Below are 144,179 nucleotides of genomic sequence, written 5' to 3' on the forward strand. Positions count from 1 at the left end.
GGAGCTATAGACACGCAGCTATGCTATTTCATTTTGGGGCCCTATATCGGGCCCTATTGCAATAAAAGTTTCACCATTGAAGTTTAAGGTTGAAGTTCAGGTTTCATCGTGAAGTTGTTGTTAGCTCCGTAGGATGCATCTCGGCTTTCTGCTAAGATACTACCCAACTTAGTTGTTACACTTGCTCAAGTACATGCCAAATAAAACCTTTAAAATCAAACAAAAGTTCAACAAATTGTATTTTAATTGGTTAAAAAATAGTCCATGGTATTCATGTACAAGCGTACGTTCGGAGTTCCGAGACAACAACTCGAACTGACGCACGGAAGTTCCAGCACAAACATTCCGATGTAATCGAAACTAACGTGCGGAAATCAAAAACCAGTTAGACCGACATCACACACTCTGCTATTTTGCGGGGTTCCAGTAAAGTTAGCCCAGACTACTGTAGAATCATTAATTTTCGTGGGGGCCAATTTTCGTGGATTGCTGAAATGTTATAGGTTCGTGGGGACGTAATTGCGTGTATTTTGTTATACCTACAAAATGAAATATGACTTTATAACCCTAATATATTATTCGTGGAGGATGTTAATTCGTGGATGAGTGGTACCCACGAAATCCACGAAAATTGAGCCACCACGAAATCTAATGATTCCACAGCAGTTATTTACACATTCAGCTTAAAGTGAAGGTTCTATCAGATATCTATAAGTTTGTTAAGAATTCATTGATTTTAATATTTTCATGTAACACAAGCTGTATAAAATTAACATTTTAGTGTAATACAAGTCAATATTCTCACTTTCTAGAAAAATCAATGTGATTTATCTTTTATCTCAATAAAAAAATTCAACTAAAACCAAATGAAAGCATTGGATTTTATAATGCATATATGACTTATAAAAACAAGTGTTAAATCAAATTGTGTTCAGAATAGGAGTATATTCAATATTAATCCAATCATCTTTCAATCACCTTGCAATTAAAAAAAAATCGTTATGCTAAAAAAAAACCAGTCACATGTACAATAAACACCATTATTTGCACCTTATAATAACGTAGGAGAGTAAAAGTAGTGTCTAAAATTAAGAATCACACATTTGTTTCGTTAAGAAATTATATTAAAGGGTTTTTTTTTACCATGAACTGTAGAAATATCATCGGGTATGCACATTTCATTACACAATCACCCACATTCTCATAATGATTCTAATTTCAATGAAGAACCAGAGGACAATTTCATTTTAATACGCAATGTACATGTACTGCAATATTCCTTTTCTCGAAATGACCTATGTTTTTTTTCTTTCAAAGTTATGACCCAGTAAATGAGTTTAAAATTGTTGTCGTTAAACTGTTGTCTAGTATAATAACTCGGTTAAATGCTTACCACACGAAAAAGTGAAATAGATGATTTGTCATTCTTGTTCAAAGGTTGAACATATCAAACTGGCTAACCTATACGTGTTCCCAATACTTTAATTGATCGTTCGTAGCGCTGTTACGAACCTTCCGGGTTGCGTAATAGTTTTTGTTACCTGACAAAGCGTTTAGCGGATACGCTAACCGCTGAGAAAAGACCATACACCAAAAACCTCAACATCATACGAACCCTGTGTGTGTGATAAGTGTGTGAATCAAAGGAAGGAAACGATGTATAATAGCAAGTAAATATGACATTATCTATTATAAAGTCAACAAACTTGTTATAACGTTATTTTTTATTAAACCAGCCAAAATGCCAATATGGGACTTGCATTCGAAATATGTATTGCGATATCAGTTATGCATTTTACAGGTAATACACAATTTAAGTTTCAAGTGTTCTTTGTTAAATGGACCTTTAATTTGTCATTTCATCATTTACTTCAAATACATAAAAATGAGCTTTTGTAATTTAAGATGTATGTTGCTTGCCACAAAACTTCTCTACGACAAAGGACGGTGGATACACGAACTTAACTGAGTATGGAATTCCATATAGTGGAGCTACTTTCATCACTTTTAAAGTGCGAGCATGCAGTGATGCTTATATTGCGTTAAGCTCCCCCCCAAAAAAGATCGTCATAGAACTAGGTAGATATAATAACACCCAGTCGTGTATACAGGTATATCCACAAGGTGAATGCTCCGCATCAGCCAGCGAGCCGGTGTTAGATTGTAGAAAATATCGTTCTTTTAGTGTGCATTGGGGAGACAGTCAAATCCTTGTGAAGAAAAGAGACCCAACGCCCGATGAAAACATATTTCTTAGTCTTCCCTTGAATTATACTCTTGATGACGTAAATATAGGAATATCCACAAGATGCGGGCCTTTAGGAAATTGGGTTTTTGAAGGTATAGGTTCATTTATTTAGTAGTTACTGTAAACCAACGATTATTCACGGCGACTTTATTTCGAGATTTACCTGAAATGCATTGGTTTGCGACGACCGAATTTCGCGACCAATCCTTATCCAAACCTGTTTTATTATTACAACTTTATATGGCAAATATTGGTTCGCAAAAAGAATTATTTGCGACAATGAGACTTGCAAACCGCAAGAAAATGTCTCGCACGCGAATAAAAGTTGGTTACAGTTATAAAGAAAAAGAAAATTGACATTGCTTGTGTATTTAGACAAATATAAACTATTGTCAAACTGATATCTAAACCACCACAGATATACCGCCCATTGCCATAAGTGATCCAAACGAAGTGCCGCTAATCAGGTCTAGTTCTATTGGAACGATCGTCTCATCATCAGGTATGTTTTCACTTTTTCAATTTTTTTTTTCTCCTGTTCATTGATATAGATGAACTCCTCGGTTGATAATCACAATGCCATGTTTAAGTATTGTCTTGAAACTAAAACCACACACATACATTGGTCAGCGTTACAAGAATGCCAACATCAGTAACAGAGATCGATATTACCTTTCTTGGATAGAACGCAACCATCAGTAACGCCAGTTGATGTTACTTCTCTTGCATATAACAGACGCTATCACAGTTCTCCTTAAAGATAGGTTAAAGGTACTTAAAGGTATTAGACTCTAGATTTCTCATATCTTTGATTTTTAAATTTAAATTATATATTTTTAAAACCAAGGGCGAGGAATATTATAAATATAAATTAATATTTTTAGAGTTAATTACAAATGTAATAAAACTTTCTTTCACTGGACTTATCGTATACAGATACATACTAAGATTTCAACATCATTTAGAAACCCTGACGTGTACCTGGGCACAAGACACACCTGTTATTGATATCTTATATTTTCTGTGTTAGTTCCAGGGATTTTCTTAAGTTCGACAGACAATAGACTTTAACGAGATATACACAAACAAATAAAACCATGTCTAGACAAACAAAGCCCGATGTAACGAAGGTAGTTTTAAAAGAGTTTTTCATCTTTAACATGTATCTACATGTAGCAGATCTAGAATTAGACCTGGAAATAATTAAAAATGAAAAAAAAAATCTTGAACTGCTTACTAAATCATGTATTATTTGCTTATTTTCATTTTGTTGAAAGGGACTTGGACACGATTTGACATTAAATTTTCAAATTTTATTTTTCCATTCCCAATGTTTATACTAATAAATATAGAAGTTTATAATGCTATGTACAAATTGAAAAGTCAAATATCAAGTTATAAGCAAGATACAAAATTCATAATTCTTTGTTTTGTAAACAAAGCTCGATTATAGTCATTTTTTAAATATGTGTTGTATTGGTGTAATTTTCAATCAAATCAGATCTAGAATTAGACCTGGAAATAATTTAAAATGAAAAAAAAATTCTTCAACTGCTTACTAAATCATGTATTATTTGCTTATTTTCATTTTGTTTAAAGGGACTTGGACACGATTTGACATTAAATTTTTAAATTTTATTTTTCCATTCCCAATATTTATACTGATAAATATAGAAGTTTATAATGCTATGTACAAATTTGAAAGTCAAATATCAAGTTATAAGCAATATACAAAGTTCATAATTCTTTGTTTTGTAAACAAAGCTCGATTATAGTCATTTTTTAAATATGTGTTGTATTGGTGTAATTTTCAATCAAATCTATCTTTCTTTTGTTGATAATAGTATTTATGAAGATATTGAATTAGTTTAAATTGTTTTTGCATGTCATTTTGTCTAAAAAATTGTAATTCTCTACCTTACATTTTTTGTAAACAACTGCAAGACTCGAGATTTGTTTACATAACAACCACTTCTTACCTCTGTATCTCGCTTGTAACTTGACTTTTACATTTAATATTTTGGTCAATCATTTAAAATGCACCAGTTAACCATTTTATACATACAAAATAAAATAAAAATTGATCTTAAATCGTGTCTAAGTCCCTTTCATAATCGGAAAGACTTTTAAAAAAAGAAAAGAAAAAACCATGGTCGTACTTAGTTTGTGTGAATGCGTGTACTATTACGAAAACAGATTCTAAATACCGGATTGAATATTGGATCCGGTTCAATGAAAATTATGAATTTAACATCATGTGCTAACAGTCATACAACTGATAGTTTTCGACTATTGAACACCTCAGAGACTATTTTCATTCGGCGTTGCAGTGATAGCTTGCATTTTATTTTCATCGAAGGTTTATATAATGTATGGCTCTATTTTAGGCAATTACATGTTGTTAAAATCACATATAATGTATATTTATTTATCTCTCAGTAATACATGCTGTATGTTCTATCAGTTTCTGTATATAATTGATATCTGTAAATTCGTTTTCAGGACCACAACGTGAACTAGTTTGTAAGCTAGTTGTGCTCTCCTGTATAAATGAACGACATTGTTATTGTTATTATTATTATCAATTTTATTATTATCATTATGTATCGTTTAGTCAAATATTACATATCAATTACTAATGAGAGAGAGAAAAAAAAAAGAGAGAGAGAGAGAGAGAGAGAGAGAGAGAGCTTTAGCTTGAGCTTTCACCGATTAGTTTATAATAGGAAACAAACATACTCTAATATAATTTATATGCAGAATTAAAGACAGGGACTGTGCTCTCCTCTAGAATAAATTTGAAACAAAAAATAAAAAATGATATTTTGCAACGGCAATTAATATATGTTCATTAGAGCGGTGTTGATAATAGCAATTTGTGTTCAATGTAGCGATAAAGTGTTTACACAAGCAAAACTTGGGTATTGATACCTGTTTCTGCATGGTGTATGTCGACAATAAAAAATGCCTGAAACACCCCCCCCCCCATTTGGAAACTATATCATCACTCAAATCATCCCCCCCCTTCCACCCTACAAAAGATCTTTTGCATTCAATTTACGTATTCAAGATGAATTTGTACAGCTTGATCAACGTTTGCATAAACGGAACTTAAAGATGGTGTAAAAAAAATTAAAAGGAGCGTAAATGCCACTTGAAATGCTTAAAGGTGGCTTAAAGATGGCTCAAAAGTGGCTTAACAAAGTTTGGACATTAAGGATCTATACGCTTTAGCATAAAGGTGATATATGCTTTAAGCCACATTTAAGTCACCTTTAGGGACCCGCTAAAAGATGGTTTTTCGCCCTGTGTTTGATCAACACAAGAGAAGTAATGACGATCGGCGTTACAGATGTTGGTGTTTTTTACTTTTGTTTATATGTTTAGACTAAAAAAAAACCCTAATCTTACTGTTTAACGAATCTGATTTAATATTCTACAGTGACATGATTAAAATGATTCAATATGAGGAAAAAGTGTATACTGGCATTGTTTTATTTCTTCATTTCTATGTATATTTCATTAAAACAATAGATGGTACACGTGGTTTCAATAAGAAAAATAGCCAATTTCTTTTAAACGTGTACTTTAATACCCCGATTTTTTTCAAAAGGGATTTGTTTTACTCAACTTGTATTTTTTCATAAGCTTAAAAGTATCGTAAAACGGGTAAGTTCTGTGGTAGTTTTTTTTCTTCGGTATTTTGCGGGTATGAAAAAACCGCAGAAAATGAAATTGCAAACTAAACTTTTTTTCTTGATTATTCACTTATTGCGATGATTGTCGTATCTACCGGTTTCAGGCGGGTTGTATTCTCAAACGTGGTCATTATGTTACTTCATAGTCTGTACGCGGAAGTTATCACTAATTTACTCGTAATATAATTTCAGAATGGAACAGTTCCAAAATTTCCCATTAACTATATACATGTTTGTTACCAGGGATGTCTTTTCTAATATATATACATATATATCTGAAAAAAATACAGATTCAAAATCAGGATATTTTCTCTCAGGTAAATCAATCCACCTATCGATCAGCACGCGTAGATAATGTAATTCAAACGCTTGCACGAAACTCATTTGCTTTAAAAAAAAAAATGTTAGATAGACATTGACCACGCGGCAATTACCGCATCTAAAGTGATCATGTAATGGGAAATTATAATCGAGAACAACACCCTCATTACTCAGGCATACTCTAAAACCTGGCTTGGCCTGCCTTGGCCTCTTTGGCCTGGCCTGGCCTCAAAGTTGGCCTGGCCTCACTTTTTGCCTCAAAATCAGCTTGGCCCGAAATTGTGGCCTGGCCTCAAAAATTGGCCTGGCCTCAAATTTGGGCTCTACAAAAATTTTTGGCCTCAATTTTTTTTTTTTATATTTTCTTTATATATTTGATGATTTCTATTGATTTTTTTTATTGATTTACTTCCAATCCATATTAAACATCTTTAGTTACTTGGTGGCTTTAGTGTCTTACATGTATAGTGAAAGTATTTTAAAAATAATAGGTACAATTGAAAATATACTCAAATATAAAAGTACTAACAGTGTATATTTATGACAAAAGGTATGTCGAGTAATCCATTCTAATTGATTTTTATTCAGCCTGTTTGAAATTCTTTAGAACTTAAGAATGGGATTTTTACCCTGCCATTGTATAACCATGGCATGTTTTTCTCAATATATTTACATCAAACTGCTCTCAGGATCAGACAAAATCTGTGTAACTCATCTTTTACCAACGACTTGTTTGAGAAAAAAATATTGGTAGAGGCCAATATTTGTTTTAACCAACACCAAAGGTAACAAAATGTTTTGCTTTGTTCAAATTCTGATAATGACAATTCCCCATTGTTTCCTAAATATACAAGCAACATATGCATGAAACTCTTCTCTAACCAGGAGGTGATGATTAATGACCATCGCTGAGTCAAGGTATCGGAGGATGCAATGTTGCAGTTGTTCACAAATGCCATTAATTAAATTAGACCGTGTGAAATTTTAATGATAGGATAGGCAATGAATCTGACCCCAATGTAGCAGATTAGTGACAGAAAAGATTGATATTGAATTTCTGCTGGGTAGGGAACTTTGGGCTTGATCGGTGTGGACAGGTAATGTAAACAAACTGCAAATTTTAAAGTGCATTACAATGTGATAACAATTGAATACTATGAACCAGTATACAAAAGTTTTGGATATCAATCAGGTATGTCTCTTAAAATGGTTAATTTTTAAATGGGAGGGGGAGGGGGTGGCGACTCTTAGTTTTATAGTTAATGGCTTTGGTATTGGCATAATCCATTCCTTAACAATAGTAAGAGCAGTGCTGTACATGCATGTCTAAGGAATTGTCTGTGATTTTAAACATGGATTAAATTAATCAAATTTGAAAAATCGGTCACTTGTCGTATCTATTTTTTCATATGATTATTCTTTAAACATCAAAAAAGAATTGAATTGTAAGTTTCTAAAAGAAATCAATAAAAATTCAATCTAAATCTAAAAAAATGAGAAAAAGAAAAAATTTTAACTTTGAGGTCAAAAATATTTGAAGAGGTCAAATTAGGGGCCAGGCCAAAATTTGAGGCCACGCCAAAATTTGGGGCCAGACCAATTTTGAGGCCAAAAATGAGGCCAGGCCAACTTTGAGGCCAGGCCAGGGTTTAGAGTATGTCCATTACTCATGGTAGCGGCGGTAATACCCAAGCGAATTCCCGAAACCGCATAAATGTTTGATACAATGTACATGTCTGTACATGTATACTATGTTGTATGTATATTTTTGCGGTCTAATGCAATCGCAGAAATTAGAAACTCAGAATATAATTTGATACTTTTTGGGGTCTAAATCGCAAAAATTTCGGGCCGCAGAAAATAGCAGTTATACGGGTTTTTTTAATAATAATTTATTTTAAAAAAAAAACATAATGCTTAGTTCTTTATCGTATATAATGGTGATCTAAATAATGTATGTGGTGTTATAAAAGGTTTCATTGTACCCGTATATCTTCACAACTTTTGTATGACTAGTTGGAGTGTTTCTTATCGCTGGGATGGTGATTTTTGTCTTACTGAGCTTGAAGTACTGTAAGAGAATTGGTAAGTAAGCTTGAATTTTATTAGTTCTTATCATGTAATAATACTAAACGAATTAGAATAAAGAACAGCATGTTTAATAGCTAAATGATTGTCGTCTTCTGAAGAACTTACAAAGTGCTAAATGAATAAAAACAATAAGTTTTACATAGGAACGCTGCCCAATAGTGTTCATTTTATATGACACAAAAACACATAATAACAATAATAAAGACACAGTATGTAGAAAATAGGAAAAGTTTCTTTATTAAATATTTTTTGATTAGGGGTTAATGGTACCTTATGATACAAGTCTGCCCAACAGAGCGTAACATATTATTTCAATAACTACACATATACCTTTCAATTCTCTCTACGTTAAACTTTGATTTTTCTCAGTCACTTCACATATTATGTACAATCTTTGTATCTTGTTCAAAAGAACAGCCTTCGGCTGCAAACTCGAGCTCACTTGCATGAGAATACATAAATATGTCTGCTAACAATTTATATAACATGCTTTTTTGATACCAATTGTTAGACAATAGTTAATCACCTAATTGTCTACAGATTTTTCGCGTTCTTTTCGATTACGACAAAGAGCACAGATTGGGTTTAAACCGGTCAGCAGAATGCACCTTCTTTTTAGGCACCTGATCCTTCTTCTATCATTTTAGAGGTCCGTGTTGCTCTGCTTTGAATTTGTATTTCGTTTTGATGGATTTTTGAGATGGTCAACAATGTTATTGTCATTTTTCATTCCTGACATTGCCAACAAAAGAAGCAACATCTCGCACACTCACTTCAAATGTTTTCACTTCTAATATTCCATCTTTCAAATTCCTCAAAAACCTAATTAACTACAATGTAATCTTATCAACCAGTACAACTTGCGACTGAACATTCTTAAGTTTTACTATAAAAAAAAAAAAAACTGTTTCCAAGCATGAAGTGTTATCATAACAAACCCCTCCGTTATTGGAGATCTCATGTATTCCTGACTGCAGCACGGGTGTCTCAGCTGAAAATCCGCAGCCCCAGGGTGGGATTCACCCGGAAAAAAAAAATGGCCTCCGCAATGATAACTATAATGGATTTCTTTCGTAATCATTTTAAAATTTGTTTGATTTATATAAATTGTATATACTTATTTATCCATGAATATTTTGACAATTTATTGCTAAAATAATTTGCTACATCAAATGCAGTTTATATTATTTTTAAATGTTTCCCTTAAATTTTTAGACCAATCAGCAAGCTCTGACAAAAACACATATTATGAATCAGAACAACAGCACAGAGTGGATCAAGTAAGCGAGCATCGTTACAACTCCTTATCAGTCATAACTCACACTTACCTTGAACTTTGCTAACAACACATTAAACCGACCACCGAAACTCAGCAACGGCCTGGCAAATCGGGCAGATCAAGAACTCGCAAAATGGATGTTAAAACTCTTTGTGAATTATGAAATGATATGAGTGTCAAGATTTAGATATTGATTTTTATTTACTAGTTTTCTAAGAATTTGCAACGGTTTGTAAATCGACTTATACATCAAAACTTACACTCGTGTGTCTTACAATGCATAATAAACATTTGTAGAATAAAAAGCAGTACACTGTTATGTTTCCCATGGTTAATTATATATAACTCAACTAACAAAATGCACTGTTACATTGCTACACTTAAGGTTACTCTTATAATGACATATAACAAAAAAATATTGATACATTTTGGACGATGGCGCCACTTAATGATATAAGCAATATACGTTTTGTGGATGCATAGTTGGCAATCACTGTTGTTTTCTTATATTGTATTCAAAATAGAAAATGAAAAGATTATGAATAATGGCGTGAAACAGATAAATAAAAAAGGTACCATCATATTTAAACAACATATATACAATCTGGTTTTCATCAGATCGGTAGGCTTCAGGAAATGTTTTAAAGCATTTTTAGGAATGTGCACAAACGTATTGTATTATAACCAATTCAATAAAAATAATATGATTAATTTCTTTATCTTTTACTTAATTTGAATAGAGTATTGTACCTAGAAGTTCATTTTTGGATCCCCACTAATGTTTAGTTAAGGAATTTTATCAGAATTTTTTTTACCATGAAATGTAATATTATCATATGGTATGCATATTTTCATTATAAAATCACCGATATTTTCATAATGAATACATTTCTAATTCGTAGAGAACCAGAGGACAATTTCATTTCAATAAGCAATGTACATGTACTACAATATTCTTTTCTCGAAATGACTCATGTTTTGTTTGGGTTTTTTCAACGTACAGATGAAGTAAATGAGTTTAAAATTGTTGTCCTTTAAGATAATGTATTATTGCTTAACTATATGATCAAAACCCAGTTAAATGTTTGCTTCATTAAAAGGTACACTCGCTATATCAGTTTATGATATATGACTTGTCATTTTTGTTCAAAGAGTTGCATATATCAAACATCACCAGCGTTTAGTATTCTCGATGCTTTGATTCATCATAAAAAGCTTTAAGTTTTTGTTTCATGACATAAAGCGTTATGCTAATACGCTAACTGCTTAAGAAGGACACACATCAAAAACCTCAACATCATAAGAGCATTATGTTTGGGATACATATGTACATGTAAGTGTGTGAATCAGAGGAAGAGAACAGGATATAATAACAAGAATATATTACATAATCTATGATAGAGTCAACAGCCTTTTTTTACGGTGTTTTTGGTATCATACCAGCCTAATGCCAATGTGATATATATTGTCATATCAGTTATGCATTTAACAGGTAGTAAGAAAATCACATTTAATCTGTGATTTCGTTGGTTTTATGTTAAATGAAACTTTCATTTTTTTTAAAATATCATTATTTACTCAATATACAGTATATAAGATGTTTTTTTAATTAAGATGTATTTTGGTTCCAAACACGCCTATCTACGTCGAATATATATAGATACAAATACTCAGACAAGTATGGAAATCCATCCAATATATTTACTTTCATTGCTTTCCAAGTGCAAGTATGCAGCGACGCTCATATAGCGTGAAAGTCCCCAGCTAACGGAGAACCAATCGAGATCGTCATAGGTGGGTGGGTAAAGAGTCAATCTTGCATTCGGCGCACTCCACAAGGCGAATATTTCGCAATAAACCTAGGGGGAGTTTTAAATTGTAGAGAATACCGCTCTTTTACTGTGTATTGGGGGGACGGACAAATTCTTGTAAAGAAAGAAAATACTACAGTTAGGAAATCAAGCATGCTTCTTAGCCTTCCTTTGAATTATAATCTTTATGACGTAACAGTAGGAATGTCTACAGAATGCAGGTCTTCAGGAAGCTGGGTTTTTGAAGGTATATCTGTTTGTTTAGCAAATATGGGAAATAACATTAATAAAGTTTTTGTGCTTTGACAAAAATATTTTCAAACAGACACATTCCTAAAACAAACAACCACAGATACTCCGACAAAATAAACCACCACATATACACCGACAAAATAAACCACCACAGATACACCGACAAAATAAACTACCACAGATACACCGACAATGGTAGTAAAGTCGATCACGTCTAGACCTTTTGTAACGATCGTCGCATCAGATGTGTTTGCATTTATTTAAATTTCTCCTGTGCATAGATTTAGATATACTGATCGATTGAAAATCACCATACCATGTTTAAGTATTGTCTTGAAATTCAAAACACACATATACATTGGTCAGCGTTACAAGAACGCCAACATCAGTAACGGAGAACGACTTTTTTTCTCTTGGATAGAACACCAACATAAGAAACGGAGAACAACTTCTTTTCTCTTGGATAGATCGCCAACATCAGTAACGCCAATCAATGTTTCTTCTCTTAGATAGAACGCCTACATCAGTAACAGAGAACAACTTTTCTTCTCTTGGATAGAACACCAACATAAGAAACGGAGAACAACTTCTTTTCTCTTAGATAGAACGCCTACATCAGTAACAGAGAACGACGTTATTTCTCTTGCATAGAACGCCACCATCAGTAACATAGAATGAGGTTACTTCTTTTGTATAGAACACCAACATCACTTACAGAAAACAACTTTACTTCTCTTGGATAGAACGCCAACATCAGTAACGCCGATCAACGTTACTTCTCTTGGATAGAATGCCAACATCAGTAACGCCGATCAACGTTACTTCTCTTGGATAGAATGCCAACATCAGTAACGAAGAACAATTTCACTTCTTTTGCATAGAACGCCTACATCAGTAACAGAGAATGACGTTACTTCTCTTGGATAGAATTTCAACATCAGTAACAAAGAACAATTTCACTTCTCTTGGATAGAACGCAAACATCAGTAACGCCGATCAATGTTACCTCTCCTGGATAGAACACCAACATCAGTAACAAAGAACATCTTCACTTTAATTGCTCTTGGAGAGAACGCCAAAATCAGCAACAGAGAACGACATTATTTTTCTTGCATAGTACACCAAGATCAATAACATCGATCGCCGTTATGTCTCTTGCATATGATCAGGTTTTATTTTATAATAGCTATGAAATACAGGATTTTTTTGCACCCTTGATATTTACACGTGCCTTTATCACACCCCCGTATCATCACCCGTAATATCGTACACTTATAGGAAATATTACCCTCTCTGCCCAGTGTTGAAACAGAAATGTTGCATACCCGTGTGATATAAACCTTAGGGGTGTGATATAAGATTTATATAACACACCTCTCCGGCAATTACGAATGCTATATCACACCCCTTTCTGTTAATCATCGGCTATTATGACGTAGAGTTCGGTATGTGTCATTCAATTCCAAACTCCGAGTATGATGTCAAACAGTACGTCGACGTCAACTTAGTATACAAACAGCTGGAGCAAAAATTCCAGGAAAGTTTATCAGAGATGGAATAAATAGACACGAATTGATTTGTTAGCATATTATTTCGTTAATATCTTGTATAATTTTATGTTAAGAAAATCATAATATATTAGCCCTTGGTCGCTGTATATCAGTCCTCAAAACTGACAGCTCTCGGGCTGATATATAGCGACCTCGGGCAATATAGGATGCGATATAAAAATAGCTTTGTAATGATCTATATATCTCACCCTTTTTCACACCCTTAATTACACCTTTCCGGAACATTTTTGCTTTTTTTATTCAAAAAACCTAACCTCGTATCTTATTCTATTTTTTTGTGCATACATATATCTGAGGTAGAGACGATGATGTCATGATTTTAAAAATTTCAGTATAGATGCCGTCACAATATAATTAAAAGTCGAAAATAGGCGATGTGTAGATAAGGATAAAGTAAAGTAGTTTTTCCACATCAAAACGAAAATTAAGCCTTCTGAATTCAAATATATTGTAAAAACAACAACACGTGTCGGACCTAGGGCTGTTATTGGGGTTTCGGGTTGATATGGGATGGGATACAGATTTCGCCATGAATTATTCTCTATTTATTTTACCAGTACATCTATATCTTCAAGTTTTTGAAAGACTACTTGAAGCGGTTCTTATTAATAGAATATTGATTGTCGTGTTCCTGAGCTTGGAGTACTGTAAGAAAAATGATATGTAAGCTTGTATTTTAAAGCTTTTATCATTAAATAATACTACATGTAATCGTAATGAATAATCGATGATTAATTTCCCATAAAGACATTTTTTAAGTGTATGTGACCTGAAGATTTAAGACCAAAGCAAATATATTATCATTGATCAGCCTATCTGAATCTTTGTGAGTCATCATTGGACTTCTTATCAAAAAAAAGAAACAACAGCTCAAATGTATAGTAAAAGATTATTTACTTACTTACTTACTGAGAAGTACAGGGCGTTCGGATTTCCGCGCAACTGCGTTCGGAATTCCGCGCAACTCTGTGAAGCTCTGTCATTGTGAATGTTAGTTAATGACCTGATTTGGTGACTGATTAGCTGAGCTAAGCTAATCAGCCACCTTTCATTTAGCTTTCAGTAAAAAAAAACCAGTTGAAATAATAGTAGATCATCATGTGCTTATCGAAGCACTGGTGTTTCAGGTGAAACCTGTAACTCGACTCCCGCCAACCCCCCCCCCCGGTGGGGTGGGATAACAACACCGCTGTCGTGGAGAGAAACATACATTTAATACAATTCTTTCACAGACATTTTAAAATTTTTGAGTGATATTCTTTGTAAATACTTATTTATCTTTAATTTATGTTTTTAGAACAATTTATTTTTATTCTTACTACTTTAATTTATTATTTTTAGATGACTTAATTAATAACACTGTACTATAGCATACTTTGTAATGTTTTATTTTGAATTTTTAGACCAATCAGTGAGTTATGAAACAAACACAAACTATGAATCAGAACGACACCACGGATTGGATAAAATTAGCAAGCATTGCTTCGACTCGATATCAGTCACTACAACTCACACTTACGTGGAACTTTGATAAAACATATTAAACCGATCACAGAAACCGAAACGGCGTGCCAAATCGGGCAGGTCGAGAAATCGTCCAATGAATGTTTGAACTGTTCGTGATTACTAAAATAAGTCTATCCAGATCAGAATATTGATTTTACTTACTAGTTTTCCAACAATTTGCAACGGTTTTTAAGCCGACATATATTACATTATTGTTTTAATATACCATGTCGGTTATTTGATATAAATACACTGTCAATGAATAGATAAGATTAAATACAACTTAAATGAATTAAAAGAAATCTAGTAGAGGTACCCAAAACTTTTACCAAATTATAGGAATAGCTCTTACGTTCAAGATACAAATACAACAAAAATCAAGTTTTTTAACACAAAGAGACAATAGTCATTTAAGCAACTATCATTTACGACATTTCGATGCTAAAGAACTGGGTACGGTAAACAGCAAAATCGGCCTTGTTTTCAAAGTTAATGAAATTTTGAGTGAATTATTTAGAAAATTAAACGGTTTCAAAACAGTTTGATTTTTGAAAATATCTTTTACGGTTTCCATATAATAGTTATCTAAACATAGCATTGTTTATAGCTATTCAGTTAACCAAAAACGTCATGACGTCATGAAATGTATTGACAACGTTCTTCAAATAATAATTATAACTAGAGCAAAGCTCGTTGCAAAGCAACGAGTGGGTCTTCCGTTAATATTGAAAGTAAAGCTTGAAGTTCCTGTAAGAAGCAAAATTCTCAAAACAATAAACATAAGTAACTAAGACAAAAAGAAAAAAATCGAATTATTTTTAGTACGAGGTAACAAAATCCGAATGATTCTTAGTACGAATTAACAAAAACCTTATCGATTTGAAGAACGACTTAGAAAATACAAATCCGAATGTGTAATAGTACGATTTAACAATTATCGAATAATTTTAGGTACGAGTTAATTTATTTCTGAACATAAAACTATTTTCTTAACCAAGAATGTGGAATCAAAATTTTCGGAAAATCAATTTTAAAACCCCAATATCTCTGTAGTGCATTGTCTGATTTTAAAACGGATTTCAGCGTTAGATTCAGCTTAAAAAGTTCTCTTTTTTTGTCTAATGATTGGTATTAAATTATCGCTTAGAAAAGAGTTATTATAAAAAGACTGTGTAGCCTTCCTGGCCCCTAATTTGATGGGTCAGCCACTTTTTCTTGATATCGAATAAGAGGTCTCGGAATTATAAACATATCTTGTTCAACAAAAGTTAACAAATTGTTAACCGTTTCAAGATATCTGACAACTTTGGTTTGGGGACTGACCCTTGAACTCCTTACCGGGGCCACCAACAACAAAATGTTAGATATCATATTATTAAGAACATAATTTTGAGCAACTTTTTTTCAACATTGCTTTTCAAAATATTTTTCCTTTTTCAGATATAAATGATCAAAGTTTTGAATGTTTGGCCCCTTAAAACCCCTAATTACGTAATTAAAGACTTAGATATGGTACTGTATAGGTAAACATCTGTACAATGAACATTTTTGCTTCTATAATTAATAACAAATTATTTTTCAGTTATGAGTTTTTGTAAAAGGAATTTAATGCCTCCTTGGCCCCTAATTTTAGGGACCAGTCCCTTTTTCCTGATATCAAATGAAAGGTTTTGCAAATATAAACATATTTTGTTCAACAAGTGTTCACGAATTGTTAACCGTTCTCGAGATATCTGAACAATTGTGTTTTAGGGACCGACCCTTAAACCCCTTAATGGGGCCATCAACAAAAAATATAAAGAAAGCATATTGTACAGAACATTTTTTTGAGCAACTTTTGTTCTACATTGCTTTTCAAAATATTTCTCCTTTTTCAGATATTTGTGATAAAAGTTTTGAACTTCTGGCCCCTTGAAACCCCTAATTACGTAATATATGACTTAGGCATGGTACTGCATAGATAAACAGCTCTACAATAAACACTTTTGCTTCTACAATTGATAACAAATTATTGTTCAGTAAAGAGTTATTGTAAAAAGACTTTAGAGCCCTTTTGGCCCCTAATTTTAGGGGCCAGCCCCTTTTCATTGATATCAAATGAAAGCCCGTGAAATTTAAAACAACTTTTGCATTACATGTTTTGACAAAATATGTATACGTCAAAAGATATTGCAGAAAAAGTGGAAAAATTTCGTGAAAAAATTTGGTGCTAATTTTCAGGTTCAGGCGAGCTTCGAGGCCTTGAGCAATTTTTATAATTGGAAGCATGGGGGTACATCGACAGACATTCATCTACAATCCCTGAAAATTTCAAGCTTCTATCTCGATTAGTTATGGAGGAGATGCGTGGACAAAATGACCCTTAAAAATTTACAATATTCTCAATACCTGAAACCGGAAGTGACGTCATCATTTGAAAATTTTATAATATGTAGCACCAATCATGCTCTATCAGTCATTAACATTTTGTTCAAATCGGTTGAATAGTTTTTGAGAAATAGCGCTCCAAAAAAGTCAGAAAAAGAAAAAAAAGAATAATAAAGAAAAAGAAACCGTAGAATAACAAGAGGGTCTTCCGTTGGAAACGGAAGACCCTAAAAAGGATGTTCTGGTATATAATGTAAATAAAGACATATTTAATCCATTATTTCTTTGCCTTTTGCAGTAAGGAATTAATTATGTTTCATGTTATATAAATTTATACATCATCATCATAATAGTTTGCATTCTCTCACCAGAGGTCGTGTTACGCAACTTTCGCTTGCACCTCTGACAATGTACAAGATTAATGTGCAAATTGAGACGATGGGCAAAATGTATTTAAAATGAATGTAGTTTTTTTTTTTTTTATATCTAAATCAATTTAAATGTCTAATGCATGTGAATATCTTTCTTTCAAAGTTACTGTATAAGAGCTTTTTAGCCGAGGTAAAAATTAAAAACTGCATGATTACATTATCTAGTTTGACGGATTTTTGAAAAATTGAAAGGGCAGGTTTTGCCCGCTCCAGATTGATCGCTGGTTTTATAGATATCAGCAGCAGTGTCAACTCCTATAATCTTATAAACTTGCCCACAATGCTTGTCCTCTCTTTAAGATGATTAGACAAGAGAATGAAAACAGCAATAACACGTGCCTGTCATCCTGTTTTGAGCATGTGACATACTATTTCTCCAGTGTTGACAGAAGTGTAAGCTGTACAAGTAATAGCCTTCCAAAAAGCTTGCTCGACTAAACAAAATAATTCAAGGGCTACCATATCTTATGACAATTTTAATTTTCGCTGTTGTTCATAAATTCATAAACGGAAGTAGAAAATTCAGTCTTTTTCTTCGATATATAGCTTATGGTGTTCCGATAGGGCCACTTCGACCTTTGCAATTTCGGGCGAAGATGCGAGGTTGCGAAGGCGAAGGTACGAAGGCGAAGGAGCGAAAGTGCGAAGATGCAACGGCGAAGCGCGTAGATGCGAAGGCGAAAGTGCGAAGTTGCGAGGGCAAAGGAGCGATACTACTATCACTTTTTCGCCCTCGCAACTTCGCATTCTCGCCTTCGCACTTTTGCCTTTGCCTTTTTATGTTTTCTATCGTTTAAAGATATTTTCTTTAAGCTCTCTATCGTTTAAAGATATTTTTAGCTGTATAAAATAACATCTTTGGCAGAAGATTAACTTTTGAGAATTTATTTTCAACACCCTGCGCAGATCAATATTTTCATGATTTCTAGTGGAGAGGGGGGGGGGGTTCCGAGGGATAATTGTACTAGTCGGGGGGGGGGGGGGGGGGGGGGAGGTCCGAGGCATATTTTGGTATTTTACTATGTGAAATCAATAATACTAAATTTTCCAGGGGTGGAGGGGGGGGGGGGGGGTAGGTGTCCGACCCTCTCTTCATTACTGTGTGAAATTAATTTTCCGTGGGGGAAAGGGGGGGGGGGGGGTCCACGCCCCTCTCCAGCTCATCCGTGCATGAAAAAGGAATGTCGCATAATTAAATTAAAATGGTAATGTGTTTGAACCTTGATGTTGGTTTAAGGTAAACAGACAGCTAATAAGTGACGGGAGTCTGGAAGTGTATGTGTACACATTATTGCGGACATTACATTTTATGAGGAGTATATAAAGATTAGGCATAGTGAGCATCAGTTAACATATATGTCATATAACACAGTAACATATTAATAAACTTTCATAATAAGCACGATGGCCTATAGCGCATGGGTATCAATAACATCTGAGATTAATCGGCAAACCTCGGGCGAGTGCGGTGCCTGCAACAAATTCGATTCCATTGGAATCGACCGATACCTCATGCTGAATGCAATAAAAAAAAAAGACGAAGGCGAAAGTGCGAAGTTGCGAAGGCGAGAGTGCGAAGTTGCATGGGCGAAAGAGCGATAGTAGTACCGCTCCTTCGCCTTCGCACTCTCGCCTTTGCATCTTCGCACTTTCGTTCCTTCGCCTTCGCACCTTCGCAATTTCGCCTTCGCAACTTCACACTCTCGCATCTTCGCCCTCAAGGCGAAAGTCGAAGTGGCCCCATCGAAACACCATAATAGCTGGAGCATGTACATATATATTATTTGAAATTAATTTAGTTCATTATTTCAAATGAATGTATCAAATAATTGCATGTAAGCTTGAAAGATGAAGCAGTTAAATTGTATTTGTTATATTAAGATGGAAAATCAAAGGCCTTTTTTTTTCATTTCCAACGATAGGAAAGTAATAGAAACAGTTTTTGTTATTCAAATATTTATAAAGCTGAATGTGAACACACGGTGTGCTTTGGGGTACTCTCATGATCCCGTTCACTAATCGGCACGCAAACATTATGAATTCATGTGAAGTTATCGCGCGAAGACCTGCTTTTAAATTACCTAACACTCAAAGGATTATATCTCCAATGTTTTGAATAAATCCATTGGGAGGGGGTCAGAAGATTTTTTTTTACATTTGTTTTGTAACAACTATATATATTATACTTTAGATTGAATGTTTTAGAAGGAAGTTATCGAAGAAACACTATGCACACTTAACTACTAATCGATTAATGTACATTTAGTAAGACACTATCAAGATATTATCAAGATGAATGAAATCGATCAATTGATCAAAAATCTGGACATACCCCTGCTCGGCGATTTAATTCCTCCAGTAAATATTCCAGCGACATGAATATATATTTGACAATGTTTTAATCTGAACTGATTATTTTTTGTTAATAATGATAACCCAACACAAATTATTACCAACATTCTACCGTAATAGATAGTTTAGATCGATCAAGAAATAATTAACGCAAGACATCCGTGAACGATGTAAAAAAAGTATTTAATGTATTTTCTAGAATTAAAGTTGTCATTTAAAAAGCTAAACACAGCTAGATCTATCCTTAGTTTTGAATTCCTACATTCTCGCAAAATGTTGTAATTTTTTTTAAATACTGTAGAATATAAATGTACGCGACTAACCTCTAGACACATGTCCCGTTCCAGAGACTAATGACATCCATGTACTAGTAAATTTACTGGGCACTTAAAATGCATGCATATAGGAATATGATCACTATTATATTTTTCTTGTGAAAATATTTGTTTTAAGTTTGATTTAATTACTTCAACAGGATCGGCAAACATTCAGTGTCTGATTTACTAGTATATATTTCTAATAACTTTGTACCAAATATATAAATCTACACAAATATAATGTTTTGAATCTGACTTCAGATTTGATAATAAAACTGTTTTGAAATTTTAAATGTATCTGTATGAACTCTCTCTCTCTCTCTCTCTCTCTCTCTCTCTCTCTCTCTCTCTCTCTCTCTCTCTCTCTCTCTCTCTCTCTCTCTCTCTCTCTCTCTCTCTCTCAGCTACTTTATGACGTCATTTGTTTACACTTGTTACGTCATTTATGTAGAGTACAACGACACACAGATAACTTTATATTCATTAAATAGCAAATTATAAGAAATGTTGAGGTTTTAAAAAAAAATTTCTTCTTATATATGTATCCATCCTGAAATCAATATTGTATATTTGTTTTTACTACACAACAATGTTGACCATTTTATCTGCAATACACGTATGCAATTGTGAGTAATTCAAATACACTGTGTCTAAGGACTAATAAACTAATAAAAATACTCCAATTTTTCCATGGAACGGTTTTATTTTTCTTTAATTAAAGTCAATTGTCAACATAAGTCAATTTTTACAGTTAAGTATTTTTTTAGGCAATGTCATATTAAAGAAACTCATCTTACGTCTTAGCTAACCAATGAAAACATTCATTTTTTGTGCATCTTGAAAATAGAAAAAAATAAAAAACGAAAGTGGCCGCAGTCTTGTACATATTTTTTTCCGTTTCTATGTTAATAAGCAGTCTAAAATTGTGCTATTCTGAAATATTGGTGTATGTACTCGAATGCGGCCTTTTAGAAATATCAGATCAAACATTACAAAAACCCATATATTTTACAAAATCCGTAAACAAGGTCCGGTTTCGGAGTTTACAATTACCAAACGCACGTGAATTTTAGCAAACGAAAGTTACATTCATGCATGGGGTGTCCTACATGAATTATTCCGGCGAACATTTTAAAGATATCATGTGTTTGATTTTTCATATTTCAACAGGGCCGATATGTTATACTTAGCGTACCCAGTTCTTTAATCTGCATTTAAGAAAATACTCGGCAAACAATAAATATGAATGCTTCTTTATCTGTTATATTTACTATTGTTATACTTTCATGTTAAATACTGAAATCTGATTGGTTAAGACGCAGTTAATAATATTTTCTATTACCCTCAGTGTTAGCAACGCACTTAGCAACGGGTAACATTAAAAAAATGTTACATGCGCGAAAATTATGCGCGTACGGTTCGCTGTACAATACACGTTATTCCTATATAAAAGCAGTAAAATTTTCTTAAAAATTAAGACATTCAGTATAACAAAATAAATAGTGCCTGTTTGGGAGGATAACAGTTGAAATTGACACCCCTCGAAAACCATTGTCAACCTCCGCTTCGCGTCGGTTGACAATGGTTTTCTCGGGGTGTCAATTTCAACTGTTACCCTCCCAAACAGGCACTATTTATATACGATTGTGGAATCATTAGATTTTGTGGCGGCTAAATGTTCGTACAGTTGGTGGGTACCTCTCATCCATGAATGAACATCGTCCACGAATTAAGTAAATAAGGATATAAAGTCTTATTTCATTTTGTAGGTATACGGGAATACACGAAATTACGTCCCAACAAACCGGTAAATTTCAATATTAGTTATTATTATACTTTCATGTTAAATACTGAAATTTGATCGGTTTAGACGCAGTTGGTAATCCGTTCTGTTACCCTCAGCGTTAGCAACACACTTGGCAACAGGTAACACAACATATTGTTACTTACGCGTAAATGATGCGCGTACAGTTTGCCGTATAATTCACTTCATTTCTATATAAAAGCATTAAAATTTCCTTTAAAAATAGGACATTCAATAAAATAAATAGTGCCTGTTTGGGAGGGTAACTGTTGAAACTGACACCCCTAGAAAACCAATTTCAACCTCCGCTTCGGGGTGTCAATTTCAACAGTTACCCTCCCAAACAGGCACTATTTATATATTATTGGAGTTTGTGTAACATGTCGAAACATGTCGAAAGTCAAAGTAAATAAATTATATCGAACTTAAAAGTATTTATTCTAGAAAAATAGGAACGGAAATCAGTTAGTTTCAAAGCTTTATATGCCATAGTACACGTTAACGCTGTTTTTGCGATTTGTTTATTTAAATACTTTAGTAACCATAATTCTTAGATTTTATTCATGACCAAAGTGTATCTCATACAATGTTTTCTTTTGTACAGCTCATCATACTGACAAACATTTGGTTTAGTGTACAACATAGACATAATGTTATATTTCTTTTTCCTACTTAGAAAATATTCATTATATACCGTACTTCAAAAATATTCATTAACTAAGGCGTTTATAGTTTTAATAAAAACACCAATATTCAATTGTAAAACGTGGGGAAAATGTGATTATTGAAATAAGATTTGAAAATGAAACACGTCAAAAATTAAATTAATTTTAATAAATTTATCATATGTTGAAGTTAACATTGAAGTCTATGAGAAAAATGCATTTTTAAATATATTTCTTTTGTACAAGTAATTTTCTCACATTTCTCTTGGTAAAAAGTTGCAAAAGCTTTCTCTGTCTTCGAATATGTGAAAATAATTCATAGTTTACCATACATATTTTCAGAAAATGATTTTTTTAATTTTCCTAAAGGGCAGACAACTCTTTAAAAAAATTTAAGTGCAAAAAGTTCATGCAATTAACTACATACCTACACCCAAGTTTGGTTTATGTCAGCCTCATCATACCTTCAAAATATGTATTTGATGTAGGATAGATCAATCAAAATTGTTAAATTCACCTTAGTTATGGATGGACTACCTTAAGATATTTTATGCATAGATAATTTCTGTTAAGTTCGCGAGAGTTATCTTTCCTGCGGTATTGTCTAAGTTATACAGCATCTTCATATATGGACACAAAATCAACGTCGCCGGAAGTAACCAGTGAATTTATTCCGCGGTAAAATCTTGGGAGCGTCATTTTAATAGCGTGGGTTCTCACTTCTTTCAGGACGCCGATAGCTAAGCATTGAACATTTTCAACGCGATCTGTAAACCACCTCCACCCCTCCACCTTCCTTTTTCATGAACATGTTTATAAAAACGAAATATTCTTGTGTATTTTCTTTTTTCTTTATTAAGCATGGCGCTTTCAGACCACAAGGATTATGTTTTTGATAAAGTATCTAATCAATCACATCATTGATACATCAGTAATGGGAGTTATGGATTATTTTAGTTGTTAAATATTATGGCATAAAGAATGAAATATTCATAATTTTATGATTAATTTTATGAACTTATTAATTATTGTTATATAATTATCTATTGTCATTTTCCTGATTATTTCAAACCAAATTTTGTTAAACAATAAAGTCACAAAAGTGGCGGAGTGCAACATACATATTTAGTATGTGATACTTTGCTGTACAAAGACGAAGGGCTCAGGTGGTTCAGTTTCGAGCGGATAGAGATTAATTATTTCATTAGTGAGAAATAATGCTATATGCAGTAATGGTCTATTTTGAAAATTATCAATTATGGATAAAACAAATTAAAACTAATGTTTAAATGAGTATTTTTTTTGTTTAAAACATATCTATAAATTTTTACAAGTTTCTATTATTTTTACAATGACGATAGTAATGTTATTTTGGGTTAAACATATCACGGCTTGTAATCTTTGCCGGAAATAGCCGGGCATCTCGTTTCCTCAATTACACAGTGGCGGATAGCGAGCCGGACACACACGTAAGAACCACACGCCGCAGTCACTGTCAGCTAACGTGTTGTTGTTTACTTTTCATCACTTACTTACAAAATGGCAGGAGAATGGGATAGACATGGCTTAAGTCACAGTGGTCACATTTTGGTAATGTGCTTCACTTTGATCTTAGGTAAGTTCTTTAAATAATTTTTCAGATCAAGAATTTGTTTATGTTGACGTCGTTTGCATGTTGATATTCATAATGTAAGTGTATTGAATGATAATAATATATGTACATGTACGTGGTATAAATGTTAATCTTTATAAGTTGTCTAAAAATATAAACTCATATTTTTGCAGATATTACAAGATTATGGAACGTTCATTTAAAAAAGATGATAATAAATAGATAAAAGATAAATATTTATTTCAAAAAAACTTTAGATCTTGAAGTTAAACCGTATGACGCACGACAATAAGATCTAGATTTGTTATTCTATTTTTCTAAGATAAACTAATTATACTATGAAGTCATGCAAGTCAACTGAGGTAATCTTTTTTATCCTTAATTATTTGTTTGCACTTGTACTGATTTCGTGTTTAGATGAATGGTATGAAATTTTGTAATTAATTAGTTTTTTTGCATTATAAAAAAATTAAATCGTCTGTAGGGCTAATACAAACAGTTTTGAAGTTTTTTTTTTAAAGTATGCAATGCATAACAACCACAGTTTGTACCTAATAAATGAATGGTTCGTTATTCTAAACCATGATATCATTTTGAAGGTGATATCAACAGATAATTCTCCGCCAAAGGAATTTGCAAAATTTTGATTACTGTCCAATTAATTATACAATAAATTCTAAATTGAAGTCTCTGGGCAACGCATTTTTTATTAAGATATTGTAGAAAGTAACTGGGGATTTCTAAAACTCTTACGGTGAATACATGCATACATTGTCTCTGTATTAAAATATTAAATAAGATGAATCATTTACTGCAAATATTTTGACAAAATTAAAACCTTTTTTTCAACAAGGGAAGATAACTTAAATAAAAAATTTAAGGTGCAAAATGACCGGCCTCTTATATGTTATCTATGTTATAAGTCATGTGAATTTGGTTTATTTCACTTTCATTGTTATCTAGCATTATACATATTTAAATTATTTAAATTATTTGAAATTATTCTAAATTGTTCAATATCCCTTCATTATACATTGAATACCTTAATTCATATATTTTTAAACGACAGGAGGACAGACTTTGTAAAGGACAATTCGATAGAGTTAGAAGTTTTTTTCTATTATTTATCTATCTATCTATCTATCTATCTATCTATCTATCTATCTATCTATCTATCTATCTATCTATCTATCTATTAAATATGAAAAGATAGTCTTTTAAAAAGAAATCCAAATACATATGTATTTTCTGTACATGCTTAGTAAGTATGTTACGCCGCTTTTATATTCTAATTTAATGTGAACACAATTTTACGATGTTTCTCTAATCTTATTGATAGACTTACCATAAATTATTATCTTTCTTAACTTAGAATCATGAAGAAAGAAATTGTGTACATACATGGTTTTTTACTTTAAAAAGTGTATATGAGCATTAACTCACATAGTCATGATGGCATATAAAACCACATGCTATCCTAGTATAGGTTGATATTTCATGGCTATATTTTTTAATCACAAAAAAATGTTTTAAAGGACAAGTTGCCGCAACCCCTGAAATCAGAGTGCTCACCCCAAACGTTTACCAATACTGGTACCTAACAAAGAACGGAATTCCTAGCCAAGAGTCGACTCACCTAGCTTTCAAAGTCCAGGCCTGCAATGACGCACACATGTTGCTGAAACCCAGTAATAGAAGGCCCATTGAAATTGTTCTAGGCGGCTGGAGTAACTCAAATTCCTGCTTAAGAACCCGGGTACAGGGACCATGTCGAGATCAATACGACGGAAATATACTTGACTGTAAAGAGTTCAAAGAGTTCGTAATAAGCTGGAAAGATGGTAACATTATGGTAGGACACATGAACTCCGGATTTAGGGATCTTATGCTGGACTTTCAACTCAAGAAACCTTTGTCTAATGTGACAATTGGGATCTCTACCGGGTTCGGAGCAACAGGAATATGGACGTTCGAAGGTGTTAATTTTATCTGTTTTTTAGTGTCATAAGAATTCTATATTACTGTATAATGTTAAAAAATCATAATATGTAATGACATTTCTTTAGATACCAGAACAAACACTACAGATACAACAGTGCCGTCCGTCCCAGTAACATCAACAGACAAAATGACCACCAATGAAGGATCACGTAAGATAAATATATTTTGTGATGCATGTAGATAGTTTTGCAGATGTAATTAATTAAAAAACTTTCACTGAATTATAATTTTCAAATTTCAAAATATTCAACAAAAATTACGTTAAATAAATTTTTGGAAAGGTGAAAATTCTAAAAATCCCCTGCAGGATTCGAACTCATGGCTTACAGATTCGTAGTAAACCCTTTAACCAACTCCTCTACGCTGTTAAGTGTCAACTTTGGGAAAGAAACTATTTATTGAATTATACCTGATTTTATTGGGTTTTTTTCTTGATAAATAGTACTTTACAACATGGAGGTGTCTCCTACTACCTGAAATTATTATTCTTTTCTTTATTATTTGAAGTGATATACTCTGTCATATTATCGTTTTATTTTACAGAAAACGCACAAGTAATCAATGTTGAAGGCAAATCATCTGAAATGACCAACAGCTACACGGCAGTTGGAGCGACTGCCGCAGTTCTTGCTCTCCTTGCATTTATAGTCGTAGGTGCCATCCTGTGGCGGAGGTTGATTCGTCGTCCAGGTAAATAAATAAGGAATGGATAATATCTGCAGTTCCAGAACAAATTGTTTTGTCCATTGAGACTTGATAAAGTTCTTTTCAACATGCTTTATTCTGTAAAGATTGATGATATACCGAATTGTTTCTTTCAAGAAAAATTAAAGTGACAACTTTTCGCGACGCGACACATTAACAAAGCACCAGAAAGTCGAAATATTGCCTTGAAACATAAACATGTAAGCTTATGAGTGTTGTTTGTTTGTTATTTTCCAGGTCCGAGTCCGAATATTGAAATCATAAACCCGGGATTTAATGGGAAAGAAATGAGCACCTACGAAATAATACACAACCACTACCCAGAAGAGAACCTTTACACAGACATTGGCACTCTCGATATTGCCAAAGTTCACGAAAACGGTGCATATTACGATACCGCTGAACCCTTAGAAGATAAAAACATGTATTTACGTATGTTAGATGCTTCTAGCGAGGAAATGCAACGTACTTCCAATTATTTGTCAACGTCAAATACCAAGCAACCTAGCAAAGGGAGATCGTCAAACACGAAACAACAAACTGAGGACGGTCAAGCAAACTATTATGTTGATAGTACCTACCTTGTGCCAAGACCTTCCGTGAAAAAACAGTAAAAGCATAATTTATTGACAGTAACGGATAAACACCATTTTTAAAATTTGCTCTTTTAATTAGCATATCGCTACAGATGGTTCATGTTTTGCTAAATAATTAAACTGATAAACAAAATCTGAACTTGACAATCATATCATACCTCCGAACACTTATTTCAATTTCGATGCGTTTACTGATATAATATTCCAAATGTAATAAATTTTGGTTTATGAATTATCAAGATAAGAAGTAACTTTGAAGAGACAGTCTTAAAAAAATACATGAATATTTCCAACTTTTTTGTAAATTTCAAGTTGACATTTGAAATAAAACGAATTTAAAGTATGTTCAAAACTTAAACAGTTATCATCTGTTTAACATTTTATTGTATTGTATGTTTTTGTTAATGTACAGGAGTCATTCCAAGATCGATGGACTCCAAAAATGAATTAACATAAACCCATAAAAAATTTGTAAAGATAAGACACGATTTCTAATTCATATTTACTTTTCCCATTTTATTCTGCAAAGAGTAACTGTTTATTTTATACATATGATGTGTCAAAAGTACGATTTTTTACACATCATTTACATACTAACATAAATAATAAAATGTACTCAAACTTTTACAACTTAAATCATTCAAACAGTTTTCTTCGTTAACCTTATCATGCATCACTTTATTCGCTATTTTCATTTTTTTAAATAAGTATCAAACAAACAATTCTTAAAAGCATATCAAAATAAGGTAGCGAGATGTCTATGTTTTTATTTATTCATTTTATAGAAACATTAGTGATTTATAATAAATCAATATACATACATTTTGAATATTTTATGATAACACTAGGGTTGAAATGTAAGATTTTTGAAACGAGAATGACAAAGAACACATCTACATGAACTCAAACAACTTAAACTATTGATGAGACATTTTTATAAAAAATCAAAATATATAGATTATGAGAGAAGTTTGTTTCTTGAATTAAAATAGTTTATCCATTAAGGCCATAATTTTTGATGTGTTCTGCAGCTAAGATACATTTCCTTCTCTGACCTATGTTGAGTCCCATCTCCTTGAAGTCGGATTCAGTCATAGAACAAAACGTCTCCACGCAATCGACGCCATGTTCTATCAATGTATTCATTATGTCGTCAAGCTCGAACCGTTCCATGGTTTGGAAAAAGATGTTCAAATTGTAGCCTGAAATATATTTATATATAAACTTTTATTGCAGAAAAATGATTGTTTTTCCATGTATAATGCAGGCTTTCAAGTTAGCGCGATCATTGCAGAAAAACTAGCACAGCCTGCTAATTGTCTATGAAATCAATACACCCGATATATGTTCGTAGTTTTTAGTAACAGCTGTTAATTTCAAAGATGAATATGAAGAGGGAGACATTGCAGAAAAAAATGTTTTTGCAATGATAGCTACCTTCATAACCCGTAATAATCATAAAAGAAAGCATTTTATTGTTTATATTTATACTTTTTAAACAAATTAATAAATTGATGATAAAAAGTAAGTAAAATTACCTAAATTATTATTAATGTACAGTTGTACATTAGATTAAAGAAACAGCCTAATCGTCCGTTATGGGAACTATATTCTGACATTATCGTGATTAATTCATGCAGTCACTGATTTTTTTTAGGTCGACACAATTATAAAAGGAGCGGTAGATTTCGGTCATGTCCGTTTCAAAGAAGTATGAATTACAATGAATTTCCGTAAGAATTAGAGGGAAACATACATGTACTTAGTGGATGTATACATTATAACTCATAGGTCATATGAAACGATTTTTAACACTAAATAGGATTTTATTTCAGAAATATAAAGCTTGGTATAAACGAATGTTAAAATACGTGTAGTAAGATTTTTTTTGCCTTTGCATTACTGAGAAATAACGGTGAAAACACAGCACCTGGAAAAATTGTCTCCGCTTATCATTCTTGATTTTGTGAATTTATGACGTCACACCGATGTAAAAATGCATTAAAACTAGTGTAATTTTACAGCAGTTTATTTGATTTTATTTTTGCATATATGAGATCATCTGTTATTGTTGTACAGATTAGTAAGTTTTAATTGGTAATTATTTAATAAAACTATCAACTTTTCACTAGTGTAATATCATGATGAATATCCCGTACTGCAGTGAAAATTTAACAAAAAGAAATGCTTAACCATTAATGAATTATCTTAAACCTTTTTAAACAGAAACATCTTTTTCTTCTTCGATTAGTATAATGATTGAGCAACATTTAAAAAGAATTGAAGCATATTAATTCATTTAATTTATATTGCCATATGAAAAAGTCTAAGGCAGGCCAATGAAAATGTTTGAGACATTGCGTATAGTTTTTATTTTTAAAAATGCGACAGTAAAATGCCGCAAAATCTTTATTTTGAAATTAGATCTATTGATAAATTCTTATTATCCTGACCTATTAATTTCATACTAATTGATAAGTAGCAATATCTTTGGAAAATACTTTGTGTACATGTGTTTTAGCGTTTTATTAAATTAGATCGCAGAAATATGGAATATGGATTTAGAAATGTACCGGTATTTTTGATAAAAAAATAAATTGGCATGAATGTGTAGATAATGAACAGATTTTATTTTAAAAGAACAAGCATCCATAATAATAAATGAACGAAAAACAAAATTCCGAAAGAAATAGAAATAGAAGGGATCTGTCAGAAAACAACCTTCATAATATGTTCTAAAATCAAAACACTGCAGTACACGTGTCAAAATCACCACATTTGAAGAAATTTCTCTTCAACTAAAAATAAAATCAAATGGTAGCTAGCATATTTGTGTTTTTTTAAGGTCAAGATCTAGTAAATGATTCCAGGCTGTCTTTTTGTTTGGTGCTAGAACCATTATGATGTCATCTTTCGATATTTTATATTCAATCACGGGAAAATGACATCATTTTAAAAAGGAGGTCAAGAGCTTGTTAAATGCCGTTTTTGGAGAGACTGTAGGCAATCTAGATATATTTCATTAGTAAAAATTGACCAAAAATCCGAGATTTGTTACTTTTATCCTTCAGATTTCATAGACAATGGTTGTTTTAAACATGATTTTAATTGTGTCGGCCAAAAATTTAAGCCCCGGTACACCCAATAAAACAAAGAAATTGTTAGGAAGCATCATTAAAAAAACGTATATCTCGGCTTTCATAAACCTGTAGGCGCCTTTCATTTACTGCGGTATCCGGTAGTCACGTTCAATATTTAAACCAGTGAAGTGTGACGTATCAGTTCGAGGGAAAACAAGTATTGATACGAGATAGTATAGTCTGACTCAAAAAATAATTGTACATAAACATAAGTTACCAAATGAATGATAAAACTTACAAGCTAAGTAACACTGAACAGTTTACCTTGACCATGTATTGGTGCATGTGCTGCGAAAGGGTTGAATGTAGTCTCGGGGTCGATACATTGGCGTGATACACCAGGATATTTACCGGTCCCAGGATAGCTGTTAGGGGATGATGACTGAGTCATCTGTGACTGCTTGGAATATACTGGTGGCTCCTCTCCAAACACAATGGCTAGAATCTGTATCAGTCCCAACAGGTCAGATTGAGGCTAAAATTGTTTGAAAATGTACAAGATTCAAATCATAAAAATGTTTTAGCACCACATGCAGTTAGAACATTTGTTTTCTTTTGGAGAGCGTTCATATCATATTGTACAATATTATAAATTTTGACTGGGGTTGAGGGCAATATTGATTTTATTAGCCCCCGAGGGATGAAATATGGCCGGTGTAATGAAGAATAATGACCCCCGTAGAATAATTACCGGGGATCATTTTTCGACGTAAAATAATGACCCCCCGGTCATTATTCTACGCAAAAAAATGACCCCCCGGTCATTATTCTACGTAGAAAAATGACCCTTTGCCTGAAGAATAAGTGTCAGTTTTATAAAAATGAGCACACTCCACATGAAGAAAAGTGACCCCTGTAGAATAATGACCCCCTTGTATATTAAAGTTTTTCAGTATATTTTTTAGTATTTGTGAAATAGTCTTTACACTATTGTAATTTTTACTGCTGCAGTTTACAGAAAGTAACAGAAATTATAATTCATATTCAAATAAACTTAAAGTGAAAGAAGGGGTATAGCTTAGAAAATAAAAATCCTTCCGTTATAACAAGACATTGACGTATTGTATCGGGGTATGGTTGTCATCTTAAAGGGGCATGGTCACGATTTTAGTCCAAAAAAAATTTCCGATCTTAATGTTCACAATGCTTTAGTAAGGCATTTTTAATAGGCAACCAAAATTTGAGTGTCATTCGTTACATTTTGAATGTTGAAGTGAAAATTCTAATTTTAGACCTAATGAATGTGTTAAACGTAATAAACTGTTTATTTATGCTTAAAATGAATAAGAAGATAGACAAATCAGCTTGAAAAAGAATTTTTTACTGGTATATTGAACCTATGTAAACAACAACAGGGCACGAGCCTTGTTTACATGACAAATAATTGTGAGCCATGTATCTTGCTTATAACTTTACAACTGACCCTCAAATTTCATTTGATCAGTAGAAATACTTTCCTCAAGCATTGTAAATAATGAAAACAGAATAATAGAATTTGATCAAAATCGTGACCATGCCCCTTTAACAATTACATTTACATATATCTATGGTGTTCCGATAGGGCCACTCCGACCTAAATATAGGGTGAAGATGCGAAGTTGCAAAGGCGATAGTGCGAAGGCGAAGGAGCAAAAGTGCGAAGATGCAACGACGAAGCGCGAAGATGTGATGCCTAAAGTGCGAAGGCGAAGGAGCGATACGCTCCTTCCCAACTTCGCACTCTGGCTTTCGCATCTTCGCACTATCGCCTTTGCCTTTTTTGATTGCATTCAGGAAGTCTCGGTCGATTACATAGAATTTAATGCAGACACTGTACTCGCCAAGGTTTTTCGATTAATCCAGGCTATTATTGGTACGCATGCGCTAGGCCATCGCCCTTACTATGAATGTTTATAAATATTTTAATGTGTACATGTGACATATATGTCTACCAATGCTGGCTATGCCTAATCATTATATACTCCACACAAAATTTAATCTCCTCCATAATGTGTACATACATATATGCACTTCCAGACTCCTCTGACTTTCCAGCTGTCTCTTTACCGTGGACCAAACACAGTAACATTCTAATTTCATTATATGCGACACTCCTTGCTCATGCATGGATCTAAAGGGGGTAGAGGGGGTCCGTCCCCCAGGGAAAATTCAATATTAACAATTTCACGCAGTAAAAGGGGAGAGGGGGTCCGGACAGTATCCCCCTAAATAATTTAATTTTATTAATTTTATAAAAATAAAATTTCCAAAATATGCCTCGGAACCCTCAAACGATAGAAAGCTCCGCACTTATAAAACATAGGTGATCACAGATTACAAACCGAGACGAAGCATCACCTTTATGAGACTACCTTTATCATATTATATGAAAACCATCTTTTATGATCTTGGATATTCATGGATTCTGTTTTGACACTTTATCGTATATCTGTTAGAAAATTGTATGATAATCATATGATCATATGTTAATCAATACAATAATATAAAATTAAAAATTGCATCCTATATCCTTACAATATATATCATTTAATACCATTAAATACCGTACAAAAATTGTGAGATATGATATTGTAACGTATGATATGGCATTGTATTGTGTTATACATTATTGTATTTGATCAAGTAAAACAATATCATAAAACATAATTCAATATAGTATTATTTCAAACAATATCATATTGCAATAAAACATCATAACATTGAAAAATGTGTTATTATATTGTATAATATAGTATGATATTGTATTGTATGATACTGTATTATATTTGATAAAAAATATGATATTGTATTATATGATACCATATAATTTTATACAACATTGTATCATATCAAATGATAAAATATTATGGGATAAAATAAAATATTATATAATACAATTATATAATATATATTGTATCACATGATACAATAATATATATTACAACATCATAAAATACAATTTCATGTATTATGATAATATATCATATAAACCAATATCATATTATACAATATCGTATGATACGATATTTTATAATATAACAATTTCATATATACAATTTTATTTGATATCATTCTATATTTCAGAAATCAATATTATATTATACAATACTGTATGATACAATATCATAGAACATAAAATATTATATCATTGGAATGAATATTATATTTGCAATATCATATGTAATAGTATAATGTGATTTAATAATTATTTAATAAAACAATATAATATTATACAATATTGTGTCATAATATACAGTACTATATAGAACAATATCATGATACAATATCATATCATAAAATATATAAAAGGATACAATATTATATCGTATCATATAACGTTTTACAATATAACATATGGTATTATATTGTATCCTTTTAAACAATAGTGTTTCATATCATACAATACTTTATCATAGGAATCATGTTATATAATTTAACAACAACTACATCTATCTATCAAGCAGATTTGAGTGAGGTAGGAGATTTCTTTAGCATCCTTGATAATGGAGATCAGGCTCTGCATCTGAAGGAACCACTGCGTTTCATTTATAATATAGTTAAAGCAACTATGCAAGCTATCATCTATAAAACAAATCATAAACCTATGGCTCAGATTCAGCATTTAAGTCTGTCATGTGCATCAGTATCATAAGACGCACCATCCATGAAAGTTTTAGGAAGTTAGGACCAGTAATAACTAAGATATCATCATCAGAGGGCACCAGCAATTAAAACCTTTACCTTCTAAGCATACCCAACCTATGGCTCTGATTCAGCATCCATGCCTGTCAGGTGCATCTGTATCATAAGACTCACCATCCATTCAGGTTAGTTGAAGTAGTAATAGCTTAGATACAGGACCTGCACCAAATACTTTAACCAGATCCGGACGCCAATGCCGGGAGTATAGCATAAGCTCCCCTTGACTTCGTCTCGGTGAGCTAAAAAGGCGAAAGCGCGAAGATTTGAAGGCGAAAGTGCGAAGTTGCAAAGGCAAAGAAGCGATAGTAGTATCACTTTTTCGCCGTTGCAACTTGGCACTTTCGTCTTCGCATCTTCGCGCTTCGCCGTCGCATCGTTTATATTCTTCCTATTGTTCATGAATCATACTTGCATTTAGGATTTCCACTATTACAAACTGCTGGATATGCAAGTGCATCACGCAGAATTAATGATGAAACCAAAATTATGAAAAGTTTACTCCACTGTTAGGCACTATAACCAAGCTGAAGTTAGTAGGCACTGACAGCAGCCATTACGCCAGTAGAGGTTAACAGCCAATAAGGAAAATCGTCAAAGTACTTATAAAATATATTTTACTTTATCGTCGGCATACTTGAGTAAGTTTAGTTAATTTCAAGATGATTAATGCAACAATAGTGTGTATGAGCATTGGTTACTTTGGATACAATAAAGATCAAGGGCGATATAAATCCCTAACATGTGCCCTAACCTCTTATCAACGCTTTTAGAAACAATCTTTTCTTATTATAATCGATCAGTGTTTATTATGTATTAAGATTTACTATAGTCAGGTACTCTTCACACATTTGCGCTAAAAGAATAAAGTCTACTCATGATCACAAATACAACATTATAACAAATGTTTAGAATATTGATGTTCATGTATCACATAGAAGAAACCAAAACTAACGCAAAATGATTTTTTAAAATCACTTTCCTCAAGAAATGTAAATAAGATGAATTCATATTCCTACGTTACTTGTCCCCTGAGTCTTTTTCCATAAAGATATATATGTATAATTCTAAGATTGGCAATTCATTCACCAGTGAATATTGCTTATATTATTACAACAATTATTCTTTCATGATTATTGTTCGTTAATTATCACCCAATATCCTCATTGTGTATGAATCTGTCTTTATATGCGTCATTTCCCACCGTATGTCGATGAGAGAAGTGACGTAACAGTTAACAATCAATTTGCGGCAATGTAAGAGTGTTTTGTGTATGCCTTCTACGGATATGAAAAACTATATACAGCAATGTATTTATAAATTCGGTGTTTATAACTTCAAAAGAAGTTGAACAGAGTGAAAAATAAGTAAATTTCAAAGTCATATCTTGTATACGGTATAACCAATTTCTATTCATGTTTACGGGGGGGGGGGGGGGGGGGGGGTCATTTTTCTTCATGTTTAACATGAAGAAAAATAACCCCTGGGTCTTTTTTCTTCAGAAAAATCCAATTATTCTTCAGCTAGGAGGGTCATTATTCTGACCACCGGTCATTATTCTACGGGGGTCATTTTTCTTCATTACACCGGACGTGAAGCTAAGGGAAATATATTCGACCACAACTTAAAGGGGCTTCGTTTATCAATGCTGCCCGAAAACAGGGTCAAAATCTGTTATATGAAGAAACACAGCAAAAACCAAGAAAGAAAGAATTTAAAAACAGATCGCCATAATTTTCTCAGTTCAACATGAAAGTTAGACATTCAATTTTGCGGAAAGTCCATTGAAACTACATGTATATTGACATGTCAATATTGTTCGAGCAACATATATTGTAATATAGATATAATATATAAAAATATAGAGTTCTACTATGAGAATATACTACAGAATATAACAAAAATATAATTATTAGAATATTACATTGTAAACATAATGGCTAGTTTTGAAATCCAGAACGCGATTTCTTTATTAAAATTGTCACGTAGACCTATAATATTATATGTTTTGTCATGAACCTTTGTTGTTTTACGGCAATTTTTATCATGTCATCGCATATGAAGCGACGTCTTAATCAAACCTTGTAAATGAAAGAAGAAATTGCAAACAGCACGCATCATAAACCTAATCTAGATTCATGTCTCTTGGTTTTGTTCTATTTAATTATGTACCTACCAAAAGATTTAAAAAAGTATATCCACTCTCTCTCTCTCTTTCTCTCATTCTCTCTCTCTCTCTTATACGGATAACTGTATTTGAATACCCACAGTTTTGCGTTAGTTAAACTCTTATTTTGACTTACAAAACGCCAGTCATGGAGGTAAGGCAGGTCTACTTTCCCGTTGGAGTCCACATGTCTTCCAGTTTTTATTTGCATTGTACTGGTGGGCTTCACAAACACCATGGGAGGTTTGTAGGGATGTGTGTCCATAATCCAAACACAAATAGGAATGTTGTATATACTGCCTATGGCAAAACATCGTTGTGACAATTCACACAATCAGTAATCATAGTCAAAAGTATTTTCAAATGTGAAAAAAAAACCTAATTCATATTATCAATATTCATATCAGTAAAGGCGATATGACTGCATGAAATGTTAGCACGAGTTCTTTTTCGTAATGTTGATGAGAAACCGATTTTCTTTTTATATGACACTTGATGTATGCCGATAAAATTGATTTGTATATCTGAATGTAGAATGTTAATAAGAGTTTATAATAAACATATGCAGGTACCTTTATATGTAACAGGTATTGTGCCATCCAAATGCAAAAGTTCTTTTCTATTGCCATCATTAAATACTGAAATAAAATATGAAAATATAATATAATATTGATATATGTAAAAAATGTATATATAGTATAAAAGGCCATATTGTATAGATCAACATGAATGTAATAATATTATAAATTACTAACACTGTTATATAAAGCATTGACTTACTAAACAAATCATGATCCGGCCGTAAATCTTTAAAATGAGTCATGGCGTTTGTCACATCTCTCCTGGAGATGTCTGCGTATCTATACTATATGTAAATAAAAAAGTGAACTTAATTTAATTTACAACGAAGTTTCAACAAATGATAAAAATTTGTAGTTTATACCTTTTTATGATTTATAGATTTCTTTGTTCTTACCATAAGTTCTTGGAATGACCTTTTTCCTAAGGTGTTTTATTTACCTAACCCGTATTTCATCATTACTTTCATCATTTAAAAAACCTTCAAACTGTAGGTGACAATGCATTGTCAAGTAATAGCTATAAATCAACATTTTTGCATTTCTCCGATAGTTAGAGTGTTAGAGTTACCAAATATGAAAAATGAACTTAAATACCTTCACATACATTTTTTTTGTGTTATACATGAAGCTCGCACAACAGAGTCAATGTTCTTTATACAACTGTAATCATAATTAGTTACGAGAGAAATAAGTGTATGCTTATACGCCCCAAAGCCAAAGCGCCCCACGCACGAGCGCCCCAAATTTTTCTTGGTGCGCCCCAAGTACGTTTCACGAGCGCCCCAATTATATTTCACGAGCGCCCCAAATGTTTTTTTTTTCATGAATAAATTTTTTTTACGTACGAGCACCCCAAAGTCACTTTCGCTTATTCCTTTTGGTGATACCGAATACAATCAATGTATACATACAATACACACAGTGTATAATAGTACATGGTGTACACACATCTAATCAAAGGGGTACGCGACGAAGCCAACGTCTCCCGCGTGTCTGGGTACGTTTTCTCCTGATACCGTGAGGATAACCCCTCCCTTGACACCTTTAAATGTTTCCGAATATCCCCTTCTATTACTCTTCGAAAGGTAATGTTATAATACATTACATATATGTAATACAAAATAAATAATGACACACCCGCGGCCCATTGGACCTGTATATCACTGCCAATACAATTATAACATATAAAATACACATATTACGCATTGTGGTTTTTTAAAAATTTTATAAATAATGATTGACTGTAAATGTAAGCTTCAAGAAAATATTTAGAGGTTTGCACGGACAATTTGACAGTAGAAGAACAATATAGTCTAAATTTGACATTACAGTACTAGTGTTGGATTATATCCGACATTATTAAAAAAAAATTCCTATGTATTTTGGGGCGCTTTGGATAATAAAGTGTGCGTTTAATGAGAATCCATCGAAGGTTAATTAAGACTTATAAGCAAAACCATTTTGGGGCGCTCGTGAAATTAATCCAAACTTGGGGACTCATACACCAACGTTCATTTTAGTTCAATATAGAACCGCAGCAATCTCATGTTGGGGCGTTCGTGTAAATGATGCATATTTTACGTAAAATTGCGATTCTCCAACATACATTTTAAAGCAAAATTGGGTTTCAAATAATTATAACACATATAGTCAGATATTAACTTTATAGCAACATAGAATGCTGATTTGAGAGCAAACTTAGGTAAACTTATTTTTGGGCGCTCGTGAAAATGATATCCTAATCATAATATAGTTTTTAACAAATCGGAGGCAACTTTGGGCGCTCGTAAAAAAGATTCTATGCAAAATCGAGGCATCACATTTTTTGGGCGCTCGGAAAATGATATTAAGAATGTGTTCATTGAGATTCTTCGAAGATTTTAAGCCATAATCAGGAAAACCATTTTGAGGCGCTCGTGAAAACGTTCCCGATTTTAGTACAATCTTGGAAAATCTAAATTTGGGGCGCTCGTGCAAATTATCTAAGACGTAAGTTGTAAAACTAATTTTACTTTGGGGCGCTCGTGAATACATTTTGGGCGCTCGTGAAACGTAATTGGCGCTCCAAAAAATTTTTGGGGCGCTAGTGCATGGGGCGCTTTGGATTTGGGGCGATACGACAGTAACCCGGATGGATATATGAATAATTTCTTATGTGTGCTATACATTGATGTTTTCATAGCAACTTTGAAATCGTTTCATATCTTAAGCACATAATATTATCATTATATCTATTGTTTTGTTTATTTTTGGGGTTATTTTTTCAAAAAATCTCCCGTTATCTGACTTTGTAAACACATTTAAGTAAACAGTTCGTAAATCATTAGATAACCCATTTGCAGGTGTCACTACAGTAATTCACTCAAAACATGGCTGAAGCAAGATAATTCCCGAACTTTGAATTTGAATTTTTTTGTGAGATGAAATACAATTTGTAAGATGTCTGACTATTCAGGTTTTGTAACAATGCGAGGTCAATGGAGGGCTTAGGCTTGATTTTCAAGCAAATATAACTTTGACGTAAACAAAGTCTTACGCCTTGTTAGATACACGTGTGGTTTCTTGCTACTATATTGTTTTTGCCAGAAAATTGAAAAAAAAAGTTATTTAAAAAGATGTCGAGATGGTTTTTAATCTGTATCTAAAAAAAATGTATAGTAAAAATTAATACTGTAATGACATCTGCAGTGATATTGCACGATATTGTGACCGCGTAAATTTTACGGTGCTAGAGAATTCTACTGGATCTGCACCGGTCGTGTGCAGTACGAACCGAGTGAGGGAATGTTGGCGTAAAGGGTATACGGTTGTGGCGCGCTGTAGGCCGTAAGGTAATAACGAAGGGTAGGTTTGCCGTATTTCCGAAGGTCCACCAGTATACAGTTCCAGAGAAATAAACAGGCAATTGATGCAGGATTCCGTTTTTATTGGTCAAGACTCAACGATGGCAACATTATAACAATTTAACAGGCAGACATATTACAAACAAGTTGGATATGGCCAGTAGTGGCCTCCGGACTCAAGACTCTGGGTGAGTCGGACGTGGCCGAGGCTGGCCGCCGTACTCCAGACTGACGATTGACATATTGTACATAGCTATATATAAGAATCTGAACAATGAGTATAAATTGACAGGTGATGACATAGGTAAGCTGAGTGAAAGGTTCACAGATATAAAAAAATTAAATAAACTCAATGAGTCTTTGATGTCCAAGAAATGTAAAACTGATAATTGCACATTGTTGTTTAAAGGGGCATGGTCACGATTTTGGTCAAATTTCATTTTTCTGTTTTTATTATTTACAATGCTTTATGAATGCATTTCTAATGATCAAATGAAATTTGGGTGCCCGTCGATGAGTTTGAAGCAAGATACAGGGCTCCAAATTCTTCGTCATGTAAACAAGGCTCGTGCCCTGTTTTTGTTTACATAGGTTCAATGTACCAGTAAAAAATCTTTTTCAAGATGATTTGTCTATATTCTTATTCTTTTTAAGCATAAATAAACAGTTCCTAACCATAAACACATTCATTTTAGACCTAAAACTAGAATTTTTACTTCAACATTCAAAATGTAAACAGAAGCTTTGTTTACATAGCGAGAAATTGTAAGCTCTGAAACTCGCTTATAACTTAACAAATGACACTCAAATGTTGGTTGTCAATTAAAAATGCCTTACTGAAGCATTATAAACATTAAAATCGAAAAAAAAAATTTTGACCAAAATCGTGACCATGCCCCTTTAAGAGATTAGCAGTTATTGAGACATGACACTCTGTCTCTTTGAAATCACATATAGAGTCCGAAAAGTGTCAATCACAAAATAAACTTGTAACTTTGTAAGAAATAAATTGTGATAAAATATTACGAAACAGAAGTTGAATTTTAAAAGTAAAGTCCAAAATAGAGTTATAATTAAACAGTGAATTTTGCACGGTGATACTACATGTTTATAAGCAAATACAGATCTTAGCACGTTGTTTCTAGTTTGATACAGGGTTTAAATTACATATCTCTAATTCCAATTAATCGTTACTTTTATGATTTGTCACAATTAGAAGCAAGAAAGGATCGTGCGTACTTGTAAAAGATGAAAGGTTGCGGACTTTTTGTATACTTAAACATGTTTCAACATATTTTACCCTATTAAACACATGGTAATGTATATCAGTAAAATCACTCCGCAAAGTCAACTTTTTTAAAATCAGAAATAACATGTTAAGACAAATTCTTAAATAAATAACTGCGAATTGCAATTCACTGTGTTTATTATGTTGCTATTCATGTAATTAATTAGATTTTTAGGCTCCTCTGATAATCGAATCATTGACTGACATACCTTGCTCAATGCTTGCCTCAAAATCTGATCAGCACTTGCCATCTTTAGCTTGTGGTAAAGTTCCTTTTTGTTCTAACCAAAGAGACCAAACATAGGTAAATTCCATAAATAAACACCTGAGAGGAAATTTCCTATGATAAAAATAGACATCAAAATCACTTATCTATAAATAGAAATACGTATACCTTTAATAAATTTACTTGTAGTGTTTATTTAAACTATATATATGGCTGAGTTCTTTAAAATTATATCTTACTATTTTCGAACGATCGATTGTTACATCTTTTCACCATAGATTTTACAATATATTATTGTAAGGCATACTTTCACTTTCGACGAAATTTACGTATACGAATTGACTCTGTAAGCTTTAAAAAAACATCCAATCGGGGAATAAGCACAACATTTTCCTTTTTTCATTTATTCAGATTTGAAATGAGAAGTACATGTACCTCTTACTAAGTATTTCGAAATTCTATTTATATGATTAAACATATGCATGTGATATATTTGGTTTTATAGGCGTTATTCTAAAATAATTAATAGAACTGATATGAAAAGACGTGCTTTAAAGCTCAGAGGAATATTGTCAACTGTTTTTCTTTACATTCCTTTCAAAGTTATATTTCAATAAATGAATATTTAAAAAAATAGAAAATCTTTGATATATAAAAATTCCAAATGCTTTTAATATATATTAAACATGATATTTAAAGTGATAACGAATCTAAATACATTTTTCAACGCTCGACAGACTCGAAAAGTTAGTAAAGAATTTATCTTTAAACTGCGGAAAACCAACACAAAAACTAGTGAAGGTGAAATATAATTCTGAAAACATAGTTATTTCCCCAATTTCATTTTTCATTAAAGCACTATAGTTATATGCAAGAGAAGTAACAAGACGTAAGGTGAGTATGAAAAAGCAATTAAAAAGTTTGTTTAAGATTATGAATTGTCGTTATGAATGATTAGACTCACTTTAGAAATAATTTACAAACAGGTAAAGTTTAAATAAAGCCCATCACATTTATCATTCAAAGACACCATATAGATGTATATGTTATGTTAGACTTCTAGTTATGTAATTCATGCATGTTGATATATGTAGAGGTATCGAAACTTTTATAAACTTATAGAAATGGATATAATGTTCAACATACATATACCAAAATAATAATCAGTTCCTTTAACGCAAAGGAATACATGTATTATATAATATTTTCCTGACATATTCTGACGCCAATGATAATACATTTGTGTTTTCTTGAATCCCTTCCCTAAATAAAGAATATTTATTTATTACCATATTAAATTCAGTTACCTCAGTTGTTTTCTTATGCCGAGAAACTGTAGTGTTTTATTCATCTTTGCAAACATAAGGCTTAATCATAGACAGCTATGTCACTGCTTAATCATTGACAGCTATGCCACTGCTTAATCAAAGATAACTATGTCACTGCTTAATCATAGATAGCTATGACACTGCTTTATCATAGAAAGCTGTGTCACTGCTTAATCATAGACAGCTATGTCACTGCTTAATCATTATCAGCTATGTCATTGTTTAATCATAGATAGCTATGTCACTGCTTAATCATTAGCAGCTACGCCACTGCTTAATCATATACAGCTATGTCACTGCTTATAGACAGCTATGTCACTGCTCATAGACATCTATGTCACTTCTTAATCATAGATAGCTATGTCACTGCTTTATCATAGCCAGCTACGTCACTTCTTAATCATAAATAGCTATTTTACTGTTTAATCATAGACAGTTATGTCACTGCATAATAATTAACAGCTATGTCACTGCTTAATCATAGATAGCTATGTCACTGCTTTATCATAGCCAGCTACGTCACTTCTTAATCATAAATAGCTATTTTACTGTTTAATCATTGACAATTATGTCACTGTTTAATCATTAACAGCTATGTCACTGCTTAATCATAGACAACTATGTCACTGCTTAATCATAGATATCTGTGTCACTGCTTAATCATAGACAGCTTTGTCACGCTTAATCATAGACAGCTATGTCACTGCTTAATCATAGACAGCTATGTGACTGCTAAATCATAGATAGCTATATCACTGCTTAATCATAGACAGCTATGTCACTGCTTAATCATAGACAGCTATGTCATTGTTTAATCATAGACAGCTATGTCACTGCTAAATCATTGATAGCTATGTCACTGCTTAATCATTAACAGCTATGTCACTGCTTAATCCTAGATATTTTTGTCACTGCTTAATCATAGACAGCTTTGTCACTGCTTAATCATAGACAGCTATGTCACTGTTTAATCATAGACAGCTATGTCACTGTTTAATCATAGACAGCTATGTCATTGCTTAATCATAGACAGCTATGTCACTGCTTAATCATAGACAGCTATGTCATTGTTTAATCATAGATAGCTATATGACTGCTAAATTATAAATAGCTATGTCACTGCTTAATCATAGACAGCTATGTCACTGCTTAATCCTAGATATCTTTGTCACTGCTTAATCATGGACAGCTTTGTCACTGCTTAATCATAGACAGCTATGTCACTGTTTAATCATAGACAGCTATGTCACTGTTTAATCATAGACAGCTATGTAACTGCCTAATTATAGATAGCTATGTCACTGCTTAATTATAGACAGCTATGTAACTGTTTAATCATATACAGCTATGTCATTGCTTAATCATTAACAGCTATGTCACTGCTTTATCATAAACAGCTTTGTCACTGAGTTCGAACATCAGCAGGAGAGTGTTCAACGTTCAATAAATGCTCAAATTGTCAGTTTTAAAGGCTCTGAGAACCATCTATAATAATCACACATTATAATAAAAATATGTAAAGAACATCTGCAATACTCATCTGAATACTTAAATTTTCCTGCAGGCAGCTATGTTGATAGCATCAGATAGAGTTACTCTCAGACTGATGAAGTCAAAAATTGACAACACAGTTCTTTTGGCGGTAATGTTTCATTCACGAGTGCAGAAAAAATACTATGCATTGATATTGCATTCCTTTAAAACTATAGACAAGTAAAATGGACACACTTAATATGGCCAGGTAGATTTTTTTTATTAAATAATGAGCAACTAAAATTTTAAATCTGAAATTAATATTATTAGTGTTATATTTATAGTAACTATATTATAATACTTATTATAAATTTAAAATATGATTAATCTTTATTTATCTATAAATATGTTTAATTATAAAAGATTTTCAGTTAATAGTTTTATAAAGACACGCCAATTTTAAAATTATATACTTTGTTCATCTGTAAAATAACCATTTATTTACTTATTTACAACACCCATTTTAGTCTGTCGACCCGACATTATTACAGAGTACTCGCACCAACCGAGATCAACATTCAATGGACCAATATTCAATGATAAGTACAATGTTGGTCCGATGTTGATCCAATGTCGTTCTACCAACAGCGAAATGTAGCCAAACTTACAACTACAAGCCAACGTTGGGCCAACCTAAGCATGCTATTTGGGAAAGGGGTTTAAATCATCATAAGTGGTCATGCTGTTTTGAAATAAACTGCATATTAATTTAGCTTTAATGAACGTTTGAATTCCCCGCCATTCACATAAGGCTGACATGATGTATAGTTGTTTTGAATGTAACACCAAAAATATTGATTATTTTAACGTAAAACCATTTATTCCGGTTTGGTAAACATATACAGCCCACAGAGTGTCTCTAATACTTGATATTGTCTAGCATTATGCACGTCAATCTAAATAGCATAATTATGCATTTTTAGTTAAGGAGGCTCAATGATCGAGGCCGTTTTTAAGATTGTATTTTTCTCCTTTAGACGAGGAGTTCTTCACATAGAAATAGAAAAATAACAAAATTTAAAAGGTAAAATATATCTATTTTTTAACTAAATAATAGTTTACGGAAAACAAATCAAATCTCAAAGTTTTAGGTAAATCTGATGCCCAATTGGTTCGAACATTTGGCCTCCTGGAAAAATTAAAGTTGCTAATTTAATTCCAATCAAAAAATCGAGTAAAATCTTTGTCATTGATTTGTAAATTAGGGGAAAGTCGACGGTCCCAAACAGATATTGTTTCGTATTTTCCGGAATTTGTAATTTAGTGCGAATATCATGATTTGCTAACACTAATACGATGTTAATGAAACAAACCGGAATAGATGGTGTAGATGATAACTGACTCATGTATACATTATACTTGGTTTTCTTTCCCTTTAAATTTTGATAACGATGTCCAGCTTGTCTTTGTTCTGGAATGAATTATATTGTTTTAAGGAGTAGAAAACTTGCATAAATAATTAAGTGGTGAAGACCTTGACCTCTGGTTGCGACCGAAACCTTGACTACAGCTGGGTATCATTACCACTTCAGGCTTGGTTGAGCTTACAGCTTGCTGTTGATCGTCGATGGAAATTACGATTAACTAACGGTATTGAAACAGTCAGTTAAAATAAGAAATATTGGGCAAATTCATATTTTATCAAAAAATAATCTTGAATTAATTGTCGATCTTTAGTTAAAGACTTCTATATGTAAATAGAGCTATCAGCATTTTAAAGTTCTCAAAACGTCTACTATCAATTCTGCTTTTAGAACTTGCTTTACTTGATAAAAGATACACAAACATATTTCTACAATTTGTTATGCAATTTAAGTCGAAATGCAAAATCTAAGAATTGAAATTAGCTTTTAAACTTAATTATTAATTTAAATAAACTCCTTATGAAGATTAGTTATGTTTTAGTGAATGAAGAGCTACCCTATTTGAAAACTTCCAATAAAAGCACCCCCCCCCCCAAAAAAAGCCCTTCATATACTGTAAAAACATTATATTTGGCGTGTGTTTTGTGAAAATTAGTTTTGAACAAGTTGGCGTGGATTTGAATTAGTGTATTTTTGAAAGCGACTATTCTTATACATATATGCATGACATTTGGAAATGTACTTGATTGAGCGGTTGCCGCGTTCCGCCAAAGGCGCTAAAAAGAATATACAGCCGAAGGTAGTACGCTTACAGTTAACCTTAAGCCCCGCCCTTTACTCTTATTGGCGTTTCCACAAAAGAAAATAATTTTATTCACCAAGTTCAACCGAAATAAATTATATTTCTGAACTGTTCTAAATGTTATATTATGCCTTCATAAATTTGTTTTGCTGCTTTGACTAGAACTATGGCTATGCAATTGTTAAAATTATATTAAGTGTTATGTGTTAATAGAGAAAAGTCAGTTTATGTGAGTGCAAAAATGTTTTTCATCTAAATGTCTAATAAAGAATGATATTTTGAAAAGTCATTAGATCATGTTTCGTCGGTACGTATACGCAATTATGTATAATATATCAAAATATTAGTACAAATTGTCATCCTTACAAACAAAACAGAAAACAATCAAGGACATGAATGACTTTTTATATTTGCATTGAAATAAATTAAAGGTATATGTGACGTATTTGGAGTAACATATTTGAACTAAGTTTGTGTAAAAATATACCGGTATATCAGACTTCTTAAAATTAGAAATTTCGAAAACTCGAGACCCGTAAAACAAGTTCTCTCTTTCGTTAATTGTCTCTAAACTTTGCTGCACGTCTGATGAATATAAATGTGGTCCGCTATTTATAACACCACTGCGCATGAAAGCGGGAAAACTCAGCATTGAAAACTCGATGGAAGAACGGGTTGCTATTAAAAATTAATCAAATCAAATAAGAATCACGTTTTCTCGTCTCTTAAATTAGATATTGTTTATATCAGATGATATTCGATGCATTATTATTCCGATAATCATTAATGTAGAACGAAATAAATTGTTAATTATGTGTAATAAAGATAAAACACGATATCATCGACACGTTGTTATTCTTATGTTCACCAATGTAAAACAACATGAATTGTTAGTTTTGTGTAGAGATGAAACACGATTTTAGCATCATCGACACGGTAAACGGAGTAAATACAACTCTCCCTGAGGGAGACATTCACTGTGAGAATGTATTTATTCTTTTTTTTTAAACATTTCTCTAAACGAAAATCCACTTGTGATTTATCTGTTTACTGGTACTGTACCAGTTATCGGCTAAGACCAGTTATCGGCTAAACTGAGAGTTCGGGTTTATAGCACGCGACATTCCAAGATTTTTTAATTCAGTCGTCTTTTTCGAATAAAGAAAAGTAAGTTTGCTTGAAAACTTTCTTGAATATGTTTTATACATGAGCTTAAACGATCATTGTTTACCGCTGATTTTACATCTTTGCACTTTCAGCAGTGGGGGAAGTGACGTAATAAGTTAAAAATAGAATATTACCTCTTTGTGATACGTTATTATATCCCTTCTTTGATTTGACATATAAAATCAATACATTTAACATGTATAAACAAAAGGAATTCACGAATTTCCGAGAGATTCGCAGCGCAATTGAACGCCTGATTGTACAATTATGTATTGAATAGTATACGTTTTGGTGTATTACCGTATGATAATAAACGAATTATTTGATGAGTTTTGTTTATAATGTATCATGACCCCGAATACTTAAGTCTGACCTCACAAGGGGCATAATTCAAACTACATTTAGCAGAGTATAAAATCAACATGAACACGGATTTTTAGAATGTTATTATCACGAAGCCGATAACTGGTACAGTAAATCGTAAAAACTCGGCAAAATCGGGGCTTGCTTAAAAGCACAAAACAAGATGTTTTGGGTTCTAAATAATGATATAAACTAACAGATTGATAAATAAGGAGTTCACTTTTTAAAGTATGTCAAGTTTTATCCAAAAATATCAAGAAATAAGGAATTACGAAAAGAAAACGTTAAATTTTAGCCGATAACTGGTACAGTGCCAGTATAGCTTTTAAAGTAAAGATACAAAACAAAAAGAAGACGAACCTGATTAGCAGAGCCCATTTAATGCCATGTTATTCAAATCTTTTGTATTTTTACTAACACGTAAGAATTTTAATTTATAATCAGCAACAAAATGACAATATAAACAGAGTAGACAACAAGAGGCTGTTTAATATTGAGAATTTGAGGTGAGATTATTACATTAGTCCACTTTCCAACACATTGAAGAAATGATCTTTTATTTGCTGTGCAGCTAAGATACATTTTCTTCTCTGTTCTATATCGAGTCCCATCTGTTCAAAGTCCGATTCAGTCATTGAACAAAACGCCTCCACGCAACCAACGCCATGTTCCACCAATATGTTTACAAATTCATCAAGTGCAAATTTTTTCATAGTTTGGCGAAAGATGTCTAAATTGTACCCTGCAATACAAGAGTTTTATGATAGATAAATTCTGGTGCATTAAATAATGAATGAGGTAATGCACAAATTACATACAAGCATTCGGATTTAAAATTGTGGACCTCTCCAACGACCTCAGCATTTGTTGGAGAGAGCATTATTTAAACAATTTAAAATCTAAATTGTATAGCTTTATTAAACTTTGAACCACTCCTCGGAGCCCATTAAGGGGCAGCATTTGTCCAAAAATCTAAGTTTTAACAACTTTGAATCTACACTTATTTAGGATGCTTGAATAATTATATCACGTAAGATAACGTCACAGTTTTCGAATATATGTATATATATATATATATATATATATATATATATACTTAAATAAATAAAACAGAATGCGACAGTCCAAATTAAATAAATTGTTTACTGTTAGCGCTTTCAGCCATGTCGGCTCTTCAGACACTTATACAAAATTAAAAACGTTTTTAATTTTGTATAACTGTCTGAAGAGCCGACATGGCTGAAAGCGCTAACAGTAAACAATTTATTTAATTTGGACTGTCGCATTCTGTTTTATTTATTTAAGTATTTTTGCTGTACCAAGGCTTTATTTATCTACATATATATATATATATATATATATATATATATATATATATATATATATATATATATATATATATATATATATATATATATATATATATATATCTATATTTACATGTACATGCTAATACACAGAATTGTTTGTACTTTAAGTTCACCTTGCATTGATACGGGCGCCTTTAACTCGGAGTTGGTATATTGTGGTGATGCACCCGAATATAGGCTGCGTCCTGAGTAGGCATATTGGGATGATGAAACAGGACATGGGGAGGACTCTGTGTGGGTATATCTGGGTAAGGAAAGAGAACGTTGGAAGGACTCTGTGTGGGTATTTCTGGGTAAGGGAAGAGAGCGTTGGAAGGACTCTGTGTGGGTATATCTGGGTAGGGAAATACGGTGTGGGAAGGTTCCGGGGTTGGGAGTTAGGGACTGAGCCATATGTGACTGCTTAGAGAAAACAGGCGAATCCTCTCCAAATACAAGAGCAAGAATCTGTAGAAGTCCAAACAGGTCCGACTGGGGCTGGAAAGTATTCAAAAAAGTCATTGGACATGTCAAATAAAATAAACATTTACATTAATTCAAAGAAAATCAATTTTTTATTGAACAATCTAGATAGAGGTAGACATTTTTTGATGTGGTTTTCTGGTTCTACACGAAGTTCTTTTTTTATCGCATCTGTAATGCTTTTACTTGATAACCAATTTGTATGGCACAAGAAATGACCAATGTCACAAAGACTAAGAAGTAAGTATATTCTTGAAAAACTGTCCTTTTTTAGATTCTCGAAACACACAATATATAAACAATTAAACTAAATGTACATCACTTAAACGATACTACATGTTGGATTGTAAAAAAAATTGTACATTCATAGTTACAGGCTTTTAGTTGGCCTATTATGGTTTATACATGGTCAATAAAATTCGTATGAGTTCCATTCCCCATTTGTTTACAGACCACGTATAAACTCAATTCCATTTAACAACAACACATATAAGATATACCATTTAACAAGAGCGTCGAGGACAAAAAGTTAACCAAACAACAAAAATTCACAAAGTTGGATGGGCGACAATTGAATGAATAATCAGAAGTTTACATAATATTATATGATTTAATTAAGAAAACGCCCATATATAGTATTGTCCTTTCTGATATATTTCATTTTATCAAATAAAATATACAACATGACTACTTTAAGTATTTTCCTATATTTTTATATAAAACTCCTCTTCTAAAAGAGATTAATACATTTTAGATATGACAACAGTCATGAAACCTTCTTCAGTGGATGATAAACCGCACAAGCGCAGAAATAACGATTTTCCCATTAATATGATACAATTCATGAGAAATTAAACCAATGTCCATACTTTTGTTCATTTTTGTAAATACTGTGTCCGAATTTTTCTTGAGCTATCCCTTAAATTTAAACCAAAAAATGCACGGCTGGACATTAAGAAGAGCGGGCGGAGTTGAACAATCTAAACTGAAAATAGTTTACAAATAAGCATCATAAGAATTTTCGTTTACTTATTATTTTACTCTCTCTCTCTTTCTCTCTCTCTCTCTCTCTCTCTCTCTCTCTCTCTCTCTCTCTGACTTACATATCGCCAGTCACGTAGGTAGGGTAGGTCTACTTTCCCGTTGGTGTCCACATTTCTCCCCGCCTTGATCTGCATTGTACTGTCGGGCTTGACAAACACCATGGGAGGGTTGTACGGATGTGTGTCCAGAATCCAAACACAAATAGGAATGTTGAAGGTAGTGCCTTTGGCAAAAAAAAGTTAAGGCAATTCACACAATCAATATTTATACGATTTTAACAAACAAAAAATAGTAAGAAATCAATGCATGTGTTCTACAAATGGTCATGAGTATAAACAAAATATCCTAATATGGAATATCTGAGTTTGAAATTATATTGATTGACTTGTCTATATATATTTTACATATTACAGGTAGTACGACTCAGTCATCGGAAATCGACTGCATGATAACTGAAAAGTGACTGATTGGCATATCTCTGCCATTTAACCATCTTTCAGTAACATTTCAGCTAACTTTAAATGGACTGAATTACAGAGCTTCATTATGTATTTATAGGTACCTTTATACGTAACAGGTATTGTGCCATCCAAATTCAATATGTTTTTTTCACTTCCATCATTAAAAACTGTTAACGAAATATTAAAGTTATACGTGTTTAAGTATGTAACGCTTAAGAATACATGCAATGTACATCTACGTATATAGAAATGATTTGCACAAAAATGAATGTTTAACAATAAATAACGTATATGAATATAATAGTACATAGTTTAATTCAAAATTATAAACATTATATGCTGTATTGAGCGTCACATTGTATATTTTATTAAAAAAGTTACTGTTTTAAAGTCAGCAATGTAAAGCATTGACCTACTAAACGAGTCTTGACTTGGCAATAAATCTTTAAAATAAGAAATGGCGTTTTTCACATCCCTCCAGGCGATGTCTGCGTATTCATACTGAATTGAAGTGAAGAAAACAGTGCATGAAAGATGACTGTTTGTATGCCGCGTATCTGTTCATTGCTTATAAATAAAACCGAATTAAATTACAGTTTAGTGAACAGTTATCAATCCATGAAGAATGACGATGTCTGCATGTTCATACTGTACACAAACAAGTCAAAAGTGCATGAGAGTATGTAATGGATTTTCTCTTTGCTCATTTTAAAATCATTTTAATTTAAATTGGTTTCAGAAATATTATATGAGTCTAAGAAGGGATCACTTATGTCGTTCTGGAATTTAAACACCCAGGATGATAATAATTTTTAAAAAATTTATGATTTTAGTATTTTGCTCGTTATAAAAGTATACATGAGCTATGAAGTATACAAGTGTAGAAATGTAGTCACATTACTTAAAGATTAAAAATAAAAAGTATGGGATAAAGCATATAAGTCGATGTATACATTAGCACACTATACCAGGTGCAAAAATGTGGGGTTTTTTTTGGCAGAAACTTTATCAGCTGATTTGGTAATGGTGAAATAAAGCAAATATATATGCACCATATTTAAATCGATGTGAATTTCAATTTTCAAATCATACAATAGTTGGATTACTTGTGGTCAAGAGTTACTTGATAGTGTGGCTCATTGCACTTTGAAACAGTTTCTCAATCCAGCAGATAATTACGTCTTTATTATGAAAAATAGCATGAATTATAATAAGCATAAAAGTGATATAGGCCAATAATATGCAATTTTGAATGAACAAATTATGAGTTTTATCATTTTATTAAGTAAATGTGAATACAAGCCCCAAGCGGATTCAAAAGTTTGATCTGCGATATTTAAAACCCAGATTTTTTATTTCTGCATTAGCTATGATGACATTCAAGAAAATGAATACAATGTAGATACAAACAATTTAACAATTTTAACAAATTTTTTTTCTAAATCGCTATCTAGTAACGTTGTGTATTTAAAACTTAAAGTTTTGTTGTAATGAGCTTTTAAGGGATATCTCTCGTCATATATCTAGAATGTATTATCAACTTAAAACATTTTCCTGACGTCGTCTTTTGTTTAACCGAGTTCAGTAAATATTTCATTGTCCTGCAACCCTCCAATAAGTAACCTGTAGCCGTCCAATAAGTTTCTACTGATTACCAGTAGATGACATACTGGACTGATGCAGACATTTGGGATGAGCACAAACTCTCAGAGCAATAGGAGAGAAAAGCACAACTTCTTGTTGATTCCTCCTATCTTACGGGAATTTATCAGCTTACCTTTGCAAACTGCACAAAATATCCACGAGAATCCAAATTAACAGATCGACAAACGAATGGAAATTTCTGGCGAAATCAAAAAAACTTATTGCTTGAATTTTAAAAACCAAAATTCACTAAGTTGGAATTGCTAGATTAACATCCTCCTTTTGTATAAAATTTGATCAGAAGAGATTTTTGATTTAAAACGGACATTCATATGTTCATGTATTAACAGTTTCACCATACAGAATTACACCACCCTCTACAATTGTTTATTGAAAAAATGACAAAATGGGTGAGGTTTTCAAAAAATGTTAACCTTTGCGCAAGCTTTTTCATGACGCAATGTGGACTAAATAGACTAATGCAATAAACATGTTTATCTAAACATGCTTCATCGTCTTGGCTTGTGTTACTATATTTAATATTTATTGTATTTGCATACCAAAATGCAAAACGATCTTAAAAACTGGTCATAAGCACTGAGGAGAAAAATGTTATTAGCCCAAATCAAATTGTACAATAGCTGACAGTATGGACATATTCGGCTTATAACCATTATATTAGAAATGCATGAAAAAATTGACCAAACCGTCACAACAACAACCAAAACCATCTATTGAAGAGAAGAAAAATTACAATGATAATAATAATAATAATAATAATAATAATAATAATAAACATAGAAAATACAAGGGTCTTTCATCTGAAAAGTGAAAAGACTAAAAAACATAAAGAATACAACAGGTATTTCACCTGAAATGTGCAAAGACCTAAAAACAAAAACAGGAAGAATTCAAAAGACCTTTTACCGGAAAGGTAGAAAGACCTATTTAGTGAAAGGACAATATTTGGTATGGTTAAATATCTGTCCCCAATTTTAACTGAATTTTAAAATATTATCATTTAAAAACCAAACCCTTATAAATCATAATACAACGGATGCCAAGCACTTTAATCTTTATTTTAGTCACCATTGCTGATTCGCTGTTTATCTATAACGTCATATAAATGATCCAATTCCCGCAAATTTGCAAACAAATGAAAATATTTCCATTTTTCCTCTATATTTTGCATTATGAAGTTTAGAGCGCAGGTCTATTCAAGTACGAATTTAACATATGTTTTTATTCATATAAATTTACAGATCATACTGTTAAATGGTACTTCTTTAAAGCAAGCCTGCGCTCGATGTTTCCTAGTCGAAAAGTCCTCGGAAAATAACCATATATTGCTACAAAACATCAATTTATCAAAATAAGACAATCTTCATGACATCATTTCTACATTATGACTTCACTGTGGTGAAAACCTTTTAGACACTTATTTTCGATTTGATTTCAACTATCTTCCGCCTTATTTTTAAAGCTCTTTATAAAAGCTCTTTATAAAACTTTAAAGAGACAGTACGGCGCATCTTATAAAAAACCCGACTTGAAAAAATGTTCCGTTCGGGTTCGTTATTTTTGTAGTACTCATGAATGTATAAACTTTAAGAAAATTACAAAGTTTTCCATTAAATAAATCAAATTATTTCATTGAAATTAATAATTACGTATAACCTATCACATAAATACATCGCAACGTGTTACAGGGTCAGCCTTCTATACTATTACGCATGCGTATTTACTGTAAACAAAACAGATGCAGGGCTGAAAGAAGAAAAATATTTATGATGTTACTATTCTTGTGAAAGAATGGATATTTAAGGAAAGACGATAAAGCGATAAAACTTATTTTCTTGACAATTTCCATCGTGATAAAAAAAAGTTGTCTGACATACCTTGCTCAATGCTTGCATCAAAACCTTATCAGCACTTGTCATCATGGGGTAAAATTCCTCTCTGTCTCAACAAATGGTAGTAAAGGTAGGTAGATACCAAAAAGAAACTCATTCATTATCAATAAAAATAGTTAAAAATCATAATTTATCAGAAAAGTGGTAACCTGATATAAAATATACTTTAAGCTTTTTTGTAAACTATTAATAACTAAGTTTTCAAAACTAAGTCGTTTTTACATTTATCACCTTTAGTATGTAGACAATGTAGACAGTTCTTTTTTTTCAAAGATTAAAAATATAATTTTAAAGGCAGATGAAGAATGCACAGATATTGGTGCACGTTTGAAAGAATTGGAAAGTTGAGACATTAGTCAAAGATGATCCATAGTTGAAAAAGAACGAAAGTTTATGAAAATCCAGTCAAAATTCACAAAATTAAATATAAAACAAACATAGCTTACGATCAATGAAATATAAACACATGAAATACATATGCCTTAAAAAATATATACCTATCATATAAAAAACATGAAATCTATTTAACTCTACAAAATACAAAGCCATTTGTCAAATTGTAATTCTTCATCGATGATAAACGGAATTTATTAAATTAAAAGAAATCAACATAATGATAACGTATTATTACAATCGATAAGTTTTCATTAAATGCAAGTAAACTACAGCACAACTAATTAATTATCAGATGATTGCAGTGTTTGTCAATTGTGTCTCAATGACAGGAAGAAACGAAATGAAGATCAAGTGATACTTTGATTATCGTTATCTAAATTACTGATTGTTTCATTAGCGAAGAACACAACCTGACTCTATCATGTAAAAAAAGTGTTAAAAACTTAGGTTGCTCTCTTGAATTCTACACAACATTGTCATCAAAAATATATACGGAAGTATGCCCAGTAGTTTTAAATTATGCAAACAAAATTACATACGAGACATGTACATGATACATTTACATATAGTAACAAGAATACACAAAAACGGCTGAAAAACAAAATAAATTTTTCATTTACAAATATGTATAATATGTACATACAATGTCACCTTCTTTTCAGCTCAACCCAGATGGTTGTGTTCTGAATTTCCTTCCTTTTTCTAGAAATACAAAGGCGTGTTCAAACACAAACAATAAAGAACTACTTAACATTATAATACAGGCAAAGAATTTCCTGAAGGACAATCACGCTCATCAAAACTCGATTCGCTTTAATTGTCTGATAGTACGAAGCGTTTAAGGAAGGAAATATCTATTTTAAAAAGTTTGGGTCAAAATTCTTACAAAACGAAATGTTTGCAGAAACATTTTGAAAATAACTATCTTTCTTCCGCAGTAATGGCAAACTTCTACAATAAACAAGTAGAGAAATATTGTCATCACGGAATTGTCTCTTTCTTGCAGATAATATTTGATGTATGATATATTGAAATAGCTTGTTATTTCCTTTGATATTCTGAGAAAAATTGTTGTGAGTATTGTGTTTATATATCTAGCACCTCAACTCCAATGGAAGAGTGCAATCATTCAAATTATCATAGTATACAGTTTCAACTGTCCATATAATGTGTATATAATGCTGATAATATGTATCAAATACCGTGTATTTATGCTTGTGCATTCGCGCACATAATTACTGTACAAGAAGTTGGACAATTTTGATGTGTTTTGACCTTTCATACTTGTGCATTTGCGTAAACTCACTGGCACAAGCCTTGTGTATAACTCTATGTCGTTTTTATATCTCTGCATTTGCGCCTACTGATTGTATAGAATTATATTTTTGTGATGTTTGTGCATTTGCGATTAACCACTACACAATAAGGCATTTTAGGGGCCGTCACGTAATGTTATTATGATTGATTTGTTATAAGGCAGCCCATTGGTAGCCTAAAATTACTGCGGCCAGTAACGACAAACCATAATAAAGTATCTAGTCCTAATCAATCCTTCTCAGTTTATTCATCAGATATCTTGGATAAATATATAGTACGCCAAATTAAAAATTATATACGTTGTTCATTTGTAAAATAACCATTTATTCACTTATGTATAGCACTCGTTTCAGTCCGTTGACCCGACATCGATACATTGTATTCGCGCCAACGGAGATCAATTTGATATTGGCCCAAAATTGGTACAATGTCCTTGCAACAACGTTGGTCCTATATTAGAACGATGTCAATGCACCAGCAGAAGTACAATGTTGGTCCAATGTTGATCCACCGTCGTTCTACCAACAGCGACATGTAGCCAACCTCACAACCACAAGCCAAAGTTCGGCCAACGTAAGCATGCTATCCTTTATGTATTTATTTTACAAAATAAATTTACCATTTTACGTAGGACACTTACATTTTCAACAAAATTTGCGACTCGGTGTGATTAAACTACGCAAGCGTTGAAAGTAGGAAATTGGTAATACATAGACGTCGATGCTAATGCATTAGCCACTCGGGAATACATCTTGAATCAAACTTACGATTTGTTAATGGCATATATCTATTTCAACAAATAGACATCCATCATTTTTTTTTCACACAAGATTACATAAAAATGAAAAGAAAACATCTACAGTAAATTTCTTTATTTTGAAAAGGAGGTATATCAAGCAGTTTTATTTCTATCCCTCAAATAATAATTCAAATTTGACAAGTGCTTTTAAAACTCCAAATTCTCTGATCTGCCGTGTCAATGAATTATATTTTGATATATGTAATAGATAGAATTACTTTTTAATGCTCTTAATTTCAATTAAATATTAAAGTTATTGGCAATGAGCTACTATACAAAAAAATAACTCATATCACCAATAGGCAAACAAAAAAAAAGCAAAAATTCACAATACACAAATACACAATTTGCATTTAGTTAAAAATATGTTATATTAACGAACTTCCAATATATGGCGTCGGTGCCACACACAGTAGTAGACTATGCACTTGCATAAGGTATGACTGTATATAAAAAACTCCATATCTATCTATGTTTAAATCTAGAAATACTACAGACAGTTACCACCAGTTACCACCAAAAATGCTCATACATTTCTCTATAGTAGTCTGTATTTTAAACAATTTTATTATTCTCACATAAAAGATATTTGAAATACTTTGTAATGAATGAAATACAAATTAATAGTTTTTCCAGAACATGAAATAAGTTTCTTACCGTAAATAATGCAAGGTATCACTCACACAGGTATCACACCTTAACACTCTCAAGGGTGTTAGCGAAGTAGGACTCCGTATAAACTTGTTAAACTAGTTTAACAGGTCGGGGAAACTATTTTCTGTGACGTCGGAATAAATTTTCATATTAAATGAGGCATAGACGTAATCGACAAACTGACCAATCAGCTGAATGACATTCATGCGTTGAAATGCATCATGGGTTATACTAAAAATACTACGTTTAAAAAATGCTACTTTTTCTAATTTCTTTTGGAAAGGCATATTTAATTTGTTCAAGCATTTTGTACACTTAAAAAATTTACATCGTCATCTACTATTTCCATGCTTACATTCACAAACACTCATTTTACAATGGTAAAAGTTTGGGTTGATCTAATGCATGTATAAGTCTAGTTGTTGATAAAAACCTTTCTGCAAGCGCTGAATTTTACTGAAGACAGATTTCACGTGATTTCTTTGTCCTAAACATTCGACTCGGAGGTGTTCGTACATTGTCAGACATTCAAAAAACCTCATGTGGCCATTTAAAGCCTAAGTATAAATGGTTACGAGATGCGTGTTTGGTGCGTACTCTTGATATTAATCCATGTATTCTTTTTGAGAGTACTTACAGTTAGTGTATGCATCTACTCGGACATACGGCATTCCATTAGAGCGAGTATATACAATGCATTACATATGTACAATGATCAATGTACATGCGTATTGATTATTACTATTGTGTAATATAAATGTCATACAACAATAAACATGTATCAAAATGAATTCAGTTTTAAATTCTAGTAAACAAATAGCACTACAACAGCGAAAAACGCAAAAATTTACGAAAATCAAATACTGGAATTTTATGACTTGTGAGGTATTTCAACGTACTATTTAATATAATATAAATATTTAAACATAATCTCTAAAACAGGAACTTTCGCTGAACAGAAGCTCTATAAATAGAATAAACACAGGTAAAAAATACGGTACGCGATTCGCGCAAATAACATATTTTTTACCATTACATATAAAATGTCACAATGAATTTATAAAGTATAGGAACCATGTTGTTTAAACGAACTGCATGCGCTTTGTTGTGATGCCGACTCTATGAATAGCTAGAGGGATATTCACTGCTATCGTGCTATGGTATCACATTACAGTTACAAATAGGTCACTAATTCGCCTTAACAAAAAATCAAAAAGTGTAACACTACATAAAAGGTTACTAGTACTTTAACAACCTGGTAAATGTTTTAGATCTTTAGTAAAATACGTATCTTGATGTGACGTCATGTTGGTCAAAAGAATTTCTACCATTTTCACCCTCGTCGGAACAATTTAACCAGTTCAGTAATATATATTTCTATGTACTTTCCATTCCAAACTACTATACAGTTGTAAATTGTTATACTTGGTAAAAATCTCGTAAGTTGTTAGAAGTTCTGTTCAAACCATTTGTATATGTTTATGTAATAAAATATTTTCAAACCTAACCTCGTCGCAATCAATATTGTTTTAGATTTGTGAATACAAAAGAAAATTGTGTTTGGAAATATGATTCCAATGATAATTTATATTTACTGGCGCTCGTGTAAGTAACTTACTACTGCATATATGGTTTCAAGATTTTCGTGAACTAATATTTGAACGAAATGTCAGTAATAAAGTATTGCTGTGCTGTTATCGTGAAAGTTGAGAAAACAATCCTATCCTACATCCAGTATCCTTCATCTTACCCTGCAAATAACATCAATCATATCCTACCCTGTCCTATCCCATACCGTCCAAATATAGGAAAAAAAGTTTAATGAAACGAAATTCGAGAAAAAAAATGATTTTATCAACTAATGCAGTTCCTTAAAACGACTACTCAAAACATAAAAAAAAGAAAATTCTTCGAACGGGATAAGTTATTTATTAAAACCAGATAAATAACCTCAGTGTATTTAGTGACCTATTTTTTTTTACATACATTTTTATCATCTTATTTTCCTTATCACATGATAACCGGGTTAAATTAACGGTAATGGGCCGACTTGTTTGGTTTTAAATATGAACACGATCTGGAAATTATGATTTTTTGGGAGTCACTAAAAAGATTCTATTTGTAGTTAAACCATTCAGAGTTGTTTTAAAAATATAAATTCATACGCATATATTGCAAGCTTACATTTAATTAATTTGATCAGTTTAATATTTGACAAAAACATACGTCCCTGTTGTCAGGCATCTATGAAACTTTAAAAGTATGGATTCAATTGAATGTGTGCCATTTTGTAGGCTTTTAATTAGTTAAAGATAGATTATCTATTATACATTAATCATATGTGACATTGAATTCTCACAGTAACTCCATACTAGCGTGCGAATTGCTGAAGAGTGCGCCTCAATGTTCTGCACCTTTTTGTTTTAAATTGTTAAAGAAATTAAATTGACGTTTTAAATGCATTGGTACGTTAGCTTTAGTTTCGCGAAATCGCTTTGAAATTTATACTCGAACCTGATTTGCTACAGCATGCAAGATAGAATAGGATATGATATAATTTAACTTTTCTTTTTCCATCATATATCGTGCATCTTATCATATCCTTGTCAACTTTTATGATGGCAAAAGGTAAGATAAGCCGATGTTTTTATTGAGATTGCTTCAACTATTCATTGTAAATTGATCTCAAGAAAACTATAAATAATTAAATTAATTTCAATAGTATGATTAGTATATCAATCTGTAAGATATATTTTTAATTAAGTCATATTTATTTCTAAAACTTTCTTATTTAGTCAAATTTATTTTCAAAACTATCATTATCATTTTACAATAGTAAAATCAGTTAAAGATATCAAACTTTTGGTTATGCTCTAGAAGACACAATAAAAACAAGGCAAAATTAGTAATTATTTTTATTTCAAATGCAATTAATACAATCAAAGTCACTTCTTCACTTAAGTGTTTTCCCAAAGAGATGAATTATTAACTATTAAATTTATATCTGAAATTCAAAAACACGATAACGTCCTTGAAATAGTTATAAAAACTGAGAAAACAAATGATTTAATAAAAAAAAATTAGATCTATCGATGCATAAAAGTTTAAAAACTTGTGTACAGTTTCTAACCGTATTTGTGTTTTCATTAAAAATTACAATTAATGTAAATTTTGTGTGTTCTGATTAATTTTGAGTTGCCAATATCGAATTTTTTTTACTTTTGTTATATTATCACCATATTTGTTAGACATAGTGTAGCAAAAATTTAAATCAGTTGGAACTTTAAATATATTCCTGTATATCTGTGAATAATTCAAATTCTAAAAATGCACAGATAACCTCTCGCGCACGGCCAAATATTATATTTTGCTAACAAAAAAACCATAAAATATCAAACTTAATGTGTGTTTTTTTTAAATGGTCTAAAACTAAACAATACTGAAACCTCAAATTGAATATTTACATGATTATCTTTGTTCGAAATAAAGACGGGATATACTGTTAGTCTTCATAAAAATTGACTAAAAATATTTACGTCGCCGGACGTGACTGATCCATAAATATGATAACAGTATTGATTTAACTCGGGAAAACACAGAAGCAAACTGTAAAAATAAACGATAATGCAAATAATATGCCAATAGTTATTTATACATTTCTGTTTAAATGTACTTGATTTTTTTGCGGGGGGGGGGGGGTGGCGAAACTGTGTTTTGGGCGTTGAACAACCCAAACGAAAATATATTATCAGTTAATATTTGTTCAAAAACGAAAAAGATTACGTAATGTCATCTGACTGTCAATATTGTCTTCCCTGTGCACAACGAGATACGCGTTACAAAATAAAAATCTTCGAATAACTAGCTTTTGATTTTCAAACGATTCTGAACGAATAAGATCTTAAGTGATAAAGAGCCGTTTTAAAATGCAGGACGAAAGGCAGAAGAGACTTAGCATGATGCGTAGATAGAGTATTTTAAAAAAAAAACTCTGTGCATGCGTCATAATGACGTCATGTTTTGGTCGTTACCTTGCTCCGTGGTGACAAATAATACTGTTAACAAAAGCAACAAAACAAATTCAACAGATGGAATGAAACCTTTAATCTTAATGACAAAATGTTGGTCTTTATATTATTGTACATGTACCATATGTGCATGATGAATGTGACATTCTCAACACATTTTTTATTGACCCTCGTTGAAAGCCAATCGTCCATTTTGTTTTGGTAAACTTCATTTCCTGTAGCTTAATTGGTATAAATTAGTGTATCTGTAAATAGATAATTAATTTCATTAGTACATTGATATTACTAATTACGCCTTTTAATCGGTCTGTTGCGTAACCAAATTATGTATTGGAATTCACTAATTTTTTCAATTGCACAGTTATGATAAGTTTACTATAAAATAACTGACATGTTAAAAATATGATTTGGGAAATTAATTTTTATAATCTGATACAAAATTTTTGAAAGCGATGTCCTTCTACGGCGTTTTATTTCAACAAAATTTGGTAAATTATTTTCCTGTTTTAACTTTTTACCACTAGTACTAATTTAAACCATAATCAATTGATGAAGATTTAACTATTTTTTCTTCGCAAATATACTATCCCTTATGTAGTCAATGCGTTCATTCACTTACCAATTAATACATTTTTTTTTATGACAGAACACAAGATAATCATTCATCATCTGTTTTGCTGTCAGCTTCGTCTGTTTGATTTGGACAGCAATCTTTTTTATCTTTCATATGCCGTGCAGCTAAATTACATTTTTTTACTTCTCCTATGTTAAGTCCGATATTTTTAAGGTCGGATTCTGTTAAGGAACAAAATGTTTCAACGCAATCTACACCATGCTGACTCAACGTTGGTATTAGTTTTTCAATAGCAAATTTCATCATTCCTTCGGTAAAGACTGTTTTGTTGTAGTCTACAATAAAGAGGTTTACTTTTAAATACTTATGAAAAAAACTTATCAATACGTGTAGCAACCTTTAATGATACATTATACACTAATGATGTAAAGTTGCATTAGTGGTCAAACTTCTGACGGTTAATGATAAAAAAAGAATTGCATTAGAGGATAAACTTTAACCGTTAATGATACAATTATGTATACTATATAGTACTTTTTGAATTTTTCATTTTATATATGCAACTTCATACATGGAATTGTATCAGGTGAAAGCTGTCCATTAGGCAACACCATCCACTATCATGCATAAAGATAAATCTTTTTTTTTATCAATGATGTACTCTTTCACACTTTTATTTTTTTTTAAATCTATCATATACTTTTCTTAACTAACAGAGTGAAAAGTAGAAAGAGAGACACGCATAAGAGAATGACTTGTCCAGTGGATAGTGTAGGTAAATCTATCCACTTGATCTTATGCAATATAATGATTCATAATTATTGGTCACCAATGCACTTATCTTTAAGTGTCTACTTTGTTAACTAAGCCAACAGAGATGTTGACAGAATTGTTCAATTAAGGAGTCTCTGGGAAGAATGTTTCAAACATGCGAATTCCTTTAATTTTTTTTCAGTGAAAGGTCGACTTATGAGTAAACTATTTGCAAAACATTAAGTAAATTGACTGGATAGTTTATCTCTCTTTTTGCGCTCAAATTTTGGTCGTATGTCCGATTATATAGAAAAAAGAAGGTTATCATTTTCAATTTAATATATAGAAGAATATAAACATACGATTTTCTTTTAAAATTTAGCGACGAAAGGTTAACGTAAAAGTAAACCTTTTGTTAAATCAAATAGAAATTAACCGCATGGTTTTTATGCTATTCGCCCTCGTAGTTTGGTCCTATAAACCTGTCTTGCCAGCCATGTTACATATAGAATTGTGTAGAATAAAAGATGTCTACGACACAAATTTTATTTTATTTGTAATAGATAAAAATGTACCTGAAACTCACATAGAACATGACAGGATCGTGCAAATGTTTATATCGTGTAAATTATATTTTTAGTTTTAATTATGACGCTGCAATAAAAAATGCACGACGTTCACTTTAGTCAATTGTTCCATCAAACTTTCAACTGACGTCATCGTAGGTGTTGACTTCAACGTGGATAATGCCGATTTTGTAGAAGTGGCGAAATGATAAAAATACTTCTGAACATTATTCTTAGAATTCATTTCACTAACATATTTTTTATGATAAGTATTTTTTTAAAAATAAAAATGTTTACATATTAACATCGATATTTGATCATTTTACTATGCATATGCGTTCCAGGACCTTAATGTGCAATGCCCTTCGCAGAAGGTGCAGAAATTTAAACCCGCGACCGACCTAAACAGTTCAGGTTCACCAACTGATACAATTGAAAATATATCATCAAGCAATTTATGTACTCCATGTTTTGCGTTTTATTTTGATATCATTAGTTGACACAGTTTTGATCATATGCTATATAATTTTGAAAGTCATATCTACATACTTTATACATGTATCATTAGAGGATATTTCATTAGATGTTACTTTCTGAATTGAATATTTTGGATATTCATTTTCTAATCCCAAACTGCACATGTCGCTTACTTAAGAAATGTACAGTTTTATTTTCATTATATTTTTCATAATCAAATAGTTTACATTAAATTGAGTGATTTTTTCCAGGTGTTATTCCGCATTTAGTAGGTTTGATCCTTTGCTTTTAAAAATTTTTGTGTTCACCTCTGGTCTAAATATTCTTGACTATTTATTAGGTTTTATCATTTTTAATATCATTATACAATAAATCATAAAGCGCAACGTATAATCTATATAAAATTACTCTACAGCGCTGTACAAATACAAGTTATTGGCATAAAAGCTAAGAACATATATGATATACCTAAATACACTAAATTAAAAACTACATACATATATAACACTAAGACCGGCCATTTTGATAGAAAATGTTAAACTCAATTTCATTGCTTAATATTCCTGATGGTCCAATCAGAATCAGTCTTTCTCAAAGACGTCAAAATGGCCGGTTTAGACATTGTAAATGAATTTGGCTCGACCAGTTGTCAAAAGAGAAGAATTGTTAACGAGGGGTTAGTTTTTTCCGTTACAGTTTGGAGAAATGATTTCAAACATGCACAGCAGGAGATCTTCACATTGAGATACGCATCCTAAGAAAGTTTGTTTTCTTAGGATTAATTAGCACTGATCGTATTCATCCAAAAGCACATGACCTTAATATATTTGTTTTTTCGCATGATACGATAATAACAAATTAAGTCATTGACATTTTAATTTTTTTTGACCGGCTCTAAAACGATTATCTTGTCGCAGTTCATGCAATATTGTTAGAAGCAATATTTCTATTGGCTGATTACTACTTTTATTTGTATACTTGTGCATTATCTGTTGTTTGTGAATCATGTTGTTTATACCCTTCCAGATCGATTGTGATATTTTTATTTTGTAGACTAAGAAATTACGGTTGCGTTGAAAATTGTATTGTTTATATCTAATGGAAATTCGTGGAGTAATTCTACAAAAATATAAAAAATATATTCAAAACGAGTTTTCAATTTGTATAACTTCGACCTACATAATACAAATCAAAAACAGTAACATGTTATTTCCTTTTCACAAGAGTTTTCGTTAAAAGAATCACCAAAATAAATAAGACAACGAATTTTTTATTGACATATTTTCAAAGAATTCCGGCCTTGTATCAACCTCTAATGATAAAACGCCGCTTAATGATACAAATATCATTAAGCGTTGCAATTGCAACCCCTAATGCTATAAATTCTTGCATTAATAGTTGACAACATCAACTGCTTATGATAAATCACCGCTTAATGATACAAGTTTATCATTAAGCGTCGCAAATGCACAGCAGACTTAACGCTTAATGAAACAAGCAAAACGCTACATGATCAACCCCTAATGATACAAACATTTATAGCATTAAGCGTTGCGTTTGCAATCTTAACGATATAATAATATATCTAAATATAGAACACTGGTCTGCAATGATTGTACGACTTGTTGTGAATGTCTTTAATGTCTTTTGTGGTTATAATACAATATAAGTAATCGTCATAGACATATATAAAACTCAACCAAAATTTGCATTTTTATATAATTTATAGAACTCCTCCCCCACTTAATAATAATGCATTATGATGGTACTGTACATGACTACATGCACCTGTGTTTGCATCTATGGACTGTAGCTAAAGTCTTTAGTAAAGAGATATTAAACATAACATTATTTGAATAAAATTTACAATAGTACATGTATGTCTTTAAAATGGATATGCCTATAAGTTTAATTGAAATACCAATATTGTAAAAGAGCTAGATGCACGAACCATTAAAATGCGGGGTTAGCCCCCCCCCCCCCTCCCCCTTCCCCCCACCCACACACATTTTTTTGCAAAGTTATTCATAACCGTAACCACAAGACCATTTTTTCTTGTTTGTCAAGATTTTTAATAAGTTCAGCCCACTTCCAACTTTCAATTGGCTTTGTGAAGTTAATAAAACTGCAAACTACGTTAACTATCAAGGAGTTCATCCTGACGACGCGATGAAAACAGAGCGCTCTGGTTGTGTTTATATACAATAACTTACCGAAATAATGTTTCATAAGACTTTGATTCCACCACCAGTAAGCATCCTTATTCACTATTTTCAATTTCGAGTCATAAGGCTAGCCTAGTGTTTGTTTTATTAAACATCAACAACTGTTCCTCGTTCGAGTCAATTCAAACTAACGAGCATTCGCAACTTTGTGTATGTAGGCTTAACAAACTTGATTATTCAAGTCTTCGAATCGGAATTTCCATTTAATCAAGTGAATAAGTTCTAAGAAAAATTATTTAGAGCTAAACAATTATTTTAAGGTTTATTTCAGTGAAACTTTACATTAAAACAGTTAGGGCGCTTTCCATTTACGTTGCCTCGCCGGCGACGTTATCGGGAAACAGTGACGTTAATGGAATGGTTGGTAACGTCACAATGCTCCAACGAGGACGATTGCAACGTCACAATGATCCAACTATAGGACGATTGCAGCTTAAAACTGATACTTATCTTATTTGATCTAAAAATTTTGGCTATTTGTAGTTTTAATGTATTTCAATGTAGTAGGACAAATTGTAGTTTTGGAAATACTTGTTTTGTAGAATATAATAACCTCGACGCCATATTGTTTCCTATTCGGCAACGGTATATTGCGTTGCCACAATCGCTCGCCGGCGACGCGCGTTCCAGCAATCGGCGACGAAGGCAACACCGGCAAACCGGCGATGCCGGTTAAATGGAAAGCACCCTTAGATTTATCTCAGGAATGACGTACTAAATTGTATTGCGCAAGGTCACAATAGCCGCATAACATAACGTTGCATCATCGTTTTAATCTTTGAAAAAAACCCCACAAATTCGGGTCACATAAAGGACTATCTCAAAAGCTTCATAATATAAATCAAATTGTATGAGATAAATAGAACATCTATAATTGTGTGATTTTATATTTGCTTTATCCAACTCGTTGAAATGGTTATATTCGCTCGGCAAGCCTCGCGAATATATACACCATCTTAACTCATTGGATAAAGCAAATATAAAATCACACAATATAGATATCCTCTTTATATATATATATATATATATATATATATATATATATATATTAAACGCCATCTAAACGGAATAAACTCGAAAGAAAATGCTTAGCATCTCAACAAAGCACATTGCATTAATCAACCATTACGAAAAAGATCGTGCGAATTACCGATAGAAAGAATTGTATTTTAGTACTTTGTTAATACATCAGATTTTGCTTAATCTGCGCAGGTAAACAGTCAACTCTCTGATTTACCGAAGTCTCTATTTGATTTGATACGTAAATTTTACAAAATACAGGCGATAGATTCCTGGTAACAAAGCATACATAATGAAAACGAAACTAAAATCAAAACAAGCTAACACCACCGTCATATGTGAAAACTGTCAATGCATTGAAATATTTAGCCTCAATTTACTTCACAAAATCGGCACCAATGTATTTTGCATGTTTCAAAGAATCCCTTCGCACGCGAACTGTTTCACAACAAACAAATTCATCTTTGATCGGCCCATTTATCATACATCATGGCTGCTTTAAACAAAGAACCTCGCTTTAGAAGCATGGACTCAAACATGGATTATTAAGTTTCTTCTTGAATAAGCCCGCAAGCCCGTAAAATGTCGACCCGGGCTTGACTACCCATTTTACCAACTTGGAAATCAACAATCGTTAATAAATTCCAAAAATACGCACTGTTGTCTATCAATATTTACAGCGACTACAAAAATACCTGTCTGTAACATATTCTGAAAATTTCAATGACATTGTTTAATTATTATCGACATAAATTGAAAAATCTCGATCTGCCCCGTCTTTTATTTTGTCCCGGCCCGGGTTTGCCTACCCATTTTACCAAGACTCGTATGGAATACCGAACCCGAAGCTATAAACTGATTGAAACACGTCTTTCCTTTATTATTATTTTTGTAATAACTCAAATTTGAAACATATTTTTAAAAATGCACCCCTTTTTCTATAGTTTCGAGCTTTTCTCCGCTTTGAATAAAGATCAGCCTTTTATTTCTGCAATTTATATTTGCATTCCCAGAAGGATGCTTTATGTCAAATTTGTTTGAAATTGGCCAAGCGGTTTAAGAGAAGAAGTTCAAAATGTAAAAAGTTTACAGACGGACGACGGACAAAATGTGATCAGAATAACTTGCTTGAGCTCAGGTGAGCTAAAAATTACATGTTATAATAAAAAATAAACACAGATAACTGTAAAACAAGTATTCCTTTTAAAAGAATGATCGGCAATATGGATATATTGAAAGCAAGAAGCAATCAACATTATCAGTTTGATGTAAAATAGTTTAAAAGTATCGATTTTTAAAAAAAAATATAGAATATTTTGAATCTGTAAACCATAATTTCATCATTATAAACCGTCAACAAATTTAATTTTGAAATAAATTTGGGCAAAGCCGTTTGTAAACTCCTTGTCTAGTTTAAAATTTTAAACGTAATTATTAAATGTTAATGTATCTTCTTCTTCTTCAGAATACTGAGTAGGGCTCTAAAAGAGCATTAACACGTATACAAAGAAACAGTTGTATTAAAATAATTTAATGCGACTGAAAAACATTGAATGCCATCATACCTTGCTATTGAGGTCGCATTATAACGTAACCTTGTTTATAAATCAAGCCGTCCTCCTAGCTACTATTTTGCAACATCAATAGATCGAGGTCAGTCTTATGATTGAGGTCAAATCATCGAGGTCAACTGCATTACTGAATGAACCTTTCGATCGAAACTCTTACGCGTGAGACAAAATGTGCATTCTTGAATTAACAGGTCGAACTGTATTTTTATGTATGTTTGCATCTCTTAAGGTAAATGAATGGAAATAAAACTGAGTTAAATGTTATATAAATACTAAATCAAACTTCAAATTTTTATAAGAAATACTTATGCAAGCGGAATGTGTGCGCACATTGAAGCATTTGCCGGATGCCTCATTACCGTCTTCCTTGAAAGACGGTATAAAGCGTTGAAATAATTTACCGTCTCCGGGTTAGTTATGCACTTCCTTTCCTTTGTGATTGGTAGAAAATACATGATGTGAAAATTTACATTTATTTTATTGGTTGAAATACTGTTTGGCGCAAGGGCGATAATTTTCTGATTATCTTTTTCATGTACGACTTAACAAATTTCGTAGATTTCAAATCTTTAAAAGTGAGAAAACGAAAAAGCAATACAAAATTGCTATGAATGAAATTCAGCCTTTGGTTTTCAGGTCCAACTTGTTGAAAGTAATATTCTATAATATCTATTGAAATTATTTGCTTTTCTTTTAGCATTGTTTATTCAAACATTTATATAAAATAAAAAAAAAATTGATGCGGTGTGTCTAATATCGGTAAAGTTATTTGCACCTTAGATAGATAAATGCAGTGGGATAACTTTGATTTTATAAAAATAGTACGAGTCTACGACCGTACTTAAGATCTCCTTTACCCTATAGTCGATCACAACTTACAAGCTCGGGTACGCAGTTCTTAATTTTAGACACGAAGCTATAGGCTTCAACGACACATGACAATAAATGTTTCACCCGCCATGCTATGTAGAGGAAGGTGACATTTTTAGAAAAAGAATTAAACTGTCTTTGATAACTAATTCCTGTTTAAGGTTTGTTCTAAAGACGGTAAGCTTTTTTTAAAAAAGCTAAACTTGTATGGGCACAATAGTGATCGGCCGAAGCCGATCACCAAAAAACAAACAAACCAAGATTTAAAGTATTCGTAAAGAACTAGGTACAGTTTCAGTTTATTTACACGAAATCACCCTTAAACTAATAATCTGTACAGAGTTACCGGATTAAACTTTCAGAAGGGTAATTGAGACTTCAAAGACAATGCATGTTCCCCTAATTTTCATAATACTGAGCAGATGATACCAATTCATCATTCGGTGGGTTTTTTTTTTGTTTCTCTTTTTTTTTTGGAAATAGAAAACTGTTTCTGCAGCTGTTCCCCACGATGAAACTCACATTATTACTTTATTAATTGATATAACATTAAAACATATTAATTTTCTTGTGGTCGACAGCTTCAGACACACTTTCATCTTTGAAAAAATAGAGAAAATGCACCACTTTTCATCACTTTTGACTTAATCTTTAAAATATGTCAAAATGTTAAAGTCATAATTTCTGGTTGAAACAAAATAAAAAATGTTAAACTTAGTACTTTATATATATACATATTCAAGACAGTATTTTTGCATTTTCATGAGATTGAAACAACTTTTTAATCTTAGGGCGAATATTGAAAGAAACTTTCTTCTCTCTGTGTGTCGATTTTTCCTAGATATATTTTTTTTTAAAATGGCCAGAGTTCTACATACTGGTATGTTATTATATCAAAAGGAGTACAATTGCAACGCTTAATGATATAAATGTTTATATCATTAGGGGTTGATCAAGTAGCCTTTTGCTTGTTTCATTAGGCGTTAAGTCTGCTGTGCATTTGCGACTTTTAATGATAAAATTGTATCATTAAGCGGCAATTTATCATTAGCGGTTGATGTTGTCAACTATTAATGCAAGAATTTATAGCATTATGGGTTGCAATTGCAACGCTTAATGATATTTGTATCATTCAGCGGTGTTTTATCATTCGAGGTTGATACACAGCCTTCCTTTTCCTCTCGCAAATATCAAAGTGCAAATACCAAAGTAGAATTTGCATAAGCCTTAACATAAAGTATTATTCCACATAGTCGATAATTTTCTTCTCAGAATGTTAAAATACCTTATAAAACTTGCATTTTAATTATATGACAATTAAATGATTGCTCAAAAAACTATTTACCGTATGTTTTTAGTAAAAATGTTCTTTTTATTTGAAGATCTTGGGCTTCATCCTTCAAAAAAAAAGTTATTCATTCAATATATAATACTAATAGGTATATTGATAAGTGCATACAAATGTACATAATATAAAATACGTACCTCGTTTGTGTATTCTTTACCTTAAAAAGAACCAAAATAAAATATAATTGTATTTCTAAAACCGATTTTATCACGATGGTATTCTTTTGTTTAAAAATTTCTAAATGAATACAACCTATTGACATTATATATCTTAGCGTTTTACCTTTTTATTTTGCTGATAAAAATGAGAAACAAATTAAACAACGTATATATCTGATAAATTTAGAGGTTGTTTGATACTTGTAATATGATTATGTTGACTTTAGCCAATGTTGCAGCACGTACCTTTCCTTATAAAACGGCATATATTATACACAATTGTTCCAGCAATAGTAATAATGTTCGTTGCTAGCACAACACCAAAGAGGATTCTGTAGCATGAATATCATACAATTACTAATATATTATTCATACAGGAAAGAAAGAAAGAAAGAAAGATAGATAGATAGATAGATAGATAGATAGATAGATAGATAGATAAATAGATAGATAGATAGATAGATAGATAGATAGATAGATAGATTATTATGCTTACTTATAAATTTCGATCTCGGTGTTTTCAGTATTTGTAAGCATGTCTTTCGCTGTGTTCAATATATCTGATTTTTTTGTTTTTCGAACAATATCATTACACTGGAAATCTACAATACACGCCAGAAAGATATACAAGTATATTTGTAATGAGTGACGGTCTAAATAAACAAGGCTTCGTTAATAACAATTAGAATAAAATATAACCATTTTCAATTTGTACAAAAAAATAAATATGGAACATAAAATAAATCAACCAAGAAAAATTGTTTTCAATCAAAATTCTCCATAAAGATATGTTTGTTAATGAAATGATTATCAAATCAACAGGTTATTGTGGTTTTATCTTATCAATTGTCATTAAAATAAGAATAAAGGAATTGTTATTCAGTACATTTATATTTCTATTTATATGAATATTCATATGTGTTTCTTACCTCAAGTAACAATAAATCACTTTGCAAAACAAAAATATAATGATTATTTAAAATATAAAAATAAAAATGTAAAAATGGTTTTAATAAAAACGACAATGTTTTAGCATTACATACACGTCAATTTATATGGCGTTTTAGCGTTTTCAACAGCAAAATGATTTCATAATTTCAATTCAAATATAAGAAATAATCTTATTAAGAATTATGACATGGCTGTTTTTATATATCTCCATTCTACCATGAATTTAATTCTGTTCTGCTCGTTTTTGGGAGTTGATTTTAATCAACTCTCCTATGCAGTTACACAGACAAACCAAAAGTGAAACAGTGTTTGGACCTCAGCACAAATCATTGCTGGTGACAAGACTTAGTTCTTGAAAATAATTGATAAATCCGTTGTAATGTATGCTAAGGCCTTGTTTTTCAAGGAAACTTATTTATAAATACCTTGAAAATAGTCAGATTTTAAATGGTACGAACAATTTAAACATTTTTTCTAGTCGTATGTAGACTACGCCAGAGTTCAATATAGTCTCGTTCAACTCGACGCTCGGTTGTCTCCGTAAATCCTTGTCGGAGATTTACAGTGTCAGCCGAGCGTTTGGTTGAACGAGACTAGAGTTCAATTTTGCTTGGATCCATACAATTTTCGAGAAATATTTCTATTACTGATACATATAGTTTGATTGAATTAATTTTATATTTAAATATTATTTAACATGATTCATATGGGGGTTTCTCGACATTCTTGTCGAAAAAGTCCAAAAATTCATATTATAAAAATGTGCGTAATTCAAATTAGAAACTACATGTACTTGTCATGCAAAATAACATATCATTGATTTTAAAATAAATAAACATCGACAAAATCAACTCCCGTCAGTTCTTCAGTACTTTGATTTAGTTTAATACTGAGTGGTCCCGTGACGCCATAGGTTTCTTCTATATTATTCTATAAAAATTAGTCACAATTTCAATTTCCTTTTAGTATTTTTCAATAAGATTTAAGTTTTTTTTTATCAAATACAGGTACACGTGCTAAAATATCAAAACACGTTATTGTTGCAGGAACACTGGCACACAGACAAAACAAAACAAAAACTGCAAAAACTCCTAATTATTCCATAATCTAGTTTAATCCAATTTATAATTAATCAGTAAACGATTGACACCTCTGACATCACACAAATCGCTTTCAAAACATGCATGTTATCAGCTTTGATACTATGAGTTATATGGTTTGTAGTTCACTTAATATGGTATATACATGGTCTTTAAATTCCATATGGGACACCATATGGAATTCAATGACCGTGTATAAACCATATTAGGTCAATAAAACAAACCATATAACGATGATATCTTACTGACTGTCTTTATTTTAAATTATTCAAACAAAAAGTTTATCGCATTTAGTAAAAAAAATAATTATATACATGTGATGTATGAAATATTTGCTATTATCTTCAATTATTTGCTCTGTGACTTTACCTTTCCACTACTTTTACGTTATCGTGACGTTACAATGAACTTTTGCTTATTAACGTTACTTTGTAGCATATCAGTCATTTGTACATAACTGCCTGAAAAGCAATGGATGGCAAAAACGTTTTTTGTGTTGAACTCGTTGAAATGGTTATATTCGCTCGGCAAGCCTTGCGCCTTGCAAATATATACACCATTTCAACTCGTTGGATAAAGCAAATATAAATTCACACAATATAGATATCCTATATATATATATATATATATATATATATATATATATATATATATATATATATATATATATATATATATATATATATATATATATATATAAACGAATAAGTCCTTGGTATAGGTAACGATATAGAAAAAGGTTTTCAGTAGACGATAACACAATAATCCATTTCTTCAGTAATCCATTTCTTCAGTGGATTTCAAATTGAAATTTGAAATCCACTGAAGAGCCGATCAGGCGAAAGCGCTCTGGATTAAATTTGAGAGAAATGGATTATTGTGTTATCGTCTACTGAAAACCTTTTTCTATATATATATATATATATATATATATATATATATATATATATATATATATATATATATATATATGTGTGTGTGTGTGTGTGTGTGTGTGTGTTCTAACTTGGCTTCAAGGGCTAATCATGTAAGTACATTTGTGTATTTACATGTATGAAATAGTTTTGAAGGTGTTTTAAACACGTGGAAAATCCCGATAGGCTGCTTTTCTTTTTTAAATATTCAGTATGACTTATTGCACCATAAGTTGATTTAACAGATCGTAGAGTACATTTGCTTCATCATAAAAATATGTTAGTTATCGAGCCTATCAGAGATAAAATTGTTGACAAGAACATCTTATGTTTGTGTGTTGGTTACACGGTGTTATAATACTGGATCTCCCCAATCACGTTTATTATTTATTCGAAATGTTGTGTTCATGGCTTTCAGTAATGTTTACCAAGAAAAAAGTAAACTACACTGGGCTAAAAATCAAGAAGACAATCTGTTTTTAAGATTCTATGCATTGTTTAAATAAAGTGATTTTTAAATATTTGTTTTAAATATAAAGTTTGCTACTTACAGTGTAATAAATCCGATGAACTAAATCGAGTTGTGCACGGTTTAGAATAGTTTGTGCATTCCCTCTCATATACCTCTTGAAGTCGAGCGCCACCTTCATCAAATTTTAAACAAAACCCTAAAATGTAAAGAGTTCATATTTACAATTGAATTAATTATTACCTATATGTTGTTTAAGTTGGGCCCCTATTTACTCCCTTCCTCCTGTTTGGGTTAAAATTATGTTATTTTTTCTGTATAAATTATTAGTATGACATCTTTTTAAATGCAAAAGTACCGACTTTACATGGCTTTACTATTTTTTGGCCAAAATTTTTACACCATGTATACTCCTTTTTATAAAAAGAAAGTTTTCAGCTGATTTATCAAGGAAGACTTTACTATTATTCTGAAAAATCTTCAGATTTCTTCTTATTTTTTTTATTCTAGACGACAGCTTTGATCCTAAATATATCGCTTGTTTATTCACCGATTGTTTTGAAATTTTCAGGTCTGATAACATGTCGCGCAATACTGTCGTTTCATATTTTACTTAATGAAAATCCCCATAAGGTTTTAAATTATTTCTCTTATAGTAAAATTTATCGACTTCTTTTGTCGGATGGGTTTAGTTTTAACGATGACTGGCCGAGTCTCAAAGATGGGCTTGTTCGGAAGCTGATAGATTGAATTAATGCAAGACATATTTCATTTGTTATTTAAATGCAAACAAAAGGAGTGGTATATGTAAACAGATAGCCATGCTATGACCTTGAATTGCTATTATTACATAATGGTCACTATGATATGTATGTGTACCTAGGTGCTGAGCACTGAATGGTGTTAAGGATAATTAACAGAATGAACTCTGTGAATCTTGTAGCACTGCGTAGTATTCCTAAATGATGTTATAAAACCAGGTGAATAATACGGGCATAATAATATCCAAATTGTGAGTTTAAAAACAAGTGTCATATTTGGCGATTCTGTGTCGGCAACGATAGCTCTGGTACTCCATATTGATTCATGTATTGTGTATTCTATATATTAACCTTTGTAACCTTTTATGCCGTGTATGAATGAACGTATTATGTGTAAGTGATGCCTTATACCTAGGTGGGGGACTCCGAGACTCAGGACTCGGAGACTCAAATCCTGCATCCGTACTCTTTGATTGACAGTTTTGACGGTTTTGTTACTTTATTTAGAAATAAGATATTAATCTTAATTTTGAACACTAAATGTTCACGCATGATCGTCGCAAATGGGCCGAACTAGTCAGAACTGTCTATCATAAGTAAAATCTTATATATACCCATGTAAAATGATGTTAAGCAGATAGACTCTTTGATTTGTTTGATTTGGACTGCTTTTGATTGTTATAATTTTTACTTAAGGAATGAATTCAATATTTATTTGTTTTATACGATATAAAATGGTTTGGGGCAGTTTACGCTTTATAAACCGCGAAGCGGTTTATAAAAAAGCGTAAACTGTTTCAAACCATTTTATATCGTATAAAACTAATAAATATTGAATTCATTGCTTATAATGTAATTTTTTTACTCTTCACTGTAGATAAAAACGGTCATTTGACCTTTAAAATGATGTAAAATTGTACAAAATTCAAACGTAACGTCAGGCGTATTGATACGTTTTTGACGTTAGTCTTACTATGACGTAGGCAACATTCTTTATACGATATAAAATAATTTTTTAGCCAATCAGAAAGCGCGTTACAACCAGAATTAAATTATTATTCGATCATGATTGTTAATAAACTATTGGGGAAAGAAGTACTGGACTTCGTAGTTTGAGTAGCATCTCTAGGAGATAACAAAGTTTGAAGGCTTACATATAAGTGTTGAAACAAAGGTTAGAAAAAGATGTAAAAAAAATTCACGTATTTTCCGTTTTAGTTTTCTACCTGATAATAATTTGTTATAAGATGTATTTTAAAAGTTGTGGGTCTTACCAAGACCTTTCATTTGGTATACAAAAGGGGCTGGCTCCTATAGTTAGGGAGTTAGAGGTTTCAAAAGTTTTTTGTCAATAACTCGTAAAGGAATAAAAATATCTAATGCATTATTTAAGCAAAATTTTAAAGCAATTTATTCCGGTTCCTTCCGTAGTAATTAATCTGATGTTTTCGTAATTTATAGTTAGTATTTGCAGAAACAATTTGTGTCAGTTCGGTCCAGTTCGGGAGGTGTGCAAGAAGTTATGAAAGGACTTCTTGTAATGCACTAACAGATAAATGCATTGCGAAAAGATGATTCCACATTAAATTCCCAAATGTTTTTATTCATATATTCATTTTCATTTCAAATAGATGAACTCTTTGACCTTATTTCTGTTGTTTGTTTCAAAACACTGCCCTCACTATATTAAGATGCATTACGAGACTCCGGTAACCGATCGATACCAGAGTCGCTAGCTGTATTCAGGCCGTCGCCCAGACAACAGTGCACGTGCTTGTAGAGCTGGAAGTACACTTGCTTAACGCTCCACTGTTTTACTGTAACGAATACATCTTGAATTGTTTCTGTACTGGGAGATGTGTTAATAAAATGGTTCCAATGCATGGTAATTAAACTCAACTTTCGTACAATATACAACCGTCATATAAAGCATAATGTGTATTACTGACATGACAAATGTACGCGGGCAATTTAAGCAAACACGGGATTGATTCCGATATAACGTTTTCTTTTAAAGCATAACAAAATACTGATTTATTATAAAGATAACATTATCATCGTGAAGATGATTTTAAAAAGTGAACTTAATATTCCACTATAATATTATTTGAATCCAAAGCCGCTAATTTTAGTAAGGTTATCAGGGATAATATTTATGACTTGCAACGCGTTACGCGTTTTTTAACTATTTGCAAAACATCTACAAACGAAAATATCAAACAGCCTTCATTAGTAATTTATAAATCATTAAGTTCATACACAATTTAGCATAAAAGTTTGAATGAATTTATTTTTATATTATTTTTCGACGCACAATCCGATTATTAAAGGTATATATAAAAGTAATTTATTTTTTTATTTTAAGCCCCAATCAGCAAAAGTTATAGTCTGGTGAAAGAAAACATGTATATAGTGAATTCGCTATAGTTATTATTACGAATTCGTTATACGGATAAAACGAATCACGGATATAACGAAGTAAATCCATTGGTCCCTAGGACTTCGCTATAACCGAGATTTACTGTATAGCTTTCTTTAAAGCTTGCATGACTAAACAAAGTATTTTATCGGAAGCATTATTAGTTACCTAAGCTGCGTTTATGTAGCTCTCGGTCTGGAAAAAATTCAGATTGACTACCAACCGAAATTTTCCATACAGGGGTCTACAGACTTGCAGCTAACATTACCTTTTAAAATATATTTTAGAATTTGCCGCTGTTCATACAATCATTAGAGAGACGCGCAGATTCAAGTGGTAATATATGTCGTTTGTGGGATTTATGAAGTCCATTTATATTGTTTACATTAGAATTATTTCATTATTTAAAGTTTGTGGGTGAAATGAAAACAGTTTTACATGTAATATGATATAAAGATAACAATCTTCCAGGCCTTTCCATAATTTTCAAGCAATTATAAAAAAGAATCTCAAAATAAGAAAATAGACGCAAAGTAAACTGCATACACGGTACATGTATGCCCTAATGTATTCGCATTGAATGTATGATACGTCTCTTAAAAGTTCTTTTTTTTTTGGACTCGTCCACTATAGCTGCATAAAAATTAATTAATGAGACATTCCGGTGCCTTAAAATTAATCTAAGTTCATTGTGCATATCTTTTTGTAATAAAAAAAATGAGATGTAAATCCTTTTACCATGCAAAGTTTCGGATAAGGCAATGAGGAGTTGTAACTAGAAACTTCAAAAAGAGAATTTTATCAGAACCTTAAATTGTGAAATGCTTACACTGAAAATTGTGCCCGATTTCTTGCTTTTTTAAGGGAAAATCTCATTGATGTAAAAAAAAAACATAATCAATAAGAGTTTGACAATCTGTAGCTGCAGATCTGTACCTCTTAGTCTAAAGAGGAGGAATCGGATGGACGACCTAGGACCCAGATCGTCCATCCTAATTTCTTGAATATTACCATTTCTTTCATACACATACGCATGTAGGCCGAATACTCATCGAGACTAAATGGTTCGTATTTCAAGTTTTAACTGCGTTGAAAGGTATTATTACAGTACCGATCAGACCCAACCTAACACCAGAGTAAACGCCAACTAACCCTGGGTTTACTTTTAGGGTTTACGTTTTTTAAAATTTGGGTCCACTCGGGGTTTACTCGGAGTTTACTTGGAAATTGCTTTTGTGGTGAACTGTACACACTGAAGTGTAAAACAGACCCGTCTTTTATCTTACCATCCTACTGCCCGTAAGTCCTGCCCCTTGTGTATTCCGAATACACAGTTAGCGTCTGCCTCAGTGGTGTACTTCTGATCGGGGTTTACTTTCTGTGTCCACTCTGGGTTTACTTTGGGTTTACTCTGGGTTTACTCTTGGTCTACTCTAGTAAACCCAGAGAAAACCCAGAAAGTAAATCCAGGGTTTAGTTGGGGTTTACTTTTTGTAAGGTTGGGGATGATCGGTACTGTATATTGGCATTCCGATAATTTTAAAAATGATTAATTAAATAAAAATGATTAACATTACCGTAAAATTACTTGTATCGGTCTCACTCCTTAAAAGGGAAATGTCCAGACCCCCCCCCCCCTCCCCCCCCCCCCCCCGTTCCAAAATTCAAATTCAAAATTCTTTATATTACATGTCCATTATAAAATTATAAAAAAAAAATGCCTGGGACATCCCCTGGCAAACTCAAACAACCTCAAACCCCCCCCCCCCCCCGGGACATTTTTTTGATCTGCAAATGCTCCCTCTCCTCGGAAAACAAAATTATTCCTCAAACCTCCCAGTAAAATTTCCATATTTCAAAAGATTCATTGGCGCTATATATATATATATATATATATATATATATATATATATATATATATATATATATATATATATATATATATATATATATATATATATATACATATACTGTACCGATCAGACCCAACCAAAGTAAACCCATAGTAAACCCAGATTGGACACAGAGAGTAAACCCGGCCAGAAGTACACCCCTGAAAGCAGACGCTAACTGTCTATTCGGAATATACAAGGGGTAGGAATTACAGGCAGTAGAATAGTAAGATTATGATACTAGTCTGATTCACACTTCAGTGAATACAGTTGACCTCAAATGCAATTTCAAAATACACAGAGTAAACCCAAAGTAAACCCCAAGTGGACCCAAAATTTCGAAAAGGAAACCCAGAGTAAACCCCCAGTAAGTTAGTTGGGGTTTACTCTTGTGTTAGGTTGGGTCTGATCGGTACTATATATATATATATATATATATATATATATATATATATATATATATATATATATATATATATATATATATATATATATATATATATATTCGTTGAATACCAATTTTCATGGATTTCGTTGTTAAGTTGATCCACAAAATTAAATGTTCATTGAAATTCAATTTCAACAAACATTTTGTATTGATAAGATCATTGGCCACGAAGTTACGTATCCTTGAAACTGTGGTTTTCAGAAAATCTACGAAAATTGATACCCACGAAATTAATGAAACCACAGTATATATATAATGTATTTGATTATATAATACAACTTTGAATCGTTGTATTAACACAAACAAAACATCGGAAAATGAATTAAGGTTGAAACCACCTTGTGTATAATTTGTAAATTTTTAAAGTAATGTTTTTATCACTCATTCATTTCGACTACGGATCATCTACTGCACCATGAATAATCGTGCACCAGATGCAAACGATTAACCATCCTTCTTGCCCGGTTAAATTAAGAATTGCATTTTTTAAAATTATTTTGCCTTCTTCTGTTGATGTATTTCATGTGAATAATTAAAGATTTGTTAGACCTTTACTTGCTTTGTGTTAAGTTAGTTTGGAAATGATTAACTTATTCACGTGAAGAATAAAATGTAGTCAGTGACAAAATATCTTAATAAGAACCATTGCCTCATGCTAATACTAAAAATGACATTTTATTATTCTTTTCTTTTGCATTGTTAAAATGTTCTTAATGTTAAACATATTTCCGATTGTTAGATAAGTTCATAGATGAGTATAAAGTTAACGACAGCAATTTATTTGAAAACAGTTCAGAGTTGAAAAATATAACTGAAAAGTTTCTTACATTGAAACAATTTTATATAGTTTAATTTATTTAATCAAATATGTCAAAATCGTAAAATATGGCAAATACTAAAGACCTCATATCTTATCACATGCATATTAACTTGCCTTGAGATATTATTTCTGGGGCACAAACTTCTACCGTGTCGTTATTCCAAGTATTCAGCACACAGTGGTATTTGAACTTCGCTGGTGTTGCACATTTCTGTATAAATGCCAAATGTTGACATTGCTTCCGTTGTTTAGCTCGAGACAGTTCCGCTTCGTTTGTAGGACATGATGTAACCGTTTGAACTGTTGCTAGAGACGCTAAACAATGTTTTCCTAGGGTATTAGCTGGATGCTACAGAGTATACATACAGTGTTTGAACATATTTGATCTAAAAACACACATGCTAATGTGCACTATGCCATTAATTATTTCATTCTAAATTTTATTTTAAGTACAATACCATTATTCTTGAATAGAAATAGTTGTTCTTTTATGAATACAGAAACAAATCATATTGTCGGGCTCAGACACATGTATACATTATCAAATGTTGTTCTTACCGGGAAAACAGATAAGAAAAGAATGCATATCTTGAAGATCATCTTTAATTATTCATAAAGCAGATATCGATAGGCCTGTAATGTAAAAAATATGAAAACGTCATATTTGTTTTATGAAATAAAGTTTAGAGTCTGTCTTTGCTAAAACTAATAATAATTTTGAAATATTAAATTCGTTAAATCATTAGTTGATTCCTTTAATAAAAATGATTAGTTGAATCAAACAGTCATTGCAAAGTTAGCTAATACCGGTATTCAATCTGAAAGTTCAAATGAATTTTTCGTCTGTCTGTCTGTCTGTCTTTCCATGTTTTTGTTTGTCCGTGTGTAAAGTTTTCACATTTTGCTCCGTAACCACTTGGCGAATTTCAACGTACATGTATCTTTTCACAAAACATTTTTAGGTAAAGAGACTTCAAATTCAAGCTCTTTTTTGGGAGGGGATCTCTAGGATTTATTAAGAGATTGTTGCCATTTTTTAAATCTTGTTCTTAAAAATCATTTGGCCATAACATCAGAAACTTGTTTTTGTGTGGAAATATTCTCAGGTATATAAAAAGACTTCCTTGTTTCCATGTTTACGGCACGGTACTTTGTACAAATATATAATTGCCACGAGAATTTTATTCATTTCCTACTTATAAATATCGGATGGAGTTGCTAATTTTTGAGTGTCATTTCAAGTAAGTCTCAACGTCCCCAGTCAATACCGCGCACTGCATCCACCAACATTGGCTACCTTTACAAGGCTAAATGCATAGAAATCATTGTTCAAAATTACTTTATAGCCACTAATGACAGCCCTCTTAAAAAAGCAATGTCAATTTTTTGGTGAACTGTTTACTACATGTCCGAAAAACGAGATGTTTATTATAAAAGATCTAATTAAAGAGGTTCGTTCCTTTGTTTTCTGTAACCATTTTTGGTCACCTCTAGTCTGATTATTCAGCATTAACTTCTTAACTTCGGCTCTTGTGTCAATTAGGTACTGGCATATATTACTTTCATATTCACTACACATGTTGAACTTCATACTGCATAAAACTTGTAATTTAATAATAGTACTTTAAATGTTTGTTTGATTTCTTCACATAATCCATCTCCGTGCCAGATTTTAGCATAATTTCAAGAAAGTTATCGGTTTTGTTAATAGCCGCAATTGTAACAAAAAAAAAATAGGCATGTGACATGGATCTCGAATTCAAACAATGAACATTTCAAATCCAATCTTTATATCTAAATAGTTTTCGGATGATTGTAGGTACTTTTATTTCAGGTGACAACCTCCTTAAAATTTATCAAAAAGTAACAAAATAGTTACCGGGAAGGACTTTACCAGCTGCAATGATTTAAATGCAACCTACAGATGAGACGAACCAAAACTCGTAAGAGAGAAAGTGTTTCATTAAAAGTTTAAAATTTGTCAACTTAAACTTAACTAAAACAAACTATTATAGTTAAGTTTAAATTGATAAATTATAAACCTTTGATGTAACAGTTGTTAGTAACATGAATCAACAATTCATAATATTTAACTATTTGATTAATGGACAAATATTTAGGGATTTTTGCGTTTATGACTTATTTTTACGTATCAAAATTGATAATTGAAATTAGTTAAGTGTATTAATTTTGTTTAGTGCAATGAACTATACATTCTTTTAACTTAAATGGTATTCTTATAAAAAATATATTTAGACTAATTCTCTCTCCCTAGGTTTACTATAGTCTGTCCAAAGATATCCTGAATTCAGATTTTGCTTAATTGCTTGATATTTATAAATACCTCAGGGATATTTGTGATTTGAAATCATTTGCAGCTTGTTGAAATAAACGTCATTTGATTAACTTTTAGGAGATTTTAATTGTGAATCTTCGGGTATTGTGAACGTGATAATCTCACATAGCCACAAATTAGGCGAATTCGGAAATTAGACACCGGTTACCCTTCAGATTGAAAAGTAAAAAAATGCTACCTATTCAAGTTGGACACGGTTCTACTACAAAGAAGTGAGCAAAATAAACGAGAAACCGAGACAGCAAACTGGGTTTTGTTATTCTTTTTAAATTTTGAAATAATTTCCGATTTTTTTTTAAATTATCTGGTATGAAACTACGTCAATAATAAGCCAACCTTCTATTGACATTAGAGCTTCAAACCTTGATTTCTTTTGTCAGAGTCAATTCGGATTGCTTCTTTGAAGAAAAAAAGCAACAGAAAGGCAAGTGATTATTTGTCATTTCTGTTCAACGCCATATCAACAATGTGATGTCCTCTTATATCGTTTATTATCCTATATTAATAGACATGGTTTTCTGTTAAATATACTAAACAAACGACGTAATTTACCTGTGTCTGTTCCACATTTGATGTTTCTGAAAATAACCGGGAAATACCCATCAAAAAGAAAGTGTGATTAAGCAACAAAAAAGTTAAAATTCTTTACCCCTGCTTTAAATAATAAGAGATTATGTTGCTTTTTGCTGAATAGATCAGAATAAATTGCCTATATTGCAATAATATTCAAAATAATCGTTTTTCATCAAGTTGAAGGTCGCTGCTAAAAATAACTATATGCATGTTTATGGCCTACATCGCCTACCCGAGAGAACATTGGATAAGTAAGCTAACTTGCTTAGCTTTGTTTTAATAAAATAAGATGCAAACCTATTCATGTCTGCATGTTCAAGCTGGTTTGAACATTTAATACAAATTATAATTTCTTATATCCTTAAAGCTTTATTTTTAAATCAGTTCAGTTATTATTAAAAGGACTAGAAGATATCCTGCGTAGACGCGGGAGAAACACTTCACACATCAGTGGGCTGTGTAAGCTGAACAAGATTGTTTTCTCCATTTTTTTTTAGTTTACAATGTTTCCGAATTTTTTCTTAATATAAATTTAAAAATTGTAATCAAAAGCAACTGGATACTTAGTCGAACGGGCAGGGATGAAAATCTACACTAAAATTAATTATACATGTTCATGGCCTATATTCTTTTTGTTGGGAAAATGGAAAATAAAGTACAAACTTTACCTGCATTCTACTGTTTCTTCCAAAAGCAATTTATGAAGCTCTTGTAAATATTTACATTGTTTTATTAATCCTTTTTATTCATTGTCAACTCCCAATTGCATATATAAATGCGGGTTTTTTTTTGTCTTGTTTTGTGGTTTTTTTTTTTTACTATTTTTTTTTTTTTGGTTTATTTAATTTTATTTTTTGGGGGGGGAGGGGGGGGGGCTTTGAGTTTTTGAGGGTTTTTTTTCATAGGGAGGGTGTTTATAGTTAGTCGTACCTGTTTTCTAAATATTGTTCTTCCAGTAAAATTTGTCTATAAGTTTATATACTGTTCCAAATAAGGTGGCAGGGGATAGTTTAGAACCGGGTTTTTCACCCGGTCAAAATTTTGAAATAAAGGGAGAACCTGAGGTTTGGCTGGTTATTTGATGGGTATAAATTGCTAGAATATTTATTGCATTCATTTTGTGGATAGAGGAGCTCATGTCAATTTCATTGATATATGACACTTTAAAGGAACTTGGACACGATTTGTGATCAACAAATTTTATTTTTATTTTTTATGTATAAAATGGTTTACTGGTGCATTTTAAAGGATTGACCAAAATATTGAATGTTAAAGTGAAGTTACGAGAGAGATACAGAGGTAAGAATTGGTTGTTATTTAAACAAAGCTCGAGTCTTATAGTTGTTTACAAAAAATGTAATGTAGAAAATTACCATTTCTTAGACAAAATGACATATAAAAACAATTTAAACTAATTCAGTATCTTTATAAATACTATTATCAACAAAAGAAAGATACATTTGTTTGAAACTTACACCAATACAACACTTATGTAAAAATGACAATATTCGAGCTTTGTTTACAAAACAAAGAATTATGAACTCTGTAACTTGCTTATAACTTGATATTTGACTTTTAAAGTTTGATATAGCATTATAAACTTCAATATTTATCAGTATAAACATTGAAAATGGAAAACTAAAATTTGAAAATTGTAAGTCAAATCGTGTCCAAGTCCCTTTGATACTGGTAGCACTTATCATCAGATATGGAATGAAAATGCGAAACTGTGGCCAACATTTTCACTTTTGGTTTTGTGCTTGAAAAGTAGGGTGGGTTCAGAACACGAAATGTCACTCAAAAAGAAGGTGATTGACCACCCATCAATTGGTGATTATTTGCAAGGGTATACATTAAGCTAACAATCCTATGATAGTTTATGGTAGTTGCTCGGGGCTGGAGCGTGGTGCTGGACCAGTGAAAATATGAAAAAGGGCAATTTTTCTGAAAATGTTGAGACCATCCCTTGCTATTCTATATAGTGCTATATGTAAGTTGTACTTGTTTTATTCTGAAATGTTTAAAAATTCTCAAGAGTCGGGACCATGTGTCCCCTGCATGCAATTAATTTTAGCAAATTTAAAAATCCACTGAAAAATTAAATCACATATATGAGCACTATCTGCCTCACATTTCCTCGACCAAAAAAACTATCCCCTGCCACCTAAGAATTTCAGATTTCACGTTTTATGCGTGCATCATTTATTTATAGACGTTGAGTTGTCAACCCAACCTGTTCATAATTTACAAATTATTTTTTATAGTTTACTACCAATCAGTTCCTGGTATGAACAATGTTTATTATACATTCATGTTTAAAACTCAAATCTGATTGGTTTAGACATAGTTGATAATTGGTTCTATTACCTTCAGCGTTTGCAAAACAAGTGGCAACTGGTGACATTATATAAATAGTGCCTGTTTGGGAGGGTAATTGTTGAAATTGACAACCCGAGAAAACCATTGTCAACCGATGCATTGCATGTTTTCGAGGGGTGTCAATTTCAACAGTTACCCTCCCAAACAGGCACTATTTTTTTTATTATACTGAATGTCTTGATTTTAAAGAAAATTTTAGTGTTGTTATATAGAAATGAAGTGAATTCTACGGCGAACCGTACGGGCATAATTTACGCGCATGTAACAATTCGTTGTGTTACCCGTTGCCAAGTGTGTTGCTAACACTGAGTGTAATAGAACGGATTACCAACTGCGTCTAAACCAATCAGATTTCAGTATTTAACATGAAAGTATAATAACACGATTTGGTAAATGCGCGTAAATTATGCACGTACGATTTGCCGTAAAATTTAAGTCATTCCTAAAGTAAAGGTTTTTTTTAAACAAGACATTCAGTATGATTAAATAAATAGTGTTTCGCGTCGGTTGACAATGATTTTCTTGGGGTGTCAATTTCAACTGTTATCCCCCGAAAACAGGCACTATTTATATAATGTAATCTAAAAACCCTAGAGCATTTATATTGTTTGTACGTTTTTAAACCATCATTTTTGTCCGATCCAAGTATCTGCCCGATGCATGATTAACCCCTATAATGTTAGTTGGTCAACTCAACCGTTCTATCTTGAAAGTTCTTTACATCAAAACTGAAATCGCTCTTTTTAATTGGCCCATTTTATTATTCAACTTTTGTATCAAACCAAAGATGTCCGATCCAAGGTATCTGCCCGATGCATGTTGAATTCATCCTACACTTGATTAGTAAGTCATTCATTCATTCTTTATTGACTTTACGCTGTATAGCTCATCAGTTTTTATGTTTATACATAAATATGCAAGTGGAACAGGAGAATAGACAATATACTTAACAATATTCGTAATTTTAAACTATCATTTATATAGTTTCAAAGATTATCCATAATTTGACATTTTCTGATCTTAAAATTTGCAAAAGTTTGAACATTGAAGGTCTCCTCCGAAAAAAGGGTTTAAAATATTTTTTACGAAATACATTGTACAAACGACACGCAAGTATAAAATAAAATTCATCTTCCACATAATTATTTTCTATATATACATTTTCTCTGATTTTTGGTGGTTGTATTAATTTCAATTATCAATCAGTATTTATCAGGTAAAGTTGAATTATAGTTTATGGACATCATCTCACATGTGGTGAAATACCAAAGGTGCAAGCAGTTACTAGTCACACTAATGTGAGACATTATATTTGCTCTTAGTTAGGGATATGAAACAAAGATGGGACAGCCATATTCACATTTAATGTAGTACGCTTCCACGACTAAACATAAAGTACAAGAAACTTTGTAGAAAAAAATGGGGTTTTTTTTATTTTAGGAAGTATGGGACTGACACCAAGGTAATAAAAAAAATTAAAAATTGGTTCACCAAATAGCATTGCATTTTTTCTAACAGAATATAACAATTTTTTAATAGGTTAATATGTTTGTTTCCATGGTAACGGTATCCAAACATACCCTTGTTAGAAATACTTCCGTTTATCAAAATACACCACTTGCAACAGAAATGAAGCAATGCTACATAGTTTGTATTCATTTGATTCCATTTTTCTTATACGCTTTCAATAATACATTGACAGAAGAGCAATTTATTTTAAAAAAATTCTGAAAGCCTCCTCAGTATTATACAATGTGCGATCGAATTTCCTCTGCAAAATGGTCAAAAAATCTGTTCTCATATAATTAGAAGTTTTATTTTTGAACTTAAATGAAATATACAAATGTTACGTTTCACTGGAAAAGGAGAAACTCATATGTCAATGACTTAGATAAAAAGATATTGCAGTCTGAATTTACTCTTGTCTGTTTTTACAATTTTGCGCCATTTTCACTTGATCACTATTCTAGTGTAGATAAAATAATCAATACCAACGTTTTGTTCAATAAACATTGAGTCAATTAATAATATCTTTATTACAATGCTAGTTCTTTATAAAATTCAGCAAAAAGTTGTTCAATCTGTCTTTCTATTTCAAAATACATCTCCTGACGTCACGGGTTTCCAATAGTCTAACACTTTACGCCACACATAATGGCTGTCAGTTTACAATTTTATCTAAACTGAATCATTTTTAACCTCACTCAGATATAGCATCAGACATTGCTGATACAAAATCAAAGCCATAATCATATGCAGTTTCTACTTGTAGCTTAACAATGAGTGCCACACCATTTGACTAATTGATATGCATAAAGACGACAGAAGATTTCGTATGTGTGGTACATATGACATCATTTTGAACTCATGCGTTGAAAATCGACTACTGCAAACATCTGATTATCTGAAACATGTGACGACATGATACAAATTCTGATATGATTTAGAATTAACTATTAATAATGAGAGACATAAAGAATTCTACTGTGTTCTGATATGTGTATTGAACAATACTGTCAAAAACTTGTAGAAATGATTATAATTATTTTTTCATTATGAAACTGCATCTCAGGTGTTTGGAGCTTTACTCACGAATATGTACGATGCAAACTTTAATAGGCATAAGTATCTTAAATATTCATCAGCAGAGACCAATGCATGTGCATTACAACGCCATAGCATTTATATAAGTAAAATTCAACGATGTCCATAAAAATGTTACTTTTACTCTAGTATCAGCAAGATTCGACGAAACTGAAAATTTAAAGAGACGTCTATCAAAAAGTTTCAGTCTCGACTAACTTAATCTTGCTGAGAATACCAAATACTTTTACTCTATCAATAAATGTAGGTAAAACCTGGACAGATCGCTTTTGCTGGCGTCGAGTCATCTTCCTCCAGCTGTGATGAGAATTATTCAGCTGTAATATCAAAATATGTGATTGATCTACCCAAGAGAGCGTCCACGTTTGCACTAGACCATCCTTTTTCTGAGCTTTAGCAACCTTTATGTGGCGATTGGTTTCTCAGAGTTCAAAATCCATCCACGTTTCCTCCGCATTGCCGAAATCTGAACCGATATTTATGTCGTAAAATAAGAATTTTGGCTTAATTAACTCTAATTATCATTTATATTCATGTTTTAAAAAACTATGAAATCCTTTTCACTATAAATGTTATTGTTTAATACCTTAGAATTGAACCAACAGATTTAACAACCGCAAATTGGTTTACGTCATTCGGAGTTCAGCGGTATATTCAAAATCGTGAGTCCAATACTTCCTTAACGGTTATTTTCCTCTAATACATATCAAACTGGTTATGTAAGTTTGAAAGTTTTATTTATTCTAGTAATAATAAATGGTTGTACTAAACCGCGTGATAACGTTTATACCTGTTAAACTGTATTTATGTACAATGCAGCAATCATATCATAATATGTGATTATTCGTTCGCAGATGAAACAGTTAAATCACAATGTTGCTTTGAAGACAGTTTAAACAGATGTACAACCAAAAAATAATTGACACAGGTGTCGAAAGAATGGTCGCAAACCAATTCTGAATAAAAAATACAACATATCTAATAATCCAATTAATGTACACTTACATATAACACCAAGAAAAGGTCTATTAAAAACCTACGCTCGAATTAAAAAACTAAAAAAAATTGGCTAATCTAGTTCGCTTGTGCCTTATTAAAATTACATAAAGCGTTTATCATGTGTACAGTTATTATAATACATAAATCGATATGATAAACTACTTTGGTGATCTTCGAGTTTGGTGCACGTAAAAGGGATATCAATTTTCATGGATACTATATAGGTGATAAGTAGTCCTCGTCTGCTTTCCACGATTCATCGGAACCTGGATTGATTTCAGAATCTGATTGCTGGGATTGCCTAGAGGCAATTTCCTCATATTCGTGACTAGCGTCAAATGTGTTCTCTGATCTTTCAGGATTGTCATGAAAAATTTCCAGGCTATGGGGCTTATCTTTTTGGTAGGTAACGATGTTTTTGTCATTTCCATTGCGTTGTCCGTATTGAATCAGACGCATGCGGAATTTCATCATTCTGTATAACATAATAACGATTGGGAAGATAATGATTGCTGCTCCAAGTATAGCAATTAAAGTAACCACATACACATTTGGAACAGGGTTCATATTTTGGTTTATTATAATCTGGGTAAAACTGATAATATTTGGTGTACTTTTTTGAATTTCTGCAGATGTTTTAAATTCAACCAAAACGTCTGTAAAAACAAAATTAAAAAAGAACAAATTAAACATGTAAAAATATATTATATGATGATTGATGGCTTTAGAAAATTAAAACAGTGATAATGTACAGACAGACAAAACAGATAGATAGATAGATAGATAGATAGATAGATAGATAGATAGATAGATAGATAGATAGATAGATAGATAGATAGATAGATAGATAGATAGATAGATAAAATTTAAAGTACCATTGTTGTTACAGCCATGTATTGGGTTACAAGAACTCACTACACAGGTACACACTCCCTGACATTGTTCTCCAAAGTTAGGGTAACGACATTTTAATGAACAATTGTAACCAAAATACCCAATCCGGCATGCTGAAATTAAAACAAATATATTACATAAGATCGATTTATTTTATGTTACATAATCTAATGTAATTTGTCAAAATTGAAATATTTTTAGATGCCAAACAGTTACTGTTTGGAATCGTAGAAAGCATTATAATTATCACCTGTTAAAACAAATTACATTCCTTTTTGTTATCTCATTTGTTACGTCATAACGAGGCCGTACATTGCGAGTGCGTATGACTTTGCAGAAGGCTTTTTTCGTTCTTTTTCCATGCAGGTGTAGGTCTAAAGGTTCAAAGTTATAACTTTCTTATGTATTGTTGTGGTGGTTTGCAATTTTATGCATTACGCAGTACAGTTAAGGCGGTCAATAAAAATATGGGCAAATTTTTGTGATGAAAACACGTATACTTTAGTTAAACTGGCATGTCCTTTTTAAAATCAATAACAGTCACTCAAATGCAATATATTTCTAAAATATATTTATAACAGTACAATATTGTATGTTCATAGTGGTCACGTGATATGGCAGTCGGCATGGTACAAGCAGATGTATTTGTGGTTTTGAGGTCATTAAAAAAATTCAATATTGCAAGGGCATAATCATGTCAAAATTCACAACTGAATTATGAAATAACTTGATGATATATCGTAGATTTTGAAAAACGGTGCGAACTTTTTAAGATAAGAATATTTGTTAGTAGAAACCGTAATTTATAATGCATATGTTGAATAATTTTGAAGGTCACAGGGTTAATTTCATTAACAAATAATTAATTTGTAAGATTTTACAAGGATCGTAGAATTTTTAAGTTACATAGGATATTTCAAATTCACATGTAAAAGTTTGTCGGGATCAGGTAAGTTTATGCCCTTGCAATTAAGTGATTTATTTAGGTACTCAGATTTTAGATATACGATATTTTATACAAAACCGAGGTGGCTTCTTTATACGATGCATACTTTTAACAAAATTAAAATAAGACTATATAGGTAGCATTCTACTAAAAATAATTTAAACAAAATATTCATTTATACTTTTCCGTTAATGTATGACATTTATTTTTCTTCGCTATAAAACTGCACGATAGCCTTCAATGATTTAACTTAATGCGTCATTTTGAAGCATATGACGTCATATTTTGTAGTACAGCGAGAACGACATCTCGCTTATTTTTCAGTGTGTACGATATAACGGACATCAAAATTGTAAGTAATAGCATTTGTTGTTTTTAATTAAAAGATTAGTATGAGTTACTTTTACTAATAAATAGATTAATAAGTACTTTCGAGGTTTGTTATATACTGTGATGTCATAATGCACATTTCCCGTACAGTGTATTATTTTTATATTATTATTATTTAGTCAATGCAATATTTAACTAAAATATTTAATACATTTACCTAACCTTAATGTAAGAGTCATTTGTTATTTTTAACTCTGGCAATGCAAAATCTATATTTAGAAGGAATACCCTTGTTTTCCTGTATTCCTGTATTTCTATTGGATAAAATTGGTCACCTGTTACTTTATTGGTCATGTGACAATTTTAGTTGGAAATTTCTTTGTTAAACCAGTTCCTATTTGGAAGTATACTTGTGTCTACTTGAAATTCATATTCTTTATCAAGTCAGTTAATTTACAATTTTTTATACTAGCTCATATTTAAATATAGTTATATTGTGAGATTGTTCATAAAGATATCGAAGATATTATATAATTGCTTAGAAATGAAATGACTAAATATCATACAATTTCTTTAATAGTAAAATTCAGTCTGATCAAAGAGTACAAAGCATTGTAAGTGTATTTTTATTTGACTAATCTTGAATTTAGATTATCAACTACAGTATTATTTTTATACCCTGAATATTTTTCCTAATCAACCTTTACACCTCATGTGAGGTAAGCATAGTTTAAGCATTCTTTAAACATGGTTTAAGCTTAGTCCATGTATAGTAACTGTTGTATATGAATATATCATAGTATTAGTACTAGCATCATGAAACTGATTAATATTTCTATAATTTAATTATAAATTCATGTGAAATAAGTTTGACATGATAACATACAGTTCTATAAATACGGATGTGATTATAATTGTTTATTTATTTAATAAGCAAATAATTTAAATACAGACACAAATATTTTGAGTCTAGTTTGTAAAGAGGAATATTTTCATACTTTGTCAAAACTACATGTATGTAAGAGTTATCTTTCCTAACCCACATTTATTTTATGGCAGGGTTTATTTATACCTATTTTGTAATTTGTTACATCAAATAAAGTTGTAAATACATTATATTCACAATTGACTTAAGACCGACCCAAATACCCCCGGTTACATTGTGTTTTAAACAATAACGTTATCCGTAACGTGTGTGAGTATAAATACTTAGACTTTATGACATCACTCGGCTACAATGCTAGAATGACGCTTATCACATGTACAGCACTATTTCCCTGTATTGTTAAATTATTTATTTACCCAACAAAACAAAAATAGAAATACTGAGACTCGGTCTCGTTAAATTATGTTAAAAAGTACGATGACAAGACTAAAAATGTTAATTCCTACGTTTACAAATTTCTTCTTTTGGATCCCAAGTAAAACCATTACAACAGATCTGTCCTCCCTGTCTAAAATGACAAGAAAAACATTTAAAATCGTGATGTTCTGCATTTTATCCAACGAAAAATTGCCAGAATACTCACCCAAAACACTGAGGGTTAACAAATCCTAGAAAAACAAAAAAAAGCACATAGGAGAAAAAATGTTGCATGATGAGAATCCCAATTTTGTTAACCATAATATCAATTTATATGAATCATTCCTTTTTAAAAGGATTAATTTGGAATAATTAAGGTCTTCCGTTTTCGTTGTTTTCGTTCTGTTTCTTTTTTTTTCTATTATGTTCCTACTTTTTCTTTCCCTTAATTTCACTATCTCAAAATTGCATAAAATAATGTTCTAGAGATTTTAATAGATGATAGGAAGTTGGTAGTTTTTAAATAATCGCATCATTTTAGTAACGACGTCACCTCCAATCGTCGTCGTCGTTGTCGTAGGATTTTCGATCCTTCTTTTAAAAAGGTTCAAGATATAACCTTATGAATTTTCAAAAAGTATAGATATCGAATTTGTATAATGCACATGATGTATATGATTGTCTTGTGTCACTTCCGTTTGTCACCGGAAACGAAGCAAAAAAACTACAATTTTTAGATTTTTGCTTTTTAAATGATTGTATTTCATTTTTGATTTCAAAATGTTCTCCAATTCACCTAAGCAATCCTTACGAATAAAAGACGTCTTTTCCGTTGTTAAAATGTCTCGGATATTGCATTGAGATGTTTTTGTTTAACTTTGTCTGCGCGATATTTCTAAAACGCAAAGTGATTAAAATTTTGAATAGAATATTCCAGATTGTTTTATGAATTTAAAACAGCATTAATATTGCATTGGATAATACATGAATAATGCTTTTTTACGTTGAAATGTTAAGGATATCTCAGTAAGATGTTTCTTTTTTTAATTTTTTTCCACACGAGATCTCAGAAATAATAAGTGATTAAGCAGTGAGTTGGCAAACTTTTTGATATACCTTAAAAGGGCATGGCCACAATTTGGTCCAAAAAACAATTTTCCGACTTAAATGCTTTTTACATTGCTTAAGTGAGGAAATTTTAATATTCAATCAATATTTGAGTCTCAGCCGTCGAGATAAAAGAGAGATACATAGGTCAAGGTTTTTTATGTAAACAAATGTCGGGTCATGAGTTGTTTTTTTACAATTTGAATGTTGACAGCAAATCCCAGGTTTAAAGCCAAAATGAATGGAATGAATACTAGAAAAATGTTTACTTACGTTAACAACTAATTATCAGATTAAACCTAAGCTTGAAAAACATATTTGAACTATATATTGAACCAATGTAAACAAGAAAAAACCTGGCACGAACCTTGTTTGCATAACAAAGACTTGTGAACTCTCAATCTTGCTTATGACTCTACGACTGACACTAAAATTGTTGCTGATTGTTAGAAATGCATTAATTAATCATTGTAAACAATAAAAGTAGAAAAATAAAATTGACCAAATCCGTGACCATTCCACTTTAACATGTAGATGTGGAGAATAGGTATCAACAATTAGTTGACCATTTCCGGTTGTTGCCGAAACAAAAACACAATTATTGTTTCTTTTAAAATTATGTTATTTCTGATAAAATATCCTAAGTTGTTTAAGAATAAAATACATCATTGAAACATCATTGAAACGGTATGTTATTACTTATAAGGTTAGTTACTGACTCACTACGGAAATATATTGGGTTAATCAATCTCATAGATGGCGAGGCGAAACCCAATATATTTCCGTAGTGAGTCAGTAACTAACCTAATAAGTGTTTTGTTTCTCCCGAGGACTATCAAGCGACATAGTTATTCACAAATAGCGATGATATACGCAAAACCATGTACAAGATGCCTAACATATCGTCCAATTTAACTCATTTAAAATAAACTCTTCAAAATTGTTAATCTCACCTTTCAAATACTCTTTAAAATTCTTTACTTCACCCATGTTTACTTACAAAGTTTTGTTGCTATTTAATTATAGATATTTTCTCCCTTTCTCTGCAGAGAATTGAGCAAATTTCGACGTTGCCATTTTGTTTTGCTCTAGACAAAACAATGTGACGTCAATATTCTAAGGGCAACTACTCTAATTTTAAAGACTTTCAAAGGGCAACTACTCCAAATACTTGAAGAACTTACGGCATGCGATTTATGTATTCAATACTATGAAATGTCGAAATGAGTAAGCGAAGCGTCGGCCAATGACGGCCATATTGCCTAATATTATTTCTCACCGAACAAATATATAGAGATATATGAGGCAATCACGTGCTATGTTTAAACCAATGAAAATGTGACATTTCAGACCGAGGGAAAACAAATATATATACCGGTATATATATATATATATATATATATATATATATATATATATATATATATATATATATATATATATATATATATATATATAGATATATATATATATATGAAAAAAATCACAACACCGAAATAAACATATATATATATATATATATATATATATATATATATATATATATAATATAATATATATATATATATATATATATATATATATATATATATATATATATATATATATATATATATATATATATATATATATATATTACTTTTCCTACGTTGAAATATCTTGGATATCCCAATCATTAGATTTCCTTACTGAATGATCTCATACATGTAGACTGTAAACCAAAAAGCCTTTGCTTTACAATTGAATTCATAATCTAGATATTCAGAATACGTAATAGTAATGTGTTCCTCATTTCCGGGAAACAAATTTCATGGGAAATGAAAAAAAAATTGAGTTATAAATTTTGAATTTACTTAAGAATGTTGGGAGTTGTATATCATTAATGCAATGATTCTTCTTTTTTTACAAATCTCAGATATCTCACTAAATTACATTTTTTAGTTTAGATTTTGTGATAACTTATATATTTAAACATTATTTAGCAATATAATTTCCTAACTTACTGGTAATAAACATTAACATGTACAAAATAGTATTATTATTTTCTTGTCACTTCAAGTCACTAAATTTGTTTTCTTTCATTTAGATAGCTCATTTATTTCACTATTTTGCCCTGTTCTGTTTTTGTAAGCAACTGTTCTCAGACATAGAAAGTTAATATTAAGCAACATGTTAAGAAACATAAAGATGAACGTTTATAACAATAGATATCAATGATATGCCTATCACTTTCAGTCGTCTCTCGGGGACGAAATTTTAATTTTTATGTTACAGTGGAATTTGAGGTTGCATAGAATATCATTGTAGTTACCTATGCAAAGCTAATTTGAAAAAAATATTATCTTTCCTTGAGATATCTAGAACATCCCAGTCTTGTTCATTTTTTTTATAATTGAGAATTTGGTATATCTCTGATTTCAACTTAACTGAGAAATCTTATTTTGCAACAAAATAAAAATCTTCAGATTGTATCTTCTCATTTCAAAATCGCATTGAAGACCTACTCGTTACTCAGAGTAATGAGATCACATCTAATTTGAAATATAATTGATTATTTCCTGTTTTAATTATTCAAATAAAATCAATATTAAACTATTATTTCCTTATTCATCACTTACATACGGTTTCTATTATTTTGGTTTGATTTTATAATGAATACAAAAAAACTCATGAAAATCGAAACGCTATATCCCATATTTACCGACGATTAACAACAAATTAGTAAACTTAAAACTTATTTATGAGACAGCAATTCCATTAATTACATGTAAGTGACCAGTGTTTGCTCAATCTATATATACTATTTAAACTTAAAGCCTCAGTCACAACTGGTCGAATGTACTGTAATGTGTTATCTACTGAGTTCTTTTCAAGGGAATAGGGTATTATATATATTAATAAGTTTCCTTTACTCTGCCTGAGTATGGATGATTGGATTTACAACAAAATAATCAATATAAGGCGAGCTGTGTGTGTGTGTGTGTGTGTGTGTGTGTGTGTGTGTGTGTGTGTGTGTGTGTGTGTGTGTGTGTGTGTGTGTGTGTGTGTGTGTTCTATAGCCAGGAACCCTGCACCGTGTTACTTGTCAGAGTTCTTATTGTGGTTGTGGAGTACCAGGTTATTTCACCCTTATTCAGGATTACTTCTCCAGGTACCCCTCCACAATTCCTCTCGACTTCTCCAACCACTGCTGCTACTCACTTCAACCCTTGCTCTCTCTCTTTCTTTCGCTTCTTCTTCTTGGACGTCTTTCCACTTCTGTTGCAAGACAAGTTCTCTCTGAGAAACTCTCAGCGCGTCTTTATATAACATTGGGTCGTTCTACCCCTCATAGGGATAACCAGCATACTGGGAGAGTCCACTCTAATCTCCTAAGATACAACCCTTTGATGTTACCGAACGCCCAATCTTTCTCCGTTACACTACCCACGCCTCGATATACATACGTCCCGCATGTCCAATGATTAGAGTACAAAGAATTTTTCTCTTTATTAACTTATTTCTATTTATTTAATTTATTTTAGTTTTAGTTTTAAAGTGATTGATTTTAATACAACAATAACAATGGGGTAAAAATCAAGTGTCTTTAAACAGGAATATCTTTCCTTCCCCATAGATAACAAAATGATCAAAACAAACAAGAGCACTAACAATATAGACTATCAACTTAAAACAATGTTTCCTCGTCACGTTAGATTCTTTAACACAGGCTCATTCGTTCCAAATGTCCTCCTCGAATCTCCTAACATGCTCTCCGTCTTTCTGATATCTTCTGATAACTCGCACTGTTCTCTGGTGACTGCTCCCATCTGTATGTGTGCTAGCGTCATTTGTTATAGCTTGTGTCTTGCAGCAGGGACAATGGAATGGAATCAAGGGCGCCACTTGATGTCCAGTTTTCTTTGCACTCACACTTGATGTGGTCGGCGTTTCTTTGTCTGGTGTTTGCTCGGGTGCCTTGCGTTTGACTCCAGGCAGGGAAGGAGACGTCTTCTTGCGAATGGTCCGGCCGGATTCAAGGTCGGGCTTATAGATAAGGTCACCAGGGTCTTCAAGTCATTCTCGGTCATCATCTGACTCTGTGATGACAGCATTCATAAAGCCATTGGATGTCTCTGGTGCGTTTACCGTGTCTTTTGAACAGTGGACTCTTTTCTGGTGTCGAACGAGAAGTGAAGATTTGGCAAAGGCTTTGTCACACTGACTGCATTCAAATCGCCGCTTCTTCAAGTCTTCTGTCGCACACGTGATGAGATGTTCTCGCCACTGATCATTAGAGGGTAATGACCACGAGTTTGGACATGTCGTCTCACTGCTAGGTGGCGGGCATACAGTTTCTTTCAAGCTGACATTGAAACACCCCAAATGTCCCTTCAGTTGCAGTTGATGTTATGTCCCTTCAACATACATCTTAGCTGAGGTAACGTCTACTAAACATCTATTCTTCTTCAAGAAATACAAACCCAAAATTCCATCAGTATTGATGTCTGCTACCTCAGCTGTAAATTCAAATTCCGAGTTAGCAATGTTAATCCAAAGATTACATTTTCCTTTAGCGTGTAACAGTTCACCATCGGCTAGTATGAAGCTCTGGGTACTTGGAGCAAGTGCATTTACCTTGGATTTGGTAATGTTCTCATAAACTTTATGAGAAAGAATTGTCAAACTATCTCCCGTGTCAAAAAGTTACAGAGTATACCATTAACGGTTACTTTTACAAATAGACCTGACTGATCATCGATGCAAGTCTGAGTAAGGAAGCTTGAACCTTGTTTAGAACTTTGTTGTTTCAATGCATTTTCAGTTTCATCTTCAGGTTGACTTGATGTCCTCTTCTGTTTCCGAGACATGCATTGACTACAACCTGCCATTTTCTTAGCAAAACAATCTCTTGCTCGGTGCCCTCTTGTACCACAATTATGACACTTGTAAGGGAAAGTACTAGTACTCTGTGGACCCTCAGTGTTCAACGTGTTTGTAGTTGTCGTGTTTGACTTGCTATCTGTTAAAGCCGCTATCTTGAGCTCAAGTTTTCGGAGAGATGCCCTTAGTTCATCTCTCAATTCTTTGAACTCACTTCTGACATTAGTTTCTTGTGTACCTGGTTTTTCTCCAGAGGCTCCCCTTGCGTAGCTGATGTCGCGTCTTTGTCGCGCAGCCCTACACAATGCCTCTATCTCTACGGCGAGTCGTATAGCCTCATTCAGCGACTTAGGGCTTGACTGTTGAATTTGCAACCTCATATCGAAGTCGGTGAGCGCATCAACAAATTGATCCTTGGCTATCATTTCTGTGACCTCACAGGGTGCACTAGGGTAAGCTTAATGTGTCAGACGTCTTATGCTCTCACCTAGTTCAGACAACGTTTCAGTTGATTTTTGGCGCTTCTCTTTTAACATAGCCCTGTACAATTCGGTTTGGTTTGCTGGGGCGAACCTTGCGTCTAACGCTTCACAAAGGTCCCTATAAGCGCATGCATTGTCTGGACACATATTCCCCAACACCGTTTGAGCTTGTCCTCGCAGAGATGCAGCAAGGTAAATGCCCTTTTGTCTGTCATTTCACATGTTTATGTTACCGCAAGCCTCAAAATGCGCTCTATAATCAATCCACGAACCAGTGCCATCGAATGTAGCTGGCTTCATCACAGTTTTTCCAAACTGCTGATTATCAACCATTTCATTTTTCATAGATGTGACATTAGGACCCCAAGCCCTCGGTATACTAGGCATTGTGTAACTGTCCTTAGCCAAGCTCCAAGTAACGCTCGTCGACGTAGACGTGGTTCGGGTTTCTGGCGACGTGAAATGAACACCAGGTGTTGAAGTCCTTTGGTAGAATTCCTTATCTCCCTCGGTAAACCGCAGTGTAGACATATCTTCGCACAGATCATTTGCGCTGACTTTTGGACGTGTACCCTTTTCATCTGGTCCATATAATTCATAATTTGGACTTCCATGCAAATATCGTCTGTTCAACTCAGCCATGGTATCATCTTGCGGTCGTTGTGCACCTGCATCTGTATAACTCAAGTCACTCACCGGGGATGACTTGGTCAGCTTGACAGGAGATTGCTTATGCATCATCATCTGCAACTTTTCTTTCAATCTTTGTCTCTCTGCATCGATCTTCTCAAGATCTGCTAACAACTCCTGCTCAACATCCATGTTTAAATGTGTACTAACTCACCTAATGTCTCGAAATATCACGGTTACTTGAACCTTGTTCACGGTAACAAAGTGCTCTCTAAAATACTGTTAGAACTCAGTACCTTTAAATCTGTACGCAGTAACCCTCTGCCAAGCACACAGTACCCTTTATTCGGCACACAGTATCCTAGTGCACAGAACACAGTAAATTTCAATGAGACCAGGTAACTTTACTTCACTCGGTACCAATACACGGTACCAAAACTATACTCGGTTACCAACTGCACTCATGCAGTCACCAGCTACACCAAGTCACAAAAATACGTTAACCACGCACAAAAACAAAAATTTCAAACACAATGATTAATTTATCAAAAATCAAATGTTCAAATTTACCCTATCCCTTGACCGGCTGCCACCAAAATGTAACGTGTTATCTACTGAGTTCTTTTCAAGGGAATAGGGTATTATATATATTAATAATTTTCCTTTACTCTGCCTGACTATGAATGATTTGATTTACAACAAAATAATCAATATAAGGCGAGGTGTGTGTGTGTGTGTGTGTGTGTGTGTGTGTGTGTGTGTGTGTGTGTGTGTGTGTGTGTGTGTGTGTGTGTGTGTGTGTGTGTGTGTGTGTGTGTGTGTGTGTGTGTGTGTGTGTGTGTGTTTGTAAGCCCTGTGAAGTTGGCCGAATACCAAGTTTACACACCAATCAACTTATCACCTGAAAATCAAATGGACACCCGAACTCAGGTGTTCAGTTGAAATAACGTCATTTTCGTGTTCCTCTCACCAAATTTCATCAGAAAAAGTAAAAAAAATATGAGTGTTTCTTTGACACCAATTTCCTAATTTTTTTCACACAGTGTGTGTGAAATTTTATGCTCCATTTTCCCCCTTTACACAGAAAAATCTGCGCATGCGCAAATGTCATATCGGATGTTGTTTATAATGGCGGAATTGAAATATGTTGTGACTAACAAGTGACCTCTTCCTTGAATATTTGATGTCACAGTGCTGTTTAAAGGTAAGTTTTTGAATTTTTTTATTTAGTTTCGAATGATGGCTGTAAGAAATCAATTAATGATACACGTGTATCGCTTCTAAAGTCGTTTTTAACAACAAATCACGAATGCATTTCCTTTTCTAAACTACGAGCTGGATAGATTCTATCTATTAACAAAATATTTACATTGTAAAACATTTATAATAGATAACTTTTGTACTAAAATCTTCATCATTTATTCCCACTTGCTTAAAACAACGACTTTACTTATATTGTAATATCGATAATGAGTTTTCATTATATCGTGTTTGTTTATTTAGACGATGTTAATAATTATCTACATTTAGATATATAAGCATTGAAAAAAATGGGGATTATATAAGACCAAGGCGAAAGATAAAAATATATATATATAAATAAATGTATAACACTTGATCTAGACTCATTTGTTTATATTCATATGATTAACTTCTTCGGTTTCCAATGGAAACTTTCTACGGTCTGAAAGTAAGGAGAAAAAATTAAATTAGGAAAATATATACTAGGTATGTTTTAACAATGAGTTACAGGATTATTCTCGTAAAACCATGCTTCAATATAAAGTGTAAGTGTACGGTGATTTTGCTTGGTCAGACGATACAGCAAAACCATTCTATTGAAGTAATGTAATAATTATTCTATTTTGCATTTGTGTTTTCTTTTATGAAAACCGCTTTACTATATGTCTAGTTCTTGAAGAAAATGAGCAATGTAGATATTTTTTTAAACAATGGATGAAAATCGATAGAGTACTTTCAACATAGGTAACGGGTGCTTTCGTCCCTTGTGAATTTGTTACTAACTATTTTTTTTACAATACAATGTGCTTGTTTATTGGTCAAAAGAAGTTTTGGTGAACGTGTTCAAAGATCAGACAATTATAGAATATGAAAAATAAACAATGATATAAACATGAGACAGATACAAACAAGACAATGTTGTTATTTAATATAATCATTTTGAAGCAATGGATTCACTCATTCTGACTCTAAGTCTCGCTGATTATAAATCATATACATGCTGTGGAAACATGTAACACCAAATTTGTACATGTATCTCCACGTCATTCATAACAATTCATCAGCTTTATCTTTGAATAATGTAGTTCATATAGTAAATAGTATTTTTTTTGGGGGGGGGGGGGGGTGGGGGTGGGGGGTGGGGGTGGGGCTGACAAATAATGATAAGAATTTAAATTTTAGCATTTCATTAATCATATTTTTGAAGAAGGCAGAAGCTGTATTGCTTTAATATAAAAACAAAATTTTAAAGAAGCTCTAGAACAAAGCTATAGTAAACACGGTCAAATTGATATGTGTAAGTTTATTCATAGAGATATATATACTAACACATGTACATACATGCCAGATTTACATGTAATTAACTACATCTGGACATGTCATACTAAGTTTTACTTTCTTGTTGTTTGACTACAAGTTTACTTTGTAAATTAAACAAAATTTAAAACGGAACAAAAAAATTAAATAGATATATATACACATATACATTGTACATGTATATAAATTATAAACATCAAATGCAATGTTGTGTAACAATATACCAAGTTTTATCTCAACTTTACTTCTACACAGCACTAAAATTGCAAAATATGAGAACAGTGTTCTCATCTAGTGTTTAATTGTATGGAATAAATATCATATTCGCTCTGAATAGATACATAACTAACATAATATATTATGCCTCTGTGTACATGTACAATTCTTCCATGCACTCTTAGAAAAAGTTAAAATGTAAAACAAAATTCTGAGCGTATATGAATAAATCACATCACGAAACTGATACCACCGCGATAATGTACAAGTAAGTATACATCAAAATAGTTAGGACAAAATGACCCGGGGCGAATCAGCCATTGGTCAAGACACCGTAAAACCTATATTTTCGAAGGAAGTCATGTGTTTGGAGATATATATATCAAATTAAGAGTCTGAGACAGTTGTTTTTCAGTGGTGAGTACATGATTCCTATTATAAGGTGGTCGTTCGTGTTTATAAATGTACAACACGTTGACAAAATTGCCTACAGCTGTTATTGTTAATTGTTCGAATTTTCTCTACAAGCTGTCACTTTGTTGTGGAAAGGATTTAATTCTTATGTAATCTTGACCATGTTGACAAGATGCTACTTTTGTATGTTCAATATACACGTAAATCATGCTAGGCCCGATAATTCAATGTAATTTAGTCTTTAATTTATTCAGTTAAAAGTTTGTTTATACATGCAGGTGTTCTTGAAAATCCAATCTGTGGAAAGATGCATCTTTTGTTGATTATTAAAACAAGCACTGTCGCAGATACTGCTCAGTATTTTTCATCCTGATCCTATAAGTTGTGATATATTTTACATGTACCTTTTAGGACATTTAGGAAATAATTTCATGCATCTTTACATACAATTGATAAATAATAAATAAATAAAAAATACTTTTCACTATCTTTACAGAAATAACTTGTGAAATTTTTTAAAAACTCTACTGACGTGCAACTAGTTCTTGCCAGTACATTGTGATGTTATTTTTCGTATATGATTTTATATGTTGATAAAGGACATCACAATGTAATGGCAAGAAATGATACTCGATGAGAACTGGTTGCACGCCAGTATACATGTATTTGCCGATATCAGAGAAATAAATCTAAACATGCAGTATCACTGACATACCAGTATGTCGTAGCATAACAAATATCTTCCCTCTTCCAGTCAAATAAAATCAGTCAGTACTAGTAGAATAAGGAGCACTCCAAATCAGTTATGCATTGGATTAGATAATTGTATAATCATTTTAGTATAATTAATGTATTAATCATATCAGTATATTCATCTCACATCTTCGCAAGCCAAGGATTTATGATAAACCATTGCCTTGTGAAAAGGAGTAGAGTTGATCACAAATCCTTGACTTGAGAAGATGTCATCTCAAGGCATTTGTTTTTTTAATAATTATAATCTTTGATTGGCATGGGACAATGACATAACATGAAACAGGTAACATTTGATTTGCCTAAGATGATATGGACAGACCTCAATTATGTGTAAGCATCAGATTTAGAAAAAGGTATAAAAAGCTATGACATTTGCTAATGAATATTTTCATAACAATAACTTTTCAACTTATTTGAAATCATGCATCCGATGCGAATCTGCGAATAAGCAGAGTTTTTATAATTAATGCTTTGGAGTTTATTACATGGTGTTACTGTATGTGACATTATTACGCCTCCTGTCAGTTTGTCGCTATATATTCATGACTTATTTATTTTCGCTTAGTATACAAAAGATTTATACAGCGTCAACATACTATTCCAAAATAGAGTACGGTATTGAACGCCATCGCTGCCTTATAGCATAAAACTTTAGGTGCATTATGGCGTTCCATAGCACGACAAATGTTTTCAATGAAAAACTTTCAAGCGCGACAGCAGATTTCGAAACACAACGCTGCAATCATTCCAGCTTGAAGTCCAACGCATCACCGCCACGCTATATTAGCCGATAATGAATGGACGGTATCTATATATATAAAACGTAGATATATACGACTGACATCAAGCAATTAAAATTGTTAATCTTTCTAAAAACACTTCATTATTGACGGTAGTTTTAAAGTTAAAGTTTCTGATAAACTTTTGAACAAATTGATTGAACATTTGTCAAAGAAATTCTACATAGGGATCCCAAAAACGCTTTTTTAAATGACGCTTGATAATGAATGTATAAGAAAAAAATTCAATGAGATTTCGTCTGCTAAACATTTCGAGTTTTTTTACTAAGGTCAAATGCTCTCATTTCTTGAAAAGAACATATTAACCTTTGTTGACTTTTAATTGTACAACAACTTGTTGATTAAATAAACATTAATTGTACAACAACTTGTTGATTAAATAAACAATCAAATCAATTGATTAATTTGAAAAAACAAACGCTTACTTTTCCGGTGATTATTTTTAGGGACTAGTCAACACTCAAACGTCACAGCTACTTATAGCAAAGCACGTCGGTATACATTTAATAGTCGGCATAATAATAACAATATAAGTATTGTGTTGTGCATGTATACATATACTTTGCCTAAAGAGTATTCAGGGTTTGATAGATAGTGCACGAGCCGGAGTCTACTTATTATATAAGTAGCATTATTTGATTTGAAAAGAGCCCACACAGTTTCAAATAAATATACGAGTACTTAACCATTGCTCGACTTAATGCTCCAATTAATCAACTAAGCCAACCGAGTAAAATGAATATCCCTAAGACATATAAATCATTTATTACCTTTACCTGCATTTTACATTTTTAGAATTCTACCCTCAAAATCTGTATAACATATACCCATAAAATAAGACATTCTGAAAAATACTTCAATATAAGTTAATTACTTACACATTTACTTTGAAGTTAATGTTTCAAATATGTTTGAAATAGGAATTACACAAAAAATCTGTTTTTAGCTCACCTGAACCGAAGGTTCAAGTGAGCTTTTCTGATCACCTGTTGTCCGTCGTCCGTCCGTCCGTCCGTCCGTCTGTCTGTCCGTCCGTCTGTAAACTTTTCACATTTTTGACTTCTTCTCTAGAACCACTGAGCCAAATTTAACCAAACTTGGGACAAAGCATCCTTATGAGAAGGGGATTCTAAATTGTTAAAATAAAGGTCACAACCCTTTTTAAAAGGGAGATAATTGCGAAACTGCGAAAATTGGGTGGGTGTCTTAAAAAATCTTCTTCTTAAGAACCACTACACCAGATATGCCAATATTTACACCAAAGCTTGTATATATAGTGAAGATTCTAAATTGTAAAAATCGCGATCCCCGGGTCAATACTGGGGTCCCAAGAGGGGTTCAAAGTTGATTAAAAAAGACAAAATTAACATAGAAATATATGGGGGGGAAATGTTTTTAAAAAGGTATTCTCAAGGACTACAGTTCTAAAATTAGTGAGATTAATATACAAGTACCCTAAAAGTGTAGATTCTAAATTGTGAAAACCGTGATCCCCGGACTAATACTACATACGGCTCCAAAATATGTTCAAAGTTTAACATAGACTTATATAATGGGAAAATGTTTTAAACTCTTCTTTTTAAGAATTACAATGCTACAGTTTGTGAGATTACTGTGCAATCATTCTGAGATAGTGCAGATTCTAAATTGTTTAAATCATGTTTTATTAAAAGAAGTATTAAAAAAAAAAAAAAAAAGAAATTTCCATGATAAGTTTATCATCGTTAAATTATCTGGTTACACATGTGTATGGTTATCGACTAGTTTTCTGTTTTTTTGGAATTTCAATCCCGATATCATTTTCTCACATATCGGGATACAAGTGATCGGGATCAAAGATCATAAATTCAAACAACTTCAAAAAGGTGTGGATCTTAGTTTTTACGAAGTTTTGATTCACAAACACACAGTTAGGAAAGATAAAGGAACAAAAGATATGGAAAAAAATTAGGAATCATTGATAGACTTTATCAACTATATATAGACTTTCCATTTTTTTTGAGTTTAGTCTATAAGACAGATGATCGATGAGAATGCAAAATCTAACATGCCTAATGTCCTCATCACACCTGCAATATTTTTATTTGATGAATCGATAAAGAAGCTTTTAATGATTGAAATACAAAACAGATGCCAATATCATCTTTTAATTATTTAACGAATATAATTCAATTTTTTCAGTGAAATTGGATTTTTTTTTTTTACTGCAAATGGGTATTTTAGAGCTTAAAATTCAGTCTCAGTTGATGTGTAAAATAACTATGAATAAAAACATGCCAAAGATAAAATTGTTTCTTCTTTTTATGTATTGTTTAATATATGGCAAAATCTTGAAATATATTAGTTTTACAATATTTATTCAGAGTTCACTTCATAATAAACCCTTTTGAAATAAAATCATACAAGGACTATTGTTCAGGTGAGCGATTTGTGGCCCATGGGCCTCTTGTTAATTTATGTTGACATGTATCCATTTATTTATTTGAACAGATTCATCAGTATGTGATATTTGCCCAAAGATGGATCTTACCCACATATTTGGACAAAGAATAGAGATTTTCATGGGATTTATCTCCAGAGGTCTAATGCAGAATAAAAATTAAGAGTCTGGACAGAAGCGAATATGTCACTTTGTGTATCAATGGACTAAACCTATCTTGAGCTGGTAAGTCAATTTCCAGAAATAGATTAAAACAAAGTTTTGATTAGAGTATTAATAGACATATATTATATGTATTAAGTACCGGTAAAGCAATATGTAGTCTTACTCTCTCAGTTTGTCTGTCTGTCTGTCCATTAATGGCTCCCCCCTCTCTCTCTCTCTATCTCTCTCTCTCTATCTCTCTCTCTCTCTCTCTCGTTAGCTTCCAATCAGAGAGGTTCAAAGCATTTCAATTTGTATAGCAGGTTTATGTAAACACTTTGAAAGTAATTTTCAACCAGTTACCTATATCTAGCATTTCAATTACAAACAGACTGATTAAGGAATTTTGAATTACTCAGCATGCAACATTTTAATTAGTTTTCATATTTTTGATGCCCCCCCCCCCCCAAAAAAAAAAAACTTTAATAAAGTACTTGTTAATTTTTATCAGCTAGATCAGCCTTATTTGAGTGCACCCAAGTGAACCCTGCAAGTTTTGTTTGCTATGACATGTACTTTTGTAAATTTTAAAAGAACTCTAAGATTTGGTATTTATATAAAATAATTAAAAATCAAAACTAATCTTAACTATAATTTTTTTTTTCAAATTCATTTAAAATGTGGCAATCTTTTGTAACCTACCTGTCCCCAACATTGATTTTTTTTTAAAAATAAACAATTTGAATTGGAAGTGAGAGGAAAAAAATAGATTGATAATAAAGTAAGATAGGGAATATGCATAAATGGATAAAATAGCTTTTCAGAGTAAAATAATAAACATGTCATTTTGTTAAATTATTCTTAAAATTAATCACATTAATGCATTAAATTTAATTACTGTAACAGTCAAACTTCGTTATCTCAAACTAGATCGGACTGTTTAGATAGTTCTAGATATCCAAGTATTTGAGATATCAAGGGTGAAATACTTCAAAAAGTGGTTGGGACTTAAAAATCACTTCGACATATCCATTGTATTTGAAATATCAGTGTTTGACATACAGAAGTTTAACTGTATTAGCAAAATATACAAAGCTGAATTTTGATAAACACATGCACCTTTTTTATAATGTGATTATTTATTGAATGATTGATGATAAATTGATGATTTTGAGCAATCAAACTATAAGCATTGCATGTATAATATAAGTATTTGACAGAAGAAACAACCTGTTAAAATAAAAAAACTGTTATCAGCTTAAATGCTCAACCAATCACAGAACAGCTCGGTTTAACATCAGTTGTGTATGTACATGTATGTTTAATTATCAATGCTATGAAATCCACATATTGTCCAAAATTTGAAATGCTGTTTCCTAACATAATTCCCAAGAGAGAGAGAGAGAGAGAGAGAGAGAGAGAGAGAGAGAGAGAGAATGACTGACATGTACAAAAACAGATAGGGGACTATAAACCCAGGTATGTTAAGGCTTCCCGATTTAACGTAGCTCTCGGGTTTGCTGATGTCACAATAGAATTTAACGTAAAGTGTTGACCATCAATTGGTCATAGCAAACCCATACATTTTTTTTTTAAATGACAAATGATCCCTAAAAACGTAAAAGGAAATATCTCAAAAAGCTTACATGTAGTTCATATAAACATTTATAATTATGACATGCTAACAATTTAAAGAGGTGACATACATTGTTACATTTTGTTTAATAAGGTATAACTCTTCTATTTAAAATCATATTTTATAGACAAGAAAATAAATTGAATCGTATGCATAAGCTTCGCTTCTTTTACAAGTATAACTTCTGTATTTTCAACCACTGATCTAACTAGAGGTTCTATTAAAATTTATTTGGCTTTAGCTACCGGTAATTAATGTATGCGATTACAAACTGATTGTGACAAGAGTTGTATGGTAATTAATTTTGCATTTATTGACTCGGAGTTTTATGAAAAGAAAAATAGCCATTGTTGATTTGTTCTTCTCTTCACAACCTTACATCATATATAATTGCATATGTGCATTCAATAAAATCATAGTAATGTCCAATTAGTATTTATATGTTCTGATGATGAGTAAATAAGCTAGTCTTGTCAATCAACTCATTTTCATTTTTTGGTTCTCGGACGTAAGAAAATGATGACTTCGGGCTTACGTTATGATGATAATATAGGGTTTTGCGAAATCTTTTCAATCTTTGAAGTTGTTTTGCAAAAAATTGGCCGAGAACACATATTGATTATTTTTTATGAATTGATTCAACATTATCTCTTCTGTTGTTGGGTTGAGAAAAATTAAGTTTGTCTAAACCGTTTAAAAGTTTGAATCGTAGTTCTGAAATGTTTTTTCTGTTTAAGATATGCAATTTACTATATATATTTCATTGAAATGACATTGCTTGATTTTATCACGGACACTGTGTTTGAAACATTATAACACTATAACCATGCAGGCAATTCTTAGATAAATTTTAGAAATTAAAAATTATGAAACCAATGGATCATGCAGACAAATTTTTAGGAAAGGCTTTCTCACAAGCAGTAAACCTGCGAGCTACGTACCTGAAGTCACTTGTATGTACTTCATACGATATGATGTCATAGTTAACTTTTAAACGCCACGATCTGCATTCCTTTTGATAGTTCTCATGGATTTAATGTATTAATATTTACAAACTTATAATAGAATCATACATTATTAAGTGAAATATATTGTGACAATAATAAAACCACTGATTTCCTTTACACAGACGCTGTTGTTGATACTGATGATATTATCAATATTTATTATGCATGATTTTTATTGATTTCACATGTAGAAATGCACAAAAAGTGTATCATACAATCCACAGCAGTCAACTATAGCCTCTGCATTCTTATTCATTCACAACAAAATTTATGACAACCTTATGATAAATAATATTTCACAATATTTAACCAGAAAACAATTTTTTAAAATTTTGGAAATGTTTAAAGTTTAAAAGCCACAGCGGGATTTGAACTCATGACTTACAGGTTAGTAGTTAATGCTCTAACTAATTGCACTATGCTGTTAGATAACAATTTCGGGGGGGGGGGGGAAATCTTACTTAATTTATTGTTCATTTTGATCAGAAATATGCCAGATTAAAGGAGGTGTCCCATACCACCTTACGGTGTTATTGGACATCTGTCAGTATTAAAAGTATATAATTATAATACTTTCACCGGTTTAGAATTTTCAAATTTTATGATATTTAACCAAAATATATGTTTTAAATTAAAAAAGTTAACCATCTAACCGCCCACTACGCTACGCTGTTAGGTGGCAATTTGGGAAAAAACTATATAAAAAGTACATCACAACATGAAAGTGTCCCATACCACCTTAAGTCTTGATTTACATCGGATGTAGAGTAAATACTACATGTACAAGTGTACAGCTTTTTTAATGAAAGAGGCTGCTTATACCTCTAGCTATTCTAAAAGTTGGCAGTTCTGTACTGATTTGTATGCAGCTTGGTATATACATATAGTCTTATATTTACTTGTATATATATTACATGTTAAAAAGCAAATTTAAGTGTACTGTCTTTCATGTACATGTACCACTTAGTACATAAAAATAACATTTTAAGAACTATTAAATGCATGTAAATTAATGCAATATGTTTGTGAAATACTGATTGATTATAATATTGATTTTTGTAATTTTTTTATGTTCTAGGTACCGGTTTTCTAAGCAACAATGTTGGTAGGCAGCAGTGGCCCACTGTCTCAGTTTTGCCACAGTCCAGGGTCAGCACCAAGCTACATGTATAGGACTCCTTCCTAATTACTAAAAGTATCGTTATGAAGAAAATTTACAAGACTTCTTGATGACTGGGAAGACATATTAAATCTGATTGAATTTACACACTTGATTGATTAGCTTTGTCAACACAATAGCCAAATATAAACTAGTATACTATTTTAGCATTAATTAACAAGTATAAGTCAGACAGTTTAGAATTTTATGATCCTATAGTAAAGGAAAAATTACAGTGTTTAGATATATTCAATTCATCTCAGTTGTTCTTAATGCATATGCATGTACATGTATAAATACATGTATATGACTTTTTTTAATCAAGTACACATATGTAGCTGATGTAATGACATTGATATAATCAGAATTGATAATATGTGTATAGGTATTCTGTATTGCTTTATCTAGGTTGGATCTTGAAAGCATGTGTATGGTACACTGTATCATAAAGATGATTTTTTCATTCTTTGTTTACAGTTATTGTCATAAAGGACATATGAACAGATTTTTTTTCTTTGACTCCTTTTACTTATATATATATATAGTAGTCTCCTGGGGCCATAATACAAACACCTAGTAACAATATTGTTTTAATTATATATACCGTAGATGGGTTTCTGTGTGCACTGATTTACTTGTACTCATCCATGTACATGTACAAATACAATTGCATTTTGTATATATGTTTGTTCATTTGCTGATAATTTCAAGCACCATAAAATCTGTTGTATTAATTCATTTTGTAAACTGCAGCATATTTTGACAGGTGGGGTATCGTTACATAATTATGTACTAGAAAAATGTATACGGTATATCCCATTTCATTTTCTTGAGCGGAAAGGGGGGGGGGGGGGGTCAGTGCCTATATGCACATAACTATTCTACGTTAAAAAGTTTGCATTTTACACTTACCCTACAGACTACCACCCCTCTGTAATTATTTTTGTTCATGATCGAATATTAATTCATATACATGTACCAATTGATTCAATAAATGTAAATGATACTTGCTATCTTTGTTATTGCTATACATGTGTATATATAGGAGGTAGTTTGCTCTGTGGTCCTGGATACAGAGCAAAGGTTGAGAGGTGTACATGGAAGCATTTGAAAAAAAGAAGGAGGCACTAATCAAATAGTTTACTAATGTTTTGCAAAAAGATACTAGTGGATTAACGATAAACTCTCTGAGTTTACATGGACTATAGTATAGGACATATTTGATGTGAGAGACTGAGAGATGACACGAAGCAAATTTATATAAAATTCAAGCTTCCTTTTATCGCAAAAAAACCCAGAACGGAATAGAGGGGGTGAAAATACTTAATATCGTAGACTCTTTTCGTTAAGAATTAAAAATCAAAGGGGATTCAACATTTCGCATTTAAAAATAGTTTGTATCTCCTCTCTTATAGGATATAAAAAATAGAAGGTTCTCGATATATCACAAACATAATTTTTTCAAAAGACATTCTACAGCAGGAATTGAATCCTACATGTAAAACGGACATTTTTTTTGATTTTTGATATTTGATTTGATGGTTCAATATTTCAAGCGATATTACTGTTGGATTCATATGCAATGTATATGCCACTAGCATTGCGTTCCTTATGTGTAGGTCTCAAACGTACATGTACATATCCAGTGAAGGGGGCACATGTAGCGGTAAATATCACAACCTCTGAAACAAATCGGCAGTACATGTATCAAGGTTGCATATTGTTTGGAGCATTATCCTGTCTGAATATGTCCTGTTAAATATTAAGTAGGTGTATATGTTTCAGCTCTTGTATGTTGATGGAATTTCATAATGAGGACGGACTATTTTTAAAATTAAATTGAACTAGGAATTTTAATAAGCAATATTAATGGGCCCTCACATGTACATGTTTATCGGTTCCAAGAGGTATCAATTATCTTCCACATGATCTTTTTATAAAAGTAAAGATTACATGCAATTTTTTTTTAGTTTTCTAGGTTTTCAAGGTATATCATACATACATACATACATGTACATGTATATACAATGTATACCTGGTGGTGTACTCTGTCAAATGACCAGACAGGACATCAAACACAACCGCATTAACACTGGTATGATTTCATCAAAAGACGGATTTAATTCCTCTGTATAACTTATCTGACCAAATTTGGAATGCGTATGCATCTTTGCGATTTTCTTTCGACGTGTTAATCTAGCGTTCAACAGTTATTTTACGAGCGGGGATCGCATCAGCTTTTTATTTTGCTTATGCAAATTAGTGTGTGGTTGAGAGAATGTATAGATGATCAGTTGAACGTGTGTAAAAGACTAGCATATTTGGGGTGTTTATGTAGCCGTTGAAGTCAAATTGAAAACAACAACAACAGGATTTAACGGGTTTTACTCTTACGATGTTTTTTTAAAGGCTGAGTATCACATTTAATTAGAAAAAAAATAACGATGCTTCATGATATTTTGAAACAAGATATCGATGATCATGATATACATGATATACATGTATCAAGTTCTTATTACACTGTGTCTTAAGTTTCCCGTAACTTTCTTTTCATTTAAACGGAGAAAATGTTTACTATAACAATAATATCCTTTGTAACAGCAAAAGCGTCGGAACCGAGGGGAGCCCCCCCCCCACACACACACACACTTTTTTTGCCAAGTTTGACATAACTATCAGGCACGTAGCATCAGGGAGGTGCTAAAGTATCACAAATCTGCTCGCCTCCTCCACAGTTTTGGTAGCATGTAAGGAATAGAGGTGAAAATAAGGAAATTAAGAGTGATATTGAAAATGGCTGTGATAGTTGTACTACCTCCCCCCCCCCCCCCCCCCCCCCCCCCCCGTCCCCACATACACGGATTAGAAATTTAATGATTTGGGGATACTTTTAAATTTAACGTGTTAAAATATTTTTGCTTCTGATGAAAAGTAAAGTCCTCCTTTCAATTTGTTTCCGACGCCACTGGAAAATTGAAGCAAATCTAATTTATTTGTGTTATTTCTTATAAACGTTGTTGTTCAATGCTTTAAAAATTCTGCTTAATCCTTATAACACTCGTGCTTAATACATACGGAAAATATCGAAGAAATTAAATAATAAATGTATCAATGTAAATAATCAACTCCGTTTGAATTACAATCCTTAAAACGCAATTACTCTCATATGTTTGATTTAGCTCACAATTCGCTCATCGTGCGAATTATTTGCCGTGCGCTCAAGCGCGTTCAACTTCCGCTTTTTGTGCTCTTTGCTTTAATTGCGCTCACATACACCTGGTGTTGAAATACATGTATATTTTAATAAGTAAAATGTCGTTAATGTACTACAAATATAACATCGTCGTGGATTGAATAAAAAAGCTGGTAGCCCGTACAAGTCATTCCCTCATGCTTTTGTAAAGGTACCGACTGTCAACCACGCCTGTGAACACAGGTACACAGAACTGGACTATTGTATTTTTACCAAAAAAATTGGGAATTTTCTTCGTTGTTACATGTTACATTAAATTGTTTCTAATATATTTACATATACTTCATTGTTTATTCTAACCTATGAAACTTACATTGGACATAAAAAGCGATAATTGCATGCACTGGCGGAAATTGACCCCGACCAATACATGTATTACATCTGCGGCCCTATGCTCCCCAAGGAGCGAACAGGAATAAGTCAATAAGTCAAGTCAGTCAATACATGTATTTTGCATAATTAAGAATTACAATATGGAAAATTATTTAGACCAGGAAAGCGTGTAATTTTATTAACTCTGTTTTAATTTTAATGCCTATATTTGCGGCTAATTTCCCCGATGTTATGGTATTTATTCTAATAATGATAGCACGTTTCTTAATCAATATAAAAAGGTTTGATATCTTAAGAAGGTATGGAAATAAGGCGAACACATTACCTACAGTGAATAAGATACTGTAAAACAAGAATATCAACGAACTGATAATTCTTTCAAATATTCGCATTTAAGTTTGCGCTTGCGTTTGCGCTCAGTTCGCCCTTCACCGTATTCCAACAATGTTTCAAGAGGTCTTTAACGGTATGGAAAATTATCAAATCTTTGAGTTGTTCATAAATCAGAGATCGTTAAACGATTTGTTATTGAAGTTTTAAGTTGTGTGTGGGTTTGAGAAATTGAATTGATGATTGTGTTAATGGTGTTTAATTGAACGTGTGTAAAAGAAGGCTCATTTGAAAGTGTAACTTTATTTTCGAAATTTGCGCAGTCAGATGGATGTTCATGTACCTGGCAATAGTATGACCGAAATTTTATTCATTAAATCTAAAGCTCATGTTTTTGCTAAAATATGCAAATGAATGAAGACAACCCCAAAAGCTTTAACATGTATTATTGTCAATATACAAGATGGGGATAACTTCCGATTCCGAAATAGTCAGTACAAACCTGTCATCTTCAATTCAATATGCGTTCACGGTTCACTTTGCACTTGCGATTGCGCTCCATGCGCGGATCTAGAGGGGGGCCGGGGGTGTCTAGGTATACTACGCCCCCACCCCTCCTACAGATTAGGAATTTCATGATTTTGGGAATAAGTTTCTTTTTAGTTTTTTTTTTTGGCTTGATGAGTAGTGTAGCTCCCAAGTTTCAATTCGGCCCCCCCCCCCCCTTGAGAAAATTTCTGGATCCGCGCATGCGCTCAGTTCAGAGTCTGCATTCAATCGCCATTCATTATCATCAACGCTTTTCATATTCTGTTCAGTCATCGGTCACCGTTCGCTCTGCATTCGCTCATCGATACTCACCGTTTGCTCAAAGTGCAAGTGGGAACGTGGAACATTTCACGGGATGTATACGGTACATAGGCGTCAGGACACCGAGGGAGGGGCTGGGGAGAGCCCCCCCCCCCCCCAACCATATTTTTGCAAAGTTATACCTAACCAGAACCAAAGACCATTTTGTTTGCTTGTCAAGATTTTTGTATAGGTCTATCCTCCTTTCAATTTGCTTACGACGCCACCGTGGTAGATGCATTGCTCTTTGGTTCGTAACACAAAGTGGATTCAAACAATTGTTTAGGTTAATCATCGATATTGTTTTTCAGCGCGAGATATTTCAAAATATGTCTTGTACTGGAATTGTGGGTTATTAGTGTTCAGTTGAAAGTGTGTAAAAGAGGTGCTCATTTGGAAGTGGTAATTTGTCTCATAATTTACCTAAACAACTTGGAATATTTAGATTTTGCATGTACCGGTAAACAATTCACAGTCTGGTATAGACAATGAAATAGATAATCCAGATTATTACTTAAATCAAAGGCTTTTTAATAAGATTGCATGCATTTAAACGATGTTTGGCTGAACGTGTGTAAACGTGGTGCTTTTTTGATAATTTACCCAAGTCAAAGTCAAAATAGAAACATTTTGTATTTGCATTATATTCATATGTCTTAGATATGCTTTTTATAACGTGAGAAACTCTGAAAACGACTCACAGTCTAAAATGAGCAATCGATTGGATAAACCTGGATATGGCCGATTTTTTTTCATTAAAATCCAAAACCCATATTCTTGTTTAATTCCGTAAATAAAACAAAACATTACACAATGTTTTATCTCTTTTCTTGTTTTATTGCAGTATTAGAATAATACCCGAATTATTTTGAACAATTTCGCTTATCTTGCATTCTCTGTGCAATAAAGGATTACTTTGCCGTGCGTTTGCGCTTAGTTCACGGTCTGCCTTCGGTACCGTTTACTAACCGCTCATTAAATTCAGTTAAGCGTTTAAACATTGTGTGCTCACTGTAAGTTTAAAGTTTGTTCAATACTGCTTACAGCTCAAATGGGCAAGTACAAGCTCATTAAATGTTTATTTACGGAACGGCCTTCGATATTTGGTTCAAAACTGAGCATCTATCGTTTCATATTTGATTGATACATTTGTTTAATAAAATATCATCGATATTTAAAATGAAATATTATAATGGTAGGGTAATATTTTGGAACGTTAATTCGTTCAATGAAAGTAGCGAGTTTAGTTTTGCTCCCCAATATCTTCAAATCCCATGTAAATCATCTATTAGTAATCAATAATTGCTTCATTTTTTCTTAAGGCAACAAACATCATTTGATAAAAGTAGCAAGTAGCGAAATGTTCTTATTATTTTGTTTTAAAGATATTCAATATTGGATGATACATCTATCAAATGAAAAGCAAGTGTGGCAAACAAAAATTGTCAATGATTTATTGGAGAGAATACTGACGCATTCTCATATGTAATATATGTAATGAGGCAGCGATATTTATCTGTTCACATGGTTACATGTGTTTGCATATAAAACGAATATTGTCAGGCATCTTATGAGTTTGTCTGGAGCTTAAAGCAGTGGATTATTTAGCTATATAATTTCTGTCATGCAATTTCAATGATTTCATTGATGATGAATAGGTTTGATGTTGAAGTGTTCAGTTGTGAGCGTGTACCTGAGGACTGTGTGTGAGGTGATCAGTTGAACGTGTGTAAAAGAGGTGCTCATTTGGAAGTGTAAATTTATTTTGTCATTTTCCCAAAGTTAATTGGGAACTTTGCATTATATTCACATGCATTGAGTATGCTAAGTCGACACACGATACCCAGTTAATTTGAACAATTAATCCTGATTATTATTAAAGTCAGAAGTATTTTTATTACACTGCAAATGAATGGTGTTCAGTTGAACGTGCGTAAAAGTGATGCCCATTTCAAAGTGTAACTTTGTTCACAATTCACTCAAGTCTGAGTCAAAATAGACACAGTTTGTATTAAATTTTGCATTACATCAATATGCCTCGAATATCCTTTTCCAACTTAAAAAAATCAATCTGCGAACGACGCAGTCTATATGAACATTCGAATGGATAAATTTGGGTTAGCCGAATTTCATTTATTAAATCAAAAACACATTTTCTCGTTTAATTCCGTAAATAAAACAAAACGAAACTTAAGTTTTATCTGTTTTCTTGTTAAATAATTGTAATCTGGTAATAATTCAGAATTATTATGAACAAATCACTCATCTTGTATTATTCACTGTGCGTTAGAGGTTCACTTTGCGCTTATATGTACATTTGCGCTTAGTTCACAGTCTGCCTTCGGTCACCGTTTACCAAGCGCTCATCAAATTCCGTTCATCGTTTAAGAATTGTGTGCTCATCGTAAGTTTAAAGTTTGTTCACTGCTGCTCACAGCTCAAATGGGCAAGTAAAATGTTTTAGGGACTGCACATGTCTACGAAACGGCCATCGATGATTGGTTTTATACATCTTTAGTTTTATGTTTGATTGATACAATTTTTTAGTAATATCATCGATATTTAAAATGAAATATTATAATGGTAGGGAAATGTTTTGTTACGTTAATCGTTCAATTAAAGTAGCGAGTTTAGTATCTCTCCCCAATATCTTTAAATTCTATCTGAATCAACTAATCCGGATTTGCTTTATCTCTTTTTAAGGCAACAAACTTCATTTGATAAAAGTAGCAAGTATGTTCTTAATATTTTGTTTTAAAGATATTCAATATTGGATGATACATCTATCAAATGAAAAAAAAAACCATACATGACAAAAACAAACATATGTCAATAATCTTTTTGAGGAATAACTCATTCCCATATGTAATGAGGCAGCGATATTTATCTGTTCACATGGTTACATGTGTTTGCATATAAAACGAATATTGTCAGGCATCTTATGAGTTTGTGTGGAGCTTAAAGCAGTGGATTATTTAGCTATATAATATATGTCATCCAATTTCAATGATTTCATTGATGATGAATATGTTTGATGTTGAAGTGTTCAGTTGTGAGCGTGTACCTGAGCACTGTGTGTGAGGTGATCAGTTGAACGTGTGTAAAAGAGGTGCTCATTTGGAAGTGTAAATTTATTTTGTAATTTACCCAAAGTTAATTGGGAATTTTGCATTATATTCACATGCAATGAGTATGGTTAAGTAGGTACACGATTCCTAGTCTAATTTGAAAATCTGAATGGTTTATCCTTATTATCATAATAGTCAGAAGCATTTTAATTACACTGCAAATGAATAGTGTTCAGTTGAACGTGTGTAAAAGTGATGCCCATTTGAAAGTGCTACTTTTTTCACAATTCACTCAAGTCAAAGTCAACATAGGAATATTCTGTATTTGCATTACATCAATATATCATTACTGTAATGAAAAAACCCTGAGACTATCAAAAAAACCTGAGGAAACCCTGAGTGGCACTGAGAAAACCCTGAGAGACCCTGAGGTCGGCACTGAGAATACTGCTGTAACCCTGAGAGACCCTGAGGTAGGCACTGAGGGTACTGAGGAAGACCTGAGAGACCCTGAGGTCGGCACTGAGGGTACTGAGAAAACCCTGAGAGACCCTGAGATCGGCACTTAATACGAAAATTTAAAAAATCCTTCATTATTCAACAATTGGCGTAATCATAGTTAAAAATAAATATAAACATTAGTAACATTGCATTCGTTTGGTATATTTTTTTTTAAATGATGCAATTGCATATGATCAGACTTTCTCATTTAAAAAGCATCTTTAATTAATTGTAAACAGAAAGGATGAGTATGTATTCTGTATACGTACTAATTGTATGTACATTGTATACTGGTTTAACATGCCAAAAGCAAGGGACCTCATGTTTTAATTAAATAAATTTATCCTTTAAAAATTTAAAAAAGCCGCTTACATTTAAAGTATTCTTCCGAAATGAAATAGTAGTCGGCCGTAAAATGTAATGTTTTTAAAATAAAAAATCGTGTTCATTTTTATTCATTTTATTAACTATTTTAGTCGCCCTAACAGAACATAATTGACTAAAGAGCATTCATAGGTTCAATTACCGGTATTTCTAATTTGAAACAAGACAGCGTAGATGTATTTTGATATATATCATATAACATATTCTTGTACAGTATGGGGGAAAAATAGATCGGTAAACTATTTTAATGCTTAGACAGTAAAGTGGTGTGAAGTGTTAAAAATAACTCCATGTACTCTCTCTCTCTCTCTCTCTCTCTCTCTCTCTCTCTCTCTCTCTCTCTCTCTCTCTCTCTCTCTCTCTCTCTCGTAGCTAGGGAAAACGAAATAGAACTTCATTTACAAACCCGAATAAAATATGGAATAAACTGATTTTGATCGCTGTTACAATACATATTTCCTAAATCCCGATTTTGAGCGATCACTTTATAAATGTAGTCCTTGTTCAAAATTCATATCCTTTACTATGATTTGATTTCCATGTAGACCCGGGCGAAATCACTTTTTATATTTACATAAAATCTCAAACTCCTTTGTTTTACGGTGTAATTCCGGTGAACCGTAATTCCCCGCCGTTTGCAGCTGTTTATTTTGATACTACAAGACATATACACAGGTGGCCAATATTCACACCTCGCCGCGGTCACTCGGTCGCGTGTATTGTCTAAGCCTTGTCTGTTATTTCCGAGGTTTTTTTGATCCCAGAAAAACACAAGAATGTGTTCTGTACTTATACACAAAGGAGACAATACATCGTATATCATACACAGTACTTTATATCATGGACTTCGAATCAGAGACAAGACAATCAATGATCAATAAAAATTGAAATACACGATTTTTAAACACTGGCAATATTACCGCATGCTACATTTAGAAGTACTAAACATATATAAAGTATTTGTACATGAGAGAGAGAGAGAGAGAGAGAGAGAGAGAGAGAGAGAGAGAGAGAGAGAGCTTTGTAAGGTACTTCGTATTGGGGCGGTGAATTATTTAGTCGAAGACCGGGGGGGGGGGGGGGGGGGGGGGGGCTTGGGTTAACCGGATTTGACTTGAAATGAAGAATTTTTACGATGTGTCTAATTTACTAATTCTTACAACACTCCCTTTCATTGTACAACACTTGGCATATAGACGCAAGATATATCGCAAGATTCGATGCATTTATATCGCTCAACGGTCGCTCCGAATCGTTCGAATTTCATAAAGTACTTTTTCATATGCGATTAGTTTGGCAACAGTTTGCTAACTATATTTATTACCTAATCAAAGGGATTTTGTTGTTTTATTACATATTAAATATTTGCGTCTATTTTGAACTGCCGGTCAATAGACTGCGATCTATTAGACAGCCGGTCAATAGTCTTCGATCTATTGGACCGACGGTCAATAGACTGCGATCTATTGACCGCCGGTCAATAGACTGCGATCTATTGGACCGGCAACGTATTTCAGAACGCTGGTATGTTAATGTTACATCCTTTCGATAGTTCTCATGGAATGTATATTCCTTTACATAGACGCTGTTTTTAGTACTTGGTGAAACCAAATTCAATGTTATCAAAATGGAGTATCAAATAATCAATAGTTTTAAAGCCTGATATAAGGTAAAAGACTACATGTATTTAAAATCTAATAGGTTGAAGATTCCCCCTTCTTTGTGTAAACTATTAAATTGAGATGTTGTAATGCATGCAACAGGTTTTGTGCATGTAAAAGATGAAAAAAAAATCTTAGTATATTGCATAATGGCACGAAAATCATTGCAATATGCAAATTGTAAACCCCGAAAACTAAAAAAGGAATTAGGTAATAAAACAATTATTTAACGCTTGAACAGTCAATAGACCAGAATTTTTTCCCTTGGTGCAGGGAACAGCTCAGTATGATCTATTGGCCTCGGGCAATAGATCATACTGAACTGTTCCCTGCACCTCGGGAAATTTTTTTTCGGTCGCTTGAATATTTTGTCGCTTCAGCTCGTGCGCCAACTGTGAAAGGGGCTTTAATTTTGAAGGTTTAATTTGTAGGGGCTTTACAGATATACGGAATGGCCATCAATGTTCTATTCATTTTCTTTATTTTTCCATATTAGGTTGATACATTTGTTTAATTGATATTTAAATTGAGATATTAATTTGCAAATGTTTTTAAAAAGTTACATAATATAGTAAATGAAAGTGAATTCTATCATGTATCAAATCCTTTGTGAAAAGAGACAAATGTTTATATACAGATGTTGCTAATGAAAAACAAATACATTTTCTAAGACTACATGTATGTAGGGAGCATGAACGAGTACACATACATATAGTCAGCTCTTAATGTTGTTAATGCAATATTTGACTTTCCAAGAAGCGCAGTTGACAATGCACTTGCTTATCACCGCTGCGACCTGAGTTCGATCCCCATGATCGACAGTGTTTGGACGTGAAAGGGTATGGCGGTCGCCCGCTTGGACATGTGGGTTTTCTCTGGGCACTCCGGCTTCCTCCCACGTCAATTATCCACTCGCGATTACATCCGTGCCAACAGATAATAATATAAGTTGTTTATCAATTGTTGTAAAATAAATAAAGTTCATTTTAATGCAATACTCTGGAATATATGTGATATAGAGATTTTGGACGAGTTTTAATGGGGTGTTCAATTGATTGGGTGTGTATGGATTTGTGGAGTTGTATTGAAAGTGTGTATAAAAGATGTTCACTTGAACGTGTGTTTAAGAGGTGTTCAATTGGATGTGTAAATCTAGTGTTTATTTAGCAGGCGCCAAGTCAAGGTAAAGAAAAGTAAAAATAGAAGAAATAGCAACCGATAATAACAATCCTGAAACAAAAATGAGTTCAATGGTGTTTTTCGTTTTTAATTTGAGTGAGTACAAATGATAGTGTCCATTTGGAGGGTGGGGAATGCAGGTGTTGGATTGGCACCGCTTACACGTATGTGTGTGTGTGTGTGTGTGTGTGTGTGTTCCAGAGCCGGGCACCCTGCGCCGTGTTACTTGTCAGAGTTCTTATTGTGTGTTCGTGGAGTACCAGGTTATTTCACCCTTATTCAGGATTACTTCTCCTGGTACCCCTCCACAATTCCTCTTGACGTCTCCAACCACTGCTGCTACTCACTTCAACCCTTGCTCTTTCTCTTTCTTTCGCTTCTTCCTCTTGGACGTCTTTCCACTTCTGTTGCAAGACTAGTTCTCGCTGAGAAACGCTCAGTGCGTCCTTATATAATATTGGGTCGTTCTACCCGTCATAGGGGTAACCAGCATACTGGGAGAGTCCACTCTAATCTCCTTAGATTCAACCATTTGGTGTTACCGAACGCCCAATCTTTCTCCGTTACAGTACTTTTAAGCGTGGTCTTCAGGCGGATTTCAATATAAAAGAATCTTGCGAGACACGCAAGTGCATCTTACAATTTTTAAGGACATTATCTTCCCGTAAACATGCACGGAGGCTGTTTGACATGCATAACAATCACCACAACGTCCTTGAGATGCCAGAAAACGTACGCTGCTTTGCGCTTCGTATTCACTCAAGGAACCCTTCAAATAACCGTACGGTTGGACTTGCTCAAATGACGTTAGGAGATCAAACTAGTCAATTGGGTTATACATGTACCTACGTTGAATGGAAGTTTCTTGTCCTTACCTTCAACATATAAATTAGACGCACAGTAAACGTACGCCACACATACGTCATGTGTACACCAATGGCCCGTTGTGCGTGCAATTCGACCATAGACAAGATATTAATAAGACATGATAATGATAAAATACCTATAATGAAAAGAAAATCGACAGTGTCGCCATTCATTTAAATCGAAATAAAGCTCCCGTAACCTCCTCCAAAAACAAAAACCAAACAAACAAATACATTCTTTTCAACAAAAAAGTGGAAGGCAAAGAATAACAACACTATGAGAAGGATCTAGATAATGAAAAAATTGTATATTTATTGCGCACAAAATTCCAAGCACTTCGACTTGCAAGCGTGCTGATGGGTACCTGTAGAGTACGCAACGAAACAGAAACGAAACCTACCGAAACGAAATCAATTCAAAACTAAAACGAAACGAAACCTACGGAAACAATTTGAAAAAATCAAGCTCATTGATATATATGTGTATGTGACTAGCTGCAGGTCTGTGGCTCCCTGTCTGAAAATAATCGGATGGACGACTCTTATCAAGGCAATCTTCATGAAAACAATAATTACCATTAATTTCTTCATGCAATTTACTACTGAGACTGCCTCTTTTATTGCTTAAGACTTTCTTCGGAGCACACCACCGACCTCGGAAAATCAAGAATATTAAATTTACACCGAGATCAAGAGTCACCATTTTTACATGTAAACAAACTGCGCCACTTCAATAAATCGGGCCGGTGATGTTGTTTAAAAGCTATCAGAGGAAAGTAACGAGAGGGTATTAGTAGTAAATTGCATGGAGATCTTAAAAGTAATAATTGTTTTCAAAGAAGTTGAGTAAAAATAAGGTCCAAACCTAGCGCAATAAATATACAATTTTTCATTGGGTGGCACTGTTGTTCCCATGTCGTACATCCGAATTTTTTTCAGACCGGGAGCTCCAGACCTCCCACTAGTATGTGACCATTTCAATTTTAGAATATATTACAAGCATATTCTAAAGTGTTTCCTAGTATTTATAAGTAACGGGTTATGTTTGTTCATTTCAAGCCGAGCGCATTTGTAGGTGTAGATACACTTCAAAAGTTATTGTCCATTTCTATGCAAATAAAAATAGACTCTAACCAAATATAAACCTCAAGTTCCTAGTATCACCTTTGGTTATTTCTACAAACCTGTAGGGGACGTGTATTGCTTATGCAATACTCTCAGAATGCTTGTTTTTCTTACAATCCATTTGTAATCATACTTTTAAACACAAAATCAGACTTTAGAAGCTTGCGATTCTTGGTATGCTATTGTCTAAAACCAATCTTTATCAGATCACGCGCTTTTAAAAACAATAAAATAAAAGCGGAAAACTATCCTAGTATCTTTTTTTAATAACAAGCATTCTGAGAGTATTGCATAAGCAATGCACGTCCCCTACCGGTTTGTAGAAATTAATGCACTGTTATGCAGAATATCATTTCTTACCGTCGTTTGTACCTCGTATCAACAGACCAACCCAATAACGAATCCGATTGTAATAATACCAAACAAGAGGCCCATGGGGCCACATCGATCACCTGAGCAACAATGGGCGTTCAAAAGATAATGTGCCATATGGTCCCTCGGTAGAATAACAAAAAATAAATATTGTCAAGTATTCGAATTTTACACTTATTTTTGCATATACGTAATCTTTGACATTGTACCTTCATGAAATACTATTTTTTACCAGAATAAGAAAATCCTACACAAGATATAAAACTAAACATTTGGTAGGGGTACACTGTTAAGTTGTTAACTTCCAATTCCCTACATTTTTGTTCTGCCCCCCCCCCCCCCCCATTATGTTAAGCGATCAAAATATATGAGAGCATATAGGTACATTTTCTTCCTCAACTAATTTTCCAAAAATAACTGCCGTTGCTATGGACTTTTCAAAAAGTAAGAATTTCTGTGTGATTTTTTACGGAACTTAATTTTCCATAGCAACACCACTTCTCCGTTGCATAACAAAGGTTTTTGTGGTGTATAATGAAAATTTAGATATATTTTTACAAGTTCCAACTAAAACAATTGCAAATAAATTCTAAAATAAGGAATGAAAGCATATCAAAATAATTTTCAATGTCTCAGTTTTTCTTAATTTTTGGCCTTGTTGTCATAGCAACGGATGTCAATTTTCATGATAAAATATATACTGCATGGACATTGATATGGATGTAAAAATTTAACAGTTTCCCATTTGGGCTTATTAAAAAACCGCAGAAAACTGATTTCAAAAATTTGTAACGGTTTCCATGGTAACATTTTAAAAGTATTGGTTTCTCCATCTATTTTCTTATATCATTTAATAATTGAAAATAGGACAAAGGCTGTTTTATGTCTTTGATAGTTTACATTAGTGGGCAAAACCTTCTAAAATGGTTTCAATATTGGTAAGATTTGCTATTGTCCCATCTTTAGCCTCGATTACCATGGCAACGGTTACCCCCAGCAACCAACTTTTAGTGGTTTTTTGCGTTTTACACCTAGGTGTGTCTATGTATGAAATATAAGGAAAATTGGTGACTATGCGTGGCCAGACCCTTTTATAAATCATTGATTCTTACATAGAATTGATCTTAAAACTGTCATAATAATCATATATTTAAGGTTTTGTTTGAAACCATTGAGAACTTCCGGTTTTATAACTTGAAAAAAAATCGTCTATGGGTGTTTTAATGTTTAACTGAATTCACGCGTGCCACTTTTTCTCAACCAGTTTTTCATATTTAATATTTTTATTGAGGGACCTAATTTGCAGACCAGAAAATGTTTTGGGATAAACATTTTGAAAGATAAGGGATCTATAGGGGTCAAAGCTAAAAACAACCCTTTAGCTTTATCATTTTTATTTTTCATCCGACTTTTAAAATCTTTTCGGTTTTAAGTTTTGAGTAAAGAGTACAATTAAAAAATTATGGTCCGTGGGGCCATTTTTTGACTTCTTATAGGAGTTTTAAGGGCGTGAATATTGCAACGTTTTAAAAGTTGAAAAAGTGATTGAGAAAGAGTTATCTCGCTTTGCTCAATGAACGTAGAACATTAATACTCTAGGCATACCACGTTTTCTATTTGAGAAAGGAATACTGACTTTTTTATGATTTTTTGGAAATATTCTTTTAGAAATTAAAAGTATATTTACTTTTAAAGTTCTGAAGATATTTTTTTTTGACATTGCATTATTTACAAAGTTATATTTCTAATAGGGAACACATTATACCAAGGCGGTGAAGAATTATTAAATAAAATTTTTTTATTACATTACATAGACATTTACAATCAAAAAAGGGAAAGGGGATGTCGAAAAGCCCTTACGTTTTGTTGAAGACAAAAAAAGTTCTAGTAGTTATTGTATTTTATTTAAAAAATCCTACATGTATAGATGTGAAAAAGAAAATTGTACCTCAATGTGCTCAATTCCTCAAATTAAAAACATTCAAACATTTTATTTGTCTTCTCCATTATAATTAAATGAATGTTATTTACCTGGCGTACAAACCAGAATAATTTTCCGCTGTGATATTTTCTTAGGAATAGCGATAATTACTTTATCCCCGCAACAGAAATGTGTCAGAACTATTGAAACCGTTTTAAAGATGTCGTTTTTATTTACTCGTGTCTGAAAAACTATCAAAATTGATGTAGATTTCACATTTTTTATTGTATAAAGAGGGGGTCCCAGAGAGTAGGTATATACAGAATATCATTCTTTTATTTTATTTGTACAAGTATTTAACATACTCTAATTCATATAGAATTTCTAATGTTCAACCAAAATTTCAGCGTCAATCGTAGAATTATAAGCAAGATACAGAGCTCACAGTTCGCCTAGGTTTGATTCATATTTTGTTCATATGAGTTTATCACATTCAGCTTAAGATTTGTAACTTGGTATTTCCTATTCAGCATTTAAAATGGAAAAAAAGAATGGCCTAAGATTTTCAATTCTTTTATTCACTCAAGACACTATAACCGATCATAAACAGAGTTTGATTCGATCTAACTAAATTGCAAAGTTTGCCTCTGATTGACTTTCATGAAATTTCTTGCTGTTCTTGACGCAGGGTATAATCTTCTCTTGTATTTCAGGACATAGTCTTCCATTTCTTGGCAACTGGTACGAGTACGATACAAAACAGCCTCTCGATGATCATAGGCCGGGTCGTTTCCGCCACGGAAATTTTAATGTTTTGTGCAGACACATTTGTCTTTACCAGCGTTTTCTACATTAAGTACACCCGACCAAATTTTTATAACTGTCTATAACTTTCTATATTCTTGGACATTTAACAAAGTCCACCCCATTATTGCTGTCACTGCGACAGTCAATTTATATATTTCTATCATAGTCAATCAATAGAATAGTTATCCGGATTTAACGCTTAAACGTTTAAATTTTCCGTCCTCATATGAAATTTTATACATTTCTTAAGATTTTCTAAAAAAAAAAATAACAATATTATATAAAATAGTGCCTGTTTGGGAGGGTAACAGTTAAAATTGACACCCCTCGAAAACCGCTTCGCGTCGGTTGACAATGGTTTTCGAGGGGTGTCAATTTCAACTGTTATCCTCCCAAACAGGCACTATTTATTTTGTTGTACTGAATGTCTTAATTTTTAAGAAAATTTCACTTCTTTTATATAGGAATAACGTGAATTCTACAGCGAACCGTACGCGCATAATTTTCGCGCATGTAATAATTTTTAATGTTACCCGTTGCTTAAGTGCGTTGCTAACGCTGAGGTTAATAGAAAGGATTATGAACTGCGTCTTAACCAATCAAATTTCAGTATTTAACATGAAAGTATAACAAAACTTTAAATAATACAAATCTCAAAATAAAACAATCATTACGTAACTTATTTTCTCATGTAAAAAAAGTTAATGTCTAATGCTCGTGTTTATATCTTATGTTTAAATGTATTTCAATCAAATCTGCTAAAACCTCCAATTATATTTTTCAAGAAAAAGAACGGTAACTCAAGCAGCAAATTAAAAAATTTAATGATAAAACATCGTAACAAAATGGTGTTTCAATACGAGAGTATGTGTGAAAAAAAAATTAAAGCAAATGTCATGGGTCATTCCTGACCCTTGGACAAAAGATAAAATTAAATCGATTTGTTGATCAGTGTATATTTATTGTTTTAATTAACCACAAGCAAGCACTGGTGCATGTTCCAAAACGAAGAAGCTTTAAACAATGTTAACATTAATAGACTGTTGTTTTTATCCAAAAATGTATTTCATGTGAACATCCATAGTAACAGAATCTTTTTCTCTATTTGTATATTAACATGAATTGTCTCAGTATAAACCAAAAACTGCGACATAATGTTTTCTTTACCTTATAAGGTCACTTGCTTTGAATTCAATCGTTGTCGATTAAAAATTTCGTATAGAACAATTAATAATCATTAATTAACAAAAATGATAAGTATGATAAGAGGTCCGCAGGCCTTGACGGTCACCTGAGTCCCATATTCCTCAGATTGACATGTCAGGAAGTATCATGTTTGTATTTTAAGCTTCATTTTGAAGTTTAAGTCCTATTTTGAGACTCCGCTGGCTGTTAGCTTGCTGTTATTGTTTAATGTTAAAAAAAAAAATAATTATTCATAAAAAATGGAGTTAGGGGTTCAAGAGTTAATCTTTTATTAAAGTCACAGTTATTTATATTGCACACAAAACGAATACACCTTATTTCTACAAGTATATATACAATGTACAGGACTTTAAAGATTTCCTAAAAAAGAATTTATATTTATATCAATATTGCCCTGTGACAATTTACCATATAGTTTTCAAGATGAAGTTCAAATAATTATTGCAAATGCTTGACACACAACAATTACCCGAAGTAAAAATAAATGTTCAATATATAGCCATATTTATCATCCCCCTCCCTCTCCCGACCAAAAGCCTCAACTTCTACCCCGTGGTCTTGGCAGTGAATTTCACAATTTAACAACAGGACATCTATACTAATATATTAAAATAATAGACTCGAATTTTTGGGCTTTAATACCGAGAAATCGGAAGAGTACTGTCTTCTGTTTTGTTTATTTTAAACATCATTGGTACTTGAAGATTACCAATTTGTTTTTAGTTTTTCTCAATCAAGCTTCCCTAATTAATAATCAATGAAAATTCCTTTTAAAAATCCGAAAATCATCAGGATATTTGGATTTTACAATCTTGCGCATGTGCATTACATTCACGCTAAATCACGGGAGGCTCTTTTTGTTAGGTTTCCACAATATCACATTTGCATGGACATTACAAATATGTGTAAATTTTCATTGAAAATTTGTCATATATTCTGTTCGTTACAGGAAATACGGGAGAAACTCTACCTACGAAAGCCGAGAAGGATCATTCGAGATTCGAGATTCGAAATACGAGATTCGAAATTCGAGATTCGAGATTCGAAATTCGAGATTCAATATCTAAATTAACCAATCAAATCATGGATCTGAAACCTGTATCCTAGCAACATCAAACTGTTCTAAATAAAGATCATTCGTACATGCTTTTTCCTACAAATAAATGTCTTAATAGCTCTTATATAGTGGTTATAAAATAGTTAAAACAACATTGATGAATTAACTACACACAGTATAAACAATTAAATTAGAAATAACACTGTTGGCTTTGCGAATCTAAGTGGTTTTGTTTGCCCTGTATGTATTTCCCCCCGAACAATTTTAACCCGAAGTGTATTCGCCCCAACTGTGTAAAAATCGGCTCGCGAAGAAAGATCTGTTTAATCTAAATGTTTTAGCTATGAAACGAAACTCAAAAAAATAATCGACATGTCAAAATATAGGTTATGATAAAGTTTTAAACCATAGAAGATATAATGATTTACAACCTCAAAGACAAAAATCCAGATAAGAATAGTGTATTGTAGGGTATGGCAATGCCATTGTCGATATGAGAGAGAGAGAGAGAGAGAGAGAGAGACAGACAGACACAGAGAGAGTTTTGTAGTGTCAAATTCAGTTTGATTTAGAATTTGAAATTGATTTGATTTGTTACAGGCATATATAGACAATAATTAAGCCTCTAAAACGAGAAAAGAGAGGAGGTAGCTAGGGTAGGGCAGACCAACTAGCAAGCTTTAATTTTAACGGTGTTAGCGCACCTGTGATTTACATCGACTCTCTCTCTCTCTCTCTCTCTCTCTCTCTCTCTCTCTCTCTCTCTCTCTCTCTCTCTCTCTCTCTCTCTCTCTCTCTCTCTCTCTCTCTCTCTCTCTCTCTCTCTCTCTCTCTCTCTCTCTCTCTCTCTCTCTCTCTCTCTCTCTCTTATCACCTAGCATTTCCTTTTCCGTGAGGGGGCTTGGGGTATTTGTGATGTCTTACATTAGCTAACGTAAATGATAAAAAAAAACATGAAATTTTCTTTAAGGTGGCTCTATACACCCACAGCTTATTCCAATTTTCAATAGAAGACCACAAAACATATACTTATCAAATATTAAAATGACGATAGGGATACTATAGGTATTTTAAAAGAATTTTTTAATGTTTTTTCGTGTTTTTGTAAAATATTTTTTAAAAAGACAGCTATCAACAAATTGAGAAAAATTATTTTGTCATATGATGGATATTTCCTTCGGACACATGAAAAAAAATATAACAATTCTTAACATTCAAAAATATTACTATTGCAATTTTTTTTAGTATTTCTCCAAAATGTAATTTTTCATATTTTCTTACTCTGTTGACAAATCATCTGAAAAAGTTGCTTGATGTTATAAGAAAATGTATTTTAATAAATGTGACATAAGAAATTGAATGAAAACCATTGCAAATAAACACAAAAAATATTTAAAATTTTATTTGGTATGAAAGTTCCTCAGGTAAGGATTATCGTTCCTAAGTCCCAAGGCCCAAACACCTTGGGAACTTTTCATTTCTGAGTTGAAGAAAATTTCCTAAATATAATGTTGGAATGATAAATACATACATATTTCATTATAGACTTTGCACTGTATAAGTGAATATATTCGCTTTAATGCAAAACTAAGTCAAATGAATAAAGGGGAACATTGACAAGGCTAATAGGATTTATGTATCCCAACCTGAGAGAAATTCAAAGCAACCCTTTCATCCCCGTTAGGTGTTGATATTAATGTGCATTAAGTATATTATAATTGGAATATTGTCGCCGGTTTAGAATTTTCTTTCACGGTATTCAACCAAAGATTTATACTTGATTTTATTGTTTATTTCGATAATGATACCACACAACGTGAAGGTGTCACATACCAAATTACTTATAAGTAATGAATTTTCCAATTATCAAATTAAATCTATTCATTTAACAAATTATTCAAAAGAGCGGTTCCCATACAATTCGCCTCAGTTTAAATCAGCCAGTACCGGAAATGCATGTTTCCAGATTTACTTTTCTGCGTACTGCGTCATCAAAAAGTGGTGTATAGAGCCACCTTAAATTGTGTGCGGATGTTGTACGCCAATAATCTGTTTTCAGTATATACATTTCAAGGGGGGGGGGGGCGGCTATATAGTCCTAATTAATTTGTTATTCTGTCCCCACTTTGTTTTTCTTCGTTTTCCAGGTTTTTTTTATTTGGCTCGGCAAATTAATATAAAACTTTCTGTGTAGCTCCATAACGATGCACTGTAGATCAATTATGAGTAGTTTTACTTTTGATAAACAGGTACATATCCGTACTTGATTTTTAATTTGACTCTTATAATCGGATTTAATATTCCAATAATTATAGGGTAGGAAAGAGTAGACGGGACTTTTTTGCGCATATCCTACTGTACCATTCATTCAACACAGGTATTAGCACTCATCGAGTTCGACTTGCTTTCCTTTTCTTTCATCCACTGGATTTAAAGCTATTAATTTTTGAAAATATTTTGAATTTATGGCCTGATTATATATAAATTAGAGCTGCGCTGGTGCATATATTTACCCAAATGGACCAAAATATAACCAAATGAATCTAAAAGTTTTGACAAAATTAGTTTTAAACGTACGACTCTTTTTTTCAATTCTAATCGGGTAAGTCCTTTAGAAAAATCTTGAACCACACACATTTTAGCAAATAAAACGACAATTGTTTCATTTTTTTATGGGGAGGGAGGTGGTGCCGGTAAAGGACATGTATTGCTTGTGGCAGTTGTGCTATACTCTCATTTGTTATAATAGGTAATACTACATATTGATATAATATGAAAGTTTCCAATTACACTGTACATAACTTCTATCACGCATTTTGACCAGTGCGATAGTTTAAAACAATTTTCAAAGCATTTAATGTAATTCAACCGATCATTTTTGAAATTTAATTTTCTGGATCCCCGCCTGATACGTCCGCCTTCTTGTATATTATATAGAATTACATGTACGTTGACCATATGTACACATTAACTTCATCGACTTCATATGGGACGATAACATTTTTTATCAATGTTTTTGCAGGATATGTAACAAATAACAGCCTATTTGTGGGTTTTTGCACTGATTATTTGAGATAATTTGCCGCCATCTTTTATGCATTCCACACACCACTCACAGTTTCTTTATTTGGTGTTCTGTGTGTATGGCGACAAATTGGTAAATTTGCACCACTTAAACCCTGTAGCTTCATCCTGATTACATTTTATCTGGCTAAGTGTAATGTAGTAGTATATTAAATACACACATCTTTGTTTGCAGTGCTTATTTACATCTTTAGAGATTTACTTACAAAAAAGTAAACATTTGTATGACTTATATGTAATTATTGTCAATTTTGGTGCGGTGGGGGGTAGGGGGGTAAGAAACTACAGAGAAACTTAACTTGGCTGTGAAACATATGCCTTTATTCTTTCTTGTTGATATATCAATGAATGAACTATAACAAAATATATGTACAACAATTAATTTTGAAATATTCATGCACAATCAAATAAAGGGTTTTACTGTTCTCTGCACAAGAAATCGGCAATGTGAACAAATTGGCACCCTATCATCCCTACCTTTAATTGTAGAGAGTAGGTATCCTTCTATATTGAAAACAATTCCAAAAGTAAGACTCATAATAAATTGTTTACTGAGGAAAAGGAAAAAAAATGTATTTATTAATAATTCCGTATGATGTGATAATATCTCAATGATTTGTTTATAGTACTAGTGTATCACTGTATGCATACATAAAAACGATAAGTAATGCTTATATTTATTAGTGAAACAGGACAGATTATTTATATTTAGATTATTTAGATACATGTACTAATCTTCATGCGGGGATCTAGAAAGGAGGGGGTCAGGGGATCTGGACCCCCTCCTCGGGAAAATTGGAGCTTATTAAATTTACATAGTAAAATTTTTTGAAATTGGCCTAGGACCCCCTACAGAAAAAATTAGCTACGCTTATGAAGTTCTCTACCATAACCGCATTTTTACACAAAAGGGGTGAATAAACCCGGGTTTTAAACTATTACTGGTGGTGAAATACCTTAGGGTTCAAACGTATCAGGTGGAAATGCACCAGAGCAAACAAAATCACTTAGATCCGCGATGCACACTGCATTATTACTAGTCTACTTAGATATTCTGTGTAAAAGTAAATACAAATAATTATTTAGTTAGGTAGGGAGAAGTGAACATAGCATTTATTTGTATATAAGAGCATGTACGTATGATTTTTATTTCGCGGGGGTGTTAAGGAAGCATATGGACAACTTAGCGTCTTAATTTGACTGTTATATTCAAAATCGTGAAATTAAATAATTATTTTGAATAAGATCAAAAAACTTAGTATCATCCTTTAAAATAGATGTCAGTGCAATAAAATCGGGTAGTATATTACTGCCACAGTGGTGCATTATCACGTGACAACTATAAATAGCTTACGTATATTCCTTAACATAAAATGAGATAGAACAACACTACCCCGCGGTTTAAAAAATAAAATAAACATACCAATTGAAAGCAAAACATCTCAGTTTAATCAAAACCGCTGCTAGAATCCTCTGTTTTTCCTCATTAAAAAGTTATTAATCCGGTTCTCGTAAAACCTTCCCAACTTTTATATAGTTTGCACGGAAAACGGCAAATTGCATCAAAACAACACACAACTTGGGATTCTTGCAGCACTTTTCAATTTAAGCATTGATCAAACTAACGATACGTATAAAATTTCAAGTTCAATATATACGGGGTAGTGTTGTTCTAGTTTGATTTTTATATCGTAAACAACGACAGAGGAAAGCCTGGCCGAGAAATAAAAGCAAATTTACATACCTTTTAGCGAATGATTGATTAAACTAACATCTCCCCCAGTATTCTTATGTTCAATTCTCAATAAATCACACCACAATACTTTATTAGAGTTCTTAGATTAGTTATATTTTGGATATGTTTACAATGCTTTCCGATCAAATTCACACGACATTCAGCTTTTAGTCATGACGTCATCAATGTGTAAATCTACGTAATACAAACTAATTTCTGGAAAAAAAAATTGTCTTCAGTATTTTTTATTTGTTTTTGATCTACGTTTCGTTGCTTAGCTATTTGAATATGTACATAATAATTAAGATTTGTGATTTCACGGAATTACATGTAACTCAGATTCCATATGCTTCCTTAACACCCCCGCGTTAGAACAGTTTGATGTCGCTAGGATACATATTTTCAGATCCTTGATTTGATTGGTTAATTTAGATATTGAATCTCGAATTTCGAATCTCGAATCTCGTATTTCGAATCTCGTATTTCGAATCTCGAATCTCGAATGATCCTTCTCGGCTTTCGTACTCTACCTCAGTGCATTCAATATAAAAAATCCCGAGAGTTCTGAATGTCATCAATGGTGTGTAAATTCGAAGCAAGTAAAAAACGTTGGTGAACAGTGTAGAATTCTTCATTAATATGAATTAATTTTTTAGATGAAAGGTATTTAAACCTTCAAAAGGGTTTGTTATGAAAATTTGTTATTTTTTAACGCAGCTTCATTACTTTTTTCAAAAATCGTTACGGAGCGATTCTGCATGTTTTGCTCATTACGGGTATATGAGATGCATTTTAACAAGGCCTGTTCCGAGACACAGTTAGATTATTCTAACTAAGCAGAGTGTAGTGAAATTAATAGCATTATTGTAGGCTAAAAGCTTGGTTATATAAATTTCAACAATACGGTGTTTCGATGTATCTATTTCGTAAATGTCCGATATCATATGCAATGTCAACCCGTGCAGTCTAGTTATAATCATAATAACATCTCCCATGTATTTAATCATAAATCAATACATTTTCACTATTCGGCCATATGGAACGCCTGATCCAGGGACCATGAATTTCACAATTTTGGTAGACGACTTCATGGACAGCATAACCGTGCATTTAGTATTTTCTCAAATATATATGGGATTAGAGAAGAAGATTGTTTAAGATTTAATATGTTTTGACCTTATGGCCAAATTGGCTCTGACCTAGGGCCTTAACTCCTGACCTAGGGGCCATGGATTTCACAATTTATATAGAGGATTTCATGCACATCATAACTAAGCAAAGGGTTTTTCACAAACATGTAAGGGGGTAGAGAAGAAGAATTTTAAAGAATTATCAAATTTTGATATAAGGCCGTATTGGTCCCACCCTAAGGTCTGAGTGCCTGACCAAAGGACCATTAAATGCATATTTTAGGTAGAGGGTTTCATGGACATAATAACCATGCATTTAGATTTTCTAAGACACAAATCCATATGGGAGTAGAGAACTATATGGCCATATTGTTCCCACCCTAGGGCCTGAACCCCTGACCCCAGGGACCATATACCATAATAATGAATTCAGTTTTCCCATGCATTACACAATTTAGATTCCTCTAACCATTGAAATGCTTTATAATAAAAAATTTAATCATTGACCATGTAGTTTGAAGCAGAAGTTAAATTTGTTAACGAACGAAGCACGGCGGCGGACGAAGACCAATTGCAATAGGTCACCTGAATGATTCACTTGACCTAAAAATTCAGGTTGTTTAGTTTAAAATAACTCAAAAATTCAGTTTGTTCAGTTTAAAAGTACTCATTAAAATACAATAATTTATTATAGATTCTTAGCTCATGTGTATCTTAATCTTAATGTGTATCTTAATGCTACATTTAAATTATCTATTTATTCATTTTTGTTTTGTGATATTTTAAAATCACTGTAAAACGTCAAAATACTAGTGTATTTGTACTTTTTTCTTTGTATTATGCCAGCTACCTTAGAGGATTACTTCTCGTATCAAACGTTTTTCGGGATGTGTCTTAACTCCGAAACTTTGTCAGATGACGGTTGTTTTCACCATGAATGAATCCGGAGTGAATTATGACAATTTACAAATCTTACGCGTTGATGTTACTGGAAACGATTTTAATTTCGCGTGTATAAAATTTCACGATTTGCTCTGTTGGTACCTTTCACTGTACTTAACTTAACGTATAATTAGATTTCCTGTTATAATATAATCATATTAACTTTATCAAATATAATTCTTATGAATAATGAAAATTACTAACAATAACTGTCTTTTTATTTGCTGAATGTTTTACAAGTGTTATAATAGGAAAATACTTTCTATGTGTTTTGTTCTTTTTCTGCAGAGTAGTCTGGCTAAGTAAGTTAACGGTCTTAACCCGTGTACTTGCTACCTGAAAATAATTCTGTCAATAACGCACAGTGTTCACGGTGGATGAATGTTCGCCAAAAATGGTCTAATCGCAAACACAGTGAAAATAAAAGCACTTTAATGGGTTTTTTTTTCTCGCCTACAGTTTATAATGAACAAGTTCGAAGTGAAATGTGACAACAAATGAAATAAAAAGTATGTTCACTGGAACCAGCTATAGAAATATTGAATGATATGCTATTTAAAGCGAGCATGCAACTCGTGATGAATTATACAAGCATTCCAAAAATACATTCGCAAATTCATGCAGAAACAAAGGATAACATCTATGATAATTTAATCAGATCAAATTGAATTTGAATTTGACCACGCGCCGATCAAAATCATCACCTCGTGATACTTTAAGAATGATTTCTTATTCCCTAAATGAAGCGGGTCCACTTTTTACAGTTTTAAAGAATTGTAATACTATTACAAAGGATCGTGCAGACAAACTAAGTAACACTGGTGAAAAGTTAGATTGTATTATAATTAGGTCATTTGAATTGTATAGACCTGATGTAATATATGAGTGGGTCATACATGTACTTGGTTTTTCTAAGTATAAAAAAAAACAAAAAACAAAAAACCCAAGTACTTGTTTTTTAAGCGCGCCTTGTTGTTACATCTCTCTTCATTTCCTTCGTTTACACAGTGTACGTATCTATAAAGCTTCCCTCTCCAGAAATAGTTCTATATAACTAAAAAAAGAATGTTATATACAGTACCCTTATGTATTGCTGTATCTTTTTTATTTTAAAAACACAAACAAAATAACAGTCGAACAAATATATGCATGGCTTAAAATAAAGCAAGAATGTAGACATGACAGTAAAAATGCATGATAAATCTTCGAAAACTTAGGAGTTAATGTTCGGCGACACGTTGATCAATTTCTCTAGTGAGATTTGTAGAAGTCTTCAAATCAGCGTTTACTTTAATAAATTGGACGTTTGATATTAAATCAAATTATATGAAGAAATAATTCATATGGTGGACAGTTTTCTATATTTTAAAAACAATTAACGTTCGTGGAGATGTTTAGATATGCATTGAAAAAAAGTAGACACTAATTAATCCAGGTAGATATTGATCCCAGGTAAATATTTTAAACATAGACAGGTGAGGCATGATAAGATGACTTAACTTGACCTTTTAAGCACGTAATCTTTGAAACTGCTAACGATCATAAAAAAAATCTGGAAATATAAATTGCATATCAAATTAGTCTAGATATGGATAGAACAATTTTAAAGTACAGAGTACCATACTGTTTAGACGCGTTGGTTTTATTCCTTTATGTCTATCGTACACAAGAAAATGGATAAGAATTTTATTCAAAACGTAATCTTTCAAAAACAGTAAAATGTGCATTTCAAATACAAAATACATTAGAATTCAAAAGAAAATTCACTGACATTCCCTTATTAATTACGGACAATGCTGATGTTAAAATGAAAAGCATAAAACGCTCATATTAAAAAATACTAATGTTTGTCACACGGACAAATGACCTGCTATACCAAATAGTTAGTCCAAGTGAAAGTAGATATTTCACGGTCTCTTTGCACATTTCAGTAAATTTTTAACGTCATTTCGGAAACGTCTGTTGAGGAAGCTATAAATTAGAGGGTTGATTGCATTGTTTACAAAATAAGATTTTGAGAAAAATTTGTACACGACCTCTGTATCGTGTGACATATTGTCTTCAATGTCCTTCTTAATGTTTCTGATGATCATGATAATCAGAAAAGGGAGATAACTGAGAATAAACGCGACAGTCACGGCAACAAAGATGGTTGTTGTGCGCGTGACGCGCATACTGTTCATTTGTCGTCTGCGATGTTGAGGCGTGGCGTCAAGCATTGGATGAGCCTGACTAGGACAAGATCCGCTTGTGTTTTCTTCGGCTATGAAATGAACGTTCATGGAGTAGGTCGATACCGGGTCATTAGTTCTGGTTCGTTTTAACGAGATTCCTTTGCGAATAAATATTGAGATTCGGACATAAACGAAAATAACAAACACAACGGATACTACGAAACACACCATTATTGCACTGTAGTAGAGGAGTGGATAAATGGTTTCCCTCATTTCGTCCGCGGTAGAACAGTCCTCCCCTTTAACACCGGGAATCCCCAAGTCGACCGTCTTCTTTCCGAAAACCACCGCGGCGGGCCACCCGATGACCACGCCCATTAATATTGCTCCACCGCATAGCCGCTTTACTGTGGAGTTATTGAAATGTTGTCCCAATTTACATATACGCTTGTATCGGTCAATAGATATTGCAACTAAAGTCAGTGCTGATCCCATCCCAGAAAGTGATTCTATAGTTCGGAGCAGTTTGCAAGCCGCGGGGGCATAAAACATATAGGGGTACCTCAAGTCAGCGATTTCTACCGGGATACCGATCACACATGTTAATAGATCCAGAAAAGCCAGATTTAGGATGAAGTAATCCGGGGAAAGCTTGGTCTTTTTTCTCAAATACACAATACACACCAAAACATTACCGAATATCCCACAGAGCATTAAGGTGAACAGAAATACGATCACAGGTAGAAACCTTAGGGCTGCCTGGTCATTCAATTCCTGGAGGGTCGGATAAGAAATGTTTTGAGAAACATTTGGATAAGAAATATTTTGAGAAACATTTGTTGAAATATTCATCTCCGGGCGGTTTAAACATTAAATCTAGCGCTATTTTAATTTAGCAGATGAGATGGTTGAATGGTCATATTCAACGCAATGGAATGATAGGTCTTACACTTCACTCGGCGCACTACCACAAAACGGGACATAAATACACTCCATAGTTGTTGAATGACACAGCCGTGTAAGCTCCACACAAAAGTCTTTATCTCTGAATCTTCTCAAGAGGAATCTTATGAAATAACAGAGTCTCTTTCACGAGTAATAAGGAAGCACACGGATATATATAAAAAAAACAACTTTATGCAGGCGGGTTTAAATGTCCTGCACAGTGAAATAGTTTCCCTCATTCCCCGTCTACTGTCAAAAAGTTATCAGGAGAGGGAATACCCTTCTTGTTTCACGAGGTTTAAAGTTCCCCGGATAGATAACGGCTCCACACCGTGTCCAGACCAGACCCACAATCTCTGTTTTAATACCCACGAGATCGGGAGTTTTAAATTTAGTACAAAGTACAAGTATGTACGGTCAAATAGCGAAAAAGAAGTTTAAAAGCCCACTCGAAGGGGATTAAATAAATACCGAAACCAACTATTACCAAACATTTAGAGTGCAGTTTGAAACAGTCATGAGGTTTTATGATCAGGGTTTTGAATTATACTTTCGGTTAAAATGTCAGAGTAATGTTTCAATTTACAAAATTGTCAAAATGAGTCCTTAATTAGAGCTACCATGTCATCGACCTGTCATGTTTCATGTTCAATGCAGTTTAGTATGTGACCCGGTTTAGCATAGCATCTCCTGGTATTTAAACATACAGGGGGCGGATCTAGAATTTTCAAGAGGACTGATAATTAAAACGGTACTGTAGTTTTAACCCTTCTTATGTGGTCGGAGGTGGATCTAGATTTTTAATCAAAGAGGTGGGGCTCGAACTACTGATTACATTTTATTCAAATGAAGAAAATTGGACTGAAGTGTTAAATAATGTAAGCGTTTAACAAGGGGGTCATCCCTGCCGATCTCACTATCATAATGATTAAAATGGTCAGCTTGCCCAATAATATAAAAAATATTAAGTGAAAAACAATAGATATGAACAAATACATTTTACAAACCCATAAACAGAAAAGAAATTATAACAAACATAAAAATTAAAATGCTGCAGAGTGTGTATATCCTTAATGCTCTAGACCAGGATATGTGTTTTGATTTGTTAATGTTTTGGAGAATGGAGCACTTATAAGTGTCTGTAAGTATTTTATCCGAGGGTTCTAAGTATTCCGCGTGGTGATATGACACAAACTTCACGCTGACGGATGAATCAGAAGTACTTACAGTGACTGCTAAATGTAAATACACATATATACCACAGGTACTCTTTCTAGGAACTGAGTACCAAGGAGCACAGATCTATACACTTGTTATCTATTTATAGACCGGTTATTGAAACTCATGGCATGTCCAACATCTGATTTCATTTTATTTGTTGAACATTTCCATACATACTGTAAAATATTTTAACTTTGAATGAGAAAACGCTAGCGCTGTTTTTAAATTTAATTAGTTATTTTAAACAGTTAATAATTATGCTACAATTGATTTTTTTTATTGGCAATTCAATATTTAAGATTATCCCAATCGTATATAATTGTGGAATGGATGATAAAGACACATAATAAAAATGTTTTGTCGGTTATGATTTATGAAAGAAACTACAACATTTTACTTTAGTCAAATCCTTGTCTCAATGGTTTATAATTGGTTTTAGTTAAATGAATACTAGTACTTAGATCAGTTTACCGACTGAGGTCCTAAAATATGTGAGTGTTTAAAGTAACTGTTAAAGACGAATTCAAGACGAGGAATCCTTCAATAAATGTAGCATAGCGTCTCAAAAGAACATCTTCATCTTTGTATATGACTTTAAATCCAATTTTAACAAATCGAAAAATCCCGTGAAAAGTTTACGGAAATTGCATATAGAGATAATTCATAATTAATCTATTTTTTGCAAGTAAATTCTTCCGTGTCAAAAGATATTCAGTTTATTTGGAGGATCTTTTTACTTTAATATAGAATGTTGTTACATTGAACGCCTTCCAAAAAAAAATTCCTGCAGCTTTTTAAAAACGTTGTCTTTCGTCGCGACCGATTTTGAGACATATATTTGACTTTTAAATTAATTAAGACTGAATGAAAATATGTACCACACACCCAGTTCTATCTTGGTGCAGTGTATCTATATGTACATTCCTATGCTGGCATTGATCAGGAAATCGTGCTTTAAAAACAATTCAGTTCTTCTAAATTAAAAAAAAACAGTCAGCAAAACGATCAAATTTTTAAAAAAATTATTTTTTAAATAAAAATAAATCTATATCGATGTACATGTAGTACCGGGAAGTGTTAGAGAGAGAGAGAGAGAGAGAGAGAGAGAGAGAGAGAGAGAGAGAGAGAGAGAATTCTTCGTCAAATATAAATAAAAAAATAAATGCAAGCGGTTTTGAGTTTAGAGTATGCCCACATAATTCATCTAAAGGTGTTTTATTCAAGAATTTTACTACCACAAATATTGTCTTCTAGTATTAAGTAATCAATGACACTTTCTTTGTTTTGCTTGGCGCTTTGTTCCCTTCAGTTTCTAAGCACACATCACCCTCAGCCAACCAAAAATCAAAGAACTGAGAGTACTAAAATGTGGTATTTTCAACTTCGACTAGGAAGAAAAATGATATGCATGTCGCCCGTATTACCAAAAAGGTTAGTCATATTTCAATCAATTTAATTGGTAACAAAAAATATGTAAACTTGAATAATTATATTGCACAAGGCAATTACAGCTTATCACATAAAAATACCTACAAACGTGAAATATTGCAGTCAGAGGATTTGGAACATAAAGCGCGTGAGTAAGGCAGGAATGTCGGATACGGACGAGAACGTCATCGCTATTTCTAAATATCCACAAAATACAGAGTGTTTTACTATCCACTCCTTTATGTTTTATTTAAAAAAAGAAATTAATGAATACCAAATTAAGACACACCTGCACAGGAAACCACCCCCCCCCCCCCAAAAAAAAGAAAGAAATATATCAATACTACTAACTCGACCACTACTTAATTGAAATGAAGAAAACTTAATATTTTATAGCGAGCGAAGCGAGCTCTAAGAACCAGTGTGCGCGGGAAAAAGAACGAGCTAAACCTACAGTTCATCAAACAAAATTTTTTGTCT

General features: G+C 32.4%; 6 protein-coding genes and 2 long non-coding RNA genes across 13 annotated transcripts; 3 read left to right on the plus strand and 5 right to left on the minus strand.

The window, feature by feature from the left end:
• The first annotated feature begins 922 nt into the window (after positions 1-922).
• On the plus strand, positions 923-10,785 carry LOC105329134 (uncharacterized). 3 transcript variants are annotated; one of them, XM_011430307.4, is made up of 5 exons: positions 928-1,801; positions 1,906-2,340; positions 2,667-2,750; positions 8,284-8,352; positions 9,574-10,780. In XM_011430307.4, the coding sequence occupies exons 1-5, from the start codon at positions 1,750-1,752 to the stop codon at positions 9,699-9,701; spliced, it is 768 nt and encodes a 255-aa protein (XP_011428609.3). In that variant the 5' UTR covers positions 928-1,749; the 3' UTR covers positions 9,702-10,780. The 3 variants fall into 3 exon arrangements, with proteins under 3 accessions (XP_065927126.1, XP_034334213.2, XP_011428609.3); XM_066071054.1 differs by lacking the exon at positions 1,906-2,340 and having other exon boundaries at positions 923-1,801; positions 9,574-10,785; XM_034478322.2 differs by lacking the exon at positions 8,284-8,352 and having other exon boundaries at positions 926-1,801; positions 9,574-10,782.
• Positions 10,786-24,107: 13,322 nt separating this feature from the next.
• Positions 24,108-27,776, plus strand: LOC105329133 (uncharacterized). The gene is made up of 5 exons (XM_011430306.4): positions 24,108-24,328; positions 25,861-26,301; positions 26,392-26,475; positions 26,870-27,016; positions 27,269-27,776. Exons 1-5 carry the CDS (start codon positions 24,253-24,255, stop codon positions 27,643-27,645), a joined length of 1,125 nt encoding a protein of 374 aa, XP_011428608.3. The 5' UTR covers positions 24,108-24,252; the 3' UTR covers positions 27,646-27,776.
• Positions 27,777-28,520: 744 nt separating this feature from the next.
• LOC105329132 (tumor susceptibility gene 101 protein) lies at positions 28,521-41,671 on the minus strand. The gene is made up of 6 exons (XM_066071248.1): positions 41,534-41,671; positions 37,393-37,477; positions 37,185-37,250; positions 36,749-36,912; positions 31,032-31,242; positions 28,521-28,829 (listed from the first exon to the last, which is right to left on the minus strand). Exons 1-6 carry the CDS (start codon positions 41,573-41,575, stop codon positions 28,621-28,623), a joined length of 777 nt encoding a protein of 258 aa, XP_065927320.1. The 5' UTR covers positions 41,576-41,671; the 3' UTR covers positions 28,521-28,620.
• Positions 41,672-48,578: 6,907 nt separating this feature from the next.
• On the minus strand, positions 48,579-56,121 carry LOC105329131 (tumor susceptibility gene 101 protein). 2 transcript variants are annotated; one of them, XM_066070744.1, is made up of 7 exons: positions 56,041-56,121; positions 54,987-55,047; positions 51,861-51,945; positions 51,546-51,611; positions 51,043-51,206; positions 49,645-49,954; positions 48,579-48,849 (listed from the first exon to the last, which is right to left on the minus strand). In XM_066070744.1, exons 2-7 carry the CDS (start codon positions 55,029-55,031, stop codon positions 48,623-48,625), a joined length of 897 nt encoding a protein of 298 aa, XP_065926816.1. In that variant the 5' UTR covers positions 55,032-55,047; positions 56,041-56,121; the 3' UTR covers positions 48,579-48,622. The 2 variants fall into 2 exon arrangements, with proteins under 2 accessions (XP_065926816.1, XP_065926815.1); XM_066070743.1 differs by having other exon boundaries at positions 49,591-49,954; positions 56,041-56,103.
• Positions 56,122-62,313: 6,192 nt separating this feature from the next.
• On the minus strand, positions 62,314-84,531 carry LOC136271734 (uncharacterized). Its single transcript, XM_066072163.1, has 10 exons — positions 84,440-84,531; positions 82,090-82,164; positions 81,646-81,880; positions 75,274-75,390; positions 72,254-72,359; positions 72,004-72,089; positions 71,737-71,756; positions 71,597-71,648; positions 62,815-63,104; positions 62,314-62,440 (listed from the first exon to the last, which is right to left on the minus strand). The coding sequence occupies exons 2-9, from the start codon at positions 82,129-82,131 to the stop codon at positions 62,854-62,856; spliced, it is 909 nt and encodes a 302-aa protein (XP_065928235.1). The 5' UTR covers positions 82,132-82,164; positions 84,440-84,531; the 3' UTR covers positions 62,314-62,440; positions 62,815-62,853.
• Positions 84,532-90,190: 5,659 nt separating this feature from the next.
• Positions 90,191-94,239, minus strand: LOC136271743 (uncharacterized). The gene is made up of 4 exons (XR_010709713.1): positions 94,142-94,239; positions 94,005-94,066; positions 91,318-91,449; positions 90,191-91,098 (listed from the first exon to the last, which is right to left on the minus strand). It is a non-coding gene; the product is annotated as an uncharacterized lncRNA (long non-coding RNA).
• A 7,559-nt stretch (positions 94,240-101,798) lies between these two features.
• Positions 101,799-113,147, plus strand: LOC117686169 (uncharacterized). Of its 3 annotated transcripts, none has more exons than XR_010709350.1 (3): positions 101,799-102,201; positions 108,233-108,407; positions 112,048-113,144. It is a non-coding gene; the product is annotated as an uncharacterized lncRNA (long non-coding RNA). The 3 variants fall into 3 exon arrangements; XR_010709351.1 differs by lacking the exon at positions 101,799-102,201 and adding an exon at positions 104,023-104,040 and having other exon boundaries at positions 112,048-113,147; XR_010709349.1 differs by lacking the exon at positions 101,799-102,201 and adding an exon at positions 104,074-104,189 and having other exon boundaries at positions 112,048-113,143.
• Positions 113,148-138,994: 25,847 nt separating this feature from the next.
• LOC105329130 (orexin receptor type 2) lies at positions 138,995-141,505 on the minus strand. The gene has a single exon (XM_011430303.4). It carries the CDS (start codon positions 140,955-140,957, stop codon positions 139,839-139,841), a length of 1,119 nt encoding a protein of 372 aa, XP_011428605.1. The 5' UTR covers positions 140,958-141,505; the 3' UTR covers positions 138,995-139,838.
• Positions 141,506-144,179: the final 2,674 nt, after the last annotated feature.

Source organism: Magallana gigas, chromosome 9 (genome assembly GCF_963853765.1).
Source record: "Magallana gigas chromosome 9, xbMagGiga1.1, whole genome shotgun sequence".
Taxonomy (NCBI): Eukaryota; Metazoa; Mollusca; class Bivalvia; order Ostreida; family Ostreidae; genus Magallana; species Magallana gigas.

Coding starts and splice junctions, on each gene's coding strand:
- LOC105329134 (XM_011430307.4), top strand. CDS start 1,750: ATGGGACTTGCATTCGAAATATGTATTGCGATATCAGTTATGCATTTT. Junction 2,341..2,666: donor AGGAAATTGGGTTTTTGAAG/GTATAGGTTCAT, acceptor AAACCACCACAG/ATATACCGCCCATTGCCATA. Junction 8,353..9,573: donor GAAGTACTGTAAGAGAATTG/GTAAGTAAGCTT, acceptor TTAAATTTTTAG/ACCAATCAGCAAGCTCTGAC.
- LOC105329133 (XM_011430306.4), top strand. CDS start 24,253: ATGGCAGGAGAATGGGATAGACATGGCTTAAGTCACAGTGGTCACATT. Junction 26,476..26,869: donor GACCACCAATGAAGGATCAC/GTAAGATAAATA, acceptor TTTATTTTACAG/AAAACGCACAAGTAATCAAT. Junction 27,017..27,268: donor GAGGTTGATTCGTCGTCCAG/GTAAATAAATAA, acceptor GTTATTTTCCAG/GTCCGAGTCCGAATATTGAA.
- LOC105329132 (XM_066071248.1), bottom strand. CDS start 41,575: ATGGCAAGTGCTGATCAGATTTTGAGGCAAGCATTGAGCAAG. Junction 31,243..36,748: donor ACCTCCATGACTGGCGTTTT/GTAAGTCAAAAT, acceptor AAACAATTTTAG/CCTCAATCTGACCTGTTGGG. Junction 28,830..31,031: donor TGCACCAATACATGGTCAAG/GTAAACTGTTCA, acceptor AATATATTTCAG/GCTACAATTTGAACATCTTT.
- LOC105329131 (XM_066070743.1), bottom strand. CDS start 55,031: ATGATGACAAGTGCTGATAAGGTTTTGATGCAAGCATTGAGCAAG. Junction 51,612..51,860: donor GCCAAGTCAAGACTCGTTTA/GTAGGTCAATGC, acceptor TTTCGTTAACAG/TTTTTAATGATGGAAGTGAA. Junction 48,850..49,590: donor GGCGCCCGTATCAATGCAAG/GTGAACTTAAAG, acceptor CTTGTATTGCAG/GGTACAATTTAGACATCTTT.
- LOC136271734 (XM_066072163.1), bottom strand. CDS start 82,131: ATGATCTTCAAGATATGCATTCTTTTCTTATCTGTTTTCCCG. Junction 75,391..81,645: donor CCCAGAAATAATATCTCAAG/GCAAGTTAATAT, acceptor TTTACATTTTAG/GGTTTTGTTTAAAATTTGAT. Junction 72,090..72,253: donor ACCGAGATCGAAATTTATAA/GTAAGCATAATA, acceptor TTCATGCTACAG/AATCCTCTTTGGTGTTGTGC.
- LOC105329130 (XM_011430303.4), bottom strand. CDS start 140,957: ATGAATATTTCAACAAATGTTTCTCAAAATATTTCTTATCCAAATGTT.